Source organism: Sprattus sprattus, assembly GCF_963457725.1.
Source record: "Sprattus sprattus genome assembly, chromosome: 2".
In the NCBI taxonomy this organism is placed as follows: domain Eukaryota; kingdom Metazoa; phylum Chordata; class Actinopteri; order Clupeiformes; family Clupeidae; genus Sprattus; species Sprattus sprattus.
In genome coordinates, this window is record NC_137921.1 from 46,787,084 (window position 1) to 46,931,262 (window position 144,179).

Sequence of the window (144,179 nt, forward strand, 5' to 3'; positions counted from 1 at the left end):
CTCCTGAAAGTGAAGACTTGGGTCACTTGGTGATTTTTCATCTGTATCTCTGGGGCGGCTTCTTTTGTTATAGACATGCGGTCAATAACAATGTCCCACAAAGACCACAGCCACTAAGAGCTACTGTGGAGTGTGGGTGCTGGGAAGCTGAATAAAGATGATGTGTGATTGCATGCAAAGCATACCAACATAAGGATGGTATGTCCTCTGTCAGTTAAGATTTAGGAGATAGAGATCTTGATCTTACCAGAATGAATGAGTAAGAGGTGTAATTAAACAGGAAACAGGCCAACCCAATCATGACCACAAATTGAGGTTCTTTTTTAATGTATAAATGCATATATTTTATTTCAGAAAGCTGAAGTCAAGGTGCACCTAGCCACCATGGCCATGATATCCATTTTGGAGATAGATCAGTCTGGTAATATCTGATCCTGCCGTCTTATCTGCAATTTGCCAGAACACCAGACCTCAGATCATTGGGATATCTTTCATTCCATTAGCTCAGCAGGAGGGCCATTATTTGGAAAGAAGTGCCTCAGTCAAAGCCTTCAGAATGCAGTCTCCCTGGGGACAGAGAAAGTCAAAGAGACAGAAAAAGGAAAAGAGAACATATAGGATAGGTGAGAAAAAGAAAAAGAGAAAGAAGAGAGCCAGTGAAAGGAATTAAGAGGGAAAAGAACAGAGAAAATCACATAGCTAGGGTGGGTAGGTAGAGAATGAGCAACAGAGAATGAGAGTAGGAAAAAGATGTGAATGCAAAGAGCAAGAATAATAAAGATGGAGAGAGAGGGCAGGTGTGCTGTGGAGGGCTAATTGGTAGGATGCAGTGGTTTTACATGAGGCTTTGATAGGATTGTGCCACTGCAGTCACTGCTGCCATTCACCACTATGTGCCCGACCCCTCACACCATCAGCCTCCCTATATCTGACCCTGTCCTCCTGCTCTCAATATCACTCACAATGCTGGAACAGAGGGGCACTGCAAATCAAAACATGCCTCTCTATTTCCTTACTTTACAGAATGCCTGATGGCGGTAGCAATTACCAGTTGAACCACTTCCCTGGTTGTTTGTGTTCATGAAACCTAAGTTGTCATCCTGTTGCCCACTGGATGCTTTTGATTCTCACTCACAGTAACTACTGACAATCTTTTCTTAGTAGTTACATATCATTTCAGTGAGATATGCCATACATTAACATAGCAGCCCCCCCCCCCCCCCCCCCCCCCCCCCCCCCCTTCTATTTGTAATGCACGTTACCTTTGGTGACTCATATAATCCCACACATGTATCCATATGCTCTTTATTTGCTCCCCCTCTTCCATGCTTCCTATTCAAAAAGTATTCAGTTTCAAGAGTATTCAAGTTTTTAACTTATGGCTATTGTCATGTGGTTGTCCTCCGCTAGTCAAAGAAACTAAAGGGGCTTGCTTGGTTCTGCGTTGTTGTTAATTGTTGCGCAAAATGTACTCATAGCAGACAGTTCATGCTCCCAAAGGTTGCGCGTGTTGCCATGAGCCTGCCATTTGCTCGGAAGATAGAAAGCTGTTTCCCTAACAGAAAGTCTGAAGCTTGAAATTATTTTCAAACCTTTGCTTGGGTAGCACTGTTAAACTGAGCAGACATGCAGAATGCATTTTAGTAATCTCATCACGTAACATTCGTTTCTAAAAACAATCACATAGTATTGCATGTTTTACTGTGGTAGAAAATACTTTAGCTTAATGCTAACGTTTATGGGAAATCCTATAGACACCGCGCTAGGTATTAGCATCAATTAATTCACGTTAATGTTTTTGTGTGAGCCTGACATTTGCTCTGCAGATAGATAACAGGTTCCCTAACAGAAAGTCTGAAGCTTGAAGTTCTTTTCAAACCTTTACTTGGGAAGCACTGTAAAACTGTAGCCTGACGATGGCATACTCATAATTCTAGTCAGAATATGAGTCTGATCCTGACCCATTGGGCTGTGATTATGGGGTGTGTTTCAACGAACCAGGAAAGAAAATGCCTCTTTGCTGAATTGGATACCTAGAACCAATCAGAGCAACGTAGTATTACCATCTGATACATTAAACTTTTACCTGATCCCGTAGGAAGGACGGCAAAAACATCTTTTCAATCGACAAAGGCCTTAATCGCGTTTCTTTGTTCCTCTTTCAAAATTAATGCTACGTCAATATCTGTGAGATATGCTTGCTCACGTTATACACCGCGTTCCACATTATTACGCAAATTACACTTTGCTCAGATTTTCCTTAATAGTAATGCACATACAGTCAGTATAATTTTCAAGTCATCAACTTTTAGAGTATAATTCAAATTTTATTGAACAAACCTCCCAATGATAACAGTATTTTTTTAAAAAATAAAAAAACTCAAAATGCAGTGTTCCAAATTATTATGCAGAGTTTCAAAGTCTCAGAGTTTCAAGATATTTTATAGGTTGTAAAGAACTCAAAATTGTCATTTGTTAAATTTGCAGCATTAGGAGGCCATATTTACTGAAATCAAAAAAAGTTTTAATCAAAAACATCTTAACAGGTCAAGTTACATGTTAACATAGGACCCCATCTTTGATATCAACTTCACAATTCTGGCATCCATTGAACTCATGAGTTCTTTGATTGTTTTCTGCTTCAATGTCTTATCAGGATGCCAAATAGCCTCCCAGAGCACCAGAACTGCCTTCCAACCACATAGATCTTTTGCTTGATGATGCTCCAAAGGTTCTCAATAGGGTTAAGGTCAGGGTAAGATGGGGGCCGCACCATGAGTTTCTCTTCTTTTATGCAAAGAATACCTCTGGGGCATTGGCTGCTATAGCCAATGCCCCAGAGGTATTCTTTGCAGCATGAGGGGGTGCATTGTCATGCATAAATATGACTTTGCTATGGAAGGCGCGGCTCTTCTTTTTGTACCACGGAAGAAAGTGGTCAGTCAGAAACTCTACATACTTTGCCGAGGTCATTTTCACACCGTTGGGGACCCTGAAGGGGCCTACCAGCTCTCTCCCCATGATTCCGGCCCAAAACATGACTCTGCCACCTCCTTGTTGACGTGTTAGCCTTGTTGGGACATGGTGGCCATTCACCAACCATCCACTACTCCATCCATCAGGACCATCAAGGGTTGCACGGCACTCATCCGCAAACAAAACAGTTTGAAAGTTAGTCTTTATGCAGACCTGAGCCCACTGCAACCTTTTTTGCTTGTGAGCTGAGTTGAGGGTTGGCCGAATAAGGTTTAAGGACACTTGCAAACCTCTTGAGCATCCTACATCCTGAAGTTCGTGGGACTCCAGAGGCACCAGCGGCTTCAAACACCTGTTTGCTGCTATTCAATGGCATTTTAGTGGCTGCTCTCTTGACCCTACGCATTTGTTTGGCAGAAATATTCCTTATCTTGCCTTTGTCTGAACGAACCCACCTGTGCTGTGAATCAGTGACAAATATTTTCCCCGTCCAATGATCATGCGCAATTCTTTTGGAAATATCCAATGTTGTGATACCTTGACCAAGGTATTGCACTATTTGCCGCTTTTCAGCAGCAGAGAGATCCTTTTTCTTCCACATTTTGCCTGAAACATGTAGCTTGCTTAATAATGTGGAACATCCTTCTTAAGTAGTTTTCTTTTGATTTGGCTCACCTATCAAACTAATTATCTCAGGTGTCTGAGATTGATTTCAATCATTCAATTAGCCCTGAGACACAATATTACCCATGACTTTAATTGAAAAACTAAAAAATGAATGTTTATGACCCTTCAATCCAATTTGCATAATAATGTGGAACGCGGTGTAATTATTAGCAGTGAGGCTAGCTAGCTACTATGTGTTTCAATGGATTTTTGGTCTAAGCTTTAGCAATAACATTACAATAATGGTCTAGAGAGCTTTAGTTAAGACAAACAATACTCTGCAACATTCGTGTTGCACATACACAACTAACCGAGTCAATGTAAACATTAAAAAAGTCGTGTAGATAGCTTAATTCACATAAAATATTTCCCACTACTAACATGCCGAGACGGCGCCATCTTGGTACTATTTCAAATCTACCGGTTAATTCAACTCAAGTGTTGGTTGATCATCTGTCCATCATCGTATAAAGCCAGCTCTGACAATTTCATTGGTCAGATCGTTTGGCTGAAAACTGATATTGTCTCCCCAATATGCACAAAGCCAGACTGAATCTACCTGACCAAAAATGTTGTGGGCGGGGTTCAGGCTGGTATCCAGGCTAGTAAAACTGAGTAGACATGCAGAATATTTTAGTAACCTCATTTCGTAACATTCGTTGATAGAATGCAGGCTTGCGTAAAAGCTTATGTAAAAAATGGCGCAAGTCTAGAAAAATCGCCCGACACACGCAAGATGTGAAAAGTCGCCCAAGGGTCGCGCAAGGGGCTTGCGCGGCCTCTTGCGCTTACGCTTACGTCTCTGACCATAAATCAGCCTTAAGGCCACATGAACCATGCTACATGGCTAAACCATTCTCTTTTTTCTCAACTCTCTCTCCCTACGATAGTAGAGAAGGGAAAGGAGCATTGCGCTCTGGCTTTTTACTCAAAGGCTGCTGATTTAGTCTCGTGGTGTGTGAGTATGATTTTATCCAGCCCCTCCCTGCCTTATTTATGTGCTGTGTAAGGAAGGTGAGGAACAATCTTAAAGATGTGAGTGAGGGACTGAATGATTGTGATTTTTTGGCATTTCCTTTTTCAGTGACATGTAGTGTCAGATTGTGCCGTGTTCATTTTTTTTATATGTTTTTACGTTGTAGAATAGGCAACGCTTTCTTTCCCAGGTGTTACATTCAGAAAATATTGAAATACACAAAAAAAATTACATATTTTTTATTGTTGTTATTATTATTATTAGTAGTAGTAGTATTACACAAATGTTTGCGCTGCTTCTCCTCCACACCACATCGTCACCAGTGCAGCACTTACAGGTTCGTCCTAATACCATGCTTGTAGACAGCTTCGATAGGCACTCTTGTTAATTTTTTAATTGCTGTTATTAATCACTTATTTTCCAATTGAAAATGAATACAGGGATTCTCAAGTGATGCGGTTAAGATGTGTTTTTTTTGTCCAGCTTAGCTACACTTCAGTAAAGCCGTAAAGTCTTATCCTTTAAATATGCTGACACTTGACAAAATGGCTTAATTGCAACTGTAATTGTCATATGAAGATATCAGCATGCCTGTAGATTGATTAAAGCCTATATTTCAGCTAATGTTTTTCTTATGTCCAGACCGATAACATTGGCAAGCTAACGTAAGATATTTTAAGCTAACCTGGAAAGCCAACAGGAAAGACAATGGCGCTCTGACAAATGCTAGTTTTAATTTAAAGCTTTAATTACCTCTATGTATTTCAATGTATGCTACCATTGCTGTTACTCGATCAGATAGCACCACGTACGTCATTCCACCATTGAAGTACCACTAATGAAAAGATTATTGATTGCCATCTCTTGCTGTGGAGAGAAAGGATAGACAACACACATTCTTCAGAGGAACGACATGGTCGGGTTCTTCCTAGTTCTCGATAAGGTGCATTGCATGCAATGAAGGGAGAGCATCAACTCATTTTGAACATTGACTGTTTCATATTTTAATAGCAGAGTGTGTGGGTCAGTGGGTCATTGGTGTTAGACAATCACTGCCCTATAACTTGTTAGATGATATTTATGGCTCAACAAATAGGTGGTAGGACAGTCTTTCGATGGGTGTTGGCATCCATGGAATTGTAGCAGTAAGTGAAATGCCGAGTGCTGCTGCAGCACAATCATATTTGCATTTTCTTGCGGACATGCGCCTCTATATTTTCTCTTTAAATGTTATCTTAATGACCAAACTGCAGAGAGCCAGTTGTAAATGACACATTTGAACCAGGCAGGTCTTTGTGGCTTGACCTGGTCCTTGCCATCATTTATCATAATTGATTATTGAATGTCTTTTCTTTGGCTTTGAACAAACCAAGCAGGTCAGTGTGAATCAGTGCACCCAGAGCATGGCGCTAGTTAAGCCTGTTGTCCTTTTGGCTCCATCCTTTTTGAGGTCGCTCTGAAATTCCTGCTATAGATATCAGAGATTAACATTAAAATCCTGGTCTACCCCAATCACTGTGATTAAAAAGAGCGTTACCATAGCAATGTCTGTTAAAATGGCAAGGGGGAAAGAGGACAGGGGGTGGATTGTTAGATCATCTGTCATCCACTCGCGCTAACATGTTTTGATATTTGGTTGATATTTAATTTGCATTTTTAATTTCTCAGCAGATGAGGCAGATTCCTGATTAATGTGCAATTAATTAATGGCAGGAGCAGATTGATATTGGATTGGAGGATGCAGCCCTCCCTTCTCCCACCCACCCTCACCATGGTCTGTCAGGCAGCAGGTCCTTGCTCTTCAGGCCCAAAGCCACACATTTAATTGAGTGCAAAAACATGCCGCTCTATGTATTCATAGGAAGAAAAACTGAAACGAAAGAAATGGTTCCTAGACTAGTCATTCCAACAGTCATTGTAGACACACGGCTCAATTGTAACAGATGTTGGTTAAAAAGATTCTAAACTGTACCAACTAATACTTAAACACAGTGTTAAAGGGCTCAGAAACGATTTGTCTGTATGCATGTTCCAATTTGGCAAGCAGGGGTCTATTATATACGTCATATTTAGTTGGTTTCTTTGGTTCAGTAAGCAGTTTGGCAGCCATTACACTCTAAGGTCTTCTCTGGGCTGGCTCCCTCTACAGTAACTCAAATTTCAAAGTGCTTGTTGCCTTTTTACTGATGGAACACGTGTTGTCCTGTGATTCCAAATCTCAGCTGAAATAGCACTCTTTCAACGTTCAGTGTTCCGAGTCATTATTCTTTTAATTCCAGAAGTCTACTTTTCCCGATGCTCAATAATGGATAATGGGCATAAATATCTCTTATTTATCTCATAGGACTGGTGACTGAAAATGAGAGTGTGAGTGAGTGTTTTTTTTTTTATAATGGCTCATGTTGAGGGAGAGCTTTGGACTGCAGGAAATGGAGATCTTATCTGCTGCATTAGTCTAGCGGGGGCCAGCGCTACGTAATCAGGATTATTGCACAATGCTGCCTATATGTTCCCTTTCAGACAAAAACAGATAATTCTTCTGCATATGTGTTTCAGTTCTCTCGCTTGCTTTTCTATGACATTTCACTCTATTCACATAATGTTTTTTTTAATTTTTTTTTATCTAAGCATCCTGCTGAATATTAAAAAGCGATAATCCCCATTAATCTAATTATGTTCAAAATCTATCTTTCCTCCTCCTTCCTCTCTCTTCTCCCCATCTTTTGAAACTTCTAAATTGTTAGTGTGTGCAGTCATAAATGGCTCAATTAAATGGCAACTACGCCTGTAAAATAATAGGAACATACGTTTGCATTGAACTGCCTATCATACCATCAACAGGCCCCAACCCTCCTCTTAATATCCCTCAGGCCTTCCTCACCAGTCACCATGATCTCCTTTTCCAATTCAGAAAGCCCTCTATGCACCAATTTAATAGAGCAGTCTACAAGGACCTGCTATTAATATGACTGTGAGCATCATCCACATTAAATAAACTCGGTTTATTAGTTCTGCAACTACCCCTAACTGTTTTATTGTGGCTATATTATTCAAGAAACGTGTGTCTTATCCTCCATTTAGTCTGAGGGCTGTTGCTCTGTATGTATTTGCTCTTTCAATTAAAAACACATTTTATACCCCAGTGGAGCCATGGGGCAGGTTTACCCAGAGTGTGCCTCTGTCTCTCCTCCGGGTGATAGAAACCATCCCTGCTCCTATTGAACAGCATTGTTTAGAAAAGATGTTTTTTTTTTGGCTGTGTTTGTCTCTTTAATCTGCATGCCTTCACTTAACTAAAATAAAAGAACTTGCATTTTTTTCCTCTCTTCTATTCCCACTCTCTCTCTCTCACTCTATCCAGTAATATCCCACTGATAAATGACCAGTGAGAGCGAGTGACAAGAATGCTGCCTATTGCTTTCCTAAACCTCCTAAACCGCCCCAGCCTTGTACAACAAATGACATGGTTTAGCAGGCATCGTAGCCACGGCATACTCCCTGTCCTGCTTCAGGGCAAGTCTTTCGGCTCAGCTCAAGGTTTCCTCCTCCGTGTCCACACATGCACCCTGCCAAGTCGGCTCTATGCAACCAGGACAAGGCGGTCTTGTTTTCCTCTTGTCTAAACAATTTCATTGACAACTATCAATATGGGCAGACTGCGCAGCTGGGCACACATTTGTTTTATTTATTCGATTTGGTTGCTTTTCTATGAATGACTAAAGTCAGATTAATTGCTGCACACCCAGTAAGAAGAGCTATCCAAACGCCAAAAGTCCCAAATAACATTTTCACATGTTTCCAATCTCGGGGGGGTTGGGGCGGGGGGGATGAAATAACGGTGCTTTTATGCATCAACATGAAACCTGAGTAGCCAGACAATCTCATAAATATGTGTTACATTTAGTGCTCAGAGCAGAAGGAGGCAGAGGGAGAGGAAAAGAGTGTGAGAGAGAGGGGGAGAGAGTAGGACAGAGAGACAGAGAGAGAGAGAGAGAGAGAGAGAGAGAGAGCCTTTGTTTGAGAGCTTGGCTCACAGGAAGTGGATAGAGAAGGACAGTGAGTGACACTCATCCTGAAGCAGTCGGAATGCTGGGAGACATATTCGGTTTTGATCTCACGTTGCTGACGGATCTGCCAGAGAAAGGCAAATTGGGATCAGGTCAGGGCTTGATGACAACAGGGGCAATTTTGATGAACCCCCACCCCTACCCCCCTGCTCTCCTGCAGAGCATCCTATTCAGACTGTGCCCACCACTACACAGCCTGACATCCAATGGACAGGAAGGGTCTGTGTGTGTGTATGTTGTGGGGAGGGACTTTAAGGGAGGGATTTTAGAGGGCAATTGAGGGAAAAAGAGTTTGACAACAACAAAACAATGTAAATAAAAATAATGAGAACGAAAAAAAATGGCTTCTCATGGCAGTAGTGGGTTAGCTCTTACAGATTCCAAAAAACAAGCCTGGGAGAGAGATGAGAAAATCTGTCATGATTGACTCTAGAAGGGGGGTCCACCCCACTCTCTCTCTCTTGCTTGTTAAACAAGATAAAGCTTTCATTAAGATGGGGGCAGAGGGCACTGGTGGCTGTCTTGTTTCCGCAGCCCAAAGAGTGAGTTTCCTTGTTTGTCGCTGCCACTGGCTTTGATTAATGTGCTCTCCAGCCATGTTTGGGGCCGGCCCTTCGGGACAGTGCATCGGATGCAGCGAATCTGCTCCGAGAATACACAATTTATGTCCTTGTCAAGAGCCTCTTCCTTTTTTCCAAAAAAATGGATGTGCACAAGAAATGAATGCTCTCTCTCTCTCTCTCTCTCTCTATATATATATATATATGTCCAGCCCTCTCTCCTGCCTTCTCTGGAAATCAAATGATGTCCACCCGTGGAAAAAGGACACCGGTGTTTTCATCAGAGAATGATTAATTCCGCAGCGCTGAGCCATGTGCAAAGTGTTACATGGGAGCTGTTTCAAACTCCATATTGAGTGTAACCCAAACCTCAAAGGCCACAGGGCCTAGTGTTTAGAATGTATTAGGGGAACAAACTCTTCACTGTACTCTATTTACAAATCCTACCCGGGATGTATTAGTTGCAGATGTGGCTATGAAATTGCCTTGACCAAAATTCATACCAAAGTAATAAAGGTTTTGTTAGTGTAAGATTTTTTTCTCTTCTCTCCATCTCTCTCTCTCCCCCTCCCTGTTCTCTCTCTCTCTCTCTCATAGTTTGCACTAATTTTTTATTGTAGGAGTGGCGGTGAAAAGAGGATATTGCACATGGCTTGAACTATGATCTGTGGAATGTAGTTTTTGTAGCCCGTTCATCACATGTGGTTTTCTAAAAAGGCTTATACACCTACACGGTGTCATTAAAAGCTGGGATTCACACACGTACGCACTACAAACAGAGATGGCTTCTGCTCTGTAACAAAACAGCAAACGTCTCTGCACACGTTTCCTGCCAGTTTGTATGTCTTACTGCATGTTCTAAGTTTACAATAAAGACCTTAAAAAAAGATTTTAGAATGCTTAAAGGCACATTTTGAATATTTTTCATTCTGGTGTGTTTGATGTCTAGTAAATGTCCTCTAAAATATGTAATGGAAATCTATAGCCTTTCTGTATTGTGCGTCAGTGGAGAATTATTAAAACAATGGAGCCAGAGCTAATATTCTAAGCCATTAAGTAATAATTCAAAACCAAATGTTTGACCCCTGTTGTTCATGAATGGAACAAGCAAGCCTAGCTCCACTCTCCCGACGATGGAAACAAAGCCATCATGGAATTTCAAAGAAGTATTATGAGTCCCAGTATGTGAGATCGGATATCCCTCTAGCGACAGCAAACAAATAAAAATGCTAGGCAAAACGTAAAATAAACAAACAATGGAAGAAAAAAGGAAAATACATATTTCACCAATTTATTAAGAAACATGCTTTTCGCCATGCGTGTTTATGCTCTGCATGGTGCAAAACATGATGCATACAATGTGCTACACAACTATGACATGCCATTATTTATTTTGCTACACCTGTCACCATCTGTCAGCAGTGGTGCTCTCCATCAGACAGGCAGAGGGCTAATGGACAAGCAGGACTGCACCGCGCCGCAGAGTCCCAGCGCTCCACCGGCCACTCTAGTGCATTAGTATCATACATGCTCCCACTCTCTGTGGGGGGAGGAGGAAGGGGTTACCAGGCCATTTAAGTTAAAATAGAATAGGGGGAGGTGAGTGTGTGTGTGTGTGTGTGTGTGTGTGTGTGTGGTATGTATGTCATTCAAACCTGTCTCCGTCTCTAGTGTTCTTTTCTTCCCTCCTCTCTCCATCCCTTTTGCCTCCAAGGCCTTTTTGCCCCTGGATGGTAGTGGAGACCCCAGGTTTCAAAGCGGTTTCTGTCTGGCAGCGAGTGCCCAGCCCTCCCACATGACGATGCAATGCGACAGTTTCGCCCGGCCCTGAACAATGGCTTTGATATTCAAGCCCCTCGTAAAGACCTTGAAATGAGAAGACCCGGGGATGGAGGTACACAGGCCGACCATGGTGACCACCGGCTCGACCCCCTCTCCCTTATCTTCCTCAACAGCAGACACTCCTTCTCTCATCTCCCGTGTCTCATATACAAGCTTGGGAGTCAGCTTGTCTCTGTAAGTTAGTGCTGCTGTACATTGTACCCCTGTCATAAGCTTCTTCTAAAGGGGTTGAATACAACTCTTCCATCACTCCACCATCACCCACAAGAATAGTCTTTGCATGCTTCACATTCATGGCTTCCAGGGCCCTTGGCCTGGAGCGCCTTGGCACAGCCTGTGAATCCAATTGGCGCCAGAGTCAAAATATGGTTTGTTACTTTTGGAAGCATTGATATGTTTGGCCTTTATTTTGACTGACATCTATGCATGATGTTTGTTATACTCTGCTTTAAAGGTCATCTTTTGTTCCCCTTATTGGCTCTTATGCATTGGTGTCTTTGTGCAGAGTTTATATCAGGCTTTAGAGAGAGAATTCAGGCAGTGACTAGCACAGACGGTAATTTATCTTTGAGGATCTCAGAAATAAAGAGCATATGAGGGCTTTGCTGAGGCATGGTGGAGTTGGCTGGGACTTGTTGGTGACCCTAACCTACCCTGATCCAGCCTGCTCCTCGGGTCTGGTCTACCTCTTTTGGGAGTGGATTTGACCATGAGTGCGTGTGTGTGTGTGTGTGTGTACGTGTGCGTGTGTGTTAGTGTGTGTATGTCTGAGCATGTGAGAGAGGGAGAAGTGTGTTTATCAAAGGCCTGACAGTCTTGATCCCTACAATTTATCAATCCATAACAGATAGAGAAGGGGGTATGTGTACGCCCACACACAGTCATACAGTCACACATACACACACATACACACACACACACACACACACACACACACACACACAAAACAACTCACCAGAGACCAGCGAGTAAGCAGAGCTCTTTCTTTGCTCTTGATATGGTAAGCCAGCTCTGCAGTTTCAGGCTTTTTCCTTTCTCAAAACAGTCTACCCTTTCCTTTACCTATTCATTGCTTTTTCTTCTTTCCTTTTCTCTCCTCACGTCAAAGTTTGGTACGGGGCAGTCACATGTGCCTCTGGCCCTATCCACCATCCCACTGGCCTCAAAAAGAGCATGTCTCAGCTCCTTAGAATGCACGGTAAGTATGTCCACTACCCTCCCTGTTTTCACCACAGGGACCAGGAGGCAGAGAAGCCACTAACATTCTTCTAGTTTCCACACAGGACGGTCAGCTCATGACCTTCCTCCTCTCTCAGATTTTTTTCATATTATGAAAAAAAAAGTAATGTCAAGTGGTGCCGAAGAGACTGCCAGACAGCCGTTGGCCAGTGCTGCATAATGTTTGTGAGCAGCTTATATTTTTATGATTTATCTGTATGGATTTGGCCATGTGCCTCCTCCACGTCAAAATCTTCCTGTCAGACATAGAGAGAGGGAGAAGGACAGAAGGAGAGGGAGAGGGAGAAAGCACAAGGAACACTGTGAAAATAAAAGGAGGCAGCATAAATCAACATCTGAATTTATGCTAGGTTCTTCTCTGGGAAAAGATACTAGAATTTTGGACATCTCAGTGTTACTGAGCTAAAGTTCTGTGAATAAAACAGCTCCGTCTCTGCTCTCCTGGTTTGAAAGGAGTATAGTGATCTGACGAGGAGGGCCTCTGATTTCATCCAGCCTTTTTGAACAAATTACACCAGATCACCCACTCCCCACACCCCCTCCCCAACCAACCCCCCTCTGCCACTGACCTGATTTCAGACACCTGTCAGAGGACATTCTCTCCCGCTCTCTGGCTCCAAGCAGCTCTCATTTGATTTTCCCATCACTGAGATTCCAGGGCTCTCTGCGTCCCTCTTCCTCACCACCTCACTCCATTACCCACCCACCCCCATTGTCCTGAAGGCAAACGAGTGCTGATATTGGCTTACCTGGTGCTCTGAGGGACCTACGGTTAAAAAGGCGACGCAGCAGGCGTGGAGGGTGAACCTGACACCTGGCTCTTTTGTGGGTCACAGTAAGTCACACCTTGCTGCTTTTTACGGTCGGGTCTTGGAGGCCCCCGGGACCCTGGCTGGGCCGCTCTCGGCTTTCCGCAGCTGGGTGGAATGAAACGTCGCCTGGGGGGCCCGTTACGGCTTCAAACGGACGACCTGGACAGCGGAGGATAAAGAGCGTTAAGGAGGCCAGGAGTGGAGGGATGCAGCCAGCAGAGGTGAAAGTGAGAGCTGGGGTAGGATCTCTGCGCTGGCAGGTAGTAGGGTGTCTCCACACGGATCCTGAGTCCAGTTACGGCGGTCTGAGCAGCACACACTTCTGGTGTTTCCATTCCACTGTAAATTTGCCAGCTGAACATTTCACGTGATACCAAGTTTGAAAGATCTGGCATGTTTCCCGTGGAGAACATACAGTACACCGGAGATTTGAAAGAGGCCAATATGTACTACTGAGAGAGTATATTGTTTGCTTGTAAAAATATGAAGTAACATTTTCTTTAAAACACTTCATAACAAAAGAAAAAGATTTGTAAGAGGCCAGTATGAGGAGAGATGATATGATCTATTTCTTCAGTGGCTGTGAACACTGAGACTCCTAACTCCACACTGAGATGGAGGACGCACAGTTGGGTGAATACTTCCAGCTACAATGAGTCTTTAGTACAGATTTGACAGTAATATCATTAACACCAAATATGCCTGCTGCTCCTACAACTGCCTCAAGTGAGACTACTATTGCAATGATGCTAGGATTAGCTGTAATGTTAAGTGCTGACCTAGAGAAGTGATTTAATTTGACTCGGATAACAATAACATAATTGCAGGAAAAACTAAACACATTCATCTTCTAAGTACACTGTAACATGAACTTGTTGCAAAGGCAATGGCATGGCAATGACACAGGCACCGTGCCAGGAAACACACATGTCTGTTTATTATGTTGTCAGCCACTTACAATATGGGAGAGCACATAGGCCTAGAGCAAGTACCTGTTCTTATTAAACATTAAGGCTATGTAACTTATAGGATATATTCTCAGTCACAGGAACGGTCATCCTAGAACTACAGATCCAGATCATCTCTAGGGCACTAATTCGATATTGATATTTTGTGCCTGGTCTGCCACCTGAATCAGGGACATGGCTAGCCTACGTTTGAGGTGTATGTCAATGGCAAAGTTCATACTCCTACCATTCAGCTAAGGCAGGTTCAAACTGGATCCAGGAGGCACTCTGTTGCACAGTTTGGTTCATTGTGTTTTAAGGATGCATGTTTATACTTCCAGTGGTGGAGGCTACAGTTCACAGCTTTAAACTACTGATACGGCATTGGTGGGCATGGAGTTTGTGGTGGGTTGGGGGGGGGGGTAATTTTGTGTCCTCCATGCCACCCCAACATGTGCACACAATATTCCCTTTACAGTGCAGAATTCCTCCTCTATGAACACACCACAGTGTAAAGGCAAAACATGCTCCCTAACAAAGCAAAAGGGGTGCGATTTTGAAAGAGAGAGAGAGAGAGAGCGGGGGGAAAGAAGAACTGTGGGGTATTGTAATTAGTTGCACCTGTTTCCTTCAGCACAGCTCCAGTTACGGGCTACAAACGCATGCAGATTAGCCTTCAAAGGTCCCGCTCGCCGCCTCCCCTCAAAGCCGCCTTTGTTGCCAGTTGTCAGGGAAGCGATCGGCCCGCGGGAGAGCACGGCAACCCAAGCAGGGCCACGGAGCTCTGGAACTCAACACGCATGGCCTCTGACAAGACACACACACACACACATATACATACGTACGGTCACCCATGGCCACATGACAGGGTGAGAAGGAGACAGTGAGAGAGGGGGAGAGAGACACAGTCACAGAGAGGGAGGGATAAAGAGAGAGAAGCAAGTATATGCACCAGTGTAGATAATGTGGCCATTTTGGTCAGGAATAACAGCTGTGAGTGACACTGAACATGTTCCCAGCGTTTTGATGTTTTTTTCTTCTAAAAGACCATCCTTGATGTTTACCTTTCTTTGGAAAGCTTGTAATTTAAAACATCATTTTCTGACTCAAACCTCTGTTGGTCTTGCAACAATTACATCTCAATTCCTCTCAAGTTTATCTTCAAAGATCCTTGGTCACTGAACAACACACTATATGCCTATAACAAAATGGAGCAAAACCTCCCAGTATTGACTAGCAGAGGCTTGGCTTGTGAGTAAAATGGGCTGAATGAAGTTGAATGGATCATTCGCTCCCATTTGTATTACATTAGGATATAGCACAATCTAGTGGATAAGAGCAGGAGGAGCAGCTACTCCCACTCTTTCCTCACTATCGATCTACGCACCATAACAAAGTTGCATCTCCCTAGGGCCATATAGAGGTGCGTGGAACGAGAGGAGAAGAAACTGTAGTCAAATGCTGATTCGATTTGATCTTCGGCGAGCAAACAGAGAGTGAAACACAAGCCACTCATGTAACAATCTCCAACTCTTAACTGTCGATATGCATTTTGCCACAGGCCAGAGCATTTCCAATTGGACTCCTGCCTGTAGTACTAGCTGTATTAATTAGAACAGATAAATGTCTCTTTCATTAGTGCAGTGATCTGAAAGGTATTCCATTCTTGTGGGATGTTACCTCTACAGGATGAAGTTTTATAAGCAATTTCTCATCATTTCTGTCTGTGTCCCATATCTACAAATACTGTGCATATAAAGCCAAAATCAATGTAGGTTTGTGTAGTATTTTTCCACTGTTTGTAATGGATACTTATTCTGACATGCAAAATGTATGTTGGTTTTGTACAATAAATAACAACCTTTTTATACTGTGTGTAATTGGCAGTTAACCAAGCCACCAAGTAATTACAGCCATGCTACAGCTATGTTAATAGCAGCTTCAGAAGGTGTTCCTCACATCTCTTCCTCCATCTCAAACGCACGCACGCATGCACACACGCACACACGCACACACGCACACACAACTTTACAGTTAATTGTCTGTGCCCCCTTGAAGGTAAGCACTCATAACCAGGCACATAGAGAGCAGAATGGTATCAAACGGTCAGAATCTAAAATCAACAGACTGGGGTAAAAGAAAATTTAAAGGAGGAGGAAGAAAGCCAAACTTGAAGAATGAGTAGTGTAGCAGTCATTAACCTGCCTGCAGAAAAGACCAAGTTATAGCTAAGGGTATTTCAGTGGGGTTGTGGCTTAAAGGTATTTAGCTTTTATTTTTAAAGGTTCTCATTTGATATGCCTTGCTTCTCACTGGCCAACTCTAAACAGAGGCACCCTCAGCTGACACAGAGCACATGCAGATGTGATGACAATATTTCATAGGCCGTCCATAGTTAAACAGTTGCTCACAGACTTGGCTCTCTCTCTGTCCGCTGCCCTCACGCCTTCACATTCATTAAACTGTCAATAGCTTTAAAAATAGATTTACGCAGACACTTTTGTTCCGTCACTCAGGCAGTATTTATGGGAAAGCAGGGAGGTTGCTGAGGTCTGGTCTTCCTGGGGTTTGGCTCTCCATGTGAATGGCTGCTAAGCTTGGATGGACCAGGGTATGGTTGTTTGCCCGGTGGAGCATGGCCTCTGACAAAGAAAAACGGCCCAAAAAGTGCAGCGGACGTGAGCGAAAGGGGCGCTAAAACAGCACTAATAAAAAATAAAAAAAGAACTCCACAATGTGTGAAAAGCAGTGGGTGATGCGGGTCATCACCTCTCTAACTGCCACACAAAGGGAAGAGGAGGCAACAGTAATGAAAAAAGAGAGAAAGAGAGAGGGAGGGAGGTAGGTAGAGAGAGAGAGAGAGAGAGAGAGAGGTGCTAGATAAATAATTTACTCTATTATCTGCTCCACAAAGCTCATCAGTGAAGTCCCACAATGGCCACGATTGAATTGCTGATTGTGTCCCCCCCCCTTCTCTAAACTTCAGCCCGCTAAGCTGAAAAGCATGCAATGAAAAAAAGAGCGTGGTGCCAAGGTCGAACTGCCATATACAGATCTAATTAAGTGTGTCATAGGGCTGTCGGTTGTCTGAGGGTCAAACTGGTTGTGTTGCCAGGCCTGAGCTGTGGCCACTGATTGGACTCATGTCCAGCGAGGGATGATTAAAATTGATTTTCAGGGGTCTTCCTTTTGATGTGCTCATCCTCTTTAGAGAATCGTGTGTGAAAAGAAGAAACTTTTCGTTCAGATCCAGAGCTCATAACTGAGACATACATGGATATAACACAATGAGTTTAAATGCATTGCTTGTCTAAATGGTCTGTGTTGTGCTGCTTACCTTGAGCTTTAGCACAAAGGGGTGACAAATTACTGCAAAGCAGCAAAGACTGAAGTATGTGTTTAGCTTTTGTTAGTCATGACTTACACTTCCGCCAAGGCTATTTCTGTCTCTCTTGGTCAGGGTATCTGGATAGCCCCAAGTATGGAAATAACGTGCAAGTTTTCCTTGGCTTACCCTTGTGTTTGAACTTGGGAGTCGTTTTCTCTCTCTAGTTTCGTTCTCTTTAGTCTCTCAAAACAAAAACAAAAAAGCCCCTCCGTATTTAGATCACTAAATTTCTGCAGGCATTAAGGTTTTTGGTGGCGAAAGCAGCGGCCCTTTGGCCAACCGCTCTGAGGTCCTGCCTTCTGTCCCAGGGAGTGGGGGGTCACTGTGTCTCTGGTCTGCTCTGTTTATTTTATGGAGCACAGGTTTAATCGCTCTGAAGACTCTTTCTTAGTGTACGGCAACTGTGAGGGTCTATATGCGTGTGTGTGTGTTTTTGTGTGTAAATTGGTCTGCAGCCGAGGTCTCCCATGGGGAGGGGGGGGGGGGGGGGGGGGGGAAGTAGCAAGAAAGAAAGAGAAAAAAAGTGTGCCTGTCCTTACTCCACAGGGTTATGGTTGTTAAAGTCCGCCAGCATTCATTAGCTAAATGAGGTCATTATTTTCTCTGTGATTCAAGGGCTATTTCTGTGGGCCTGTGTACTCCCAGATGTAATTGGTGGCAGTGAGTGAGACCACGAGGCAGAAACAGTTGTGTAAGTCAGAGTGAAGTTCCTCCTAAGACAGCGGGCGACGGACGGCCTTCAAAGGACTCTGCCTATTTTAGTCTCTGAAGATGCCTGTTTGTCGGAGGGCATGTTCCCCTGCATGACAAATGGGGGGACAATTTAAGACCTCTTCCATTAGCATCTATTAGGCTACCTAGCTGCGACACCTTTGTCTGGGAGACCCAGGAGAGAGAACACGTTCCTTTGAGAGCTTTGCAAGGTGTGCTTAACATCACCCTTTTCTACCCCCCAAGCGTGTTGTTAACACTGCCCTGTTAGCATGAAAGCTAACATGCAGGATGTGCCTTTTACGCTCCCTGAATTAAACAGCCCGGGTCATTATGCAAGGGCAGGGAGAGTGTGGCACAAATTGTCCTGGGCCGGGCAAAAAGCCTTATTTATAGCCGACAGAAGGGCTCGGAGCCAGTGGCTCTAATAGTGCAATCTGTATTCCTAATGGTCCTGCCCCGCATCGCTGTTCCATTTGGCTTGGTACAGGTGCATTAATGGGGCCTTGTTTTAGTGTTACGCCCAATCTGCTGCACAGACCGTGCTTTGAGGCAAAGAGACAGTACAAGAATGCCCTCTGCTGGATATAAAGAGTAAGTTCATCATGGGGGAATTCTTTTCAAACCAAAACGACTAAAACTAGAATGACAAATAATACCCTTTGTGGGTTCTGAAGTACTGTCTTTGGTTAATTTTTTCAATTTTTCTTTCATTGTACTTCTTACATAAACCCGGCACAAGATGAAATTCCCTCGTTAAGTAAATGATACTTTCAAAGACATTTCAGACTGACAGTAGTGTAACCAATGTGGGAAACACATCCATGGGAAGGCCTACATTTGGAAGGGCCACGGGACAAATCTGTCTTTTCCACAGCAAACAAACAGTGGCATTGCTGGGGAAAGGAAATAAAAACTGCTGTTCATCAAAGCTGCTGTTCCAGAATGTTCTGCTCCCAATTAACCTTCAAGCTCATCAGTCACAATCAATATGGAGTGCAGGCTTGTTTTGTTTTTTTCCAAAATTGAGAAGTGGTAATTATCAGGCTGTATTCGTCTAGTTAATGAAACAGTGCTCCAGTATGCCTGCAGCTAGAAAGTTAATTGAGTTCTATTTTCTGAGACAGGCAGGACTCTCCTTGTGGCCAATGCCAGAACGTCAGATTGGGCCCAGCCCGGGCCCGTGCGGTGTCCCTGAGCTGTGCTAGCCATGGGTGGCATGAGCTAGTGCGGTTTGGAACCTCTCCATCTTCCTAAGCCTATTGTGGAAGGGCGAGCTTGTGATACAATTCATCCTTGCATTACAGACCTCGCTTTTGGCACATTTCTCTGGTGTCTTATCTGTCTCGTTAATTAATACAGCTATCGATTGTTTCACACTGATTTTGAACTACAGTGAGCACAAGTCTTTGCTTTACTATCTGCTTTAGTATTCTGCTTTACTTGTGTGAAGCAGTTTTTCTATGACACCACATGTTATATTTGTAATTGTTTAAGTATGTTACAATATAACACAACGTGGCAAATGACCTTTTTTAGTTGAGCTAACAGATTAATATCTATCCTGCTACTTCACTTAATCTGATCATGTAACCTGACGTAACCCAGAGACAACGTATTTTGAATAATGATACGTGAATAGCTTTAATCACTATATTCCATGTCATTTTTCTGCAAGACCATTATTGTAATTTAATTTGAAAATATCTGTTTTTAAAAACCTTCACTTTTTTGCTTCAGTCCATCATCATGGTTTCAGAGTATGAGCTACAGTGTACAACAGAAGTAATCATAGCCCTGTGCAGTATAACTTACTTGTCAAATGATTGTATCACCTCAAAATTGCATTATTTCTAAGTTGACAAGTAGAATATTTTTCTAATGAACAATCGAAAAAACAAATACTTCAGAAAGTCTAGGTTGAAAATGCAGGCCTTAAAATAAAATTAATACTTCTGTATCACTGTAATAATCACATTTTACAGTTCAAATTTCATTATTACAGCTCAACTTTTTGCCAACTGCATGCAAATTGTGAGAAACTATCACACGTGATGGAAAAATATGAGGCAATCTTACCAAATTGTTGTATTTATGTAGTTTCTGTTTGAAGTTATGTCTTTTTTTTGCAAGTCCCAACCAAGTTAATTGGTTGGAAATGCTATCAATAACTTTTTTCCCCTCAGTCAGACTCCATCTTCAGCCTCCTCTCTTGTGCATGATGGAAAATCTCCTGCCTGACAGAAGCCATCTGCGGGATGAGAACTCGCTCAGCAGCTCAGGTTTATTTATGGATACGCTTTCGCCAAAGACATTTGTCACTTCACTGGCTGCACATCTGAAACACTGCTTTTAAAAATGTTCCAACACCGCTGTAAGGAACCCCATCTCAGCTGTGCGGAAGAGGCCATGCACAGGTTCAGACAATTCAATTTCAAAGCTGTATCTGAGACAGACAGGCAGGCAGACAGACAGACAGACAGACAGACAGACAGATTTATTGCAGCTGCAATTCACAGAACACTTAACCTACACAAAATCACAAAACATCATTTATATATTTATATTATCATTTATAACAAAACACATAACTTGCACAAAAACAGACTTTAAGTTGGGTAAAAACACAATATTAACAAATATATCTACAAACTACTATACTACTACTAGAATTTTAAATCCAGATATTAGATAAACTGTGCAAATTAAATGTAGAATGTCCATTGTGCATTGCCACTCAGAGGATAAGCCTTCTCTCCCAGTACAGAGTTGAAGGAGCCTCTAACTAAAAACACTCTACTGTCTGAGCAGTGTGTCGTGCAGAGGATGTAAAGTGTTGTCCATTATGCTAAGCAGTTGGTGCAACATCCTTCTGTCAACAACCAACTCCAACTAGGGGCTCCAGAACAGTCCCCAGCACAGAGCCAGAACAGTCCCCAGCACAGAGCCAGCCTTCTTTATCAGCTGCTGCCCCAACAGATGGCTGCAAAGAAAATTGCACTTGCAAAACCAGACTGGTAGAAGTTATGCAACATTTTGCTGCACAAATGGACAGACCTAAGCTTCCTCAAGAGGTACCGGTTGTCTGCTCTGTCCCTTCCTGTAATCAGCTTCAGGGTTAAGTCAACGTGCAAAAAGGGTGATATCTTTAACCATCTTTGTTTGTTTTCTGGTATCTGATAGGAGTTAACTCAAAAATGTTTGTAGTTGCACTAACTTGTCAATCCAACAGGGGGGACTACCTTTTATTAGTGACTGAGCTGAGCTCACATTTAGCTTGTCTCAAAGACTAGCTGGGGTACAGAGGCCATGTGAGTTGGCTGTGTAAAACCAGTGTTTAGCCACTTCCCATGTCTCCTGGGATGGGCTATGATGGTGAAACCTCCTTGAGTGAAACAGGTGTATCATCAAACAAGCTGCTTTGTAGAAAATGCTGAGCATCATAATTAAATAAGTTTATGATATTGTGTTGGTACAGCTGTAAATATGTTGATATGGTTTCCGTGGTCACCACTAATATTTGCTAAACTTGTGCTTACATGATTCTGTCTGTGGCCGTCAAATGCCATAAAAACGTAAAGAGCCCTATCTCGAGCCAGTGTTTCGGTCTGTCCATTCTAGGTGACTGTAGAAACAAACATGTAGCACAACATGGTGGCAGACTCTGTAGAAGGACCTGCTCCCTATGAAGATACAAAGGGCTCATTCTAAGCTAACATTTTTGCTAATAGATCCCCTAAATACTCCATAATACATTAAAAAAATTAGATATTGAGGTTCTTTTTTTGTTTCCTGTTTATTTCAGTTTTATAGAGAGAAAAAGCAAAAGAGATCTATGTAAAGCGAACTCAAAGTAACACTAAGGTACAACCGTGAATTTAAGAACAAATCCAAGTAAAGAAGAATTTGAGTTTGAACAAATCCTGTTCACGTTCTGTCTAACTGAATAACAGTCAGTTCTATGTCTAGTGAGGACAGAACAGGACAGAACAGATATGTTTCGAGCGTGGGTTTTATTTAGTGTGGTCTTTGCAGGTCAGGCTCAGGTGCCAGATTTGATATTGAAATTGTTGATGCCAGAACTGAGGTTCCTGGGCTGAATTTCCTAGCATAGCAATAGCCAGTGAAATGAAAAATAGTTATTCACACAAATACAACTAAAGTTTCAGGTGTTGCGTAGCAACCTATGACTTGCTGACCTCAAGTTACAGCAAATTAATTTAGTTAAATGAACGGACTACTTGCGGAATGTTATGAAATATGACCCTCAGAGAGATGGTGCTTGGTCTAGTAGATTTTCCATTTGGTTAATCAATTGAGGTGCAAATTTGTTTGAATTTGATTGGCTACAAAAATTTAACTTGCAAAAATGCTGCATTCAAAATTACGATAGTCACTCCCACTCTCTATAAGTCAGAGGCGTTGGTCACAAACATTATTTGAGCCTCATCTGTAATGAGCCAAGGCAAATGTGGCCCTGTACCCCAGGTAGTACAAAACTATAGCCTTATCCCAATGTCCACAATCATGGACTTTGAGGCGCGTTCCTGTTTAATCCGTGAGGGTTAAGGGCTGTACCATCAAATTGTCAAGTGCATGAAGGCTCCCTCAACATTTAGAGCCCTGTATGCAAACTTTCTGTAAGTCCGCATTTCTGCAGACTTCGCCTGATGGAATTGCCCACAGTTCATATAGCGTTGTGATGTGAAACACAGAATTACCACCAACGTGATCTGTTGCAACGTGCTGTCGCATTCCTGTTTATACCATTTCGAGCCCTTGCAGTGTCTCACACTTAATTACTTAATAGGGGACAACAACTGATGGATTTACCTGGGCTTGACAATCTTCTAATGCTCACTTTGCCATTGTTTTGCTATAAATGACCCAACTAACAACTGACTATGGAGGACATAAAAGTCAGTCAACACAACTGATCAGAGGCAGGCCAGCACCCCGCCAATAGTATAGAGCCAAGCATTTATATTAGTCATGAATCATTTGAGCTAGGCCAAAATGTGAATAATTCAGACAAACTCAGAAATCCTAAGAGTTTAACATTTATTTGAAATAGACCATTTGGAACAAGAAAATGAATACAACAATTCCAACAAAACATAAAAGCTGGTGGCATAAAACATATAAAGAACAAAAAATAAAGTTAGAAGCAAGAGTTAAAAAATTTGGCTAAACATTTTGAGGTGGTTGAAACATAATGTCAAGATTACCATGACTGTTGAATACTATGAAGGCACTATCAAGTATTGAGCTAATGTATGCCGTCTCACGGTTTCACCAGTACTTTTAAAGTATCCGTCATAAAACAACCCTGTGACCTGGAAACACAGTCAGAGAACTGTTTTTACAGACCCCAGCCCAGTGATAGTGTGTCCTGGTATGACTTGGTAGACTTCATGGGGAGTGAGAATATCAGTCTTCGTTTCTGAAACCACTTGCAAGATTCTTCTTCAGTTGATGTGAAAAGTACTAAGATCTGAAGAATTAGAGGACCCACTCACAAATCACACACTTTGTCTCAAGGTTGGGATCAGTCTGGTCAGGTGAGCAAGAAGTCAAAAGTACCATGGATCCTCGATAGCTGTGGTGAGTTGTCCAAACCAGTTTATAGAGAGAGTTTCCTTATTCATGCCATCAATGTTTGTTACCCCTCAAGACAATTCATTTATCACAGTCATTACAGATTCACCAAATTAAGTTGTCCATGCACCGAGGGGTTATAAAGAAAATTATTTTAACAAAATGCAATTTTTGCAAAGGGGGACTTAATGTGAGTGATTTATGGAAATATCTTTAAAAACATTACCGATATATTTTTCCCTTAAATGTCATACAAATATTATATGACTATTCACTCCAGCTGGTTGGATAGTGTTCTATATGTCTTTAACAGTATGTTTTTTTTCTTACAACCATTTGGTCCAAATACATAAAATATGTACTGTAGGTGTAGATACAATATGTACAGATTTGGATTTGAGTTCACTGTTACTTTCATACATATTTGCCCCTTCCTAAGCCCCAGTCTACTGTAAACACTGTACAATGCATTTTACAAAAAAAGTGTGTGTGTGTGTATCTATCTATCTATATATATATATATATATATAAACACATACATACACCCAAAACACTCTCTGTCACACACACACTAAATGCAAAATCGATCAAATCATGAACGCAGAGAATCAGTCATTAGTAAAAAGAGGAGGCGCTACTCATGATGATTACAATAGCATATCTCCGGAACCCTGGTCATATTTTTCCCTTCAAACTGCTAGGCGTCTTAGTGTTGTGTAGCATGATGACTCATCATCTTTTCTTAAATCCTTTTAATTCAAGTCTGGAGAAGCAGTTACCTCTGATAAACATAATAGCTATCAAATGCATGATAATATTACCCTCTAGAGGGGCATGTTAATTACAAAAAAAAAATCAAATGAAAGAGAAAATGGTTATAAACATCTCAAAAGTCTCTAAATTGTTCTTCCCCTCCGATGTACCAATCACTTCAGATCTGACAAGCATCAGAAACCACAGTGCAAGTCAAGAAAGAGGGATGGAGTGGGTGGATGGGCTCTGGTCTTTATCTGGTGAGCGAGGCCACCACACAGGAAGTCCATGGCTCCGCAGCAGTGGGAGAGCTACAGCATGAGTGAATGGGAGGGCTGATGAAGCTGGCGTTGGACCCACCCCCCACCCCCAAACTGAGCTCCGGCCTGCTGACCGACTGACCTGGGGTCCTTTGCTTTTACGTGAGCAAAGAGACAAGACAGACAGACAGACAGACAGACAGACACCCCACCCCAATCCCGGGCCTTCCAAGTTGGCAGTTGGCTCATGACCGCGTCAAGCACATGTACCTTTTACAGAACGGTCCTCCCTCTGTCCCCTCAATCCCTGCACTCTCTCTCTCTCTCTCCCCCCCAGTGTATGTGACAACAACAACAACAAAACAAAAAAACAGTATGGAGGTCAGGAGAGGATTGGTGGATTAAGGGTCCATGCTGCCCTCAGTATCCACCTTTCCCTTCAACCCACCCCAACCACGTCTCTGGGTGCAGGGCCCAGCTCAGTTCACTTTGGGGTAAATCTTCTCATAGAAGTAGTTCTGTGCCAGCACATACAGCTCACCGTCCTTCTCCCGCACAGCATGGGCGCGCACAAACTGGAACTGCTCGAGGGCAAACTCGTAGAACTCATTTTCCATCTTCCAGATCTCCGACTGCTGCAGTTTGGTGATGGAGTCCTTGGTGGGAGGCTTCTTCTCGGTTGTCTTCCTCAGGTGAGACTTTTTCCCTACGAGTGAAAGAGACAAAACAAATAGGCAATGACATAATGACAGAAAAACCTGAAGGATTGAAAAGGTATCTACACTGTTGCACAACAAATAAGTATAAATGAAAGACAAATGATATGGACCAAAAAACATCAAATCACTTTAATGTTAACCGTTTCGGTCTCACTACAGCACCCAATCATCAAGTCTTCTATTAAAAGACTACTTGGGCGAGCAAAACAACACTAACCCTTCCTCACATTGAAGTCTAACAGTATCTGAAGCTGGAGCTGTATCCAAAAGAAGAGTTGCCCAGTGTAAGAGGTCAAAGTCCTAGATGTTACAGTGGCTGCTGAGAGTGAGTCCTACCTGTACGGTAGAGGTCCGTTGCTCCCTTGAAGAAACGTGGCAGCGCAGCCTCCAGCATCATGATGAAGTCCTCCAGCTCCTCCGTCACCCCCACCAGCAGGTACTCGTTCACCAGGTTGTATTTGGCCTGCTCCAGTGCCCAACGGCTGCCCACATTCCTGCAGAAAGACATGGCCTTCCTTCACCACTGAATCTGGTCATTTCAACCAAGTATTTATATTCCCAGAAACTTGCCGTATAAGTAACACAAGAGGGTACGAATCTCATAATGGCTAAGAATTTTAGTCCACAATTTACAGGTTATGAGGAAAACAAAGGGGCAGTTGCCCGGTCATGGCGGAGAAGGTTTAGTTGGTCACCCCATTTCCAAGTAGATTATGAGGGCTAGAAACAGAGCAGATGATTCACAAAGACACAAATAATGCATAGGGCAACGAGCGAGACAGAGGACAGAGGACAGAGGACAGAGCTAGTAATCCTCAGTAGATAGAGGTGGTTACATAGGGTCAATAAGAGAGACAAGAGAGGCTCCTGTGAAAGAGACATTACACAGGCTGTCTGAGAGGCAAATGGGGTTACATGCAAGTCAGCAGAACGCACCAGCACTCGGAGTAGTGGCCACAGAAGAAGGGGATCTGCAGCCATAGTTTCTCTGGAGCGCAGTCAGAGCCGGCCGACGATACACACTCATCAAAGGTCTGAAACACACACACAGAGAGACACAGGCACAGTTTTAATTATAATTAAAACATCTTTACAATACACTTTTTAAGATCGTTCAAAGGCCTGTGGTTTTCACTGACCAGCAACAGTATACTGGTATTGATGTTATGAGCCTGTGGTGCCAGCCAAAACAGGAGCCAATATACAGTATGTTTCAGACTGTACAGCATCCTCTAATACATAGGAAGCACGTGCCTCTCCAAATCTCTGCACAAAACCCAAAACTACTTCTAAAGGTTATCAGACTGGGTTTTTTCACTCGTTTTTCAGTCTACTCCCTTTTCACCCATATCTCCCAGAATACCTCTGCCACACTGAGCTCCCACTTAAGTTATAAAGGGGACAGTTTCTGCTGACAACTGTGGCCAGTTCGGTCATACTGATGAAACGCCTCAGTAACTTAACCTAATCCCACTATTTTGAGAGATGTAACTTAAGCACACTCTTGGTTTCAACTGATAAACCATGATGTCAGTATCACTCACTACTGAAATACTAAAATGACCAAATCAGAGGTGGTACTGCTGGCAAAAAGGACCCAAGCTGGAAGTCATCCTGACGTTACCTTTTTAGATTTAACACCCTCTACGTTAGGTTTAGGACAGGAGTACAAATACAGGCAGGCAAGAGAATGGTTACCTTGTAAAACCTTGTAAATGCACTGTGAACAAGGTCTTACAGAGATGTTCTAATGGCTTTGAATCCTTCCCTAATTACTCAAACCATACAAAATAAAACGACTACACTAATGTGGAGTTAATTACAAGCCCCTACAGCTGTGTAGATACTACACTAGCCACTGCATCCCGATCTGCAGGATCTGCAGGGATGTCAGGCCTATGATTACACAATACAAGGCTAACAGAAAAGACCAATGACTGTAAAAAGCTTTGACAGCATGGCTTCTTGCACTTAGAGAGATGAAGTCAAAATAGTTCCTCAATATTTGCAAACCTGCAGCCAGAGTCTGTGCAGTAAGGGCTTTTTGCAGCCGAAGCACAGAAAAGAGAAAAATCGGTCAGGTATGCCCAGAACTGCCAATCTGCCAAAATCCTTCCAGTGGCATGAGCGTACGCTGTCCATGTGCTTTAGGGTTAGTGAATAACACAGTCACTTGCGGAGGTGGGTGACTTGAGATACTTGCGATTTCCTAACCGCCCTCACATTACTTTCACCTCACACACACTAGGTGTCAGACCACTGATGCGAAGCAAACCTTTTTGTCCCCTTGCTTTCTCCGTCTGAGGCCGGGCCTGTAGTCGTCCCCGAAGCGCAGAAAGTAGTAGTAGGACACCAGCCTCTCGATGGGGTCCCGCACCACGTTAATGTAGATGGGCTTAGCCTTCACACCGAACCTGCAGGGGGAGGGGGGGAGACGTTCAGAGAAGGGTGCAAATTCTACTTGGTTGGGTCAGGCTGTAGCTTCTGGTCAAACTAAATTGTACATTATTCATAACCAATAACAAATGAATTAAACTTGTAGAAACACTTAGCCGATGGTAGATGCAATGCAACAACCAAGATTTTTTTTTATTAAAGTAAAGCAGTATTAGAATGATGTTTTACACCGTATATATATATAGTTGTGCATAGGATAGAAACAACTTGATTACAACGGTAGAAAACGGACTCATGTCAGGTTACCCATAAACCCACATTGATAACGGAGAAAACATTTATGAGGTTTTTTCAGATAGAAATGCACCCATGAGTTAGTTTTCATCTTGATGTCATTTTACTCAGTGTAGATTTGGCTTTAAATTAGTAAAATATATCTGCACAAATATTTTTTACTTTAGTGCATCATATTTCCATATTTACTAGCACTGAACTTAGGGCCTGTCACTGAAGACATCTCTATTTTGAATTTGAACAAATCTAAGACACAGATGTTGCACTTCTCCTCATAACCACAGGGTGTCAGCAGAAACCTAAAAAGTCACTCATTGCAAAATGAGGTCCCAGTCTCTTAATGTTTAAATTTCACTCACACTCACACAAACAGTCTCTCTTGCTCAATGGTTCATTTAACCACGTGAGCTATCTCATACATCTTGGGTGGTGGTGTGTCAGCGGGTGTGCTGTAAAGTGATCTTTGAGGAGCTTACTTGGAGAAGTCCAGGAAGGCCACATGGCCGTGGTAGATGCCAGGCTTCATCTCCTTCCAGGAGGTGACATTCCTCACAAACCGCACCTGTGAACACGAACACACACATAGATAGAGGGCAGACTGATGAGTCACAGAAACGCACCCTCTCGCACATCCACCACATCCACCCTTCACCTTCTGGCCTGTATGCACTATGCACCGCAATGTCTACACAAATCTACCGGAATTCTTCTCACTAAATGAAATGTATACATTACTGTTAAACCATGTGTTTGAAGAACACACACACCCACCCACACCCACACCCACACCCACACCCACACCCACACCCACTCATTCCACCCTCTAAGCCAAAGCGGTTGCTTGTGAATAAGGCAGACAGCTGAAGTGCTGCAGTATCTCTCATCATTGGTTGTCCTGTGCGACCACAGACATGGTCATCGCAAGCCAACCTTTCACACACACCTGGGAGCAGAGGGCCCCACTGTCTGGGCTGAGTGTGTGGGGCAGGTCATTCACCAATGGGGTGTGAGGGAGAGAGAGAGAAAGAGAGAGAGAGAGAGAAAGAGGGAGCAGAGAGAGAGAGAGAGAGAGAGAGAGAGAGAGAGAGAGAGAGAGAGAGAGAGAGAGAGAGAGAGAGAGAGAGAGAGAGAGAGAGAGAGAGAGAGAGAGACTGTCTGGACTGAGTGTGTGGGGCAGGTCATTTCCCAGTGGGGTGTGAGGGAGAGAGAGAGAGAGAGAGAGAAAGAAAGAAAGAAAGAGAGGCAGCAGAGAGAGAGGGAGCGAAGAGAGAGAGAGAGGGAGCAGAGAGAGAGAGAGAGAGAGAGGAGAGAGAGGGGGCAGACAGAGAGAGAGAGAGAGAGACAGAGGGAGCAGAGAGAGAGAGCGCATCTAGTCTGTGCAAGACAAAAATAATGAGTGGAAAAGCGGAGAGACAGACAGACACAAAATAATTAACAATTTGAGACAGCAAAAGTACAAGAGAGAGAGATAAAGATGGCAGAAGAGCGAGCCAGCGCCAGAGAAGGAAAGACAGAGTGAGGGATGGAGCGACTGATCCTGGATAGGCTAGTGGGTTGCAGAGTGAGGGATGGAGCGACTGATCCTGGATAGGCTAGTGGGTTGCAGAGTGAGGGATGGAGCGACTGATCCTGGATGGGCTAGTGGGTTGCAGAGTGAGGGATGGAGCGACTGATCCTGGATAGGCTAGTGGGTTGCAGAGTGAGGGATGGAGCGACTGATCCTGGATCGGCTAGTGGGTTGCAGAGTGAGTGCGCAGGCTCAGTGAACAGGGAGCAGACAGGAGGAGAGAGGTGCAGGCGTGCGGCGCGGGCAGGCAGGCAGACAGAAACACCAGTCAGCCCTGCACTAGCGCTCACTCAGACACTCACCTCCTCATGCTGCCAGCCTGCTGTGACAGGAATACCAAACAGGAGAGGACGGGCACAGACAGACAGAAACACATCCGATGTGGTGCTGGTTGTGTGCCATTTGTAGGCTGACACACACACACAGCCATTCAAAGTGACATTGAAAACATAGCTTTACACCGGGGGACTTTGGCACACAGTTGATGGGGAACAAATCACCTCTCCAGCCATCTCCTACATCTCACCGCCTCTTCCACTTGTTCTCTTTCAGTCCAGCTTTATCTTTCATCTTCTGAATGTCACTGAATCATAAGGGAATACCCATTTTCTACACACGCATTCGAATTTCCTCTTGGTCTCTCCTCTTTTACTCTTTTCTCTGAAGCTTTCTGTGGCTCTCGTCCTTGGGATCGACTTTCTCTCCAGTCCTCTGCTGTATTGTGTTATTTCACCCTAAGAGAACACATTTTGTCGTGTCCGGGTAGCCATACAGCCGGGCCAAGGAATAAGCCATTAACCCATTGGGAGTGAATCCAGGAATTCAGTTTCACTCTTCCGAGATGCAGCCATGGAGGAGGTCTGCGCTTTCTTTTTTTTTGTGATCAATTTTTTATTGTATTTTATATTTCATACAAGAAACAGTTACACATATACACAAGTAAGACAACATAACACATATAATACTCAACCATACCCCCCCCCCAAACCCACCCACCCCCAGGTCTTGCCTCCCACAATGACAGAACCAATAATTTGAGAAGCTCAGCAAATTTCTTAAATAGGCCTAATACTAATATGTGAAATAAAGAAAGAAACAAAAAGAAAAGGAAAAGGATGAAAAAGCAGTGAGTAAGGCGTAGATACAGTAAGCCATGACTACTCTCCCAACATACTGTTAATAAAGGTGGACCATAAGTTAATATTTTTGGCTTGGGCGCCATGCATGCTGGCCACAGATCTCTCTAATTTAGCCAGATCTATGACTGTGTTCACCCAATGTTGGTAGGACAGGTCATGAGGAGCTTTCCATCTCTGTGCTACAAGCTTTTTAGCAGCAGTAAGGCCTACCAGAAACCAGCGTTGGTGCATCAGAGAAAGATCTAGACCCGTAAAATCACTCAGCAATAAGATAATTGGTGAGCAGGGGATGGTACGCCCAAGTACTATAGACATCCTGTTGGATACCATACTCCAAAAGTCGCTCACCCCAGGGCACTCCCAGACCATGTGAACAAAGGTTCCTGTAGTACCTAAAGAGCATAGCTGGCAGTTAGGAGATGGATTTAATTTCATCAAGAATAATTTATGAGGAGTGCAGTAGAGTCTGTGTATGAAATTGTAGTGAATCATCTGATGGTTGGGATTACGCGAAGATAGGTCAAGCTTAGACCAGACTATGGACCAATTGATTGTAGTAGGTGCAATTGAGAGATCATGGCTCCAGCGACTATCCACTTGCAAAGGTTTTTCTGCATGTTTAGACATAAATGTGTATAGAGCAGAGACCAAGCCTTTGGTAGATGATCTACCACATATTTTGTGAATTGGATGAGGCACCATGTTTTCACCCCAGGGGACTCCGTATGCTCGTAAGGCGCTGCGGAGTTGTAGGTAGAAGAAAAAAGAGGTGCCGGGTAAGTTGTAATGTGATTTCAAGTCCTGAAAAGATCTGAGCGCATTATCTGACATAATGTCGGAAAGGGTATTAATCCCTCTATCCCTCCACTGAGGGAAGGACATCGGGTGACCACCCAAACAAAGGGCAAAATTATTAAATAAAGGGAGGTGAGGATGGAATTTAAAGTGAGTGCTGGAGTGTGATTCCACAGTTCTCCATATGGCAACAAGATGTGAGATTAAAGAACCGAATTTGGATTTACACATTTTGAGAGGGATGTTTGAGTAAATAACATCCTGAAGCCTATGTGGTTTTACTAGATGTTCCTCTAATGAACGCCAGGCTACTTGAGCCTCTGGATCTAACCAGGTATGAAGAGGACGAAGGGTTGAGGACCAAAAATAGAACTGGAAATTTGGAAGTCCAAGGCCACCAGAGAGTTTGTGCCTCTGCAAAATGGACATTTTAATCCGTGGGCGTTTACCTTTCCAGACATACCTGGAAACAAGTGAATGCAGTTTATCCCAGTGACCAGCTGGGGGGGATAATGGAAGCATAGAACTACAGAAGTTGACTCGCGGTAGGATGTTCATCTTTACGATAGAAGCTCTTGCTCGAAATGAGTTAGGAATGGACGACCAACGCTCCAAATCGGATTCCACCTGCCTGAGAGTCGAGTTATAATTAACCGATACTGTAGTTTGTATCGAAGGAAAAATCGATAGACCTAGGTATTTAAAATGGTCAACTACTGGAATAATGTTTGGTAAGGAAGCATGCCTCATAGTGTCGTTTAGAGGAAGGAGAGCCGACTTAGACCAGTTTATTTTGTAGCCAGAGATACTCCCGAATTTATCAAATATAGACAAAATATGTGGGGTAGATTGAATTGCATCACCAAGATAAAGCAAGATATCATCACAATAAAGGGAGATGAAATGATCTGTTCCATGGACAGTAACAGGAGTATGGGTTGACTGACGCACCGTCTGGGCCAGAGGTTCTAAAGATAAAATGAATAAAAGTGGAGAAAGAACGCAGCCTTGTCTAGAGCTGCGGCCCACTGGAAACAACGAAGAACAGATATTGCCAGTCATTACCATGGCTGAAGGGGAGGCGTAGAGCGTTTTAATCATATTGATGAAATTAGTGCCAAATCCCATATGCTGAAGGACAGCCCATAGATAGTGCCATTCAAGGCGATCAAAAGCTTTTTCTGCGTCCAGAGATAATACAGCACAGGGAGTTTGGACCTCAGCTGAAGCTTCGACAATGTGCAAAAGTCTGCGAACATTATCAGAGGATAAGCGAGATTTTACGAAGCCAGTTTGGTCAGGGTGAATGAGCTTATTCATAAGGGGCTCAAGCCTTAGTGCAAGCACTTTAGCAAAAAGTTTAACGTCAGTATTCAAGAGTGATAAAGGACGATAATTTGCACATTCATTTGGGTCTTTCCCTTTTTTATGGAGTAAGGTGATTGTAGCGGTATTAACATCCCTTGAAAAGGAACCACTTGAAATGGCATGATTGATCATGTTCAGCAATAGAGGACCAAGTTGAGACCAACACTGTAAATATAGTTCTGGAGGAATTCCGTCAAAACCTGCCGATTTGCCTTTATTAAGACTGCGTAAAGCTCTCTCCAATTCGAGCAGGGTAAATGGTTTGTCCAGAGACGTAGCCTCATGGGGCAACAATTTAGTAAGATTTAAATTCTTGAAAAATAAATCAAATTTAGAAGAGTCATGAGGAACTTCAGAACTATACAAGTTGGAATAAAATGAGCGGAATGTCTCATTAATTAATTTGGGGTCCGTTACTAGAGCGCCAGCTGGTGTTTTAATGGCGGGTATGTGCGCAAAGTTTTCACTGGCACGAAGGCTTAAGGCAAGCGACCGGCTGGGGCGGGCCCCCTCAAAGTAATGGTGCTGGCGCGTACGATGGATAAGGAATTCGGCGTGCTGTCGGGATAGGGAATTCAGCTCCTCTTTTAATTTATTACGTTGGATGATTGAGTCAGGAGTTACGTTGTTGTGCATAGCACCTTCAAGTTGCCCGAGATCACCCTCCAGCTCAAGAATCCTGCGTTGACGCGTTTTGTTTAAATTAGAGGAAAACGATATGCAGTTACTTCTAATATAGCCTTTTACAGAATCCCATAAGATACGAGTGTCCTCTACTGAATGCACGTTAAAAGATATGAATTCTGCTAGGCCAGATTCAAGTTGCACCAAAAAGCTCTCATTGCGCAGCAAAGAGGTATTGAAGCGCCAGCGTGGGGCGCGGTCACGAGATACGGAAAGGTTAGCCCTACAGATGACAGCCCTGTGATCTGAGAAGGCCAGGGGGAGCATGTCCGTGCTTACCTTTTCGAGGAGATCCTTGGATACAAAAATGAAGTCTATTCTGGAAAATGAATGATGTCTTGCGGAAAAAAACGAGAAGTCTTGTTTATTGTGATTGGTAACGCGCCATATATCTATTACTGAAAATTCCTGAGCCCATTTCCTCAATGCAACCGACGCTGATCTCTGATCACTGCCCTCTACTGCAGCCGTCCTGACCGCAGAGTGGTCCCAAACCGCATTAAAGTCTGCCCCAATAAATAATCGGTAATCAGACAGGTCATGCATGATATTGGACAGACGTTCATAGAAATCAGGATCAAAGCTGTTAGGAGCGTAAATAGATAAAAATGCAATTTTCTTGTTTTCTATGATGGTTTTCATAAAAGTGATTCTACCATCTGAGTCGCACCCAACACCTAAATTGGTGAACTGAAAGTTACGGCGGACCACAATTACTACACCCTTTGTTTTATTGAGGGCTGAAGCATTTGCCTTTACAACATAATGTTTATTTTGCAGCTTATGGGCATCTTTCTGAAGCAAGTGGGATTCGCTGACCAAGGCTATGTCCACTCCCTCTCTTCTTAGTACATCCAGAAAACTTGTGCGTTTATGGGGCAAATTAAGGCCACGTGCGTTAAAAGAAATCACGGTTAATTTAGTCATTCAGGTGGTGGTACATAAGATAAGGTATGAGCTGTAGATAACAGATAAAAGAGCAGGCAGAGCAAGACCTGTATCCCCCCCCCCCCCCCCCACACACAAACGCAGCCAAACACGCGCGCACACACATAATACACACACACGCGCACACACATACACGGAACAAAGCAGCAAGTGAATCCCCCCACCCCAATCGCCCCCCCCCCCCCCCCCCCCACACACACACCCTCCCACAAGACAAGACAAGACAAAACAGTACCAATACATGGATATTGCCAGATGCAACCATGTAAGCCTATCATAACCCACCCACCTAACACTAGAAGGCGGGTCCCTATAGGAAAACTCCAAGGGGGAGAAAGAATGAATGAAGATAAATAAATAAACAAATAATGACATTGGACTCTAACTTTCAGCAGTCAATATGGCCTGTTAGTCAATATACAGAGAACCGTATAACCGTATACAGGCCTATAGCCTCCACAAAACAAAGCCAGGACAAAACAATCAAGCAAACAAACCAACCAAAAAAGGAGGCAAAACAACAACAACAAAAAACGTCTGGCATGTAACTCACTTCCACAAGGCTGTGCAATCGACATTGTTTTATTGAGCAATCTTTTTATGTACAGACTTGTACAGCAATAAACAATTAGAATATTTTGAAGTCCCAAATGGCCAGTGCACGAAGTGAATAAGGGAAAAATAGAAATAGGCTGGACAGAAAAACCAAAAGATAATGGGGAGCAGTACTACTCGCAACTTACCCCCAAAGCGCATGTAATAGCGCTGGCTCTAGTCTATTTCAGGTCGGGGAATTTAACTTTCAGTGCGGTCGTGGCCGCCTCTAAGCACCCGAACTTCAACTGTTCATTGCCAATCCAGACAAGGAGGGTGCCTGGGTCCCGGACTCTGGTCTTTACATCTTTGCCATGGAGCTGCTCGCGCAGCGGCCAGTATTGGTCCCGAAGTTTCCTCCGACGCACCGACACATCCTCAGTAATCCGTAGCTTCACGCCGGGAAGGGCCTTGAGCTCAAACAGGGTGGATTTCACTGCCTCCATAATGGAGATCTTCTTTTGTAGATGGTGAAGCTTGAATATCACCGTGCGGGGCCTTGATTTCTCGACCAATGGACCAAGCCTATGGGCGAATTCGATGTCATGCTCTTTCAGTGGAATGGAAAGGAGAGCGGAGAGGGTCTTAGCCAGGTAGGCCTCCATGCTGTAGCCTGCCTCGCTCTTCTCCGGCAGGTGCAGCAATCGGAGATTCCGTCGCCTGGATTGATTTTCAAGGTTGTCAATTGCGTTCAACGCTTCTTCAAGTTTATGATCCAGGGTTTTAATGACCAACTCTTGAGCTGCCACCTTGTTGGTTTGCAAAAGCAAGTTGGCCTCGGTTGAATCCAGTAGAATTCACTGAGGTGTTTAGTTTGTCAATCTTCCTGGAAAGAGCGTCTAGTTTGTCCATTTTACTGGTAAGATTGGCGTTCGATGTCACCAGCGTGTCCAGGGTTGCTTGAATTTTCTCCATCACTGGTGTGGCTCGGGTCTTAGGAGACATACACAGGAGTCTGGAATTGTTTGTTTGTTTGTTTGTTTGTTTGTTTGGGTTAACTCGCGCAGACTTTGCCTAGAAGTCCCAAACGGCAGATAACGTAATAAATCGACATATAAAGAGAACGTTTTTGTAGTTAGCAACGAGTTGATTAGGGGTATAAAATCATTCTTTCTCCCCAAGAGAGTCGGACCCACACGTCTCACTCACTGCCGTCCGCCATCTTTCACGTCACTCAATCCGAGGTCTGCGCTTTCTGATTGCCCTTCTAATCCATTTGCTTTAGATCACTCACATACGTAGCTTCATGGCATATGGGATTTCTGTTCTGTCACTAGCTCGGTTTCCATCAAATCTTTTAAATCGAATAAGAAAGTGATTCACTGGAGGGGAGTGGATTAACACCAAATTCGCAAAGGGTATAATGCATTGAGATGTCAATGGAATTTGTTGAAATACACGTTTCTGTTGTAGTTGCCATGACAACCTCAAGATTTGAACCCACAGCTGTTCCCAACTCTCTCACGATTAGGACGGTGTCCAGTGTTCGAACACCACAGCAGATGCAAACCCTCCAGGAGGGGAGACAGTGGGGGACAAAAGAGGGAAAGCAAACCTCCCCTCATACATAAGCAGGACTGAAGACTGTTTCAGGGCTGGCCCAGAGAGTATTAGGTGTGTGTTGGGGGCCCCATCAGGGCTCTCCAAAACTTCAGAAGCATAAATGACAGTGATGGGCTCTGTGTGTGTGTGTGTGTGTGTGTGTGTGTGTGTGTGTGTGTGTGTGTGTGTGTGTGTGTGCAGTGGCTAACAAGGTGTTGACAGTGTCTTTCACTGTTGCACTTTAAACTCATTAGCTAAAAGTGCGTTCTGTGTTCTGTTTCTGTGAAACTGTAGGCTTCTGTGTCGTGTCTTGTGGTCACAGCCTGACTAACCTCATACTCTTAGAGCAAAGGTTCTCCAGTTGAAGGATTGTTGGTGTGCTTATGATTGCACATGATGATGTATGGATTAAATCATAGCCAAATGCAAACTTTATGAAGTATGTAGCTATGTAAAACGAAAATCATCACCAAGACATCGACACACACCTACCTACTTCTACAACCTCATCCAGAGTTTTTCTCCCTTTACCCTTTCCTCTCCTTCCCTCTCTCCATCTCACCTGGTCCTGCAGGGACATGACGGGGTTGTTCTTGGTGGTGTTGATGTGCAGCACGTGGAAGTGGTTCTTGGAGCACAGGTCGTAGGCGATGTTGGTGAAGGAGGTGCTGGCCGTCTTAGGCACGCGGTTGTAGATGATCACCACGTCCTCGCTCTCGCCGAGCGGCGTCCAGTCCCGGGCTGCTTCCTGCATGTGCCGCTGCTCCACTTCCCGTACCTCGTGCCTGGCGATGGTGAGCTCTGCAAGGCAAAAAGAAACAACTCATAAGTTCACCAGATCAAATGGTGCTTCTTCTGACGAGAAACACAAATATCAGATCTGCTCAAAAAAGAAACACAAATGTCTATGGTAAGAGAAGCAAAAACCTCACTCGGTATTGAGCTCGATGTTGACTGCACAAAAACTGACTCAGTTTGCATAAAGCGATTCCAGGTAATTAAAAGCCAACACTGTCTACATATGCCTCGGACATTGATTTGGGGTGTAATATCAGTTATGTAACCACAAACAGGGGCATACGCTGAAATGTGTTCTTCACTGAACAGAACGACCACGTGTTGAGATGCTTGTGTCTTCATAACACTGCGGCTCGTGAACCGCTCTCATCTACAAAAGGCATCAAAATGGGGCCTCTTCTCAAGCTCCATACATATGGTTGTTGAGCCACATGAGGGAACACATGTCTATGTTTGTATGTGTGTGTGGTTGTGTATATTTGATTGCATCCATGTGGCGTGCATGTCAATAACCCTTTTTGTTTTCGCTTGTTTCCCCAGAGCAGATCAATATTTGCTCATCCAGTTGTGCGACACCAACTTGGGTGAATCATCGGTTCAGCCACTTTGAAAGCCCTTCTCTCAGGTCCAGCACCATGAGCACCAGCATACTTAGCCTCCCACCACCTGAGGTGGCGAAACACAGTGGCAACAGTAACACTGCTTCAAGTTTCTCACACCTCTGACTCACAGGACTTATTACAGAAATACCCGTCTCTTACTGCAGGGATAACTGCTTTGTGATTCTGGCAAGAACATAGCCTACACACATATATTCAAGCTACATAAAAACACAACAATACACTGTGAGTTCAGACAAAGCCTGGTCTGACTGGCTGACTGAATTAGCCGTCTGCACAGATCAGAGGAGAAGCCCTTATAAGTGTAAGGGGCTAGTCAGACTCACACTGTCTGTCATTTAGCAAAGGTCCACTAGCAGCAATCTGCTCCAAACTTCTAAATTTTATAAATGTGTGTGGCCTATTAGATGGCATACTTGCCCCCCAAATCCTCCTTCATTTTGAGATAGCTAAACTTGTCTGTGCCACATGTCATATCTTAGAAGTTAGCCTCTTTGCAAGTGCCAAAGCTTACGGATCTACAGTTGTGTCATCAGACAATTGCTACAATGTGTTCCTTCAAAGCCGGTGTCTGTTTGAAGATTGGTGATGGATTTGTACAAAAGCCTTTGTTGAAACTACTTGGTTCTATTGCTGGAGGATCACTGGACTTAAATGGAACAAAACTGACAAATTCACAATGTGCAAAAGAATATAACTGTCAGCTAGCAGGTGTTTTACCGATAACTTTTTTTCGAAAAAGTTCTGAATCTGACAGATATACACTGCCTTTGTAGATTTCAGGCAGTTGACTGGCCTACCGTGTGTTGCTGGATTGGACACTGAAAGGCGATAAGCGACTACGGGTACTGAGAGGGGTGCTACGTCAGAGACTGGAAGGTTGAGACAGGTAAAACACAGACTGTAAACAGTCGTTTCCTACAGTTTCTTTACAGTTATTGGGATAAGCAGATGCAGGTGTTTCTCCGCAGGGATCCTTACCATCTTGTCAGACTCTTATAATAACATTAACAAGCCTGTCAGTGGCTTAAACAAGTGGGTTACTTTGACGTGCCTGCTTGCTCCATAGGACTCCATTATATAGCAGTTTTGCGTTTGCCGGTTTTAGTGTTCAAATTCAATACAGGACTGATTTTGATCATTTTTGTCCCTAGTAAAACAGATCTAACAGATCTAAAAAACAGATCTAAAAAAAGGGCTCAGGTGGGGAAATCCTTTTCCCTTTAACTGCCAACATCTCAAATTAGATTGTGATCTACTGACTGAATACAAAAGCAGAACTGACTTATCTGGCAAGGGAGAAACCGTTTTTGTACCGGCTAAAACCATTCCTTATGTGATGTTTTGAATACTAATTAAGCTACCATTCCACTTCCTAAGCATCAAAGCCTACTGTGTAATCTTTAACAGCAGTCTTTGGAGTTTGGTCTAAACTCAGGGTCAGATGAAATATATATATAGAGAGAGGGGATACAGAATGCCAACTGACTCTGCACTTTCATGGGTATAACAGAGCATGTGCCATGATGCAAGTCTGATGCATTATTCAACATACACAGCAGAGATGATACTTTCCCTGCTGTAGACACACACACAGCGAACACAATCTCCTGCACACCAGGCGAACTTAACACGTAATTACACAGAGGGCCCAAGGCGCAAACAGACCCGAATCTCTTCCTCCACCTCAGGCCACCGGCGCAGAAAAACACTGCCTTCAAATATTGATCAGGAGCTTTAACAAGGCCCCGCAGGTCCAACAGCTCAGTGTGTGGAGGTGTGCGCCAGTGTCATCTGATTCCCAGAGAATGTTGCATGAGCCTCAGTCTGCTCCCGGGAGGGGGAAGTGGAGAGGAAACTGAACTCCCACCCCTCGTGCTGGTGTTGGAAAGGTTATCCTCTGCCTCTAACCAGCTGACCTCCCCGTTCCCCATAGCGTAGCAGTGTTATGGCATGCTCTGGAACGTGGGAAGTCCCGGCTCAAGAGCAGTACTGGAACAGAGCGCACAAGGCCTACAGAGAAGCTAGACCGGATGGAACTTGACTGGATGAGGAAGAGAGAAGAGAAGAGATGCATGTAAGGTGCATCACACGCTGCTAAATTTACATGACGCCACAGTGTGTGTGTGTGCGTGTGTGTGTGTGTGTGTGTGTGTGTGGGTAACATCAGTGGGACTCCCTGTCAGTGTGTGTTTACACACACCTCAGCTCCATTCGGTCTTGGCTTAATTCCAGGTTAAAGAGAGAGAACAAAAGAGAGAAGTTGAATGGTATTGGGGGAGTCTGGGTTTTGGACAGTTTGCTTGCACCTTATCTGTGTCTAAAAATAAAACATGGTGGGTACAAGAAGGAAGGTATGGAGGGGAGGGGAGAAGAGAGGAGAGGAGAGGAAGAAAGGAGGAGTGGAATCTGCTACATCACGCTCTGCTGTGTGCGAGGCGGCTTAATTAGCTAAACAAGCTGCTCCTTTTCCCGACACACAAACACGTTTCCAGGTGATTAAGCCTTTGATGATGATATTGAGGAGCCATTGCATAATAAGCATCGCCGTAATTCTCTCCATCGCTCTCCCTTTCTCCCCATCCTTTCGGTGGCAGTCTGATGGGAGCTAATTATAGCCCATGAGGCGTCTCTCACAGTCCTGCTCCCTGGCACAGCGGAGGCTTGGCGTCCTGCTGTCAGCCGCGCCCCCAGATTGACAAGCTCCTGGGGGGGTTGAGAGAGGACCCCCACCCCACCCCACATGCCTTCTCACACACACAAGACTGAAAATCCTGGTGCGTCTCTCAACACACTTCAACTTCGGTGGCTGAAACATGCACGCACAAACACACACAAAACCGCACACAGGACAGCACCATCGCTAACTTGCTTATCAGTGATGTGAGGCTACGATAAATTGCGCATGAGGTGACGGCGGTGTAAATCTACGCAGTGGAGGAGCAGCCCATCACCAAGGCTATCGTAAATCAGGTGTTGATAAGGAGGGCGTGGAAAAGAAGAGAAAGCCTGGGAGAGTGGGCGAGAGAGAGAGAGAGGAAGAGAGAGAGAGAGAGAGAGAGAGAGAGAGAGCCTATGAAGAGAGAAGAGGGTGACAGGGCTTGTCTTGAATAAGACCGATGAGGACAAGGGGACAGTGCCATTGATTTGATTTGAGAATTTTTTCTTAAAAAAATCCTGTAAGGGGAAGCTTGTTGATGTGCTGTTGATAATGTTCCAAGACGAGAGACTCTGAGGTGTGCCCCACCTCTATGTCTGCAACACGGCACCAGCTGCTTGAGCTTTGGCACCTCTTTAGCAGAGTGGGTGTCAGACATGTAACACTCTACTGAGAGCATTTTGCCAGAGTTAATAAAAACGGCGTGTGTAGTAGGGGTTGCATTGGAACACCAACGTCTGAAAAAAAATTGAGTTCTCGGGTATTCAGGTGGAGGGGGGAACAAGACTGGGGTTGTTGCGTGCTGGAGATATGTATAATACAGTGCATAGTGCATCTCTGAACATGAGAAAAGCACTCAATTAGTGATATGAAGATGACACTTGGTCTAACCTTACACAATAGTGAAGTAGGGATACCTGTGGCATTTCAAGTTTATTATTAACAACAATCTTAAGTAGCCCAAGAAATGTCCATCACCAAAATGGGTTTCTCACCTGGAGTTCCTATTGTTTTCATATTTAGCCACTGATTTTATTTTGTTGTTAATTCAGTGAATCTTGGTCATCACTTGTCACAGACTAAAACATAAAATTAGTATATTTACATGCATCTATCAATCACAAATGAGTCTACTATTGGTACACAGATTCACAAAGAAATGTTCACATAGTAGGCCATCCTTGAGAAAACCATCCACAACTCGCAAGTCTTTTTCTTTCACCACAAAAATACATGGGAAACAATGAAGAATTATCTATTTTGAGAGAGAAAAGGTGAAATAGCCGTTGAAAACTATAACATACGCTAAGCGGTTGTTACATTACCGCTTTCAATTCCATCTTTGGCCATAAATTGTACAATTTGCATTTCAAAACATGAGGCCATAACTATGTGAGAGTTGGAGGCTGGATCTCTGAAGGGAACTTGTTTTACAGGCAGTGAAATAAGTGAATAACCTGTTCACCTTTCATACCTGTACTCTAACTGGAATCCAAAACTGATGGAATCCAAACTACGCGAGTACTCGAGAATTAATGTAACTGCGAGAGGTTGAATACTCTGTGCAACCCCTAGTGTGTAGTATCACGAATCACAAGAGCCTTGACCCTCAGTGTTCAGGGAGGAGGGAGAGAGAGATAGAGAGAGAGAGAGAGAAAGAGAGATAGAGAGAGAAAGAGAGATAGAGAGAGAGGATATCGGTTTCGGTTTATTTATGGTGAGCGTGATCTTTCCGTTCAAATCACCCTGCCAATCATCACGCCACCATCAAAGCACCCACAGAAGTGCCCTTGGGGTGACTGCATGTCTTTTCTGAGCTGTAAAAGCTTTCAAGAGAGCACTACACTGTAGCACATTGGACTCTGAAGCCGGGGGGTCTTCATCTCGCCAGTAGCCCAATGCTGAAGCACTGACCAAAGCAGAGAGAAAGTGTTTCATGTCAACAGCGGGTCAGGGGCCTGTGCCAAACACAGAAGACAGATCTGTATTGAGCAGTGGGCCTCTCCTGACTGTTTTGCACAGATCTCATGTTTCCGAGGTTCATTATACAGTTAATTTCCACTGTAAACATTTCCGATTTACATTTGTCCCACTCAATGCTACCACTTCACCCAGACATATGAACAAATCTCCTTCGAATGGACTCATTCTGCCTCTCTAGATGAAGACCACTTGTAATGTCAAGGTAATATCCCCAGCTGACCTTTAAAAGGCGTCTAGCCTACTTTTCTATGTGCAACCACAAGGATTACCGCACAGCCAGACACAGCATATATGACATTGTAATAATGACTAATTGGTGCTTTCAGGTTCAAAAACTGCCACCCCGTTGAAACTTTACACCTACTGAGAGCAGTTTCTGGCACCATTGACCTTTCCTTGTCTAATAATACAGTTAACAGGGAAAGCTATTCTCTGTGAAATGCTTACGGTGAGCAAAGGGAGGGAGGGGCATTTTCAGACTTTAAGAGCCTTCTGCTAACAAGTCCCAGAAGCAAAAGGCCTCGGGGGAGATATGCCAGGTCCTAGATCTTGGCTTCAGCGAGAATCGTTTCAATTTCCCAACTGCCAATCGCTGATATAACCTTGTTGCTAAATAGATCAGACAAACAAATCTGTGACACCTTGCTATATTGATTCAGTAAATCACGGTGGTCACAACTGGACTTCATAACTGATTAAGAGCTGAAGCAGTCTCTTTAGGACATGCCTCAGGTGCATTGTTCATGCCACACACGAGGGTCTCTGCAGAGCCTGACGAGAATTGTAAACATAACCAACTATCTACTGAAAGGGGGCTAGAAGCAACTCACTGCTGTGTTGTGTCATAAATACCAATGACTAAGCATTATGGGTGAGCCATCTTCTCACCAGTGCACCTTTCCCATCTGCTGGAGTTTGAGTGTTGGTGTGCCTGTGTGCAAGTCTGCATTATGGATCAGTGTGACTTGAGCTCTGCCAGAGGTTACCTCAGTTGTAGGCACACAGACATGCAGGCATACCCAAACACTTCACACAGTGTCAATGTTGCACTCATCCCCAGATTCAATTATTCATCAGAGCCTTCTTGTGGAGTTGAACAGGTGGTGCCATCCAGGGAGTGCTCATTCTGCCATGACAATGCCCCCCCATGCCCACCCCTCGCTGTCAGTGTTGTTGTTCGCCACTACCAGAGAGCACCACTCGCTCGCTTTAGTGGAAATCTGCCTGGGCACAAGAAACCAAAACACTCAGGTCTTGCTGGAGCGAGACCAGAATGAAGGCACTGATACTATCTGGGAAATAAAGCGGCCCTCGATAGGAGATATATGGAAGTGCCTCTGAAACTGAGTAAGTGAGTCGGAGGAGAAGGTAGAGAGAGGATTGAGAGAGAAAGAGACAGAAGGAAAGAAAGCGAGAGGGGCAAAAGCCTGAGGATGATTTATCAATCTGAATAATATCTGCTGATTAAATTACCTACCTGCATATTCATCACCTCTCTGTCATGAGAGAGACAGGGGCAGGGTTGGAGGATGCTTTAGCTGGTGACTCAGTGAGAGGTGTTGGCGGCAGGCATTGTCTCAGCATCTAAGAACCAGGGCATCGCGCAATCTAACCTGATAGGGGTTAGCTTCTGATGCAGCCAGCTCGCCCTTATCATTATCAAACAGCAAACTGACAATCCCACTGCACCAAAGAGCCCTCTTTTGTATCAGTTTATTATTTACCATTTCCCTTTTATTCCCTAACAGCTCCATGCCTCTTCTGTAAAATGATGAGGTCAGTCAATAAGCCACATGCCTCTACATGCTCTGAACCAGGCAGTGATTGATTATGTGATGGAGGTGTTGGACTATGGGCGGGGGCCCTGATTTAGAACCTGTTGATGGTTCAGTCAAAGAGCAGATTAGGAGTTTGCATAATCTCCATGTCAAATAATAACTAAATAAACCTAAGAACAGCTTAAAATGCAGTTTAACACATTTATTTCGTACAGCAAGATAAGTACACACATATCTTCATTCCACAGCAATTAGCCTGAAGGGGGAAGAAATCAACTAGGCTAGCCATATTAAACACAATACAAGCACTTCCAGCTATTGCCTTGGGCTCCACACACTGTAAGCCTGGCATATCCCCAAGTCATGCACCAATTTGAATCCTGAGACCTTCCTCAGCTGCTTCGCTGGTACTCGAGATGATACTGCCATGGCATTAAAGACAAGAGTTTGACTGAACATCTCAGAAACTGGATTGTGGCAGGGTAAATCTGCCTGACGCGATTGCCCGCTTCACTGCACCTGCACAACAAGCCCTGTGCCGACCATCAGCACGGCCTCCCCTAAACGATTTCCCTAAGTGCCGAAGATAAACAGTGGCAGTGACAACCTTAATGGCCATGTTCCTCCTCTCTAAGACACTTCACTTCCGCGGGACGTAATTTAAGGAGACAAACTGGACCGGGCCGTCCACCGGAGGAGAGAAACAAGGGGATGAGAGATGGCGGGGAGTGAAGAATGAAGGTCATGCCGTCAGCCACGACTCCCGAGTGATTGTCTAAATGGCGCTGCCATGGAGAGCCGTGAGGGTCGTTACTGCCACCGGCTCAGCAGCTCTGGGATATGTGATGAGTTGGCAGCGGCCCCCGCCCCCACCAGAAGAGACCTGAGCAGGGCTGTGCATAGACCCCGAGCTGACAATGGGTTAGAAACGACTATAGGAAATAGATCCTGCATGTGAGGAGCTGGAATATTTCACCAGCTAGCCTTCAACTGAAAAGAGAAGGGTGAGGATGAGGCTGTAAAAACTAGATAACTTCAGGAAGCGGTCACTTACAAAAACAAGAACAAAAAATAAATAAACACGTGCCTACAGTCTTCTATCACTTCTTTGGTTTATGCCAACAGAGCAGACTAACGAGCGCTCGATTCTGTGGAGGGAAATGTCAAAAAAGAGAGTTTCGTCTCAATTTCATCATGCACCTGCAGGTGAGTGGGGGTTGGTTAATGATCAACAGCCATTCATCTGCCCAGCAGCAGCTTGAGTAGGGAGACTTTCCTGCGCGTGACCTCCTGCTGAACCTCCCCGTGCCGCTCTCTCCTCTCCGGCTCAGGCTCGAGGGCAGGGACGCCTCTTAAATCCCATGTTTTATTCAGGCTCTGCCCTGCAGATGACCTAAAAAGTTTTTGCATCGTCCCAAGATATTTGACAACAAAAGGTTAACCATGAGGTTTTGAGAAGGGAAACAGTGATTCATGGTGATCCATTAGCGTGTGTGTGTGTGTGTGTGTGTGTGTGTGTGTGTGTGTGTGTGTGTGTGTGTGTGTGTGTGGCCTGTGTGCACCATGGGTTTGTAGACTAGTCCAAAGAGTCAGGCAATCCCCACTTCTCTGGGGACCAGAAAGCCCAGTAATCCAAACACAGAAAAAGAGACTGTACTATTAAGGCCAGGAAGGGACTATCAAATGCGGGAGCTTAAAACAACCTCGGTCCTCTGCTTCATTCCACTCCGTTAAATAAAAATAACATGGTTCTATACACCGCGCTGCTCTCCAACCCAGTGCTAATTTATGGTCTCAGGGTGAGCTTCATAAACTGTTAGCTGGTGCATCATGGGAACACACTACCATGCTGGGCAAGTTCCACAGGAAAGACATACAGAGACAAAAAAGAGCCAAAAAATAAATCTTGTTACTGTTGTACAGTACTGCCGTTGTGGAGCCGCTAACGCCCTGTATCTTGAGAGGGCTTGTGTTCATCTCCCTAAAAGCATTCCAGAGCAGCCAGGGCCTATGAGGAGGCCTGGCGACAGCTTACAGTGCTGAGAGAGGAAGGACACCCCAGTGGTACCCACACCTGTCATCAACCACATCCCTCAGCTAGCCCCTTCACCACTAATGTCAGGGGAAAACCACGAGGCTGAGCCGATGGGGGACGATGGACAGACCTGAAAAAACTGACTGTCAGAAAAGGTTAGGATGAATGAAAGCACAGTCTGAATGCTCGCAGTAACGATGTGACTTGAAACATGATGCAAAAGGGGTGGTTCTGCTCGAGTGAACATGGTTAGCAAGCGAAGCATGAGAACATCAGCAAAATTCACAGATTTATCTTCATCCAGATTGTGACCGAATGAGAGTTGACAAGAAAGAAGAAGAACAACAACAACAACAACAAAACATATTTGGCACTTAATGAGCGGTGATACTGAGCATCATTAGCTGCTGGAGATACAAATGGAGCTGGACAGAAATCAGGGTCTTCACAGAAAATTAGGCTCTCCTACCCTCTCCCCCCTTTCTTTACTTCCAGCAAATCTCCTCCTGTTACAATGAAACCCAACCCCAAAACTCTGACAGCTGTTGATCTCGCTCCCAATGGATGTTTAGTGAGGGTGGTTTTTGAGCTGAGGAGGAGGGGCGTACATCCCTGCTGGGCGGAGTGGGCGAAGCCCCTTCCAGTCTGAACAGCAGGCGACTAGAGACCTCACTAATGCCGGTTCCACTATATTCTCTGTGGTGAGTGGAGTGGGAGATAGAAGGCTTAATGAAATTACTGCAGTCAGGCGAAGGCCTTCAAATACATTAGAGAAAAAGAGAATAGGGCGGGAGATCCGCCCCTCATTGCGTCATGCCCTACTTTTCACCTCTTTCAATATAGTCATTGCAAAAATGGAGCAAAAGAAAATGCATCGCTGCCATACAAAGACGCCTGGTGCTCTTGCAAATTCCAGCTCTCTCTAATTTTCTTCAAATTTTAAGGAATGGATGCTTAGTAGGGTAGTGTAAACTGCATTGTGTATACAAGCACAGTCCCGACACGGGACTCGAACCTGCAACATCGGGCATGGAAAGCGGGGGGACTATCAAGGAGGCCAAAACCCATGGGTGCTATCGTCTGTCACTAACGCGTCTCTGAAGGTGTCTGGGAGGAAGGTTTACTCACTGAACAGCACTGTTCCTGCTGCTTTCCCCCCCTCTCCCCCAAAACCTCACTGAAAAAACAGGAGTCTCTGCTGTGGTCTGTAAATGTATTAAGTTCAATTTAAGAAATCTTGTGACTTAAATACAGTGTTTGGAGGCAAACTCCATTCAGTGTGCCTTGTGGTCTAAATTGGCTGATTATATATGCAAATAAGTAGTAAATCAGTGGTTGCTACTAAATGCTGCTTGCTGAGCTATTGGTTACGATCCGTAGGCTGGTACTAACATGACTGAGTCTCCTGCTGGTTATTATACGTGAGGTGCCCACGTTGGGGTACAGGGTGGAGAGTTCATGGATGTTTTCCAGATCCTGCATCATGGGCTCTCTAATTGAATACATGTGATCTTGGTAAGAACAATAGGTATCTGTATCGAGACTGAGTCAGGGTGCATGACACAACAAAGTTGAAATAATGTCTCCCTTCCTTGACACTTCTCAGCCCACACCCGCCTTAGGTTGCAGAGTCTCTTTGTCTGTGCTCTTATGATATAAACGAATGTTAACTGTTGTGCAAGTGCTCTTCTTAATGATTTTCCATGGGTGGTAGAGTCTGTCACCAACACGTATGTAAACCTCACTCCCCAACACCTTAAAGCAGCACAACGGAACAATAGCTATTCGCTAAAGGTATGCTAGCAGCTAAAACTAACGAAATCTCTTGAAATGTGCTGACTTTGACATTATGACAAACTAGTTACTCAACGACTGTCCTTACACTGTCAAACATCAAGCAAGCGCAACATAAGACAAAGCAAGACGGCAAATAAGCTACTTACTAGATCAGCAGAAAGTAAACAAGTCAGGTCGGCGGGCAGCGGCAGGCAAAACTACAGAATGCAGTTATATGCCTATGGACCCTGCTATCGCAATGGCACGGAAGCGATTCTCCATATTAAAAGTCATTGTAGCGCCCCAATTTTTTTTAAGCTGTTATTTTAAGGTTAAACTGCTTATCCTTACCCTAATCCTGAAGTATAATTGTTGCATATTGGGGCTTTAACTCACTGCACATAACTGTACCTGCTGGCTACCGTTACAATCGTGTTTGTATGTATGCGTATGTCAGAATGAGAGAAAATGAGACAGATCTTCCATAAAATGGCACACTACTCGCTATTCAAAAAAGAAAAAGAAAGCTATTTGCCCTTCACACAAAAAGATGTCTCACATATCGCTTATCGAAGCACCCTTCATATCACTGAGAAAAATAACACCTAAAGAAGGTGAGGAAACAAGGTGGTAAAGGATGTGTTTCAAAGGAATATGATGCCACCTTTCTTACCACCTTTCTTTACTTCCACTCTCTCGCTCATCCTCCCTCCCTCCCCTTGTTCCCTCTCTTCCCTTCATTCCCCAAACTTCAGCTCTCATCGGTGTGCAGATACCTGGGCCTTGTCCTTTCCGCTCAGCATCTGGGTCCTGCTGTCACTGTTCACCCTTAGGTCCAGTGAAGCGTTTCTCTGTGTGTGTGTGTGTGTGTGTGTCTGTGTGTGTGTGTGTGTGTGTCTGTGTGTCTGTGTGTGTGTGTCTGTGTGTGTGTGCCAGTGTGTGTGCGTGCCTGTGTGTGTGCGTGTCTGTGTGTGTGCGTGTCTGTGTGTGTGCGTGTCTGTGTGTGTGCGTGTCTGTGTGTGTGCGTGTCTGTGTGTGTGCGTGTCTGTGTGTGTGCGTGTCTGTGTGTGTGCGTGTCTGTGTGTGTGCGTGTCTGTGTGTGTGCGTGTCTGTGTGTGTGCGTGTCTGTGTGTGTGCGTGTGTGTGTGTGCGTGTCTGTGTGTGTGCGTGTCTGTGTGTGTGCGTGTCTGTGTGTGTGCGTGTCTGTGTGTGTGCGTGTCTGTGTGTGTGCGTGTCTGTGTGTGTGCGTGTCTGTGTGTGTGTGCGTGTCTGTGTGTGTGTGCGTGTCTGTGTGTGTGTGCGTGTCTGTGTGTGTGTGCGTGTCTGTGTGTGTGTGCGTGTCTGTGTGTGTGTGCGTGTCTGTGTGTGTGTGCGTGTCTGTGTGTGTGCGTGTCTGTGTGTGTGCGTGTGTGTGTGTGTCTGCGTGTGTGTGTGTGTCTGCGTGTGTGTGTGTGTCTGCGTGTGTGTGTGTGTCTGCGTCTGTGTGTGTGTGTCTGCGTCTGTGTGTGTGTCTGCGTCTGTGTGTGTCTGCGTCTGTGTGTGTCTGCGTCTGTGTGTGTCTGCGTCTGTGTGTGTCTGCGTCTGTGTGTGTGTCTGCGTCTGTGTGTGTGTCTGCGTCTGTGTGTGTGTCTGCGTCTGTGTGTGTGTCTGCGTCTGTGTGTGTGTCTGCGTCTGTGTGTGTGTCTGCGTCTGTGTGTGTGTCTGCGTCTGTGTGTGTGTCTGCGTCTGTGTGTGTGTCTGCGTCTGTGTGTGTGTCTGCGTCTGTGTGTGTGTCTGCGTCTGTGTGTGTGTCTGCGTCTGTGTGTGTGTCTGCGTCTGTGTGTGTGTCTGCGTCTGTGTGTGTGTCTGCGTCTGTGTGTGTGTCTGCGTCTGTGTGTGTGTCTGCGTCTGTGTGTGTCTGCGTCTGTGTGTGTCTGCGTCTGTGTGTGTCTGCGTCTGTGTGTGTCTGCGTCTGTGTGTGTCTGCGTCTGTGTGTGTCTGCGTCTGTGTGTGTCTGCGTCTGTGTGTGTCTGCGTCTGTGTGTGTCTGCGTCTGTGTGTGTCTGCGTCTGTGTGTGTGTCTGCGTCTGTGTGTGTGTCTGCGTCTGTGTGTGTGTCTGCGTCTGTGTGTGTGTCTGCGTCTGTGTGTGTGTCCGCGTCTGTGTGTGTGTCCGCGTCTGTGTGTGTGTCTGCGTCTGTGTGTGTGTCTGCGTCTGTGTGTGTGTCTGCGTCTGTGTGTGTGTCTGCGTCTGTGTGTGTGTCTGCGTCTGTGTGTGTGTCTGCGTCTGTGTGTGTGTCTGCGTCTGTGTGTGTGTCTGCGTCTGTGTGTGTGTCTGCGTCTGTGTGTGTGTCTGCGTCTGTGTGTGTGTCTGCGTCTGTGTGTGTGTGTCTGTGTGTGTGTGTGTGTGTGTGTGTGTGTGTGTCTGTGTGTGTGTGTGTCTGTGTGTGTGTCTGTGTGTGTGTGTGTGTGTGTGTGTGTGTGTGTGTCTGTGTGTCTGTGTCTGTGTGTCTGTGTGTGTGTGTCTGTGTGTGTGTGTCTGTGTGTGTGTGTCTGTGTGTGTGTGTCTGTGTGTGTGTGTCTGTGTGTGTGTGTCTGTGTGTGTGTGTGTCTGTGTGTGTGTGTGTCTGTGTGTGTGTGTATCTGTGTGTGTGTGTGCACACGACCCCTGGGAGAGCAGGTGGGTCTGGACAGACATGCTTGGGAGCCCTAGACGAGGATGACAGCAGACAACTCTGAGCAGAGACTGGACTCTGTGTGGAGACTGCAAAATAGCTCTCTTGGGAGTCTCTTCCTCCTCCCTACCAGTCTCTCTCTTCCGTCTCTCGGCATTGCCAAACTGCTGCCACTCAAGGCCTGGAACGCAGATGACTGGGAAAGACATCACTCCAGCAGCAGCAGCAGCATCAGGAGCACCCTGTCCTTCCTGGAGTTCAGCCGGGGTGACTGCCCTCCGACAGGCTTTCAATGATTCAGGAGCTGCTTCCCGGGCTCTTTAAGCACGTAGCTGCTGCATCGATATGACACTGCTCATCTCCCCTGCCACTTGGGGCCTACAACAAGCCACGAGAGTAAGTGGAGCCGACAATGGGACTACAAAAAGACCTCTTTGATTTTTGACTTTGTTGCTTTAAATCGGATGATAAGTACCCTGCAGTCCACTTAAGGGGCAGAGGGCCTTCATTATTTTACTTTTTTTTGAACCAAGGAAGATGAGAAATCTGTGTGTGAAAACGCCTACAGATTTGAAAGGTTACAACACAGTAGTGCATGTCCAACTGAGAGAGTGATTAGCTGAATTATGCAGGCGAAAGGTCATAGAGGGGTGAGTCACACATTCAAAAAAGGGATTCTGTGATAGTCCAAGGAAAGCAAAAGTAATCTTGGACAGAAAGCTGCAGTGTAGTTCTTGCACGCATGCACATGGCTATGTAGGCTACATAGCAGAGAGTCACCAGGAGTAAAACCCGTGGCCACTGTCGCACTTTACGAGATGGCCTCCTGTGGCTGAGACACAGTGCCTCAAAAATGACTTTCTGGCTTACTGAAAGGTTGATGTCGCCATGTTTAATATGTTCCTGATAATGACACCTCTTTCACATTGCAAACTTTCCATTACATTACATGCCATTGCAATTCGACAATCCGTCGACGATATTTTAAACATCACAATAATGATACAAATGTTGCCAAGCAACTACAGCTCGTTATGGGATGGGAAAGATAGGCAAAGGCATAGGCGAAGATGATAGTGATCCTGTTTCTATGATATAGCCACCAAGGGTCATTGTTGCACCTTCTGCACTTTAAGCTTTGAAAGCTGCCAAAAAGATGGATGACCTTAAGAAAATGCAAGACAGCAGAACCGCATGAGTGCGAATTTGTTGTATGAGCAGTGAGTGTGTGTGTGTGTGTGTGTGTGTGTGTGTGTGTGTGTGAACACATGTGAGCGAGAGAGAGAGAGCGAGAGAGAGAGAGAGAGAGAAAGAAAGAAAGAGAGAGAGAGTGAGTGAGTAAGAGAGAGATATGAAGTGCAACCCATGTCCCAGTAGTGGTTCCAAGCGCAGCATTAGGCCTGCGAACAGAATGTGTGTGCATGCATGCAAGTGCTGCATTGGAGGCCTGCTGCTGAGTCAGGAGACCAAGGGGCCTCTCACAGGAGTCTCAAAACGCTGACCACAGACTGGCCTAATTCTGGACAGGTGTGTGTGTGCGCATGAATGTGTGTGTGTGAAAGAGAGAGAGAGATAGAGCGAGAGAGAGAGAGTAAGCGAGAGAGAGAGAGAGAGAGAGAGAGCGAAGACCAAGACAAAATAGTGAGCGCAAAAACAAGCTGTTAATTTTAGACAATATGAATTACAATCTGGCAGTCAATAATAGTCTTAGCTACTACAAATGCATCCAAGAAGTGATCACTTATTTCCATCACAATAAATAAACCATCACATAAAGGATATGCAAAATATCGACTGTGTAGGAGCAGGAAAGACGGCGTAAAACCTATTAAGAAAGGACCAAGAGTAGGAGAGGAATATTACTCATCTTGAGAGCAGATACTCGACACTTTTTCCTGCTAAAGCAGAAGATGATCAAAGTTTCATGCGAGGTATGTGAGATATTCTGATTTGAGAGATCATTATAAAACAATTTGTACCAGTAACAGACTTCACCCCCTGACGGGAAAAGACTTAACCTTCTTACAAGACCGCAAGGCAAGCAAGGCCGCGTCTCATGTCTATCTCAGCCTGAATTTAGTTTGTTTTGGAAACCTCGGAAAAGCATCCATCTCATGAGTGCGTAAAACAGCACCGGTCCAAAAGCCTAGAGAAAAATGCTAGACAATTAGAGTGCACAATACTGTACTCTTCCGGTGTAAGTTTTGGCACTAAACTGCTGAATGAGCAAACCAGGCTGGCTTCCCTCCAAAAACCTGTCTACAACTTTGCAGCAATCTGTACTTCCCATTTCGTGTCCACCTTACAATGTGTTAGATTAGTTTAGATTATTCAAATCCAGCTCAGAATTAGACGTATTATCTCACTATACCCAAACATGTATTTTGACAAAGATCTGCCTCTGTAAGTATATGGACAAGTGTTAACTTATCATATGAAGCAAATTCAGGCTAATACCCAAATTGTGAGATGAGGGTTAACCCTGACCAAAAGACAAGAACCTCCCAATGTCACTTTGTCACTGTCGGAGTCCAGGGGCTTGTACAGAGCATTAATACCACCCCTTGTGGTCCAAAAAGTTCAGCAACATCTGAATCCTGGCTGTTCCCTGATGAGGTTCTTTTTAATTAAGAGACAAAGCCAAACGTTACCACATTAATCTTCTCTTCCCATATTACAAGAGCTTTTTGTGAGGACAGATTTCACTCATCCAGCCATTTTCTCCCTAACCCTCAAAGCCTTGCCTGTAGTCTGTCGCTAATAGAAGCCAGTGTGATTAGAAAAGCAGCTGCTCAGTGGTAGGCTGCCTTTTAACAGTCAAATTAAAACAACAATAGACAGAGAGGGGTGGCATATGCAGAGATAATAAAAGAACACGAAATATTAATTACAAGAAGTTATTTTTTTTTTTACCTCTTCACTTCACAGTCGAGAGGTTTAATTCAGTGCACCAAATATGGTAGATGAGGTGTTAAGAACACAGGCTAGTGCATGATTCTGGAGTCACAGTCTATTCCTTATTTAATATCGGACACACACTGGTCAGACAAACATTTAGTCTTTCACTTTTATACTCAGCAGAATCAGAAAGGTTACAAGACAAGCATATTTTCTAAATTGTTTTAGACTTGAATGCCAAAATACAACTTTGCCTACTAACCAATACCAATCCTTTGACTGGCATTGTGCATATTACAAGCCATAAAATCTTAACCAGACAAAGCATTTTCACAGACTCAATCCAACTAATGAAAGCCCAAAAGAATTATGGGGCTGCCATATGGCACCGATGACATCTTCATGCTGGGCTAAAATGATAAAATACCAATTGGGCATTATTAAAACTACGGGATTATTAAAACCGTGGATTTAACAGTACCCTAGCAACAGGGGACGAAAAGATGAGCTGAGGTTTAGCAAAATTTAGAGAAATAAAGAAGACCCGTCTTCACTAAAGGGGGAACATAACCCCAAACCGAACGTGTGAAATGAGCGAATGAGAGCCTGGCGAGCGGGGAGCGATAAACGAGGGCCAGAGACAGGCTGCATTTATGATCATCATGGATTACAGTGGGGGGTGAGGGGCTGCCAGCGAGCTGGCCCATGAGTCTCGCTTGAGTGACGCGGGATTGAGATATCACCGGAGGATGAAGGGGAGAAAAGAAAAAGAGAGAGAGAGAGAGAGAGAGAGAGAACTAATGTGAGTGCGTGAGCGAGCGTGATAGACAGAGAGAAAGAGAGAAGGAAAGATAACAAGAGGCAGAGGTGGTCAATGCTGGAAATCGAGACATGTGGCTTCAGTGGGCAGCCGCCTCCCCTGCAGACTCCTCGGGGGACCAATTAGAGGCCTGGCATTTAAGACTCCCCTGGAATTGCCCTGCAGGCCGCCTCCCTCATTTGTTTACCAAGGCACTTCCATCAGCCACTGCAGCAGCAGCAGACGGTTGGCTGCAGTGGACCGGGGGGATGAGAACACAAAAACAGGCCATAAAAATGTCATTTACGGAGAGTTTAAAGCCTCCCTGACTGATTCCTTCTTGATTGTGTTGGATGCAGCTTGATGGAATCACTTGCTTTAACAACCCCAAATCATTGGCTGCCACATCCCAGAGGGCTTCTGTCCCTTTGAGTGCCTTAACAGATCTAACGTGTCAAAGTAGGTCTTGGAAGTAAAAATTGCAACATCTAACGACGCACACCTAACACATCAACTAACCTATATTTTAAGATGACAAAAACATGCTTTGTATGTTTGTAAATATGCTACAAAAAAATGTATTAGGACCATGTTTTCTGAATTTATCTTCATTGAGTAACTGTGTAAAATGATGCCAGGTCAGTACACTGAAGCAGTGCGGTATGGGATGGGGCCGGGGGTTGCAGTAAAAGAGAACGGTGCACGCACCCTGCATCACGGCTGGGGCTGTTTGAAGCCAATGACAACGGTGCAGACAGTTCTGGTAAGTGACTTTTTGGATACGTCACAGAGGCAAAGGCAAGCAGGTAGAAGCACACACAAACTTTTCAGAGTCTCTTGTCTGAAATCTCTGAAGCCTTAAACACACACCTGTGAAAATATTCCCAAATGTGAGTTTAAAGACAGGGAGAAAAAAAACAAGTGTCGGATCAGGAAAAGGAGCCAAAGCTTCATACAGCTGATGGATAAAGAAAAAGAAAAAAGAAAAAAAAAAAACACATCAGAGAATCCAAAACTTGTGAAATAAGCAATACAGCCCTTTATACCGAGACGGTGCAGAATATAAAAGCTTCACAGAGCCCCTTGGTTCAGCTCACAGCACGTCAGGCTGGTGCATTATTGATGGATGGACCACACTCAATGGTTCTTGGGTTACTAGCCATTCTGGATTTTTCCCTTTCATACACTGCCAGCTTTTTCCTCAACACCTTCCCAAAAAACTGTACACACAGACACAGACACAGACACACACACACACACTTCTGCAGTGGACATGTGGGCCTCCATCAGGACATCATTTTCCGGCACGTTCCACCACAGGGGTTCTGGTACATGCCATCAGGCACCAGTTGTAGTAGGTTGCTGAGGACATCCAACTGACGATTCTATTAAGACTCTTATCAGCAAGGTTATTCAGAGTACTTCTTTGCTTGCAAAACAGACTTCATAAAACAGACATACCACATGCTGATCAGCAGGAAGATTTTTTTTAACTAAGCAGAAGATGTGTTATGTGTTATGGCACAACTACTTCAAACTAAGGTACTGCTTGCTATTCTGAACCCAAAATCTTTAGGCAAATTGTTTTACTCTATGATTTAGGCTACTTTAGACTCGTATTTAAGATGGAATTCAGCCTGATCCAATGCAAACTTGAAACCATAATGTCTTAAGCTTTGTACCTGAATGGACAGAGTTACAAGCAATTTACTTTTTGACGTAAAACACAATCCCCTGGTGAGAGCAACAAAAGGTGTGATATTGGGGTGAAAAAGATTCCTGTTCACTTCAAAAAAAGTAATGAACCCTGAAGCTCTTGGCTAGCTGGGTAGGAACAGGCAAGGACGTGCTCAAGGTTGGGGAGTTGGAACAAGGCCACGTTGTGCATTACTTTGAAACATCTGGGAGAAAAAAGGAGCATCTGAGGCTAGTCCACAGGAGGCACAGATAAGCTGCCAGACAGACTCTAAAAAAGTATCCCCATATAATGAATTACAGGGTGATACCATAGATTTAGGGATGCAAATCTCAAATTCTTTGAACTGATTGGATGTGCCTTACTGTCTGGGCAGGGCTCAACAATGATTCCACATCAGAATAGATAGAAACACTAAAAATCCACTTGCTGGTATTAACTTAACTCCTTGGATATGCAGAAAGAAAAAGAAAAGCTTCCATTTAACACGCAACAATGGCTAAAGAATGGAGGTCGTTTGTTTCACCAAATGAATCATATGCATTAGAACTAGTCAGTATGCCACAGTTGAAACAATAAAGATTCTCACAAAGTAAACTGTCATCTTGTGGATGGATGGATTGGATGGATTCATCTGCAATAATGATATATTACACCGTAGGCAGCTGTCCCTGGTCAACCTACTCTTTCCATCCAGCATTGCCCATCGTGCCGACATAGACCTTCTGTGTGTCTGACATTGTTTTGCTTGCCTTGCAGTTATGTACTGACAGCTCAGTGGACGGCTCTTCCATCAGCTGGAAGCCTGTGCTAACCTCTGCCCTCAGATATTGACGTCTGTGAGTCCAGTACCGAGGAACATTTACAAGCATGCTGGTGACTGACAGCTGGAAGTTTTGGAGATTGTAAGGGTGTTGGTTTTTTTGGGCAAAGTCTTGGAACTGAAGGCCCGTCATTCAAGTGATGGACAGAACAACTCACCCTTGCCTTGCTTATTGACTACAGGAGGCCAGCCTGTCGATATACAGGAATAGCAGATGGCTACATCATGCTCAATCAATTAAGTCTGTTGCTTCTCTGCAGCTGATTGTGCATTCCACCTGAGACGTGCTCCAGTATGGCGCCCTGTGCTAGAGTCGATCCCATTTGATGCAGTGCCCTGAAGTAATCGCAAGGAAGGAGAGGAGAGAAAGAAAGAAGGAAGGACGACGGCGGTGGTGGTGGAGGAGGAGAAGAAGGCGGCGGCAGCGTAAAAGGAGCCTGGCTAAATAACAACCACATGTGTATAGCACATAATCCATTAGCCAAGGCACCACACTGACACCATTTCACAGAAGAACAGTATTGCTCAGTGAAGTTGCATAAAAGAGAAAAACGGCACCCAATAAAGATGACAAACGAGAGGATGTAAGGCTCGCTGCAGTCAACCTCACAGGAGGGCTGCCTGGACCACCACAAAAATGGGTGAGATGAAGAGGGAGACCGATGGAGAGAGGAAAATAATCAGTAAAAGGAGGCTGGGAAACAAAATGTCTAAATCCCTGGTAGACCTTCAGGCAGGCATTCTTCAGATTTGGATTGCCCAAAATGAATTGGTGTAGCCCAAATAAAAAAAATTCAAAAATACATTTTTATATTTAGAAAGGTACATATTTTGAGAAAGTAATACAAATATTTATTTAACAAACACAGGCTGCAACAATCATCATATAGATAGGATTTAAAAGGACAGTATCAGCAAAAGTCTGAAAGACATCCACACTTGTACGTTACAGGCTAGTACTGTTGTTCCATTGAGTCCTCTTTGCAACATTGCTGTAGTAGCCTACAGGCACTGCGCATAAATCTAAAAATAAATTCAAAAAAGTCAGTTGTATATCTATCAATGCAAAACAGATTAAGAGATCTATTGACCAAGTATGTATGGGATCAGTCGATGTCATACTCTGACTCTAAGCTCTCAATTGAAAATCACAGAGGCTGACAGGAAGCAGATGTTGAAGCTGTGCCCTCAACATCGAGTGGCATTCTCCCTTGCCTCCGTGTGTCGGCCTCTACCATGCTCGTCATCTCCCTTCAAAAGCGGTCATATTTTGATTTTCATTCACACACCTCAGTGCTTCTGCAGGCTTTCACATTTTCCTTCCTTGCGCATACGTGAACTCACTCAGTGCACGCTCAAAGCACAGTCCCTGGGCTGTGGCGACATGTTTGTGCAAGAACAAATAGATAAAGGTGTGATTAAACTTTAATTAGACCCAAAATTATTTGTGGTGAGAATGCTATGTTATGAGGTTGTCCTTCATGTGCACAGAACAGCATTGGTCTCCTTCACTTCTGGTGCAGCATTCTGTGAAAGAGGACTCTGGCATCAAACACGACACGCCTTTCCAATTAATTTGTACACTTCCTAGAAGACACACAATCATGGCAAACAACTTGCTATTTGGAGGAAAAACGTTGTCCACCAAACGAAGAAGTCACAGGACCAGAAATGAAGAAAAGGAGGGAACTTTGTTTCACTTAAGGGATAATTTCTGATAGCCCGACTGGCAGGGTGTTGTTGAATTTTGGTAGCATGATATGAAAAATGCTTTGTGCAATTTAGAGAGCCCTGCCTTTTTTCGCCCAAATTACCCAGCTTCTACAAGTAATTCCCAACTTCTGATATCCAGACATTAAATATGAGGTCTGGTTCCTCAATTCCCCTACAATACAATTAGGGAAAAAAAACAGGGGAACGAGACTAATCAGCCAAGTGGCTTGCGCGCACTGTTCATTTGTGTTGCCCCGTTAAGTGCAGCGCTCAGTCAGTCAGCCCCCTGCCATAGATCAACATCCTAACCCTAGATAGGCTGTTAGCCGTTAAAGCACACCACGACACATCCACTCTGACATCCTCTGGCCAGACTTCCAGTGAAACATGGCACACGCCCAAGTCAACCCTCTCCATTCAGGGGCCTTCAGGCAGGGTTGGGTACAGTGCTTTAATTGGTCCATCGATTTCTTGCCAAGAGGTGAGCCTTCTGGCACTGGAATGAAGGCTGTGTATCATCAGAAGTGGACAACAGATGCCTGATAAGACTATTAAATCTTTCACCCAGATGAAGGACATGGCATTAACCACAGGTGCCAAGTGATATCTCATCATAGTCATCAACATGTCCTCTTAAGCCATTATCATTAAAGCTGAAAACAGGACATTAGAAGAGGCAAGGTGGAGGAAAGGTGAGGTCTCTCATTATTCTTGCATTCTCCTTTGGTTGAATTGTCAGCTGTATTAGATGCAAGGTGCAAGAAAATCTCACTTTTTAACCATAAAATACTGAACATGACAACAGCTGGATTAAGCTTCAGCCCAGAGGCTAACTGCTGAATGAGAACCAAGAGAGAGAGTGTCATGAGTCATTTAATAGGCTACTTTAAGTGACTGATTCTTTGAAACTTTCCAAGTGACAAAAACATAAGTCCCAGATCCAGTTCTTTTGTAGTTAGACTCATCCTCTCAAGACTTTCCCGTTTTGAAAAAGGACAGTGCTTCACATGCTACAAATAGTATACTTCAATTGTTCAAGCATATTGATTAAACAAGAGCCAAAAAAAAATGACACCATTTCTGTAATGGCCCTACACCTTGCCAAAATGCTCTAATCACAGGTAAGATATAGAGGTTAAGAGAACATAAGCAATCCTTTTGAAGAAATGTCTTCGGAAACCTACTAAGCATTTGAACATTCCTAACAAGATACAAGGATTTATGAATGGTGTGAGAAACAGATAGGGGTACTAAATATTTCTACAATATAGCTTTTCTTTTGAATACCAACACATAATTGGAAGTAAAATATGATATGAGATACTTGGCCTACACCTTGTTATAATGATAGTTTTTTATCTGACCGTGTTGAATCTAATAATTCACCAGAAACGAAACAAAACAAAGGAAAGTTAAGAATCCAAAACTACAAAATGAAGGGTCAAATCTTGCCATTACTTTACAAGTCAGTGGACTCTTTGCTAGCTTACGGCCACCGGTACATTTATACAGCTTCTGTCTCATGTCACCACACATCACACCCATATGCAACAAAGACAAATTGTATTGACTATATTCCTTTAACCACACAAAGCATTTCATTTCACCACTAACCACACACTGTCGCATATCTTGGTTTTGAAGTCTGAGCCACAATATTCCTTTAAATAACAAACACTACAGGCAAAGTCAGGAGCTTTCAAATAAAAACAAGGCGTCTGTTCTCCTGCAAGAATTACCATATGGGAATTGCAGCATTAACATGAATCTTTAAATTCCCAGCCTTGCCAGCTGTGATTATTATAATAACCTTACAGAGTCAAACTCAACCCCAGTAACACCCACTTTACAACGCTGAAGCAAGTGTTTCCTCCATGAATTATGGATGAGCAAAGAACTTCCAGCCAGCCATGACCTGGGTCTATTTTTCTGGAAATTGCAATTTCATGTGCCAGAGGTTAAACTGCTATCAAGTGTGGTACATTATAAATGAACTTTGTGATTTAAGACTGATTCTTGGTGGATGGGAGAAAGCCCACTTTTGTCTCCCTTGGCTTCTGAACCGAAGAAGAATCATTTCTTTTCTGCACTTTTCTATTAAGCCTCTGGCTACTTAGAATGCCCCCACAGTCTCACAGACAGAAATTTGTGGCACAACCGTTTTTTTCCTCGTTATTCCCTAAATTTAGGTCTTTGGATTGGGGATACCCCACCTGACACCATGGTCTTTTTAATGGTCTTTCTGTGCCAATCTGAAGTCTTCCAAGGTTCTTTTGAAAACAAAACGTCACTAGAGACATCATAATCAACAAATTGAGCCATTGAAAACCATATGAACAGGTTGATGCTGAGCCTAGCCAGCTTGGTAGGCAGTGAATGCACTGGCAGTTGAGGAGAGAGACAAAAAAAAACGGACTACTTTTGCATAGAGTGGCAAACCTTACTTTTAACAGTGTCTAGTCTACTTCACTTCTCCTGACCTCATCAATCCAGCATGTGTTCTTGTATCATGTTTCACAGTAAAATGCTGCATGATATACCCTCTAAAAACTTCCCTGAGGACATTGAAAGGGAAAAAAGGATTTCATCAAAGGGTTCACATCCTGACAGACCAATCTGTTCCGTTCCACAGGAGTAGGCTGGGCAGGTAGGCTGGGCAGGTATTTTCAAAGCCAAATGGAGGGGAGAGAAAAAAAAATATATGTCGTCTGAATGTGGAATAAATAAGCTATTTCATTATTAAAGAAGTAAACACTAACAGCATGACCAAAAATCACTAGTATTCCTAGTGCCTTGGTCAAGAACATTTTGGTGGCAGTTCCTTAAAATGAAGCAAACTGTTCCCGACTTACTCACCCTGTGTCTGTTGGTGGCCTGGTCATGACATCCTTAGCTGTCCAAAAATACATCAGTGGAATAAGGCCTCGCTAATGACCTTTAGCGGCCTTGTGTTTCTGAGGCAGGAGATAAAAATGTGCAGCGAGACATTGGGGAGAGGATAAACAGTCTTATATAAGTGAAGAGAATTTCACAATGGGAGCCCTATTACTTCGCCAACAGAGATAAATGCAACGGGAAGGGAGTCATTTTTGTTAAGTGCCATCTCAGGGTAGATCCGACTGCTGCTGAATTCTCTTTCTTTTCTTTCGGGGCATCATTCAATTTTCTTTCCCCTTCTCCCCATTTTGGTTATTTTTGAGATGTTCCATCACACTACAGTTTGTGTGACAAGTCAATGATGCTTGCTAACGATGTCATAAAATTCATCACCGTGGAAAATACCTCTGGGCATATATAGATCCTTGCGGAAAATCTTATAAAAAAGTTAAGAACGAAGTGATCAGTGTTCACCATATCATCTTCCCAACTTCCTCAATGGCTATGGTCAACATTACTGAGAATGTGGGTATTAGTGACCCTGGTCAGTAGTAACCCATATTTAATGGACTTGAAAAAAGAAAAAAAATCACCTTTAATTGACCTTTGTGAAAAATGTGCTATTTATGTTTCAATGTCCTGGATGAACAAAAAACTTTGGTGATTCATCTAAATGGAAGGGCAGAAGTTTCTGGACCAGAGAACCACAGGGGAATGTCATAAGAAGCCAGAATGCAGACTTCAAAGGCTGACAATGCATGAACAAAAGCCTCTGTTGTGATAAAAGTGTGTGTGAACGTGGTGGTGTGTTTGTGTGTAGCAAGAGGTATGGAGGATCAAAGCGGAAGCATTTTTAAAAGATGAAAGGAGTCCATCTGCTCGGTGGGACTAACATTTCCTCTGACCAAAATCATCATACTTCAGAGCATAATAATTAAGCCACTTCAGCTCTACCTGTCTGGACTGTTCCGGTGTACCTGGAAAATAAACAGTCATATATGTGCCCAAAATAGCTGAAATAAGTCAAGGCTTTGCTCTAAATGAAGGAGTAATGGCAAGTTTCTCAGCGAGGTTTGGTATAGCCGTCAGGGATAGGGGGTTTAAAAGGCAGAGGAAAAGGGAAAGTGCTTCAAAGATACCGCAGGCATAGATCCCCAGGTAGAGTCACCTTTGAGTGAATGCACACTACTCTGATTCTGTGGAGATTTAACAAATCCTGCCAGCAATGCAGATTTGCCACCAACTCTCGCTCACAGCCCCTATTCTATGCTCCTTCCCCTCCCCAACTCTGTCATCCTCCGTCTCGCTCCCAGTCAAGTTCTCTTCTGCCTTGTGTAATGCACAGAAAGAAAACAGTGGGTTCTGGCAAAGGATTTCTACCTACAGGCACCATACACATCCATTCCCTGCTAAATGAAAAGGGTAAAAAAAAAATCATCCCAAAGAAATCAGCAGCCTTGTAGAGCAGACCACCAAAAAAAATGGGCTTGTACCCAAGAGAGGACATGGCAGAGCACGGATATCTGAGGGCAGCATCTCTACACGAATCACAATACCAATTGGAGAAGGGACCTTAGGAAAGAAGAAATATTTGTGCTGGTTTCCTGGTCGACAACACTGGGCCTCCGAAAAGGCCTCACATCAACTCAAAAGCTGACTCTACGTGAGGAGATGGAATCACAAGCGCTCTCCTGCTGGTGCAGTCCTCCTCGTGCAGGCCTCCAAGCCCCTGGGGTCTCTTTCAGAAGGAAACCAAAGCAGGAAACAGCTTCCATTGTAAGGGATGAATCCTCTTTGATCAGCATTTCCCCCAAAGATTTACCAGTGAATTATTCATCCAGTGCATACTCAGAAAAAAAAAGAAAAAGAGAGAAAAAAGTATCTGCGCTAAATCCTGATTTTTTTTTCTTTCATTTAATCTCGGCAGCAATGCACTTCGCCATGAATCACTTACTCAGCTTGATGCTTAAAATGTTACTTCTGAAGGGAAGAAGAGGAAAAAGAGAAAAGGAGGCACTGTTTTTAAAAGCAAGCTGAGGATACACAATAAACACGATGAACAGCAGCAACCCACTTGGCTTGGGCTTGGGCTCGGGCTCATGCTCGCCTCCATGAATAATTCAAAATGAAAAGTGTACCGCATTACCAACCTACAAAGTTGACTTGCTATAAGGAAGCAGAAGTTGAAAAGGGACGGATCTCAGGGATTGCAACGCTATTACCCTCCGAATGTTTGAGGCCTTTTCAAAACAAAGTGCAACTCTGAAGGTGGGTGATGAATAAACCTCCATTCAAATAGCATCCATCAGATCGTATCACCTTTGCCTGTCAAGATCAATGCACAGACAAAAGGCTGACTCTAATTAACAGCGCTGTTTGATGCTGAAGTAACACTGGGATGCTCAGATATCACATCAAGCTTGTTTATGTGGGAGGAGTGAGTGCCCTGTCACATATATCCTGGCCTGTTATCTGAAAGGGTCGTTGGTGCGACACTTCAGCCCTGACACTGAATTCCAGATAAAAACGTGTGAGCACACGCATTCATTGTACAGACAGTAGAGGGCAGGGGGAGCGATGGAGGGGTCAGAACAGCACTTTCTGGGCCTCGTACATCACAGTCAAGCTGTCAACCAGGTTGATGTGATGCACTCTGGCTTCCTACCAGCCCCAGACGCCTAGAAGAGTCTCTGGGCAGGCCAGTCAAGAGAGAGAGAGGACCTGGGGCCAGCCAGAGGGAGAGACTTGGGAAAGAGAGAGAAAACAAGAGTTAGGAGAGTCAGAGTGAGGGCAAGAGTACGAGCCAGAGAAAGCAGTTAAGTTTATCTTTTTAATCGTGTTGACATATTTGATTTGCATTTTGAATACAACGTTTTTCTTCAGAAATGCTACCAAAATCCTACTTATGACAATCTCCAAAGTTGTTGAAATACCCTCTAAATCGGAATTTAAAGGCTGAGATTCCAATGACTTGTTTGAACATTCTTTCTAGGAAACAACCAACAATGAGCTCCATTTGGTAGGTTTTTCTTTAGGACACAACATGGTCAGACCCAGAATAGACACATGACTTTTCCCCACAGTCACATCTGCCCCAGTCAAGACACAGCTATCTCCTGCAGCAACGGCAAAAACTCAAGAGCCGCCTGTCAAACCCCACAAAGTGACAGGTGCCAGGAGTGATTCTACCGTGGCTAAAATAAGCCTGGAGTGCTGCAACTAAAATATACAGACACTAAAAACTCAAGAAGCCAGCAACACTGGCAGAGCAGAATTGACTTGAACGGACAGAAGGGAGAAAATAGAATTGGCAGTGATTGTGAAAAAGTGTGCAAAAGTGAAATATAGCATGAAAGTCACAGTAACAGACACAGCACTATATAAATAATTCATTAAGAATAGAGGGACTGGTACTAAAGCACCCCTGCAGTACGTAGCCTACTAAAATGACTGCTCCTCTATCCACTATCACAAGTCAACCTGTTGGTTGGGGCAAGGAAATGAGAACAAACATTTTTGAAAAAAAGATATCAGCACAAAGAGACCTCTCCATTATTGGAAAATGATGGGAAAAAACACAGGCATATCAGTGAATGTACTCAACCTGAAATATGCAGGTTCAAATCAATATCAAAACGCCTTTTATCGACCCATGTGATGTTCATGAGCACAGCTGAAATGATTTTTCTTTGGTGCATGGAAATTCATATTCACCGCATGTTCCACAGTCACTGCTGTTTCCGCCTCTCCGTCTTGCATAACAGCCAGCGATAGAGGGAGAAGAACAATTAGGCCTACCAGTATCCTATTGGCAGCCACAAGGCACTGTCACCTTAAGTTGCTTGGGGCGTCACCTTGCCGAAACATCTGGGTAAAAACCCTTCATGAGACGCCCACTGTCCACATGGCTGCTTACAAGACATGACTCCGTAAGCCACTGCTGTACATTTAAAAAGAATGGGAGGAGGCAGGAAGGCAGAACACTGTATGTTAACCCCTCTACCACCAACCACTGTCTGACCCCAAGTCCCAACTCGACTGGTGAGCCGTAGACAGAGCCCCGCAGAGGCCGGTCCCTCAGCTCCTCAGAGGCAACACCTGACTGACAGACATGGAGAGAAAAACAGCTAGTCATCAAAGAGGTAGAAAGACTGCCAGAGAGATCTCTGGGCTCACCTGAGCCATTCACAGCCCACTGAAAATGAATTAAAAGAGAAAGTCAAAGCAAATCCACAAGGGTGCCCAGAGGAAATAGAGACGGGTCAAAGGCTGTAATTGTATCCGAGGATTAGCCAGAGAACTCTCAATCTCGGCTGAACACTCAGACCTGCAACAATTTCAATCAAAGGCTCTGTCCGAACGATCACACAGATGACATGCACACACACACACACGTACACACGCACACCATCATACTACAAGATGACTGAATTTAAAAGGCACAGTACAGGTTGTCTTGCCATTGCTCTTCTCTCAGAGCTCCAGGCTGGAAGCTAACTGCTAATTATGGGCTTCATTCCAGTATAGGCCTCAGCATGTTCCCTTTTGAAACCGACCTCTAGCCTGCTGGGAACAAACCACAGATTTGAGAGACAAGAGTACCAGGGTTTTTAATTACAGTCAAGCACTGCATTTGTGTTAACAATTACATTAACCTACATTCGACTCCAATGTTAAGTCAATCAACTTGTGTGTGGTCAAGATGCACGTTTGATTCATTTTAAAACGTACTTACCTTTGGCTTTCTATGACATAGCATTGAGAACCAGTAATTCGTCTAAACAGTTTGATAGGGAGGTTAGGGAAGGTTTAGGAAATTATTTTCGTTCCAAAAAGTCCAAAGTCGAGTCCAAATGGTAGGGTGAAGGGAAGACAAATGGGACGGGGCCCAAGTCTAATGGCATAAAACCTAATACCAAGGGAATTTTAAAAGTGTTACATATCTTCCAAAAGGCAAGATGATAGTAGTTGTATGTAAAATGTAGACAAACCAAACCACAGCTATTTCTTCCATTTATAGTAGCGAACAAAATAGCTCCAGAACCATGAGTGCATTTAACTAATCACCTCTTCACGGTGAACTCTTAAGACGTAGAAGAACACATCCCTCGCTGCTGCTCTCCTGCACAATCTTCATTATGTCTTACAAGAAAATCTCTGCCATTAGGGAGAGAGGAAATGTTATATAATGAGATTTATTAGGACAAATGGCAGTCATGCTAACAGGAGAACAAAGAACTACCTGTTGCCCAAATACCATGAGCCATGGCCTATATTTACACGGGACACTCATAAATCAGCCCAACACACAGGCCTTTCTATCTCTGTCTGCTTAGACTAATTGTGTTTGCCAGCATGCTAGCGCTGCATCTCATTTAGACAAAGGGGGGGGGGGGGGGGGGGGGGGGGGGGATGCATTATGTGAGATGCATATTTGTGCCTGATACATCAGCGGACATTCTTATCTGGTCAATCTGCCATACTGCCCACTTATCAGGAGCATCAGTTTGTGAGATCGATAACACCACAGTGGGCAATGTTGCGGTGGGCACACTCACTGCTCACCACCAAAGAGCAGCTCATTTTCCCTCCCACTGCGTCATCAACACAGGGTCTGCCCTTGGCTCCAGGGGACCGAAATGCACATTCCTGTATTAGCCTGATTTAGAGATGACCGCTGAATAGCACACACCTTGACGCATGCGATGCATGTTCATCTTTGGCATAAAGGGGGCCTCTGTGGATAGATCCCATGCATGACTGTTTCTGCTGCAGGCAGTTGGAGGCCTGGCACCGATTTGTTTTCCTGTATCTGCTAAAGAAAACTCTCGTTTACTACCCAAATGTAAGGGGAGTGGATGGTGACCAAGCGCTAGTTCAAGCTGTGGGATTTTAGCAACAAGATTATCAAACAACAAGATTAACTGACATCCTATCATGTTACTGTCAAATTAGTTTTTCAATTTCTCGCAGTGATGCAAAGTAAAATGTTTTGAATGAGACTAGTAACATACGTCATACTACGGCAGTATGAGATTAGTGCAACAACACAGCCAGGAATTTCTGAGGTGTTACTCAAATCCTGTCTGACATGTTGTCGGGTTATCAATAAAAATACTAACATGGCAAAAAAATGACAGATCTATGCATGTTTATGAAGGGATATGCCACTAAACATTTTATACAAATCTATACTGCCCAAGTAAAAAAGGTCAGAGCTGTTATTTGACGCAATTACTTAATTTCTATTGCAAACGGGCAAATAATTAGGTGCCCTGACTATTGTGTTGTCCTGAAACAGCTTCAGACTATGCCATCAGGTTAATGCATGTTTCTGATATCAACATTTTCATTCCAGAATGCATATTTGTGTGTTCAGGATAAAATGACCTTCCATGAAGTTCACGGTGCCCACTACGGTCTGATGCCTTTTCTGGAATGTTGCACTAGTGATGGAGTGTGGTCGAGAGTGCATTGGAGTGTGGTCGAGACTTAAAACTGAAGCATTTGGATCAGCCCTGTGAGTGTGACCCATTGGTATTGAGTCCCCTCTATTTCAGTAGTGATCATTTTCAAAATAAACCTATTTTTTATGTTGTCACCCTTGTCATCTGCCTGAACATGGACACAAACTGTGTGATTAAAACTTGGCAGCTGAGGGTTTCTGGTCTGTAACTGAGCTGAGATAGTGAGGCAGAGCCCAGACAGTGAGGATACTGAAGCCCTGAAGCGGTGTTGACAAAACAAGGACAACTAGCTATACAACAGTTTTCAGGACATTGCAGAGAACTGCAGTGTACAGCAGATTCAGCACCACAAGGATAACTTGCCAGAGAGTGCAGTTATGTGTGTGTGTGTGTGTGTGTGTGTGTGTGTGCGTGTCTGTGCCATGTCTGAGAATTCAAGGCTACTAACATCAGCTCATCCTGCAGCACAGGACCTGAAGTATAAAACCAATCAAGAGTAATGAGGATCTTACTGAGCCCAACACGTTTCCTGGGCATGCATTCATGTTCTGCGAGTCCAATTTGCCTAAATTAAGGCTAATTCATTCCTGTCTTCAAATTAGGTTGTTTGATCATTTATTTATTTGTTTCGTGACCAGCATACAAGTAGTCTCCCAGGCCTGATTCCAATGTCCCCCTAAGGCCTAATTTGGCACTTTCTTCACGGCCAAGGCACTTCAGGGACCGACTGCCTGATTTGAACGTGTTGCCTTGCAGTGTGGACAAGAGCTTTTTTTTGCCCAAACAGCATCAAAATGATAAGGAATAAACTATGTATGTGCACTCCTCTGATTGCATGCTTTTTTTAAATGCTCGTCAATGTAGTTCCCATTTGATGGTGGTTGTTTACCGTTTAAGTTTCTGGGCTTTTCCTGGTAACCCCGTCACAACGCTAGAAACTGTGGGTTATTCCCTGCAGAAATGTGGACTTACAGAACGTGTGCATAAAGGCCTTATATGTCTGCGAGAGAGCACTCATGAACTTGAGTGTTTAACAGGGGGACAGCCCTAAGGCCTCATGGATTTAGCAGGATCGCACCTGGAAGTCTATTGGTGTGGACATTGGGATTGGGCCTCAGCCTCAAACAGAACTGACCATGTTACCTAACCTGACCTCTAAAAAGTAACTTCAAGTCAAACACGACACACACACACACACACACACACACACACACACACACACACACAAACACCACAATGCAGGTAAACACATCCTAACAAAGAAAACTCATCTGACATCTTTTTCCCCCCTTCCTTACACGAGCTGAATAACTCATCCTGCCATCTTGGCTTGGAGCAGCCAGCCGTGGCCGGAGGAGTCATCAGTTACCGTCCACACCTACAGGGCTTCGGACCGCTCGGCCCATGGTGAGCCGGCCTGCTGACTAAAGCTTCGGGAGGAAGGCCCTAACCCCACCAGAACGCTAACCCGGTGTGCGGTCTGGCTAACGCTGGTCCGGTGCCATTTGTGGCTCGAGCGGATCGTTCATCAAAGCCTAGCATGATTAATACAAAAAGGCGAAGCTCCCAGGAGGAGATTAATAGAGAAACACTGAGGGAGGTACAACGTGCTGCAGACGAATAAATCACCCTCCGCCTGGAATCTATTCATCACTCCACCGGCCGGCACTGACTAACACACATGCTGCCAATCTACCCCCAAGCTCAGCCAGCTCCCTAGGAGCAGAGGGAGTTCGGACAGGAAGAGAGCAAGGCTACACATTTATCCTACAGGGAGGCTGTGTCCACACGCAGAAGGGATGGGCGTTAATTAGCGCATTTAAGATGTAAGATTTTCTATTGTTGTAAATGACACTCTATAGTTGATTCATACACTTATTACACTTCATACACACACTTATACCAATTTTGATTCAGTGAAATCCATTGCATTATTCATTCATTAGTCATTTCAATGTACATTTCAAGGGGTGCAATGACCATTTAAACAAAGACTGCATTGGACTGCAACTAGACATCACATTGGATATAATTAAGACAGCCTCTCTTGTCTTTTATAGCACAAAACATTGAGTTCTATGGCAAAAGCAAGAGTGTTAAAATGATTAATGATTAATTTCTCTGCTTGGCAGGTTGGAGTATTTCAAAAGAATACAATATATATATATATTTTTTTAAAACAGACACCACATGTAGAAGAGAACAGAAGAGAGGAACCCATTTTCGCTGAACACCTCCCCCTGTCCCCACACCATGCAATTAGAGGGTGTATGGACGTGATTTGCACCCTCATAAGTGCGGACTCTGCCAGACTGCACAGAAAAAGGCTGGGCTCTTTGTGATAAGAGCCAGCAGAGAGCCGAGGTGCACAAAAGAACAAGGGCTTATCCGCGTTCAGAGAGGCGGCTGTCAATCTCTTCATCAAACATCCCCTTTCTCCCAGCGCCTTCACCAAGGAAACTCACTTGCTGTCAAAGAGAATCCAACCCCATATAAGAAAAGAGGGAAAAAAAGAGAAACATTTCCTAGTGTTATGCTAAGGAATGTAGCAATGGGAAGGAACCGAGGTGCATTGAGACGTTCTACTGTTCCCACACCAGTCTCAGTGGGTTTCCTACTCCCCTTTCTTTGCTACTCCCCTCTTCAAGACATGCAGCCTTCTCCAAAAAGTCCTCAGCACCAGGGGAAGAGAAAGGGGCCAGCAAACACAGCGCAGACGTTTGTTTCAAAATGGACCAGCAACCATGAAACGTTCAGCTGAATGAACACCACTGCTGTAGCTTGTTATCCAGAAAATGGCAGCATCTGGACCCTCTTGTCTTGAGAATGAATACATCTGATTAAAAAAATAGGATGATGTGGGGATTTAAGGAGTTGATTTGGCTTTGCCTCAGGAAAAATGGCCCTCGAAATATTGGGCTTATATCAGGGATGAGATTTCATGTCCCAGGATGAAAAAAAATCAAGCGACACGCAAACTACATCTCCACTGTGCTGTGGAAAGCTGTAGATAAGAAGCTTATACATACATGATGAACGTCTATGAACAATTCTAAAGTACAGGACACAAGAGGCAGATATAGCTTGGCTTCCCATTTTAAATCCGTCTCTCCATACGTGATGCAAACAATTGAGGTCACCATCCACAAAAAGCCTGGCCATCCATCATGGGTGTGACCATGAGCATAGTGTGGCAACACTACTGACGCATTAATGCCACTAATAACAGGGGATTTAGGCAGGATCAATTGAAGGGGCTCAGGCACACCATGTTGGGAGATGTGAAAAATGAAGGGCAACGCAAGAAGTATTCTGTTCTGGATTTTTTTTGGGTATGTTTCCATGGCATTTTCTGTGCGTAAGAGCCCACTTTCAGCGTGACTGAGGGAGAATGGCAGAGAGGGGTTTTGATGGCAACTCAATGGCATCAATGGCTCACTCTCAGCTCTTCCAGCTCCTCACTATTAGTCCTGCCTGACCAGCCTAAACTTTCACACAGGCTTTGTAACCACAGAAAAAAGGAAGTGCATTCGACTTTGAAATTCTCCTTCATTTGCTGCCATTTTTTTTTTTCCTTGATGGGGTGGGGGTGGGTGATCAGAAAGCCACAGATCCTTTGGAATCAATAACCCATCAACGTGAGATCATCTAGAACAACAGTTTGCCCAGTGGCTTACCCTCCTGTCCTCTTCAGATAAGAACCCACTGACATTGTTTCAGCGGCCGCACTGCCTCTGGATAGTCCAGACATTGTTCTGCAAGACACGATCACGGATGCGCCTGAGGGGTGGCTAGTGCGCAGCTCCATGTGGAGTGAGCTGGCAGCCTCCTGCTGTTTAAAGTGGCCTGAGCCTTTTCCGAGGCTCCACAACCACAGGCCAGACAATCCAAACACCTCTCCTGACGGCCCATCATTCACAATTAAGATGAACTAACTCTCTCTCTCTCTCTCTCTCTCTCTCTCTCTCTCTCTCTCTCTCTCTCTCTCTCTCTCTCTCTCTCTCTCTCTCTCTCTCTCTCTCTCTCTCTCTCTCTCTCTCTCTCTCTCTCTCTCTCTCTCTCTCTCTCTCTCTCTCTCTCTCTCTCTCTCTCTCTCTCTCCCTCTCCCTCTCCCTCTCCCTCTCCCTCTCTCTCTCTCTCTCTCTCTCTCTCTCTCCCTCTCCCTCTCCCTCTCCCTCTCCTTCACACTCCACCTCAAAGTCTTACTCCATCTTTCTCCTCTAGACAAGGTGTCCTACTCTTCTGATCAAAGTAATTAGTTGCTGAAAAAATAATAATCATGCAGCACTGCTTGACTGCATGGCAAACAACATAAGGCACGATCACTGCTATGAAAGCCTGTTAGCCTTAGGTCTACACAGTAACAAAGATCAATCTGCAACAGAAAAAGAGTCCAGTTTCAATTCCTCTCTCTTTCCCTTGAAGAAAGCAAGGGATTTAGTAATTTGCTAGTGGACGGAAAGCTAAATTAAACCTGCTCCAAGCACACTTAGACTTACAAATAGCATAATTTGTTACATCGCAGAGGACAGCAAAATGGATCCCACTGCTCTTCCTCACTCCCCCAACCCCCACCAGTGGGGCTGCAAACAAGCCAGCCAGAAAATAATGCTTCCCCTTCAGGCATTTTTAAGAGGATTGAAAGAACAAGGAGTTTACTTGAATCAGAAAAAAGGGGTAGGGGGGTGCAGGGGTATGAGGGTAGTACTCCTCACACACCTACGACTGCCAACAAGGCTTTCTGCCTCAGTGACCCATCCACTGGTCGTTTTGGATCACTGGCTGCGACTGAAAGAAGATTGGGAAGAAAATAGGCAACTGTGTCTGGGGAGAAATGGCAGAGGCAGTGCAAGGGCTTAGCCGGAGTGTAAACACAGCCATGACGCAAGACCAACTGAATAATGTCAAGGTTGAGTTTAGGGGTGTGCGTGGATAATCAAATATCTGGATTCCATTTGCAGCATAACTATTTGAATACTAGTATCCCTGCTCGTTTATTGTCATCGTCATGTAATCTATATTTTATAAAATTGTTCAAGATATGGGGAAAGAAGGCTAGTGACCCCCCCCCCTACTCAAAGCACGTCTCTGGAGGTCTGTGTTATAACAAACACAGACTAGCCTATCTAGCCAACATCTCAGTCAATCCATGTGCATTCAACAAAGGTGGCACACTTTTTCTCTGGAGGCCTTCACAAGTTGTGCAGCATGGCACATATATGTGATACCAAACAACGAACAAAGAAACGACAGGTGTATTTATTGCGAGGGCTTCGGTTCAGCCTGTGCCCACTGCAGAAAGCTGCACTGTGGTCCAAGCATTCAAATTCCTCAGAGTTATAACTGCAACCTAGGCACGGAGCAGCAAAGTGGCAGGCAACTGGCAGACGGAATAAATCACTCTATTTAGGAGTCATCAGAGCAAGGTCCCCAATTAAGCGTGCTGCGCAAAGGCAGCACTCTGGCAGCCTCCTCCTGAGGTCTCCTTACTGAAAGTTTGTTTCCCTTTCCTACTCTTCTCCCTGTATCTTAAGGGAACCGTCCGCTTAGTAACACCGATGCCCTTAGCCTTGGCTGGACAACAGTTGTGGCTCTCCCATAAACAGCCCCTCCAGTAATTCTACGGCATTTAACACCAGGTACTCACTGGGTTGTGAGTTACCTCATGATGACTTGCAGAACGGTCATGTTTGGACACCTTGGATGTCTACCATTCCGGTAAGCCTCCCGTAGCTGATTAGTAAAATTCAGTGGAGTCTCATCTTGGACCCAGTTGGGAGCATCTATCTAGCCCTCTGGTCTTCATTTTCAAATAAAAGTCGCAGATAATATACTTCACTGGGTGGAAATGTATTAAAAAATAACTTCATAGAGCCATATATTTTGTTGATGATGTGTGGACTGGAAGGTGCAACCTGGGAGGCGGGCATGCTAGCAAGGCTGCTAAAACCCATGGGTGCATGGCAGGCAACAGAATGTTCACGGAAAAGAGTGAGTTGTCGGTTTTGCCTTCTATTTACCAAACCTCCTCTCCATTCAGTATTCATCCTACGCTCCATGACCTGCAGTGCCCATCAATCACCTCAGACTCCTCCTACAAACTGTTCCATTTAATCCCTTGTAATTAATTATCTCAAGACTTATTGGACTTAAGATTCATATCTCACCCATAATGTTAATGCACCACTACAAGCTAAAACAGTTCTGCAAAAAGATAGCCTACGTAGCCGGGTAATTTGTGTAAGCTAAAACACATTCATAAAGTGAACTGGTTCTCCTGACCACTTAACGGTTATGTGAGCAAGCCAGCAAACCAAGCAACCCTTTTCATTCATGCTTCAGCTTCCATGTAGAAAAGGCTGCATTCTTATTGCATCATATTATCCTTTGAGGAAGACATAATATAAAAGGAAATGTTTCTTTCTATGAGCAGCAGGACACTCTTCTATTTCAGTATGATGTCAAAGCAGTGATCAGACGACAAAAGCATCACAAATCTAAAGCAGTCTTGAGCAACAGCACTACTATGTATCCTTCCAAATTAAGACTCACAGTGACTAACTGCATAGAACTCTTTTGTGAAAATGTAGGTTTGCAACAACAGAACTTTTTTTATTTAATTAAACATAGGTGTATTCATAACCTTGATGGTGATGCTCTCAATCAATGTCTACACCTCTTCTTTCCTCATCCCCAAAGTACTGTATAGTACTCTTTTGTGTGGAAATGTAGGTCAAGAACAATATACTTTTTTTCTAATTAATTTGAGGTACATAGTCTAATTCACAGCCAAGAATGCTCTCATCCAATGTCTACACCGGTTCTTTCCTCACTGTCAAACAAAAACTGAAGACATAGGCTAACCGTAACAGATGTAGCTGTAAGATAACATGTGCACACAGAAACAGTAGTCCACGTGCCTTAAAGCAGGATGAATATACCCTAAAGTGTCAAGTTGGGACAATGTGTCAACATGAGCCTGGGACATGCAAAATGAGCACTAGCCTACCACTTGTCATGACTTGTATTTCAACCAACCAAATCCATACATTAGTGAAACTATGAGATGGCAACAACTGACCATTTTTTCCCCCACAGAGCCGATGAGATGTCATCCTCTGACAACGATAATACTCCACATGCACACAAAGCACAAACTACAAGCATTTCTTCCTATACTTCAGGGTACTGCAAGTGAAATCAGACTTCCAAGAAATCTGGTGGGCCTAATGAGGTTTTCCACTGTGTTAGGTGCTCACTGAATTCCACATCCCCCTGACCGGACCAGTCTCTGTGGCAATTTATTCAGCGTTGGAGAGACTGGGCTTGTTTCAGCAGCTTTGCACGGATGTATGCGCAGCACCTGCGTCGCGAATACTTTTTTCCTCACACGGGTCATTAAAGGCAGTGGGAAGTGAGCCATTACGAAACAGTTCCATCTGAACGAAGGGGTAAACAAGACCGTAGCTCTTAGTTCATCAGCAAATCCTATGCTTTTTATCAAATACGCTGATCCATTTCATATTATAGCAGTCGCCTTTTCTTCAACCGAGGTTGGAGACAAATAATGTTCGTTTGAGATAATGTTAATAAACCGCAATGGGATTACAGGGAAGCACCCTCTGGAGATTCGGGCAGTCTGCCTACAGAGATATCTAAGCAGATGTGCGCCCAAGTCGACAGAAAACTCTCCAGAATGATGCGAGGTGATTACCAAAATTATACACATCCCCGTCTGATTAACATTGGTGATCATTTAGACATATTCATCTATTTCACGTTCTAAAATAAAGCTATGTGTGGTCAGGTGTGAATTGTTGACAAAGGGTATATTGCAAAAACAACATTACACTGCTGCTACCCTAGGGTATCAACCTAGTTGTGTCTGCTATGAAGCACCCTGAACGAAGACATGAAGACCACCACGCGGCAGTTATGTTACCGAAAGGCTACAGTACCACTTTAACGGATCCTCACTGTAGAAAATTAAGATTTATCTACGGTAACCTGCATACACTATCCTTTCGCCACCAGTTAGCTACATCAGAAAACCATGAGTTGAACTTGGCCCTCTACCTGGAACCATTGTGGAACCAGGTGAACCATTACGCATGCTAGGGACGTTATGCTATCGTGCTATTTGTGGATGAAAAGACTGATATGCTAGCCATTTCACAGCTGTTTGAGTCGCAACTGGGTACAGTGAAATCAGAAGCAGCTATGGAATGATGTTAGCTGATTAAGTTAGCTAAGGTAGCTAGCTCTTCTCAAATCTTTGTGATGTTGGCTAACACCCGTGGTTTACAGTGTACAGTTCTGAAAGAAGAAGTTCGCAGTTGTTGAAATGCCGTGTCTATTGTTAATCACTGTGTTCATGACGAAATAATCCAGTTGGCTCGAAAAACTGTTACACTGATGTCGGATGGAAACTAGAAAGCTAGTGTAGCCAGCCAGCTAACGTGGCTAGCTAGCGAAGGGTAGTTATGCTGGCGACCTGTACACAAAAGCTGTAACCGTGACCAACAACAACAAAAAAAATGTTGTCTTCAGTAGGGAGCATAACTTACCTAGCTTCGTCCGAGATTCCTCCAGTTTCTGGATTTGGTTCTCGATGAACATCATGGCAATTCCAAAAGCCATAACAGCCAAAAGCTGAAACTTGGGTGGCATCATAATCCGTAGAAGCCCCATCAAACTACTAGATGATTACATGTCATGCCGTGAATACAAAATTAAAAATAATAAACGACTGAGGACAAGCTGAAACAATTTGTATGTCCCAGTTATTGAGTATTTACGGACGGCGTATTGTACTGCAAAATGTGGCGATATAATTTGCAAGCGGTTATAGGTGAGACAAATGCTGTCATTTCAGTTTAGAGACATACATCAGTTCGGGGTGCTTGTGCTCTGTCCCCGTCGAACGAGCAGACTCTTGCTCACTCTCGTTCCCCACTCGCCAGTGTGAATGCCCCTCCTATCGGCCAGTGTTTATCTGCGCCAGGCAACAGCCAGCTCTCTTCTTTAATGGAATGATGATCTAATAGAAACGCAGAACTGCCCCCTGCAGTCTTGGAGTAGAAGCTAAGGAGAAACTGGTGCATAGCACTAAGTAGAACCAAACATCTTACAGTATAGTCTTTCAAACATCTTGGCAAGCGTAAATCGTCGTTTTGACAGACAGAGAACACGAGGATCAATCTACCGCGATAGCACGGTGCATCACAGATCAAAGATACATCATGCCAGGGGGCTATTGCTAGGCAAATGTGTGATCATATTATGCACATTTAATTAATCTTGACCGTTGGATACACATTTTCTCCTCATGACACTTACAGGAAACTGACAGCTGACATTTTCAAAACAACACAGAAACATAGTAGGACATGACAACTAGAACAAATGATCGTACAGTATTGTTATGTACACTGTACTGTGATGCCGGTGTAGAGTGACATTAAACATGGCTTTATTTGTTTTAGAGGCCGACTGTATAGCCCAAAGAAGAACTGCACTTTTAAACGTGTTAGAGTTCAAAACCTATTTGAATAGAGTATGGTACAACATGGTAAAAAAAAAAAAACACAACAATGACAAAAATAAGTAATAAGTATAATAAAAATAATACAAGAAACAATATTAAGTATCAATTTAAAGTCAAAACAAATACAAATAATAATAATAATTATTATTATTATTATTAACAATAATAAATAATACCTAATATCAAAACTATGATTATATCTATAATAATTAACTAAATAATAATTAACTAATCGTTAATAAAGATGCAACGAACAGCTCTAGGTAGGTCATTCAACCACCGAGGTACCACAAATGAAGAGTCTTGACTCCGATCTCTTGCTGCGGAGAGAAGGAAAAGAGAACAGACGCCTTCAAAGGAGCTTGACTAGTAAAGCAAATGGCACTGACAGGAGTACATCACTCAGCAGCCACTCAGACATCATACAAAAAGGAGAACAATTCAAACTCAGTTTCGGCAAAGGAAACTTTCAGCAAATCACCCATTGTTTAGCTATTTTCTCTCCTTTTCCAGCGCACAGATCGCTGGGTATATGTGTAATGAATAGCAAGGAGTCCCAACAGAGGTTTGTCCTCGGCATGTGAGTCCCCAATCCCCTTTAAGCGCTGCCACCACATAAAGCGCAAAGGGATGAGAGGGAGGCGAGCCCAACTGTGCATGAAATTACAGCAGATAAAATCAGACACATTTTTTTGCTGCCTAAAATAGCCTTTTTGCCTTCCAGCACAAACTAGGTGTGAAGCAGAGGGATACAGAGAGCTGTGATGCTCTTCTCCCACCCCACCTCCACACACATATCACCCACCATCCCAACTCCTATCACACAAATCCTTTTGGCATCAAATGACTATGTCAAACAAGGCCTTGAGTGTGCGAAGGCAGCCTATGTGTATGCAGTAAGTATTTATGTGGAATTGGATTCTAAGCGATAAACAATCTCAGTGTGACAATATGGTCCCCACGGGTACTAGTAACCAGTGCAGGCGGAAGATGTAAAAGCTGTGGGTTTGTGGTACAATTTCCTGTTTGAATCTCCGACTGAAATTATCCTCATTTCACATCTAATGGCAAAAGGCCTTACCCCTAAAACAACTTATGTGGGGGGTATCATTCACCTTTGTACAATCTGCTGCGCAACTTTGAGTAAGTTTCGAATGCACTAAACACATGAATCATTCTCATCGACGTGTAAAACAAATTCCCTCAGGCATGATCGCAGTCATACATTGACATGTGTCATGATATAACTGGCTCTACGAGACCACATCATGGACTTTGACAATCAAAAGGCACTGGATTAGTCATTGCAAGAACTTCTGCATATAAAATATACCTTACCTTTCATATAAAATATAATCACTTCAAGTATAAGAATATGAAACATATGTGGGGTATTTCATGTCATTGAAAATATATGAAATGAATTACTGAAATTAATTACCATTATATTTTACAGGAACAGAAACAAACATTCACATCTTTAGTTAATTTAAACCTGTGGGCTCTTTGAGGAATAGTATCACTACTGTCGAGACTCATGTAGTGCACACAATGAACTGATTTTATCTCAGGCTAGATCATTCTGCAATATATTATCACTTATTTGATGTCAATCCGAAATCCGGTCATGCATGTTCTTTTCCAAAGGCCAGTCTGTCTGAATGGGTCTGTTACGAATTACTCAAACATTAATCGAGATGAGAATAAACGATGAGAGGCAAATGTGTGCAACTATAAAGTGAACAGTGCGTTATTATATTAAAAAGACTGAACAGAGGACACAAGAGGGTGCTTTGTATACCACAACATGCACACTGCCACATGAGCATTGTGATTGAATTAACCCGCAATGACTCATGAACTCCATCTCTTTGCCTTAGTGGAGAGTCAGAGAGGGGTCTTTGTTTTTAAATAATAATTTTTCAAATAATAATTCCTTTCTCTTGTTTGTGACAATCCCACCATTGCTTCTTCTCTCACAAGGGGGGGAAGAAGTTCATCTGTGAGAGGGAGAAGTTCAAATCAAACAAATATGCAAACAGACACACTAAAGTTCTGCACTAGATGTTTGCATTCTTTTATACAGGCCGTATTTCCTGAAGGTGACTTTACGGCTTTCAATCAGACCACCTACTAGTTCTATGATTGATTTCATGCACTATTTGTTCTCTCAATAATGCACTATGTAGTTCTATGTGGCTATGTGTTCCTATACCCAAAATTCTGCTGTGTTTCCCGGAATCTTAATGGGAGGTGGACACAGAGCGAAAGCAAGTGCTTCATTGACTTCTTTCGCAACAAAATGGTCACAGGAAAGATTGTACCTCCTCCTCTGACAAAATGTGAAATGGTCCTTCCAGTGACAGGAGCATTCTTACTCGTTCTCTTCCCTTTTCTTACCTCATTTCTTTCTGCACTTCACTCAGTCCTTGCAATCTTCTTGCTACCGCCTCTTGATTTGTTCTCCTCTCATCCGCTGTTCTTTACCCCTCTCTCCTCCTTCGCCATGGGTGAGCGGATGGGGGGTGGGGGGGTGGGGGGGGGTTCCAGGAAGGATCGATCTGGCGGTAGCCAGAGACTGCTTGTTTACTTTGACAGCTTTATAGCTTTCAGAATTTTTTTTCTCTATTGGAAAAGCTTTCTCTTCAAGGCCTTTGATGTCTCATCGTTTGTCTTTTCCTTTTTCTATCCCTCTTAGGACCTCTTAATGAAAGCTCCTTTTTTGCCTGCCTCTCCCTGCACAAGTCACCACGGGCCTGCAGGAGTGCCGTCAAGTCCCCACTTAAACACAAGGGGCCATATTTAAGGGGTGTTTGTCTCCTACACTCAGTGCTGTAGTCCAGGGTATACGCAGGTATACGGAGTATACCCACTTTTTCAGTCAGCATAGGGTATACCCACTTCTCAAAACAGGGCGTTTATCCTGTGCTCTTTGGGCTGTTTAAAAAAATTAAGAGTATACCCACTTCTCCAGGGACCTCTACACCACTGCCTACACTTGTCTAACTCGGCTATTCGCATGATGATCAGGTGCGACTAATAAAGCCCCAATTTACGAAGGGGGATTATCCAAGAGACATTTAAATGTTAGACTTAATAATGACTATGTGGCAAGGAAATATTTTGACACCCATGGGGGCTTTTATGGGTGTCTGATGCAGTTGTCTGGACAGTTGTCAAAATGGAAGCACAGAAAAATCCTCAAGTTTGCTCAAGAGGGGATACAAGAACATTGTCACCAGATACTGCGCAAAGTTTAATGTGTTAAGACTTTAATGACAAAAATTCTAGAACATGATATAGAATCGTCAAAGAATCTTTTAAAATTCATAACATTTATAAATAATGAAATAATACAATTTGTGAAATTTTCAAGCAACAGAATGGGGACCCATGCAGCAGGTTCATTTTGAACACTGATCGTTGTGGGATTAGCCAAGTTAAGGGGGGTATACACTGTGCAATTTTGGGCTGTCCCAGACGAGCGATGACCAACGTGAAAGAAATGTAGCGATATCTTTAGTGATGGCTCCAAAACGGTGGTCCTACATCACAGTGTAAGAGAGGTTCAAAGATGGCCATTGTCACAGTCTTGTGACCAAAGTCTGGGACAGTGTCAGAAATTTAGGATGACCATCTTGCAATGTGATTGCTGCTATGACCTATGTCTACTAACCTTCTTTTACTATCTAATAACCAACCAAATAGAATGCAGCATGAAATGATGCAATTATCAACGCAACACTGGCACCAAACCCCCCATTCAGCAGGTGTTATGATTATACAGTCTACATGAGTGGCGTCATTAGGTCAGGTTACTATTATTATTATATTATAAGCCTAGCCCTGAGAATTTTCACTTTGAAAACTGAGGTGTTTATTGCAAAACAACAGACAGAGCTTGTAACAGAGTGAAACTTTGTAATTTCAAAGGTGAAATCATTGAGTGTGGGTATGACACAGTGGATATACATCCCTGACCTACCAATGCCAATCTCTCCATAAAAAAAAAAGACAAGCCCCAGACAAACTTGACTTTCTAGTCTAGTTTCTAGACGTTGTTCCCAAGTTTGTATGTTGCACTGTGTGGCTTTCAATAAACATACGTATAGGTTTGCTGAAATCTCATTGTGTAGACAGCATTATGGCAGTTATACACTGCATTTTTGGGTTGTTGTTTTTAGGCTAACTGAAGGGTCACACGACACCCCTATCTTGTGGTCACTAGGTTGCCAAACTAAACACATAGGCTAGACACAATTGCTCATATGTTTCAGTTAAGTGTATCACTCTGCCTTCACTGGCATTGGTAGTCGCCATGTGGAGTGCTCAGTGTTTGCATAAAATAGACCTGTAGCCTATTTTCAACACGCCTAGTTGGCAATGGTGCTTGCCACTGTAAATCACCAACTCTTATTGAAAATGAACGGCAGCTGGTCGCTTTGACTCTCTCCTGTGTCGCTCGTGTAACCAAGGGGTAACACTATCATCACTGATGAGGTTGTGTCGTATTTTGTTTCTACTTATGACTGTATTATTGAATAATGTGTATTGCTTGTACTGGAAAATAAAACATGTGATCAATTCAGGGGTAGACAAAGAATAGGGAAGTACGAAGGGGCTTTAGAAATATATAAAAGGGCACAGGGACTTGGTCATCTTTAACCCTTTTCTTCTTTATCGCTCTTTCGAGTCGAGTCAAGTCTTTTGAGATGCTCTATGGACCAGCTCATCAGTAGTTGATTTTCTCTTAATTAAACCGTTCAGTATATTCATACCTGTTTGTCTTGAGAAGTTTCTTAAGAACTCTCTAATTTTCCACGACGGAAAGATTACTGAAAATGTGGCCAGACAAACAGGTGCTGATCATCATACATAAATTGTTATGCTATGTTTAACAAATGTATAAGGCTGAGACATTGACCAAATAAACGCAGGCTAAACACCCTTTGTAAATATGACCCAAGGTTTATAAAGGCCCTCAGCAAAACAATGCTATGCCTGAATCATCCTGTGATGGCTGGGTCTAGATGAAGGTTTTCCACATTTCCTTTCATAATCTACATGTACAATAAAATGGCCTCATCCAGAAACACAATAATGTGGCGAAAAGGCAGACACTCAGGTTTAATGGTAAATCCTGTGCCCAATAACCCTAACCCCAGGATTATGGGCAAATCTCAGAGAGAAAAAGTTCAGAGCAAACATTCACAGCCCTCAAGGCAATTTAAGGCGTTTGTGAAAAGCCTATCAACAGCCAAGCATCCGTTCAGTCGTCATACATGCTCTCATGTATGCACAGCTAATAAGCTGTTAATTCATTAATCATGCTCTTGAATCGATTATGCCCTGGTGCGCTAACGAGAAAACAGACATTAATAATAGATGCTCTGTCCTAAATGCCATTCTGTCGACAGCTGTAGGAGCCGCACTGAGTTTGAACAGTTTGTTGGTTAATGACAGCACAAAGCTTCAAAGCATTTAACATAATTGATTGCTCGCTCATGGAAAGCCTCAAGTGGCTCTTTTGGATTTCTTCAGGTTCATCTGATCTGTCCAAGAAATTGAGACATCTGGGCTGATTTCTGCTCACAGTTTCTAGTGGCAAAAGTAAAAAGTATCTAGCAAACCAGCTCTTAGTCTTTCTTTTTGCACATGTTCTTATACTGGTTGTGGAATATTCTGATAGGCTATTGTACAGGCAAATCCCATAATCTATATGGAACAAACTGGATGATCCTGTATTAGGATGAAGAAATACCATCTGTGATATGATCCAATATTGACAGGACACTGTGAGTGTGATCCCAGCAGTAAGCGCCCTGAGGGATTTGACAGTGATATGCTAGACGTTCTCAATATCTGGCACAAAGGCCACCTTACTCTATAACGATGCCTGTCTATCAGCCCAAGCTCATCACACGGAGACAACATGGTGTCCCATGGTTTGGGATGACGTGGGTGAGATTGAGAGCACAGAGTAATGACATGTAACTCAGTACGCATAATTACATGTTGCCATTTATTTCAGGACAACAAATTGAGTGGAATGAAAAGTGAATAAAACATCTATCCCTATACACATATCAAGGGACAAATGTGGGATCGGATATGTGAATATGAGTAATTTCATATGAGCCAAGCCATACTGTGACAGAGACTAAGAGTAAGCCTGGCACAAGGGAGTCTTCAGCACTCATGAGAGAGAGAGAGAGGGAGAGAGAGAGAGAGACAACTGACAGTACCCATACTCACCATCACTCCTCAGGCGGACCAGCCAGCTCATTAAACAGACAGTGAGAAATGGGGCTGGTTCCCCAGAATGGGATGAGGCAGACAGGCAGAGAGATCACTCACTGACAGATTTATTTAAACATCTACAGAAGGACAGAGTACGCTTGCTGTGTTAGAATTGCTGTACTTCTCATAGGCCAAATTTATTTTGAGAAATAAGAAAAATCACATAGCAGTCTGTCTATTGTGTTAGTGTGCCTGTTGTCCAGTTATCTTCTCACATTGGCTATAGTTCCCCTTTCTAAAGGATGTGGGCAGTGAGAGACAACGGGGACGCGTTCATTTAAACCGGACGGAACAACGTGTATTCTGTAAGAAATGTCCCAGTTCTTTCAGGCCAAATACATGGTGAGAAAAAAAAACAGAAAACCCCAAAGATCACTACGGTGTAATTATGCAGCCGCTCTTTATCAGAAGCATCTCACTCCGACAGTGTCATATTTGTTGCTTATCATCACCTCATTGTAAGGGGTGCAGCATAAAAAGCCTTTCCATGGTGGTTAGTGTGCTCTATAGACCAATTATCCTCTGCCACTGGCTGTCTCCATTCCTTGAAGATGCTGATTAACTTTCTTGTAAAACTGGCAGGAAACACGGGGCTGCTTTTAGAGTTTGGCATGGTTGCTGTCTGTCTACTCAATGCTTGCCTGAATGAATTAGGAACATTTCTGTGAAAGGCGCTGAGCTCCAAGGCCTGTTATCCAGGTTTTGTCATTCTGTGAGGGAGCAGCTCACATGCAGCTGAAGAGGCAGCCAATGCTTGGCGCTGGACATAAAATTAAACATCATGATTTTTCAAATCACTATTTGCAAATAGCAAGCTGCCCTCTATGAAAAGTGCCTGTCTGAGCCAAAGCTTATTAGCACTCTCTGGTGGTCAGTCAAGGAAAGGAGAAATACATTGGAAGGAATTTGGACAGATGGAAGTCTGTTATTCTAGCCTGACGATGTCATACTCATAATTCTAGTCAGAATATGAGTCTGAGACCGAACCCTTGGGCTGTGATTATGGGGCGTGTTTCAACGAACCAGGAAAGAAAATTCCTCTTCGCTGAATTGGATACCTAGAACCAATCAGAGCAACGTAGTATTACCATCTGATAGATTAAACTTTTACCTGATCCCGTAGGAAGGACGGCAAAAACATCTTTTCAATCGACAAATGCCTTGATCGCGTTTCTCTGTTCCTCTTTCAAAATGAATGCGCTGTCAATATCTGTTGAGATATGCCTGCTCACGTTACTTAATTAGCACTCAAGGCTAGAAGCTACCATTTGTTTCAATGTTTTTTTTGTCTACGCGTTAGCATAACCTATCAATAATGGTCTAGAGTGCTTCAGTTAAGACCTACAATCCTCGGCAACACTCGTTTTGCGTATACACAACTAACCGAGTCAATGTAGACATAAAAAAAAGTCGTGTAGATAGCTTAAATCATATAAAATATGTCCCACTAAGCTTCTGAGACGGCGCCATCTTTGTTCGATGTATATTCTATCTATCTAATCAACTCAAGCGTTGGTTGTCTTGTCTGTCCATCAATGTATAAAGCCCGCCCTTACAATTTGATTAGTCAGATCACTTTTCTGGGCCGTTTAACCTCTCCCAACTAGTTCAAGTCCAGACTGAATCTCCCAGACCAAAAATTTTGTGGGCGGAGTTCAGGCTGGTATCCAGGCTACTGTTATTCCTATGCAAGAACAGATATTTGTGTTTCCTTCTCTTGATTTCTGTAAACTTAGTGGGCTGATAATTTCTTTCATCACCTGCATATTTTCATATCGAACTTACCCGCAAACACACCCCATTGCACCACTGTGGTCCCCCAACCACCAGCACAAAGAATTTAACCTCTCGTTCTAATGAAAGTAAAGAAGTGAATAAACTGAGCATGTTTTCAGGTACTCCTTAACAAGAAGCATTGACAGTAGAAGTCATGACAAGCCGCTATGGTGTAATTATTTACAATAGACCATTTCTCTAATGAGCTCCCTCTACTGGAGACTCCTGTCATTACAAGCACTTGGACGTTCACACCTTGGACAGCTCCATGTAGTGGAAAGCTCCAAGATGACATTTTTTGTGTAACAGTAGAAAATAATCAGATGAAATACAATTGAGACACGTTTTCCCTTGTCTTATATTGTCGCAAGTGTTATCTCAGTGGGGTGTTAATCTCAGTGAATAGGGGGGAATTATATTTAGGCTTAATTGTGACCCTGTTTGGAGTTTATAATCTGTTCCCATTTATTCTCCTCAAATGTGTTTTATCCATCCAGCAATGAAGGGATTTATAGTAATCTGTACAGTACTTTATGTTTTTCCTCCCACAATACAATAAAGAACGACATAGAACAGGACCTTTTTTTAACTTTTAAAATGTAATTTATATTAAATTGAATTATTTCATTAAAATATATATGTCATTATTGGTCTATCTATTAGATCTATAACTCTATACACATGGACGATCCCAGGCTGCCTCATCAACTGCCTTTGCGGTTCCTAAACATACTCCCACTTTACAGAGGAAACCGAAGAAGGTCCACAGTGAGCAACATCTGCAGACACAGTAGTCATTCCTCACTCACCGCTCAGCCGCCGAGTGGGCTCCAGTAAAAGCAGGGTGCTCCCAGATTGAAGAAACATGCCCTAACAAAGACACCGGTCTGTTCTGTAGACCTGCAAGGAGAAGCCAGAAACCTGTGGGAGTCTCTAGCTATTTGGCCTCTGGAACATTGTTTACAAACCAGATCCCCAATTAAAACCAAGTCTGAGCCATAGGAAGTTCATAACATCCCGATGTAGTCTGATCTTAGACCAGGCAAACCATTGCCCATTTAGGGCCTAATGCTTAAAGGCACCAGCCAAGCTGGGGCCCATCAAGTTCAGTCAGATCTGCCCTGATGACAAGCTCTTTGCAATCCATCTGAGAGGCAACATCCCATCAGAATTTGCGCCCCCCCTATTCAACACGTGCCAAGGTAAATTAAGGGGTGGGGTCCCCAGAATAACCCACTGCTGATACCTCTCAGCTGACAGAAATAGTGTGCTGCTCAGATCAAGTGTTCGGCAAATGAGAATGTAGTTTGAAGGCTCTGAGATGGAGATGGAGGGAGATGGATCGAACTTTCCAAACATATTTGAATGGGATGGTGAGAATCCCTCATACGGGAGTCACAGTTAACGTCAGGAGACAGAACAAAACATTCTGCTGTTTAGACTTATAGGACAAGACAGGGGAGGAGACTGCTGGAGTCAAAAACAACTCACTCTAGATGAAATTAAAATGAAAGAGGATGAGAAGAGAGTGTGTGTGTGTGGGGGGGGGGGGATGAGGCAGAGGAAGAAGGAGGAGAGGGACTGAAAGGAGAGAAATAAAGTGGAAATGTGACAAACTTGGTGGCTTGAAGCAATTGGGATAAAAATTGGAGACACTGAAACACGTACCTAAACAGCACATTTATAGCAAGCAAGAAGTTGGATGTTTGAGATGCAGAGTTGGACGTAAGGAACCTAGCAACACTATTAGGCCTCATATTTGCCCATATAGGCTGATTCAATGTCTAACATACTGGAAATGCCTGTTGTCCTACTTATGATGTAATAAATAAATAATTTTGTGATATTGTTTTCTTTGTATTGTGTGGGTGATTTTAAATGTGAAGGTTCTATGAAGGCTGGTTAGGTCATTTCAGAAATATTTTCGAATATGTGATTTGTCATATGGATCGGCACAAAGATCTTACTCTTTCAAGTAATTCATGGGAGGATAAGTTACTTCTATTTTGTGCTTTCAGATGAAGAAAATCAGCTCAATGCTAAACCACCCAAGCCACAGTGTCAGACTGTCACCTTCTCCGCTGTACTGTTTAGACCTACATCCCTAAGTGCACAAGTAACAAGAACAAAACCAATGCAAGGTGCATCTTGAAGGTCCAGCATCTAAAAACACTGACAATCATACAGCTATATATCGTTTACGTATATAGTTTGTGTGTGTGTGTGTGTGTGTACACATACATAAACCCTGTATACAATGCAAACACACTACATTTAGTACATTTAATATAATTTAATAATGGAATTGGAGAAGGAAGGGCCTGATACTGTGGGTCTTGTAAAACTGCTTTGGGTACCATAGTAGCCTATAACTGTGTGAAACTGGGATTGACCTTTTATATTGTACCTCAGTGGCTAGTTTGCTTGTGTGCAGTTTGTGGCTCTAATTTAATTGATGGGCAACTAGCAAAGATCAAAGCCATGAGAAACTAGCAATGAGCCACTACACACGAAGTAGAGCAAAATCATTGGCAAAATAATTTAAGTGCAACCATAGGGGGGTCAGTGCAGTGCTCCCACATGCCACACAATAGCTTTAGTTCATGGAAGCCAGACTTTACTCATTGTTTTGCCCGTTGCCTGTTATTGACAGCAGGACCCTTAGAGTATGCCCAACATCTGGTAACGGGTATGATGAAGTTGATGTACAGTATTAACACCTGCTTCACCAAATATGAACCCTGAAGAACTTGTCACTTGTGGAGAAAAAAAACACAACATGTATGTCAAGTTAAAATTTAAAATTGTTTTACTATTCATTTTCAGATCTTACAAAAATATGACAAAATAAATTAAAAGAAATAAACTGTCCCATTTCCTAACATCTTTTTCTTTGAAAAAGAAATGAAATGAAAACTTAAGCTTTACAGTGGTGTTGTTGGAAGAGCACGTCAAAGAGGCTGAGGCGATTCGTCAGAGCGCTGGCTAGGAAGGATTTCCGAGATGTGTTGGTCTTGCTCTCCCCTCCCACTCACCCATCCTATCCCAGGCAACCTCTAGGGTACAGCTCATGCTGAAGCCCTAGACCAATTTCAACTTACAGCACGAAAAGAGGGAAAAAAAGGAACCTAAGCTTCGAGTGATCATGGTTGAGTCACACAGTGTATTCGTACGGCTCTAGAGGCAAACTCGTTCCACCAGATCACACCTGGTATCATCGGAAAACAAGAACCAAACATAACTTTCCAAAGGTTCTCGCTAAAGGTAAATACTGCTCCAACTGCTCACGGGAATCATTTCTGAAAAAGATAAGTAGGTTCTCCCACTGATTCTAAATGTAATTTCTGAATAAAGTGTTGTGACATTTTTTTTTCATTTGTGAAGGCCTTTTTTGTTTACTAAACTGTGCCCGATCAGTCTAAAATATAATTAAAAAAAGAAAGTCCTGCAGCTTGTGTGCTTACACAGGCATTTAATCACCTGTTAGTTTGTCAGTGTCTTACAGAACGCTGTAACAAGCTGACAACTGAACTCATCTCATCCATGACTGTTTGTAATAATTTGAAATATGTAAATAAGAAACAAGTACAAAAGAAGCTATTATGCGATTCATTGAAAGTGGCTACCCACCTTGAATTTCAAACAAAATTCGAGCAACTTCCCTTATTGCATTACACAACACTGCCTTGCTAACCCACTTACTTCTACATATTGTATTTCACTGGAGAAACAGTAACCACTCTGTACCTCATGGCTCGCCTGGACGTCTTCTATCTCGAGAAGCCTGTTTCAAGTACTCCCTCGCTGGGGAGAATGACATTCATGAAATGAATTCAATAACATGACTACATAACATAGAGTTAATATGCTCTTTGTTAAATTAGCTCTTGTTTGGCATGCCTTTGAAAACCTTGTGCGTTTTCTCCGTCCTGCATATAGGATGGAGAAAACGGATATATATTTTTCAAACAACAGAGATGCCTTTTATGTTCTGATGTCCTATCCTGTACAATGACATTTATGTTACACTTCTCTCTGCAAAGTAGGGGGGTTTCACAGGGAAGTGAAAGGACAGATGGTTTAACCATTCAGGGCAGAATGACAGAAAATCACAACCTAATAATGCCTCACAGTGAGATATGAATCTGCAGAGTGCAAACTAAATAAGGAAATACAAAAAATTAAAAATATCAGTCTCCAGTTCACCATATTATTGCAAAATTCATTGATGAATGGAATATGTGGAGTATGAAAAAGAAGTGCATAGATGTTTAACGCTTCAATCTCTCTCTCTCTCTCTCTCTCTCTCTGTCTGTCTCACTGTGAGGGACACATTCTAACTACTCAGCATGGTGCACATGAACAGAAATTGTTGAACTGACTAATAATTCATTGCTATTATTGGGTGTGCTGCCTGGGCCCAATGCTGAAATCCACACTAAGCATTTTGTTCCCTCAGACCTCCAAGCAGAGGGTTAAACAAGGACAGCTGATTCTAAGTTTGGGCGCCACCCTCTGGCATATGGCTGGAACTGAAAGTTATTTATTTACAAGGAAAAAAAACGACACATTTATTAAAATGTCTTTTGACAAACAAGTATGGCTCTGTGCAGGGTATATCTGAAACCCTTCCACCATTCTCAAACTGATACAGCTTTGGCAAATCAGATGTAGTGGTGCAGAAAATTCTCCCAAGATCATCTTAACCCAAATAAATAAGGACATAAATCTATATTATAACAAATCATTATCACGGCTAGAAACAGCACCAAAAGGAATGAATGGTTAAATTGATCGCAATGTTCGGTACAACTTCATGTAGCAATAAAAAAATCCAGCTTTTGCATATGCTATGAGGCAGGCTGGTGTTCTCTTTCCTCCTGCTAGTAGCTCTTTCAGCTTTGCAGGGCAGCAGAATATAGTGCAAATGTCTTCTCCAGTGTCTGTCTACCATGAGCTGGAAATGCAGATGAATATCCTCTAGTCCAGGGCTTTTATTTCTGCAGACCAAAATGAGGGATTACAAAATGGGAAAGCCCTCTCCTCTCCACGCATTCTATCTAACCCTTTCCAAAACACAACGCTATGCCATGTATGACTTTCCAACTTTGTCACTAAAGCTTTTCCCCCTACATCTTTGTCAAACCCGCCACTTTCTTTTGGTTTCCAAAAACACTCTACAACTTCCTATGACATTTCACACCCTCAGGGAGTCTCTTCTAGTTCAGGATTCAGAGCCACAAATAAAATAGCAGATAGATTGAGCATTGTAGAATAAACCTCCATACAGTTAGGATATTGCAAAAGTTATGGTGATACCCACACAAAACAGTGACGGTTACCTTTTAGAACATTGTCTGAAGGAGATCTGAGATGGATGTCTCTCTGCAGTACTTGTTTTATTTATATTGCTCAGTTAAACCCAAGGGATAAATAAGGAGAAAAAATGGACTGGCCTCAAGTGACTCATAGTTTGAGATTTCTTCTTCTGATATCTGATTTTAAGGGTTTTACTGAATATGTGAAATCTAAGAGTTTAAGAAAAAAATAGTATTTCCATTGTGGTGGGTTTCTGAGATGTAACCAAACTAAAGTTGAGAAAACCCCTGTTACTAAAATCCAACTGCACTTTGGGAAAAGGATTCCCAAAAGTATAAGAAACACAGCTCATGCATTCCTACATGTATTGCAGAAAAGGGTTGGCAGAGCAGTGTGTGTGTATGTGTGCGTGTGTGTGTGTGCTTGTGTGTGTGTTTGTATGGGTGTGTGTGAAAAAGTATATTTGAGAAGGGGTGTCACATGTTTAAAAGCCTCTATCTCTCACCCAGAAATTTCCCTGGTGTCTTTCTCTCCCCTTAACCTCCTTTAACAGCTTTCAGGCCTAAGGTTACATGAACAGCTTTGCACCACTGCCCAGGAAGACAGGTTGCCTCAATTCGTTCTCCTCCTGCCCTTCCTCCTCCTCATCTTGTCTCTCATAGTTTTTCTCCCTTTTTTCTTTTTCATAAAAAGAGGATGCGATCTTAGGGCCTGGGTGGCTCAGGGTTCGTGGAGTGTCCGTTCTCCCCGTTCTCCCTTGCCGGTGACGGGATCTCATCTGGAACACCGTTCAGGTCCGCCTTGCTGGCCTGCTTCTCCGAGCTTTGTGAGGACTCCCCGGGTCTGGGCAGTGGTGCCCCGTTCACGCAGGTTCCCCCCTCCGACTTGCCAAAGTTAAAGAGTTTGCTGGGGTTGAAGGACTTGCTGGGGGACTGGGAGCGCTCCTGGCCTGCGGAGGCTGCAATGGTGCCGCTGGTGGTGTTGGCGATGGAGCCGGTGGAGGAGGCAGCAGCAGCAGCCGCGGCAGCAGCAGCAGCGGCAGCAGCTGCGGCTTCCTTCTTGTTCTCAGGCGACTTGAGGAACTTGAAGCTGAGGAAGCCAGGCAGCTTGGGCTCGCTACCCGTGGGCGACTGGGGCGAGCGCGCCGTGCCCGAGAACTTGCTCTGCAGTGGAATGATCTGCTTCAGCTTCATCACGTTGTTGTTGGCCAGCAGTGAGCTGGGTCGTTTGGGCTTGTCCCCGCTGCTGCCTGAGCTGTTCCGGCCTTTGCCACCGTGGCTTTTGTCATGGTGGTGGTCGCCGCTCGAGGATTCGGAGCGGCCCTCTTCCCGCTCGCGTTCGCGTCGCGCCTGGTGCTCAGCCTGTCGCTGCCGCTCCTCCTCCTCACGCTTCCGCCGCTGCTGCTGCTGAAAGTGCTGCTGCGCCTGACGCTCATGCTTCTGTGGGGAGCACACATACACAGACACATATTCACACACACACACACACGCATACATACACACACACGCACACATGTAAAACATGCAAAGACACATATAAACACACCCAGATACGGTCTTAATGATTCTTACACTAATATACTTCCTGTTTGCATAACTCTGTATCATACCCATGAGGAATCCAAACTTATAATGCAAAGTGTGATGACATAACTCAGTGTCTGTGTTTAAGTTCAAAAGACAAATATTCAATGCTAACGCCAAAACAAAGATATAATCATCTAAAGACGTCTAAAAACTCTAAAGACATATTACAAACACGACAATACTGACAACTGACCATTTCACATTAACTTGCAAAATAAACGTTCCCTCAACTCGCATATAAAGCATAGCTGCGCGTGCAGAACTAGCACAAATGTCTTTGTGCAGTATGCCAACAGCATGTCAACCAGTTCTTGAGCAACCCCAAAACTATGATGTATTAACCTATCATACATATTTTCTGCAGTATAAAATCTGAAGTGTCAGTAATCTGTGATATATTTTGCGTGCGATCTCCCGATGCCCCTGTGAAAATGGAAAGATGAAGAGGCCTGTTGAAAGATGCATTGGGAGGATGGTGGTACCTTAAAGGCTTCCCTCCGCTGGAACTCCAGTTTGGCCATCTCTTCCCCCACCCAGCTGGGGATGTCTGGGATGGCAACATGAATGATGTATTTGAGGAGAATGGCAAAGTGCTGTCAACATGAAGTTGGAGAAAGAGAGAGGAGGGAGATAAAAAGAGAGACAAAGAGAGATAGAGAGAGAGAGGGAAGCAGAGTTAGAAAATTATGGCATGAGGGAAAAAGAGGAATAGAAGGTGGCAAAGAGAAAGAAGGAAAGGAGAAAGTGAGCATGAGAAAATTATGAATTTAGAAAGGAAGAGAAAAAAGTCAGTCCAGCACAACACACCAATAATATATAGTGTCTTAATATAGAACACTATGCCCGCTCTGCAGGTTTACAAAGTCAGTATCACAGCCAGTGAACAGCTTGGTGATTGTGGATTCAGGGCTTTTCAGTTGCTCATGTTACTGATGCCATTTGCGGCAGGTAGGCTATCGTGGCAGGAGCAGAAAGCAGCTTGAGTGACAATAAATCAGCTCGAGGCTTTCAACACTGACAGAAATAAACAACCCCGAAAGGCTGGGATCATTGTCACTGTCCCAGTTATGCAAACTCAGGGGTGACGATAACAAATGAGAGCAGGACTAGTGACAGAGGAAAAACACAATCTACACACAGTGGTACACGCAAAGGTCATGGGGTCGTTCTGGTTTGCTCAACTTTAATACAGAAAAGAAAAACACCCTTTCAGCTTTGTCCTTTGGACATTCTCTGAGTTATCCCATTCTCTTTCATTTTCAGGGATTATTTTGGCATCATTAGAGCACCACAAATACTTGTGTTTGTGTGGTGTCTCGTTTGCAAGCAGATCTGGTATGCAGCAAGTGCCTTTATACCAGATTATTTAATTTTTGATTGTGAAAAACAAGAATTTACATCTGATTTAATTTAATCAGATCTTCCTCCCAATCTACAAATACAGACTAGATAAAGCTATAAATATATCTGATGACATACAAAGTTTCACATGGAAGTGTTACAGACTAATTTATATAATATCTACTGTATAAGCACAGCTAGTTTTGGACCAGTTTCAGTTTTGTTTTGAGGACTGTAGACTTTTCAAAGTCAGAGTAATCAAATTCTGGCACCACTTAACCAATGTTTGATGAAAGCAATTTCATTATGGAGATTGAGGAGCTGTCACTGACTTGAATAGCGCATTGGAAACTTTCCCTCTGTATTGAGCATGAAATAAGAGTGGATCAGGGTTGGGTCAGCTGGATTTCAGTTGAATTGATTGAAGTAAATGGAAGAATGTACAAACCTGCCATTCAATTATACTATGAATGATTAAACTATGGAATGGAAGCTTGTGGAGAATATTAAGTATGCAGAGCAGAATGCATGGATATATTCCAGAGAGGGTGTCAAAACGGGAAGTTGAGTAAGATTCTGTCAACCTGGAGGATGTCACCTATTTTGCAACTAGATGGAGAGTGCTTTGAATAAGGGGTCGAAAAATGATCAGACTGATTAGGGTTGATATTTAGTTTTCTGATTATTATTCTGGTGTTAATTTAGTCTCTTCCCGGACAACCTAGCACAGCTGGCCTGTAAATACAAATGCAAATGGGATGGAAGTATCACTGTTCATTTTTTCTCATTTTTATGATTGAGAATTTCCATTTGAAATGTTTGCTCTTCATTTGAACTTTTCCTGACCCTTAAAACATACAACTGAAAGTAAAGACTACTTTGTCTTCTTTGCGTCAGAGCCTGGTTTCTTTTTTTAAACCAAGCCTATAAATATGGGCCTAAAATATTGTTAGTCTGATTCTTTTGTCACAGATAATTACTACCATATCAGCCCTGAAAAAAATATATACATATTGGTTAACCGCTCCTCTTCCTCCACTTCGCCTTAAGAAACTTCACAACGGTATTCATTGGAACCCGGTATTTATAGCCTATAAATATCTCTAAAAACCCAAACGCTTTGCGTGTTTTCGTGTGTGTATGCACGTATCACTTTGACAGCTCGTTAGCCTGAGCGCGGGCTGTACACCAGCGAATGACAAGAGCATAGAATGCAGGCACAGAGGAGTGGATATGAATAAATGAGTGTGTCTGCGTCAGTACCTCAAGGATGACGATGGAGATGATGGCCATCTCAGGGCTGAGCCAAGGGAAGAGACGCTGCAGCTGACCACACTGGCCAATCAGGTAACAGTTCACTATGATGGCAATCAGCCCCATAACTTCCATCACCGTCTAAACACAAACACATATACATCCACATTTAGTATACTATATTCAGTGGGCATCTTTAAGGGTGAGAGAGCTTAATCAACCCAAAGAATCTGCCGGGTCTTTTAGCTGAATGCACATCCTTTTTGGTTGTCAGTTTCATGGTGAACAAATTCCCTGTGTGCTTTACAATAACTTTATTTAATAATTAATAATAATAATAATAATAATAATAATAATAATAATAATAATAAATCACATATATAGGGCTTTTCACAGTTTTCAAAGACGCGTAGATAATTCTCAACCGTGATAGATCTCTTGACTGTGTTGTACAGGTGACCTCTGACCTGCCACTGGCCGATGCTCTCCACACGCAGGCCAAAGGGCCTCTGCAGGCCGGTGCACAGCTTGAAGGCATCGCTGCGGATCTCGATGACGTTGTTGATGAGGGCACACATGGCGGCCAAGGGGAAGGCGGATGAGAAGAGGACCACGTAGCCAAACTGGATGAACATCTCTTGGTAGTCCTGGAAGGTGTCCTGCACAAGCACCATATAAAGTGTCCATATCACAGACACGCGATGAGTGAAAACATGAAATCCCCTTTCAAGCAAGGAGTACAGGAAAGTGATCACTTTCAACAAAAACATCTAGAGACACTTTAACCATGTTCAAACATAAGACGTCGACTAGCTGTTCAAATGCCATTACGTGTGTTGTTTGAAGTGTCCACAAGAAGATGTTTGTCTTTATGCAGAACAAATATTGACTCTAGATACAGTTACATGGCCTCTCACAACCGAGCAGTCAAGGGTTACACGACCAAAGCATACTGGATCAAACTAGATTAGATTAGATTCAACTTTGTCATTGTGCAGAGTATGAGTACAACGCCATTGAGATGCAGTTAAAATCTAACCAGAAGTGTAAAATACAGAATTATTTACAGATAAGGTGCAAGAAATGTAAATACTACAGCGTTGCAAGTGATGCTTTATCAGTGGAGAGTTAACATATACAAATATTAGATATGTTAATATTTTAAATACAAACTGTATATACAGATAAGTGATCAGAGTTAAAAAAAAAAAAAGTGCAAATGTAAGGTTGTATGTACAGTATAACCAACATATGTACCATTGGTCGTATGTACAGTAACGCTATTGAATAATGTAGGTGGTTCATACTGTACAAAATATGCATAGTGCAAATGACATGGTCGTTAAAGTACTGTAAACACACTGTAACACACACTCTACTAGGCTACAGTGCAGACAAAAATATTGCACGTATGATGGAACACTCAAAGCAGCTTGGTGACAGGTGCTTGGCCATGAGTGGACACACAGAGTGAGGGCCAAGAGAAACTCATTGGGCAGTGAACTGTAGAGTTGTCCTCAATGACACAAACAGCCTGAGGGGGCAGTTGCACGTGGAAACAGTATGCAAGGCTGTCTAATGAAATACACTCCTGACAAAAGAATCTCTCAGTGTTAGCTCGTATACACGTATACACGTTATTGAAAGGAGCATATTATTTCTGCAGTAGGGTGCCTCTAAAAGAATCCACCTGGCAGAAAAAAATAAGTAATTTTTTAGGAGATTAAGTGTTCAACAAAGGATTTTACCTCAGTTTGGCAATGCAGACTAACAAGCCATAGTGTATCAATGACTTTGTCTTTCATTAAATTAAATTACATTTTATGGCCTATTTGTGGAGCCAAGAGTTTGTTTTTCTTGAATTTCCAGGATACTAAATACGGCAGGTTACAAAGAGCCCTGTTATATCCACTTCCCTGGTACGTTGGCACCGTAGCACAGTGGTGAAGTCTAAAGCCTAGCAGGTTGCAGTGAAGTGTGTCTGTGCTGCTTTGCACAGGCAGCTGCTCCCAAGCAGAGCCAATGAAGCAAGCATAAAGTGTCTCATGACAGGGCCTGTACTCGCTGTGCATATTTCATTGTGCAGAATGCTGAAACACTCCTGGATTGCTGCAGTGCTTGAGTGAACAAACCAAAACCCAAAATAGACGTTCAACTCCCCCAACCCCCAAAAATATTTATTTTTAACTTGAAGATTTTCAGTACACTTCTACTGAGAATGGCAACTCACAAATCAGGTAACAAAAAGAAATTAACAAACAGACCTAATATTCTGTATTTAATTATATAAGTTATTGTATTCATCTAACCAAGTTCAATATCCCAGATGATAGTGTGTCCCAGAAGATAAAAGTGTACCTGTACCCACCTCATACTTCTGCATGCAGCTCTCCACCTCGGCCTGTGTGAGGGTATTGGACTCCCGTTCTTCTGGAGGCTCGATCCAGGAACCCCGTTTGGTCTTGCTTTTGTCCGGATCCAGCCTGCGACCCCTTCTGCGGTGGTGCGAAGACGTTGTGGTGCCATCGTGACTGGATGTGGGCATGGTGGCTTGGATGATGGGCTCTGAACCCAATTCCTTTCCGTCCGAACTGCTGTTTTCTTCGTCGTCGTCATCATCGCACATCTCGAAGACAGAGGCTGGGTCCATACCCTTCTCCATCATAGTAGGGCTGCCCTCATCCAGGAAGTTATCCTCCTGTGATGAGTTTGGGGAGGCAGACTTCGCCTTCCGCCTGTCCACCTTCTCCATGAAACTCACCTTCCTCAGCTTCAGGCCACAGTCGATCAGGCTCTCGCTCTCCATCTCGTTCTCCTCCCCTCCTCCGCCGCCCGCCCTCCGGCTCTCCTCCTCCTCTGTGACCTCATCTTCGCTGTCTGCCACCCCGCAGGCGCCGTTCAGACACTTCTTCTCCCGGCGCTCACCTCGCGATCGCCTGGTACCGGGCCGGGTTCCCCTCAGCCCCGGGCCTGGCATGGCGGGGTCGGAGGGCGAGAGATGGGCCTTGCCCGCGGCCAGACGCACGTAGCGCATCAGCGCTGTCATGAGCAGGTCCCAGACGGCCCGCAGCGTCAGGTCGCCCAGCTTGTGACGCTCATACAGGTAAGGCTGCAGCACCTCCTTCACGTTTTGCAGGAACTGCCGGATGATGAGCAGAGTGGCCAGCATCTATGAACAAGGAAGAAGAGATGGAGGAGAGAAGGAGAAGGAGAAAAAAAGCTGCAGGTCTTTAGAACTTTTCAACAAGAAAGATGTGTTTGTTTTTCTTGTTCCACATACCTCCCAGAGGGCATGTTCAGAGTCTCCTGTCTTTGTTTAAGACAGCTATATATTCTTGATCTATATTATACCAAACCCTACTTTCTTCAGAAGGCAAACACATCCAGAATCGAATTTTGGATGAGAGGCAATACAATTTGCTTAAAAATGTGGCCCTTGGCAGTTCCCCCACAGAGAGTTTATTCCTGTGGCCTGTGAAGCGTTTCCCATTCACACCCAGGAGATAAAGGCTGTTTCCAGCACTGTATCAGATCATCAAAGCACACAACACGAATGTCTAAACCTATGAAGTATATCCTGGCAAAATGTGCAAACCCTCACACTGACTGCAGAGCAGAACACAAAAAACACTTCACTAAATTGAACAACACATAAGTGAACAAAACAGAGTGCTGCATTAAATTGAACAAAACAAAGTGGTATGTCCACTCAAAGGTGTGTGAAAGTAGTTACAATTGCAAAAAAGAAATTCAGTGTGACACAATTAATAAGAGGCTTTATAAATAAAAGACGTCCAGCCTCTCTACTTCCTCAAAATGATGAGGTCACATTGTGTGTGACTGAAGGACAAAGTGAAACTGTGGGGAAATCTTTGTAGGGCAGGTAAGGATGAGGACTTATCAAGACTGGGCCATTAGTTTGGGTTATTGTTTTACTGGGGTGGCATGATGAAGAGATACATCATCATGATGGACGGAAGGATTTGAGTCTTTATTGTTTTTTTTGCGGGGGGGAGCATAATCATCAGTATCTGTTTCACCAACTTTACTCAATTGACTGCATTCACACAGAAAGACAGAGAAATGAATGGAGTGTAGAAGTGAGCAGTTCAGCAGTTGGTGTGTCTAAGCAGGGAACTGAAAGTAATTCAATGACATACATCGGCTGCTCAGTGCAATCTGTGGAATTGAAATAGACCAGTTCTTGCACAAATAAAGTTACAACAACCAGGCTCTGAACAGGTTTTGGCTGCCATTGATGCCTAATGTCTGTTTGAATTTAGAGCAATTTTGAATTTATGGCAAGAGAAAAACATGGCCATATGGTAGTACTTGACTAATGATTAGCTATAATTTGCCCTCCAGTCTCTAAATTAGAAATCTAACTGCCCTTCACCCAGATGAATGTGTGACTTACCTCCTTCAGACGCTCCATGTCTTTGAGGTAGAATCCAATATAAAAAAGGCTGAGATAAGAATTTACAAACTGAAACTGCAGGAGAGAGAGAGAGAGAGACAGAGCACAAAACAAAAACTTTTATGACCAAAACACTTCTACTTGTCATCTGAATCGCATGCTTTACTGGTCTAATAGGGCTTCTCTCCTAAGCACAAAGAAGCAGCCATTCAGAAAAAAGAAACAAGCTGCTCACTTACAAGAACCATTTTGATGATGAGATTTTTCTCATAGGCACTCTGGAGTCTGTAGTTTTCTGCAAAGGAAATGCAAGAGAACAATATTACCACATTCAGCTAATTCCCAAGAAGTCAGCGTTTTTCTTTTGCAGTCACAATGGACACTACCAACATTTGGCTGCACATCAGTATTATGTTGGGAAAAACACATCAGACAATTCATCCAATCAGAAAGTCAGTCTCATGTGCATGCAACAGCATTCATGGCAAATATGAGGCTTCACATCCTGGGGGTATCCTGTTTCCACAGCCTGAATTGATTAATAGATCGCCTTGCTTAATGTACATGAACTCCATGCGGATCCATGACTGTTGGGTAGTGATAATACCCAATAATTAGGCCTCATACAAGACATTTTTGAACAGTGCAATATACATACGTATATATATATATATATATATATATATATATATACAGTGGGGAAAATAAGTATTTGAACCCCTGCCGACTTCGCAAGTTTGGCCACTTGCAAAGAAATGTGTGATCTAGAATTGTAATGGTAGGTGTATTTTAACAGTGAGAAACAGAATATCAACAAAAAAATCCAGAAAACTGCATTTTATAAGATTTATGACTTTATTTGCATTTGATGCAAAAAATAAGTATTTGAACCCCCAAGCAAACAGCAAGAATTCTGGCTCCCAATGGCCAGTTATGTGCCCAAAAAGCACACAGATTAGTCCTCATTAGGTCTAACAAGGTATACCTGATCTCAACTGGTGACCTGTTTAAAAGAAGCCTGTCCAAAGAATCATACTTCATACCTTCAACCTCACCACCATGGGCAAGACCAAAGAGCTGTCCAAGGACGTCAGAGATAAGATTGTAGACCTGCACAAGGCTGGAATGGGCTACAAAACCACCGGCAAGCAGCTTGGTGAGAAGCAGATAACTATTGGTGCGATTATTCATAAATGGAAGCAACACCAAACAACTGTCACCCGCTCTAAGTCTGGGGCTCCATGCAAGATATCCCCTCGTGCGGAATCAGTGATCATTCGAAAGGTGCAGAATAACCCCAGAACTACACAGGGGGAGCTTGTGAATGATCTCAAGGCAGCTGGGACCAGAGTCACCAAGAAAACCATTGGCAACACACCATGCCGTCATTTTTTGAAGTACTGCAGCACTCGCAAGGTCCCCCTGCTCAAGGAAGCGCATGTACAAGGCCATCTGAAGTTTACCATTGCACACTTGAATGATTCTACAGAGGATTGGGAGACAGAATGTGGTCAGATGATACCAAAATCAAGCTCTTTGGCATCAACTCGACTTGCCGTGTTTGACAGGGGGGGGAATGCTGAATATGAGCCCAAGAGTACATCATACCCACCATCAAGCATGGAGGTGGAAACATTATGCTTTGGGGCTGTTTCTCTGCCAAGGGTACAGGACGACTCCACCGCATCAAGGGGACTATGGATGGGGCCATGTAACGTGGAATATTGGGCTTGAACCTCATTCCCTCATTCCCTTCCATTGAAAACACAACCTTAAAGATTTGGAGAGGATCTGGAAAGAGGAGTGGACCAAAATCCCTCCTGAGATGTTTGTAAACCTGGTGACCAAGTACAAGAAACGTCTGACGTCTGTGCTTGCCAATAAGGGTTATTCCAGCAAGTACTAAGTCATTTTTGTCAGTCAGTTTTGGGGGTTCAAATACTTATTTTTTGCATCAAATGCAAATAAAGTCATAAATGTTATAAAATGCATTTTTCTGGATTTTTTTGTTGATATTCTGTTTCTCACTGTTAATATACACCTACCATTACAATTATAGATCACACATTTCTTTGCAAGTGGCCAAACTTGTGAAATCGCAAGGGGTTGAAATCGCAGGGGGGGCTTATTTTCCCCACTGTATATAGGAAGATATATTCTGCTTAAATACATGTATATAGCACTATAGTACATAGAGAACAGGGGTTTCCTTTGCTGTGCATCAAATGAACTCACCCATGTCATTGAGCCAATAGGCAATCTTCTTGTACATCTCATCACACACAGTCACAGTGATGGCCAACATAATTTTAGGAATAAACCTGGCCATACGCGGTAGCTCTTTGATGCTCATCACAAATTCCTGTAAATGGAAAATGAAATAAAACATTTATACTTTTCACAACTAGAAGAACATGGGGGGACTGTAGTCCATTGTACAAATGCATTACTAACACACCGAAAACTATTGAGAAGGATGCCAATGGATGTCAAAAGGTCATGAGGTTATATCAATGTGATAAAAACATATTTCTTTTCCATTATCACAGAGGGTAGTTGGAACAAAAGCACGCCCAGCACCCAAACAAATCCTCCCTCTCCCCTCTTTGGCCATCGATCAGTGGGTGGTGTGAATCTCACCTGCAGCTCAAAGCATATCAGCATGGCCAGGAAGACGAAGCAAAGGCATAAGATACAGATTGGAACGCTGACCAGCCACCTGAACAGTCGCCTCCTCCACGGTGGGTAGTAGAACTCCTCACAGCCTGTCACTGGGCTACAGCGCTTCACTCCCTGAGAGAGAGAGAGAGAGAGGGAGAGAGAGGGAGAGAGACAGAGTTAGAGGAGGCAGTAGAGGGGATCAGGTGCAGGAATATAGAAAATGGGAATAGACAGGGCACATAAAAAAGGATAGGGATATAACGGGAGAGAAAGGAGCGATAAGAGTAATGTTTCCTCACTTGTCGTGACTCGTGTTCATGATGACTAAAGACTGCAATATTAGTACTACTACAAATTACAAGATAACTTTAAAGAAACTAACAACTAGTATTCAGAGAGCAAATTCTTCCACTTCCAAACACCCTAGCCCTGATACGTCTTGTTCAACGATCTGTGGCCCAGTCTCTGGTCCTTACCCTGAACTGTGGCCGGGGCTCCTCTAGCGACTCACAGGGGGTGTCCAGCGTGCCCCATTTGTAGGCAAGCTCGGCCCCCCTGCGCTTCCAGCGCTCCAGGAACAGTGTGGCCCACACCACGTTAAAGAGGGCGAACACCACGCAGCAGATGTCCCGGCTCGTCTGGTGCACCCGTCAGGAGGGAGGGCAGCGGGCACAAAGATCACAGCAGGACACCAAATCAACCAAAATCCTCATGTCACTAGATATTGAATACATTTTTGCATGAAATAATACCCTGGATAAATAATCTTAACTCAAAATGTGCTTATACTCATACCTAAATAGACTAATACATATTGTGTAATAATAGTGGATAATAATAATAATGAGGTTTTGATGGCGACGGTTATTGCACAGCAAGAGCAGCACATAAGAAAAACCCCTCTTTAGATTTGAAGTCGTTACATCCCTCTTCAGGCACATTAGAGCGCACAATCCCTCGCTAAATACGGGGAGCTGATCCGCTAGCAATAGCCTTTGTTTACCTGATCTGATTCAGTAAGCATCCACAGGACGAAGCCGATCACTGCCGGGTACAGCATTGAGGTGGTGTAGAAGCCGAGCCAGGCGAAGTACATGGCTATCTTCACACCAAAGTAATCGCAGATATCATCTACATTGTAATTAGATGGATGGAATAAATGAGATTAGGTGGTAAGGCAGAGGGATAAATGGAATAAAAGGGACATTTTTAATAAAGCTGTGAAAAGCTGTTTTTGGTAGTCAGAGCAAGGGGGCATTAGGTTTCTTTAATCTCTTCGTGGACCTAAATAATTCAAACAGCCCATCGGTAACTCATTCCGTTTCAGTGACTGTCAGCCATATTAAAAATGTGCTGTGCCTGCCATGTCTACTGCACAATATCAAAAGTCAAGACTTTGCTAAAGATAAAGTGATGAGATTATGACACACACCACCAAAACACACACTAGTGCAACAAGTAATGTACAAGGTCAAAAACACTTGAGCAAGTTCACTGACCTAAAGGCTGTTTCTCACACACAGCCTGGACCCACGACTTCATCAGCTGTCCCAGGATCCTCTGCTCGTGAAGGGGAAATTCCTGCTGGATCACCCCTCTTGCTTTCAGCTCAGGGACTAAAAGATAGGGACACATAATCATTGTACTTATATCTTATAGCCTCTTACCTCATTCATAACTTCTATTGCCACCTTCACCTGTACTTCATCTGCACTTTGCATATACCTACAGTATATCATATCTGCACTATTGACCACTATTGCTGCTAATGTTACTACTGCTCATACCCCATATATCTTATATTGTACTGTATATATCCCATCTATTTATTTCTATATTACCAGTATACATATGCACAATACTCTTCACTCTTCCCCTATTTGCACTTCTGGTTAGATGCTAACTGCATTTCGTTGTCTCAGTACTTGTACTCTGTGCAATGACAATAAAGTTGAATCTAATCGAATCATCTAATCTAATAAGACATGCACATTAACACATGGATGTTAACACACACCTAAACACAGTCAAACACAAACACCCCAGATCATGTTCTTCATGCATCAAACAGAAATAGCACCATGCACAAGCAGTGATCCTTACACTCTGTACTGATCCTGTGATCCAGTACTCCACATTAATAAGGTTTAATAATGTTTAAGACAACAAAGGTAGCTTACTGATGGGCTGTCCTTCCAGGAAGTGAATATTGTGGAGGACCTCGCCTTGTTTGGATCTAAGATTGTCCAGCCAGTATTTGATGATACTCTGCCGCTCCTATGGGAAACAAAGGTTGCATTGAGAAATTAATTATTTGTTTATTTGAAACTACTAAAAAAGGATAAGTTGAATTGATATCAGTTTGATCAATTTATTGTTTGGTTCACCTGTTTGTTCAATAGTCATCACATTAATGCCAGAAACACAAGGGCTCTTGTTAGTCAGCCATGTCTCGTGTCTATGCTCTCGAGTGTATGCTCCTTAGCTCACTCACTTGTGATGTGAAGAAGCACAGTTCACTCTCGATGTTCTCATAGATGTAGTCTTCCTCGCAGGAGAAGCTTCGAGTCCCTCCCCCAAACTCCGGCTTCACTGCTTTCCTTAAACCCATCTCCTCTGCACCTCGTAGCAGACTGCAGAAACATCAATAACAGCATGACGGCTCCAAAACACAGAGGGTTGAAAAGAAAGGTGTATCACCGCCGAAGGCACTATATCATGTCAGTGGTTAATGACCAGGTAATGTAGGGGGCAACAGCTAAAAACAGGCCACAGCCTCAGTAACGGTTTCATAATTCAACTTTAACACTAAACTTTAATTCACAATGAGACAAGAGGAAATACTGTAAAGAGTTAAATGATAAATACTCTACACTAACACTGCAGAGCAAAGGCAATGGACTGTGATGTTTTTTAAGCGAACACTTCATAATCTGTACAAGACATCGACCCATACATTGTGAGCACTTTGCATTGGGAAGACCTAGGGTTTCCCCCCAGCTCTGTAGCAGCTTCCGGAGGATGCAAATGCCTGTGATGAAGCACTGGAACCTGAAGGCTGTGGAGTGCCTGTCTGCCTGCCTGAGCAGGGCCTGTGGAGGCTGCAGGGGAGGACATCCAGATGTGTGAGAGAAAAACGCAGTCTGTGCTGTGGGCTGCCAGTCGCCCAGCCATCTGCTCAAAACAGCAGAGGCGTGGCGGAGACCACAACTTCTGTGTGTGAATCTATGTGAGTGTGTGTGTGTGTGTGTGTGTGTGTGTGTGTGTGTGTGTATGTATGTTTATGTGTGCATGTGTGTGTGTGAGTATGTTTATGTATGCATGTGTGTGTGTGTCATTCAGTATGTGATTGTGTAGATTTGTGTGTCTGTGTGACTCCATCTATGAGTATGTTTGATTGTGTGTCTGTACGTGTGTGTGAAAGGGTGTGTATGTGTGAGTGTCTACGGTATGTGTGTGTTTCTCCTGAGTCCTCAGACATGCTTTACCCTGCCTTTCCCCTCCCTCCATCATCTCATCAGTATAATAGTGACTGGCAGAGGCAGCATTAGTCAGATCAATACAGGACATTAAGCTAAGCTTCCTGACACTACACTATACAATCCACTGGGGCCTACACCATGAGTGCTTTCTCTTGGACTGCTTGTCCTTTCTGAAGTGGCAAATGCATACTGTAACCAGCACTTTAACCAGTACCACAAATCTCTCTCCATGCATATCTGAGCCTTGCAATACAGGCTGATAACATACATATAACACATAACTAGGGTTCCAAGTCCTGCTGTGACAGAACCCTCCTTGCTGTGATGGTTTAAAGGCACACCTGACAGTAACCTAACCGTGTTGGTGTGACGTTACACTGCCGCTCAGAGATCAACAAATCAAGTTTTGATTAATTCATGAGGATTACTGAGGTGCGTCCCCCCTCAGAGGAGATTCCTGACTGATTCCTGAAGCTCTGAAGCGGAGTGCTTACTTTTCGTAGGTTGCCGTGACGAAGAAGGCGTAGACGTGGGTGTGCTTGTGGTGTCGGATCTGGATGATGAGCTCTGGGATACCCAGGCGAATGTGGTTGAGAAGCCAGAGTAACGTGTGGTCATCTGTGGCATCTATAAGACACATAGAGAGAGAGAGAGAGAGAGATGGATAGAGAGTGAGAATGAAACAGGGAGAAGGCAAATGGAGGCAGACCTCTTTCAGACCCCATTAATATTGATGCTGGTCTGCAATCACAGAGTAAACACTGGAGCAGCAGTGGTGTGTCATACCACACAAAACAAATATCACTGTATGTTAAGAAATACCCACATGACACTATTACTCAATCCATTTTTGAACATGAACTAACAAAAACAGTGTATGAGGCAGTAAGTTCATGTGAGGATATCTTGTTTCAGTGTGCACTCATGTGAATGTATGTGTATATACACTATCCAGGTGTGTATGTGGGTCTGTATGTCATAGGGTACAAATCAGAGTATGTGTGGTGTGGTTTGTGTGTGTGTCTCGGTGCATGATGAGGCCCTTGGCAGTATCAGCTGGTCCAGCACCTGCAAAAGTCATGAGGACGTCACAGTTCTCTGTGGGCACTGTCTTCATCCAGGATTTATGGGACATGATGTGCCGCCCTGCCTGCAGGAGTCTCTTCCCAAACAGTTTGTCTGAGAGAGGAACAGACAGAGAGAGAGGAAGAGAGGGCGAGACAGGAAGAGAATAGCAAGACATGAATAGAAAATAGGGGTTGGGGGTGGGGGTGAGTTAAGTGGAGAGCCAAGCGAGAGAGTCAGTCACCTTGCAAAGACATTGACAAGGAACACATACCACAGTCACTATCTCTCTCTCTCTCTCTCTCTCTCTCTCTGACACACACAGACACAGACACAGACACAGACACAGACACAGACACAGACAGACACAGACACAGACACAGACACACAGACACACAGACACACAGACACACACACACAACACACACACACACACACACACACACACACACACACACACACACACACACACACTCCTTCACATGCCATGCCTCTGCTTCACCCTGCCAGATTTAACAGTCATTCACCGTGCAACTGGAGAGGCCAAGCCTGCAGTCAGCCCGTGGGTGCCTCCCTCTGGCACTACACCATGTCAATATTATTGTAGGGATCCACTGTGACCACTCGCATTTCTCCTTGGTAGCAGGGAGACAATTTGCATCGGGCAGGCTGTTCATAGGCTTAATAATAGTAACCTTTACATACAATAGACAATACCAGAAGATGTCTGTTTGTATTTACAAAACAAAAACAGGGAGTACACTGGGAGAAAATTGAGCATGTGAGATAGTGATGGTTCAGTTCTGAGACACTCATGTCAAAGCAGCTGTCAAATACAGAGAAAAAATGTGCCTTCAGGCGGGAGCGTTAACAGAGTTGGTTGCCAAGTTCAACTTAGGGAAAGGGAAAAGCAAATGCATCTACAGTGAAAGTCATTCTCAAAGACCAGGCCTCTGTCTGAAAAGCTACAATCCTGTGATCTCAATACATCCACATCCACATCCACCAAAGATAATGGATCTGGGCTGATGCTAATCTGCAATGGGGGTAATAGGGTTCCTGCAGTATAACATTAATGATTTAGTCCAAAACAAGACCTGATTGCCTGTTGCAAAGCTAACTTATCTTAAAATGAATCAGGCGGCTCAACCACCTAAACCTAGGCTTAATGGACCTATGAAAACAATCCCTAATCACATTTCCTACCAAAAATCCAATCACTACTTACCAGTAATGCCTTTTTTGGGTGTGTACTTCCACAGACCAAGTGCCCTTCATCCAAAGAACAAACACACACACAAACACACACACACACACACACAAACACACACACACACACACACAAACAAACAGACACACCAACACACACATGTAAGACGGTAATTTCCTAGACCAATGAGGGAATGGATTCGTCTCTCTCTTCGCTTAGTAACATTTATATACACCTTTCTTAGTATGACCATACTTAATTGGACTCTGTTTTCCATGTCTGACTCCACTCTATTAGAAACTCAGCCTTAACTCCTCGCTTTTAATGTAGATTGCTACCGGGTTTGGTAGGCTGATCTTCAACTCAATGCACCTATCGTCTGTAGTATGAATTTCCTCCCTTACTTTTTAGTAACCGTTTTTTTCCCCCCACCGGAATAGTGTCATTTTAAGGATCTTGCCAAGGCCGGCCAATTTCCATCTTAACAATTCCACAGACATAACCTGTACCTAGTTCTGGACTAACCCAGAGGTCCTACAGTGCTGTTAAAGGGGCGTTGCAGCTTGTTCGATCAAATTGGCTCAGAAACAGAGGCGCCAGACTGCTTGTATGATCTCTATATGTCCTTTCGATCCAGTGCAGAGGCTGATCAGCAATCCTATCGCTGTATTATACCATTAACAGTTCGGCTGCAGCATGTCTAGCCCAGTACAAATCCAACAAGTCTAAAATAAATAAAACAACTCTAAAGAACCACATAAAACATACAAACACTTAGAGAACATACCTGGCTGCTTAGAAGTGACTCCTCACATGGTTGTGAGTGAGATCTGAAAACAGAATGCTCCTGGTTCTATGAATATCTTACCCTTAAGTATCTATGTATTGCTTCATCAGGCCAAATAATTACCCCCATAGATAGTGGGTTTCTCGAGATGAGAATCACACATTAACAACCAAATGGAGGGAGTTCTCACCCAAAGTTGGGGTAGACCCCCTCCAAAGAGAGATTCCTTGGCACTCTCAGAATGATCAGGTTTCTGATATGCATGTTCTTACTAACATATACAGCTGTAGATCTGAGACCATTTTCCCCCTCAGATTAAGACCATTAAAATAAGTTCAAACATTATACAGAAATCCTCTTCCAATGAAATATTTCAGTTCAACACTCTTACATTCAATTTTCTGTCCCTAGTTTTACCTCAGCACAGAAAAGTACGGAGAGAGAACCAGAGACAGAGGTCTGAGATAAGAGTCTCTGCAGGGGGGTGGGAACATCAACAATTTCGACAGCCTCTGGCCAATGTTTGTTGGGGGCACAATAAACTAGCACCTAACCCCAGACAAATGAGTAGTTAACAGAGGGAGATAGCCCTCTGTGTTTTTTCAATTCCAAAGGTCCATTCCTGACATCTGTGTTTTTCCATTAAAGATCCATTCCTGCCTTACACACACAACATCCAGGATGTGGTGACGTCGGCTCAAAAACAGCTGGGCTGTTCAGTGAGGCGTGGGTCCTTGCAGATGCTCATCCATGGCCCAGAAAGTGGGACACTTTCCAGAAACGTTTGCTGTGGAAATTTTGCCTCTCAGCGCAGGCAGCTAATCTGCTGTCTTGCTTACTTATAAATGTGGGCAAACCCTTGGGGTCATGTGGGCAAACCCTTGGGGTCCCCCAGTCTGTGTGTGTGTGTCTGTGCGTGTGCGTGTGCGTGTGCGTGTGCGTGTGTGTGTGCGTGTGTGTGTGCGTGTGCGTGTGCTACATCTCTCACTGAACTGAGACCACCATATCCTTTCAGTTCAGAATTAGTTTGCTTACTATTTCCTGGAACCAATAATTTGTGTTTCAGGAACTGCCATGTATTTTTTCCAACAGTGGGCCTGGGTTTCCTGTCTGTTTGCTCCACACAGCTCGGATCTTTTCCTACAACTGTTAAGGTATCGGGTTTGAAAACACACATGTTAATCACACACACATTTAAGTTATGTTTGCACACTTCAATCTATTGCAAAAGTTTATTTCTCCATAACATCCAGTTAAAGACGTATGCCCGTAATGTCTTTCATAAATACATTGAACACGTAACCTCCAATTCAATTATGTATTCACCTAAAAACAAATATGGTAATGCTCCAACAACGATACACCTAACCAATTTATTTAAGAGGCTGTAATACTGTATATCCCTCAATCTTAAATAAATTGGTTATATATACGATATATCTATGTGTATGTGTACGTATATATGCTGTACTACATATGCAAACACACACCATATAACTGATACTGTATCAGTTAAAGGCAGGAGGAGTTCTAACACAGGCACATCAGACCCTGGGGACTCCTACCAGACATCACCCGTTTATCCAAACAAAGAGACACAGACAGGTGCACCCGGTCTCCATGCCAACACAGCTCCTGGTTCAACAGGATGCCGTTTCCAGTGGATTACACCAGTCAGTGGAGTGAATGCACCTGACCACCTGACCGAAGCTCAGCTGTGGTGACGGAGGGACCAGAAAGGCCCTCTCTGCTCCAATGGCCGCAGCAGTGGAGCAGAGAGAGGAAGCACACCCACAGACCACACACAACACAGATAATATCTAACTCCAGCTGACTGTGCATGCACATATCATCATTCATTTATCATGATTACAATTTAAAACCTTATCATGGTTAACGGTGCCATATGCAAGAATTTTTTTTCAAAACATTCAAAGTTTTACTGAAAATATCATGTGAATGTGAAGAGATATCTGGCAAACGAACAGGACGAGTAGGTTGACCATCTCAGGTACAACAGCCAACTAGGGCGTAATAAATTACCATTTAAGAAGAATCTATCAATTCACAAGAATTTAAATAATTTCCTTTGTAAGAATCTTTGGTATGCATATGCCAGTTTTGGCATACCAGGTAGTTATAGGATGTAGTCAGTAGTTGAAACACATGAGCTAAATCCCGAAGCCACTGTTGGGCACATGGCAAGAGAGGTACAAGTTACAATGAATGCACAGTTGTTAAGTAGAGGGAGGTGCTTCCAAACGGACAGTTGACCTCAGAACATCTGAAGGTAAGACATTTGGCTGTAGAGCTTGTTTGTTGTACTACTTGTTTTTTGTGGATGTGTTCCACTGCCTCGAACCACAAACACCTGACACAACAAGGCTCCGGGGCAAGTAAATCACTTACTGTCTGCATGAACTTACAATGCCCTAACTGTCCAGAAAGACAGTAAGCACTGTTTGAAAAGAATTCTTTACAGGGAAAGCTGAGAGAAAGGCTTTTATGTACTGTGTGTGTGTATATATACTGTATATGTGCACTACAGGCTGAAAAAAGGGGGTCTTGAAAACATATTTATGGTTATCCACATGCATTCATGTTGTCCACAATCCAGACGCAAAGCTACTCTATGACTGAAGACTGTCAGACAGAAGATCATTTTTCAGAGCTTTCTCACTGGAACACGCTTGCTTTTGTGATGCTGATTCCCACACAGTATGACTGAGAGTGATTTTGTTTTAAACCCGCAGCAATTGCTTTCACTCCAAGTCGCTTCAGTGTTTTTTTTCCTTTTCTTTTGTGCCCTGTTTTATCCTTTCAAAGTCACCATTCTCTCTTCAATTCTCATCACGATGGCTACGGCTGAAAACTCTCCCTTCCAAGGATGGTGCTGGCCCCCTAACCTGCCATGCATGGCTCCCCTTGGGCGAGTGGGTGCACAGACCTGTTAGAGGAGCTGAAAAACCCCTCTCACTGGCGTTGGCAGGCAGTGCTCTTTCTCCCCCTGCTTCAACCCCCACCCCTCTTCCTCTCTAGTCAGTCCTGCTTTCATTTTTTGTTCCCTCTTGCTCACTCTGTCTCTCTCTCTCTCTCACACACACAGAGAATTTCTCTCTTTCACACACACACAGCATTCTTCTCTCTCTCTCACACACACACGCACTCTCTCTCTCTACCTCTCTCTCTCTCTGTTTCTTTCGCTGTTCCAGTGCCCACAAACAGTCTTTGTTAGCCTCAGCAAACAGAGGAAGACATTTAGGGCACCCTCTCACTTGCTCTCTCCCCTGTTCCTCAGTATTTCACTGTCTTCCTAGATAGCTCCATTGGCCAATTTCAATGCCCCGGCGTGTGTGCATTGGCCACTGCAGTCTACACACAACCTGGGGAACGGAGCAAAAAGGGCCATATAGATTTGGGGTTTTATGTCAATGGGCCTCCTCCTCTACTGCCTCTCCCTCCTGGCTGCGCGCCGTGGGACTGCCTGCACAGCACTTTCAGAAAACAGAGGGCAGAGGGAGACTGCTGAAAATCCTGCTTCCAAAGCTACTCTGCACACGCACCAATCCCTTCTCCAGTGGCCCTCTCTCCTCTTCCGTGATGCCCCAGTTGGTTTATTTCCATCAGCATAAGCTGGGTCACTGCAACGTCATGTAAACATCTGAACTGGCATGTCAAAAAGCTACAGGACTTGGGGTTAGATTTCATCTCGTCGTTTGATTTTCTACAGTACCAAAGATGAGCAATGTATATGACACATTATGTGAGTTGTAGGATGCATGTGGAACTTAACTTCCATGAGATAGACCACCCAGTTCAATTACACAATGTCAGTAATGGAAGCCCATCGTTAGGAATAGGCAACACTCTGATATGTCGTGGCTTGTTATCAAAGTCCCTGAACTGGGCCTTGTGAGGGTGAGTGGAAATTTATGAATTAGTGAATGAATTTCAAAGGACTTCAGTCAGCACTGCTCCAGCTCTGTATACACACGCACACACAGAGAGACATTGAATGGATAATCCTCTGACACCTAAACTGATGTAGAGACAATTAGATGTTTGCATAGATGATGGATGGTATGGGAATGTTTCTCAGCAAGCAGAGAGTGACAGATGACCCATCTATATTTAGCTGATTACTGAGGTTAGGATTTAATCTGTCCGTTTACTGCCAAATCCTTTAATTTACAATTTGGTGGCAGTCATCTGTTCAACATCTGACCTTAAGCAAAAATGGGCCTGAGATAACAAACTCTCTTAAACAAGGGTTCACTAGAGCTAATCAATGATTAAGTATCCATACAGAAGGGAATGCTGAGAGACAACTTCCTGCCCAAAATACTAGCAATGATCATAGCATTTCAAATTGACCCATCTGCCCCTAGTTGAAGAGGAAGTTGAAGTGAATATGGGAGTTACAAAGTGAGAGGTGATGGCTGCCAAGATCGTTATAATTAGTCTGAATTAAATATTAATTGAAATTGAACCTCCCAATAGCCACAATCTGAAGAGGTTGTCCACAGCAAGTTAATAACTGTGTGTGTGGGGCAGAGGTTTTCTCAACAGGAAATAAGCAAATGTGCCATTATAATACTGTACATATAATCAATTAAGCATCTTTTCTACCCGCCACTCTCCTCACAAACTTCAATTAGGTTTAAGCTGAAAGATGCTTTCCTTTGAGAGAGTGTTCTTACTTAGCAAAATACAAGCATTCTCAAGAGGACAGTCACTCTAATGACTATTGATGACTGACCACTGTCTGGCCACCACTGTCTAAATGGTAGGTTACTTTCTACATACCAGGGCAACGCTACAGTTCTGCCTTGTGTGATCACACACATGAAAGCAAAAAGAGTCCTTATCTAGTGCAACTAGGATTATACAATTCTATGTCTGATTTGAGGAGTCAAGTGGTTGGTATAAGCTCTTATTGCCCTTCCAGTGGTCCCTCTAGACAATGACAGATATAGAGCAACAAAAGATATTAACACAATTTAAAGACCCCCCCCCCCCCCCCCCCAAAAAAAATAATAAATCTCCACAGGGAAATGTCATTACCTGCTTAAACTTCCCTCAACTGCTATGCACTGCATGCCAAGGCTCCTCCAGGTCTCTCTCTCTCTCTCTCTCTCTCTCTCTCTCTCTCTCTCTCTCTCTCTCTCTCTCTCTTTTCTCTCTCTCTCTCTCTCTCTCTCTCTCTCTCTCTTTTCTCTCTCTCTCTTTCTCTCTCTCTCTCTTTCTCACACATCCAGTCCCATATCCCCAGATCAATGATATGAGTAATGAGATATGATGTCAGTGCTGCTTGGGCATAATGGAACCGTGACACCAGTCAGTTCCAAACCCCCTGTTGATTTCAGCTCCTATTATTGCTCTTAATATAGCCACAGCCACAGCCATGAAGCCGAGAGGCACCGAATCAATACGGCTTGAAACATTAAGGAACATTACTACGGAGTGGAGGAAGCCCATCTGCGATTCAGAGAAGTTAGAACTGGATATGTGTTGTGGGTGAGGTAGCTAGAGAGCTGAAGCTGGGAACAGCTCTGTGTGCAGTGGAAATGCATGTCAGGAATATGCGACCTACAGCCAGAGCATGGAGGTCACACTTCTGCTTTCCGAGCATTGGCTTGCAGATTCTGCCCTCTGTGGCAAAATCATGAGATTGTTAAGCATGACAAAGCATGAACAGCAAAAATAGCTGTTAAGTAAGATCGCCTCTGCCACAGCAGAAGGTAAAATAATCTGTTCAGAAAATGCATAATTCGGATACAAACAGAGGTTATACGAAGCCGAGTGGTAGACGGAGAGCAGCTCTAAGCGATAAAACTAAATGTTTCCTAATCTAAACTATGACACAACCTTCATCTCAGATTAAGAGATTAAGCCATGATCCTAGCTGGCAGCGCCTTCACAGTGCTGTGCGTTGTGCCCCCACACCACTTGATGACAGAAACTCAAAGGGGGAAAGTACGAGCCCCAGTGCTTGAGTGCATGAGTGCACGAGTTTGAAGATATGATGGTGCTGCAGTCACTTGAGAGGCTACTTGCCAGACTCTCATGCCACACTGCACAATTATTACACTGTTGTGGAACTGGCCTTGGAGCAAAAGCATGAAGGGAAGATACAGAATACAATATTATAAATGAATATTATATTTTGTTGTTGCCATAAACATGAAAACTGAAATACGTTGCATTCACAATCTAAAGTTTTTGAAGTTAAATGAATGAGAGGATTAATTTTGGGCAGACCAGCCACACTCAGGTGCTGAGTAGGGCATTTCACTCAAACCATTAGAACGCCTAAAACCCTGTGTGTGTCACCACTGGGATGTATGAGGCTATATCCCTAGTTCATATTATATAATTTTTATAATAATATAATGTCACATCGAAAGCTTTTCTTAAACTATTCCCAGCTAAATCTTCCCAGTTTATAGCCACCTCCATTGACACAGTGTACCCTTAGATTATCCCTCTGGATCAATCAAGAATTTTGATTTGGAAGAAACTGGATTATGATGTAATTTTGTTACAGTAAGGCCCAATGCATTTATGTTATTAGGGGTCTAGTGATGGATGGAGTCAATAAGAAAAAATCACCATGGGCTGAAAGACACACGTCCGCAGCAGCCATACAGATTGTAATAAAGTGAATGAAATGCACTGCACCGGAATAGGCCTCCAGTGAACAGTGCTGGCTGTATATGACATCTATCTAACTGTTAGAACCAAGGTCACCTCCAACCCCCTCTTAGCCATGTCTCAGATCAGTAACAGGCAGCTCAGCACAACACAGGATGTGAATACAGTGACAGGACTAAGAGGAGAACATATCTTCCACCCATGTTCAGAAACACGTTGATGAGAATGACAAGATGCTTTTTCAGCACCACACCTAGTATTTCAAGTATTATACAGAAGGTTGGCACAAAGGCTTTCCAGCCAACAAATAGGTGCCCAAACAAATCTGAGCTCACTGTCATCTGATCCTACTGTATGAGGATAGTTCAAATGGGAATACATTTATTGTGTGCCAACCGGTCCATAGTTATCTATGGAGCAGGAAAGGAATATGTGGACTACTGTCCTCCAGACGTTTAGAAATCACCATTGCCTGAAACTTACTTAAGAACCAACACTTCAACAACCGTCTTCAAACATCATCATTACATAGTTCTAACACCCTATAGGCCTACAAAAAATATGTGTACACACTGCACTTATCGTTTATCTCACCTTAAATGCCTAATCAAAGATGGTCGAAAGATTACAAATCTACATTGTTAGCTGATTTGATGGGCCATTGTTATACACATACATATGTTAGAAATACTGTGCAAAATATTAGGCCCGCCACAGGGAAGAAGATGTGATGTATTTGAGACGCACCAAAAAGCGCACTGACAGCTTGACGACAAGCTGACATCACGTTGCATCAACACATCAACTTCCTCTGTCATTACAAACACTGTGAGACGGTATGACATCACACTATAATCGAGCCTAATGCACCTGCACATTATAGCCGAACTATTTACCTATCGGTGCGTTCTTTCTATTAGATTTGCCATGGCTAGGCAACACTGCATCATTCTGCAGTAAAAGCAAATCTTGAGGGGTGCTCAATGCGGGCCCAAACACAAGAAAACAATCCGCCGCAACGCATCCCTTCCAAAACACAGCCTAACCAGGCCCAGTGTATAGAGTATGCTACATGGACTATATGGCAATTAAATACGATAGAGGGGTATGCACATGGCGAGTGCCCCCGTTTTAAGCCTTATTTTGCTTAGCCGATCGACACGGTTAGCCACGACACCACTGGTTCCATAAATAGCCCCCACTGACGGAACATAGGCTGGATAGCTTCGGTCTTAGGTCGGTGCCACTTGAACATTATGTTTGAAGTTTGAAATAAAGCTGTCTAGTTATAATCTGACCACAGCAATTGCCAGACTGATGCAATTGATGCAAGGTGAGTCCCTAAAGTTAATCTCCCAGAAAAACTCTAAAACGGACATGTAATGGGGCAAAACACATGACGAGGGGCTGCTTCGAGATGGGATACTTCATAACCAATATTTAGCGCAGTCATTAGATTGTTTAAAGGCGACATTATTTGGTTTGACCTTAGTGCCAGAAAGACGGTAAACCGCGCAAGACAAAATTTATTTTAGGTGGCATTTCCATCTCCAAATAGCCGAAAGAGACAAAAGACGGCGCGATGCTCATTGTGTTCCTCCGTCACATCCACCTGTTCTGGTCACTCGCGCTTATAATCTATTTTTCGATTACAGCTCGCGCTGGCTCAGAAGACGGACTCACCCAGAACGCCAGAGGATGATGTTGGCTGTGAGGCGGCACTTTGGTCTGTCTTTTCCCCTTCTCCCTGCGACCGGTGTCTGTGCCGTGAGGTCTCGGTGTCGGTGGTGCTGCTACTTGCGGCTGTAACGGCAGCTGCTGCTGCCGCTCCCGTTTCAGGCATGCTGCCTCAATGTGGAGTGGCTGCTGTAGTGTTCCAGGAAAAGGGAGTGAAATTAGACTTGTCTGGGTAGCATGTATTGCGGCTGGGGGATCCGGGACTGGGGTTAAATGGACGTGAAAGTGAAGTGAAGGTTGTTGTGGCTCATCCTGGTTGCAGCAGGATGCGAGCAGATCGATTGCGTTCCGGGAGAGTCTTACTATAGATGGAGGAGGGACAAAGGGAAGGGGGTAGATACACGTAGGCTACATGCTCAGATACACACATACCCATTCGTTGATAAGAATTAACCCATGTTTCTCTCCTCTATCCACGAGGAAATTGTAAGTAACACGCCAACCACATGGTTACCCTTTGCCAAGCCCCCTACGACTGGATATCTGGTAAAACATAACAGCCTATTGATATTGCCTATGTTGCCATCACCAATGACGCGGAGCTCGTGCACTAGACTGAACGACTGCTAACACAATGCTGACATCATTCACATCATTGGTACGTGTGTTTGGGGTCCATGTGCAATCCCTTTGGCAAAGCAATCTATACGTTTACACAGCGTTTTCCACTTGTCTCATCAAAATAAAGCATGCTACTTACTGTACAAAGCCAAGATATTCTTTCCAGTGCAGCTTCAGCAAAGGGTGGTCTGTTCAGCAGGTGCATACCCTGATATGGCATAATGAGAGCCAGTCAGCCTGTCCAGGAGGATTAAGTACATTATGATTTATTTATCACTGCAAAAATATCCACACGGTTAAATATTTCACCATTGCACAGGACATGCTATACTCAAAGAAATCAGTTTTCCTACTTACAGTAGTCAGAGACAGAAAGGAATAGAACCCATTAGACTGGGTAAAGGCAGCAGTAACATTTGGGATTCATATTTCTTACCAAGAGCTTAGTTTACAGCATTCATCATATAAGAAAGAGTTAATGATGACTTAGAGCCCTGGTTGTATTATAAGATGACTTTGCCGCAGTTCCATTACAGAATGTGGTAAGTTACCACCAAGTTTTCTTAGAAGAGAAATCAAAGAATGGACTCCAATCATAACAGACCCACCCTAGATGCACTACTATTGTCCTGTTTTGTATATTGCTGTCACAGTCTATCAAACAATTGCCACTTCAAACACTGGGATGAACAACTTGAGTGCTGACTGAGACAGCTGGCTCTTTTGTTGCACACTGCTAGTATGAATTATTAAGCACACAGGCTACAATGTGTTCCCTTCAGGTTCAGCAGAATAGCCTACCTACACCTTCTGTTTATACCTCCACCCTCTCTCTCTCTCTGTTCCCATGGCCCTCCTCTGCTGAACTGCCCTCCCCTCCAGAGCATGTGTCAGTGGAGGTCCCTCAGCCCGATTTCTGCTTACTCACCGACTCCCTGTCTGTAAATCCTTGAATAAAGTATCTGCAGAAGCCTGAGGTCACCAGTCCTCTCTAGCTCTGGTGCATCAAAGAGACAGAGGTCCGGATTTTTTGTGCCACATAAACTAGTCTTTTCCAAGTGTTTGTGGATTAACATTTTAGAATTGATGGTGCCTTTAACACATTAAAGGCACCCAGTGCAACATTAGAGGCTTGAGACTCGAAAAAAGAACATTCAATTTCTAGTCTTTTTTACACGTACTAAGTTTCAATAACTTCATATCGACATTCAAGGAGCAAAGATGAGACGTCGTTGTGTGGTTAGAACTGATAGAAAATCGCGCTGCCAGCGCCGCCGGTGGGGAGAGGCCATTTTTTGTTTCAAATCTTTATTTAGCCTATTGGTGGCACCAATAAATAAAGGGCTACGCTCTTGCGGCTAGTTTTAGCGCTCTTTTTAACGCCCAAAGTATCAAATAATGATGCAAATGTGCTAATATGCTGAAGTAAATGTCAATATCATAAAGATGGTCTTATCCAGAATATTTCCATTTTGATGCCCTAATGTTGTACTGGGTGCCTTTAAAGGAACCATCAATTCTAAAATGTTAATCCACAAACACTTATGCACCAATATTTCATTACTGTTAAATAATTAGCCTATTTAGATAATTAGAGAGAGAGAGAGAGAGAGAGAGAGAGAGAGAGACAGTATTTCTTTAGTTTAGTAGTGGGTTTAGATGTCATGACTTATTTTTCACAAGATTGGTGGTGTAGAATTTGATCAATAAATTGTTTGTTGCCGGGTGTTGTTAGGGTTTAGAATTAAATAACAGTAGGTTTCTTAATCGTTAGATTGTTGCTATAAAGGAAAGGTCACGCGTAGTAAAATTAGGTAAGCATTGTAGGCTGAACCATAGACATAGAATACGTATACGTATATACGTATTCTATGTCTATGGGCTGAACTTCTAGCCAACAATGAAAGCGTTTGTGTAGGAACTTTGAGAAGCGATTGCGTCTACACGGAAACAATTTAGCGGTACTCAATAGGAGGGCCTTGTATTGATTGACAGCACCTTTGAGCAGTAAGCATAATGACTTCGAGGACTCTGACCAATCACATGGCCAAGCTCTCGCGGGTATCGTGCTGGTCCATGTTCACTCATGTTCTATGAAACACACAAACCGTGGATACAGTTGCATTCTCTCTTACATGTATGTGGTGGCGTTACAATATCCTGGCACAATTCTTGGCGGAATGTTTTTCTTCCAGTGTGTGGAAATGTAACTGTAGTGTCTGGAGCGGTAGAAAGTCATCAACTTGTTTGTCAATTTAGGAGGTTGGTTGTGTTACCCCCACTAAGCTAAGTCCTTCTGGGTGAAGTTTTGCAAATGATACGCAATAGACAAGTATAGTTCTGTGACATGAACATTACACCACACTGAACAACGTGGCACTATCCAACGTTTACGTCCGAAAAGCACTGCTCTTGTGGCCAAACAATTTGGTTCATCATTTGAAAATGAACTACGTAATTGGAGAAATGAGGAGGGCATCTACCTTCCTTGCCAGCACTTTACGGTTTGTTAAGTATTTTATTTGTAAACTAGCGTAGGACGGCAGTTAGGCATTTTCAATAAACATTGAGGTTATTTATCATCCTACCAGCTCTAAAACATTCTCCATTTGTCACCTAAAAACCAGATATCGCACCATCAAAAGATTGACCAACGGCGGTCCAGATAGTGCCGGCGAGACCATCTTTGCCTTGTCTTCTGGGCAGGGAAAATGTGGAGTGGCAGTGATCCGGGTGAGTGGACCAGCCTCCGCCCTCGCACTCCGGGCTCTGACAGGTTCAAGACAGAGTTTTCCGACTCCACGTAAAGCTTTTCTGCGTAACATCATACATCCCCACTCTGAGGAAATGCTCGACCGTGGGCTAGTCCTGTGGTTTCCTGGTGAGTTGGTCCACTTGGGTGTCTGTTGAACATGTAGGCTCACTTATTTAACTTACATCAAATTGATGCATATGGTGTAGCTTACTGGGTGTGGAATGTGAAACTGAGGGATTTCTTGGGTTATGTTAGTCTTACCAAATCTGGAACAAAATCTCTGTAAGAAAGAAATATGTTGTAAGCTAAAAACAGCTGATGCATGTTTTTATTCTGTCACCTATATTAGGAAATGTATGGTATGTAAGGTGTGTAATCTTTCCAGTGTTATTTATATTTCTTCTCTAAACTGCAGGTCCTCGTAGCTTTACAGGGGAAGACAGTGCAGAGTTGCACATTCATGGAGGTCCAGCTGTGATCAATGGAGTCCTGGAGGCATTAGGTAAAGTAACACATGTCAGAAGGGTGGTGTTATTTACCACAGGAAATCCCAACTGAAAGGATTCATCCAGCATCTCTGATAAAGTGATGTGATGGAGGATGCTGAAACCTGTGATGCCATACCAGTGTGTAACCACTAGAGGGCAGCATTCGATAAGTCTGAGCATGCATCCCCATGGTCTTTATTCACCACTTGTTTGTGGAGCAGAAGGGAGTGGGGAGAAAAGGGTCTTGCTCAGCAAGTAAGAGTTCAATTGGGGCTCGTCTCTCCAGATTGCCCCAGTTTGTTAGACTTTTCTCTGCCTCTCTTACACCTATCATATTATAGTTCAAGTATGTTTGAGGGCTCCAAGGAATTTTTCAAACACTGATATTGGTTTTGTAGATTGTTATGTTAGCAGGGTTTCAACCCATTTAGATTCAGCGCAACCCAGTGTAGCCACTGCCAGATACTGGTTCAAGGCTGGGGGCCACAATGGACTCCCTAATGGCTACCAAGTGAACTGGAATTTCTGAGGCTACCGTCTGGCTGTCAAGTGAAGAGCAAAAAGCTCATCAAATATATAAGTGCTGTATGACAGTGGTAATTTGGTAAATGGATCCAGCGGCCGTTGTTCCCACTCACAAAGGCCCTCATCGTAGCATTGGAAAAAAATATACACAGACCTGTTTTGAAATTACTATTGAGTTCTTCAAAACTCTTTCTTCAAGAATCATTTCACATTCATGTATTATTCCCATGGTTCTTCTTTAATGTCGGGTGGGGAAAGATACATTTGAACGGGCTGTTTTTGGCTTTGGCGCATGGAAAATAATGGGAATTACTTCAAAGTGTTCACACTGCTTCTCAGTTTAATAATAGCGCAGTGTTGCATTAGGTCTTCCGTAAGCAAGACAGGAAAGGGACTTGCCAGGAGAAAATGTGGTGGTCAGATCGTTAAGCTATGACACTAGGATGTATTGATAGTAAATGTGTAGACATCTCCCCCCCCGTTGTTCATTTATCTCCTATGTATGATGTGTGCATTCTTCCCTATTTTCATTTGTGGTTTCTTTTGCCTTCTTCTTTATTTTCACTCATGTTTTCTTCTGCGAATAATTGATGGATCATGGATCATGGATGTCCAGTCAGCCCTCATGCATCCCCCGGGTTTATTTTTTATTTCCAAGGAATCTGCAACAATCTATACCAGCTGTAACACTCAGTATGGGTAATTTATTATCGCTAAAGCTATTGTGCTAGATGTCCCACCCTGTCTGTAATTCTGGCCTTTTTCCTCAGGAACTACTGTCTGCCCCTGTTAGGATGTATACATTTAAGCAAATGGGCCGAGTTATTTACAGAACAGAGAAACTAGCTTATTGTGTTAATTAGATACGCCTCGTGTAATGAAGAAAAAACCTTCCTATCAGCCTTTGGTAAAGTTGAATGCATTCCTCCTAGCATAAGTATGGCTACATGCTTTTTTTTCAAACCAATTCTCTAATATTTCTTAGTTTTTGTCAGTTTTATGTTTCTGTGCCTTTATCATCACATACAGTCCTCAACATTGGTCTTACTGAGGTGTAAGGAGAATGTCAAGTCGTACACATCTCTGTTATGTCAGGGCAAAACCCAAACCTGCATACTTGTAATCCAGTAGTTTGTTTTTCAACTGTAATTTATCATACAATTCTTAGAGAGACTCCTCCCTTAGTAACTGAATGGGGTATGTCTTTCCTACAGAAGCACATAGTAGATATTTTCTTGAATGTTTATCTGAGGGGTTCCAGTGGTTGTCGGATGACCGTGACTTTGTCTTTCCTGCACGTAGGGGCATTCCTGGGTGTTCCCATGGTGAGGTACCTCTTTCTGGAAATATCTAGCTTTTTTGCTGTGTAACTCTCTTTGGTGTCCCACAATTTAGCACATATTCACACACAGGTCCTGGGGCCTGTGCTACGAAGCAGGATTTAGGGGTGGTTGGCAAGGTAACACCAGGTGCAACCCTGGGTTTTCAGTGTCACGACAGTAGTTCTCTTTTTCCTGGGGTACACCACCATGGTAACTTATGCTGCACACCTAACCTGCTCTGGAGCAAGTTTATTTGAGATAACAGCTCAAGACGTAGAGAAGCAGCCCCTACTGGCCAACCAATTATCTTGGAAAATGGCATCACCATTCCTGGAAGATCCCATGGACCTTTGGGGCATGGATAGTAAGAGGCTCCCAAGACTTTTTAACATCACCAGAGTTTCAGTTGCAGCTGATGGAATGACTAATAATGACTTCCATGCCACAAGAATACATCTAAGCAACCCACTAATTTAATGAAATACACGATTGTGATAAAAGTCAGATCTACTCATGCCATTAATGAGGGGGCAGTGATATTGATAAGCTTATTAACTTACACATTCACACAGTTTTGGTCAGCTTTCCTTCTTGGCTTTGGCTACAGCAACTGTTGCCTGTATTATAGATTTAAATTCCTCAAATTTGGAAAGGATTACGATTTCTTCTTATTCAGTGAAATATGAATCTGTAGACCTCTCCATGTTTTGCGATTGGTGATCTTGTGCCAGCACCACCTTTTATGTGAACCAGTCATAGCTAAAATGGTCAAAACTTGGGTTGACTTAAAAGAGTTGATATCCTCCGTTGTGATATTGCTCATGAGTGACTGCGATTGTAAGGGTTTGTCTAACCAGCTAATGAAAAGACACCTTGGGTATGTTGAACTGGCTTCGTAGGCCTCTAATGTTTCCATGCGCACGTACACATAAACAACAACAGCACTGGCTAGAACCTGTTCCTTGTCACCAAAAAGGAAACTGGCCCTCTCTGGTGTCTAATTAAGCAAGTTCACATGGTCTTTGCATTTGCCTTTTTCCAAGAACAGAGAAATAGGGGGAGGGTAGAGCCAGGTAGGATCAATCAGTCCTCATAAAAATAACAACAAAATGACTTCAAGCCAATGCAGTTTTCCAAGAAATGGCCAAACAAAGAGGAGGTTATTTTTGTTGATGTGTGTGAACACTTTACCCACATAATCTTTGTCGTCTTTGTTTCTGTGTGCAGTTTTCCAAGAAACGGCACAGGGCAGGTTATTTGTGTTGATGTTTATGAACACTTTCAATCATAATCACTAAAGAGGCTTCACTTTGTTTTTACCAACTCTTATATTCTGAATCATTTCCATACATCAAAAAAGTAAATGACTGAGAAATAACTGGACAACACATCTAGCATACATCTCCAGACATGTTACACCTGAAATATTTTATATGCACAAGAATACTTTTCTCAAACATTTAGCCTGCAAATAGTCTTTTTTGCTTCAATTCCTTGCGGCAGTTCTAACAACGATCAACATAATCCACGTCAATAGCATCCACCTTCACATAATGTTGTATCCTAGTGTAAGTGCAGTCAGATTCTCATAGCACTGCTGTTGTCTTTATCCTTAGTCCATATGAACTCTTCCCCACATCTTACCTTGGCCTCATGACATTTTCCATTAAAGTCAAGTTTAAAGGGGTTAGGAAAAGATGATGGGACGTAGTATTGGATGCCTGCACAGGTCACATGGCATGGAAACAAAACAAACAAACCCAATAGAAAGAAAAGGGAGCTTCAGATCAGGCCAAATGCTAGGGTGTATTTATTGCTTTCCTATGAAAACAAGCCAAGGGAGTTAACTCTCCCTTGAGTAATCATATCAAATCTATTTTTAATCTTATTTACCTGTCCCACTTGTTTTTCACAGATTACTAACCTGTAGTAACCTGTGATACTATGACTCAAGTGTTTATGTTTTTTAAACTTGATAATTATTGGAAATTAGTTTAGCTGCTTAATTTATGTGATAAGGTTTGTAGTAACCACAGTTCGATAAATATTATATTTGTATCCTGCATCTCATCACTATATCAAATATCGAAGACATACAGGAGCTATGCAAACCTGCTTTTGATTCATTTTTGCCTGTGACTTTGTAACTACAATATAATTGCCTCCATGGTTCTGTTCCTCTCTCAGGGAGTCTACCAAGCCTGCGCCCTGCAGAGGCAGGAGAGTTCACGCGCAGGGCCTTCCACGCCGGCAAGCTGGACCTGACCGAGGTGGAGGGGCTGGGGGACCTGATCCACGCTGAGACCGAGGCCCAGAGGAGGCAGGCCCTGAGGCAGATGGCCGGAGACCTGGGGCGCTTGTACCACGACTGGAGCCAGCGCCTGACCCGGGTATAAACCCAAGCTTTATCCAAAGCTATGCACTGTATTTAAATAGTCCTCTAGAGGTGACACCCCAGGGTAAGGGCCAAGTTTTGTTTCAGGGCTGCCAGACAGCAAAATCATTCAACGTCAGATAAACCTAAAAAAAATGAAGAACAGTGTTTTTTAGCACTATGTCACCAATTGTTACCCCAAAATACATCAGTTAACAAGAATGGGAGCATTCAGAGAATGCAAACCTCCGCCTTGTGACCTTGACCTTTGACCTTGACATCTGAAAATCTAATCAGTTCTTGCCATTATATGATCCAATCTCCCCACAAAGTTTGATGGAAATCGGTCCATGCGTTTCTAGGTAATCCTGCTGACAAACAGACAAACAAACAAACAAACATACAGGGGCGAAAACATAACCTCCTTGGCGGAGGTAACAAGACAGCTAAGTTGGCTTCTAGCTAAGAAGCTTGCTAGTTTTACACAGAAATGCCTTTTTAAATAGTGTGTTTTATTTCTATTTAAATTAAAGTGTTATAGTCTTACAGTCACAACTCTTTGTTTATCCACACATGTGCTGTAAGTGTTTTTCCATTGGTCCCTGTTGGTTAACAGGAATACAGGAAGCTTGTTGGCTACAGCGTTGAAGTCACAAGTTGTGCCAGAATATTTTTCTGTTTTACCAGACTGGAAGTAGGAAAATAACACCTGTTGCACAACATAGCTTGCCAACTAAGAAACAGCATTTCTTTGTTTTGTAGGCTTATGTGTGAGTGAAGCAAATGTGACCTGACTGATTGAGATTTTTTTCCTATATTTCTCTATATTCCATAAAATACTGATTTCTACCAGACCTGCTCGATCTACCCAGTCTCATTCATGGCTGAGTGATAACCTCCGAACACAGGGCTCCAATCTCAGAGCAGCTGAGAGAAAGTGGCACAAATCTGCAGCACCACACAATCTTTCAAGCTACCAGACACTGCTGGCCTCCTTCTCATCCAGCATCAATGCTGAAAAAAATACTTTTTTCAATGACAAGATCAACAGCGCAACTGACGCTCGGAAACTATTCTCCACCTTCAAAACTCTGCTCTACCCTCCTCCTTCTCCCCCTGCTACTAACCTCAGAGCTGATAACTTTGCTTCCGTTTTCACAGAAATAGTGGCAGCCATTGGGAAACAATTCGACCAACTGTCTGCCCCCCCTAAGGGCGCAACCATCAATGGCTCATCGTTTCCCTCTTTCACCCCTCTCACAGTGAGGTCTCCAGAATCCTAACAGGTAGCCATCCAACTACATGCCAGCTGGACCCCATCCCATCCAACATCATTCAAGCCATATCCCCTGCCGGGTTACGGGCAATAACACAGGTGATTAATGCCTCATTTAATTCTGCAACATTTCCTTCTTCATTCAAAGTGGCTCGGGTAACGCAGCTGCTCAAGAAGCCGTCTCTCGATCCCACTCAGGTGGAAAACTATCGACCTGTCTCACTTCTCACCCTTCTATCTAAAACAATTGAGAGGGCACCTTCCAAACAGGTCACAGAGTTCCTGTCAACGAACAATCTCCTCGATCCAAACCAGTGTGGATTCAAAAGCGATCACTCCACCGAAACAGCCCTGCTATCTGTGACGAAGGCCTTAAAAACAGCTAGAGCAGCAGCTCAATCCTCAGCTCTCATCCTGCTTGACTTATCAGCTCCGTTTGATACAGTCAACCAGCACATCCTTCTGTCCATACTGTCAAGTATGGGCATCTCTGGCAAGGCGCACTCCTGGTTTGAATCGTACCTCACTGGGTGCTCATTCAAGGTGGCATGGCAAGGTCATCTGTCTGTGCCTCACCAACTCACCACTGGGGTGCCCCAAGGGTCGGTGATGGGACCACTTCTCTTTGCCATTTAAACCACCTCGCTGGGCCCTATCATCCGCTCGCATGGTTTTCCTACCACTGTTATGCCGACGATACTCAACTGGTGCTGTCTTTCCCTCCTGAGGACAACACTGTTTCGGCGCGGATCTCGGACTGTCTTTCTGATTTATCCACATGGATGAAAAACCACCACCTTCAGCTGAACCTGGCCAAAACAGAACTGATGGTCTTCCCAGCCAAACAGTTCATCCACCATAACATCAATATCAATACTGACTCTTTATCTCTTACTCCATCCAAAACAACAAGAAACCTCTGGGTCATTATTGATGACCAACTAACCTTCACAGCCCACCTCTGTCTCCAGGTTATGCCGCTTTGCTCTATACAACATCCGCAAAATCAGGCCGTACCTAAACCAGTATGCCACCCAGCTGCTGATGCAAACCTTGGTGAGTTCCCACCTTGACTACTGCAACGCCCTCCCTACGGGCCTGCCGGCTTGCGTAGTGAAACCACTACAGATGATCCAGAACGCGGCGGCGCGTCTGGTGTAGCCTGGATACCAGCCCGAACCCCGCCCACAAAATTTTTGGTCAGGGAGATCCGGTCTGGCTTTGAGCATATTGGGGAGAGAGTATCAGAAGTCAGGATACTGTCGTACCAATCAAATTGTCAGGGCGGGCTTTATACGATGATGGACATATGACCAACCAACGCTTGAGTTGATTAGATAGATCGAACCAAGATGGCGGCGTCTCAGGAGCTTAGTGGGACATATTTTATGTGATTTAAGCTATCTACACAACTTTTTTATGTCTACATTGACTCGGTTAGTTGTTTATGTGCAATACGAATGTTGCAGAGGATTGTAGGTCTTAACTGAAGCGCTCTAGACCATTATTTATAGGTTATTGCTAACGCTTAGACAAAAAATCCATTGAAACACATAGTAGCTAGCTAGCCTTTCTGCTAATAAGTACGTGAGCAGGCATATCTCACAGATATTGACAGCGCATTAATTTTGAAAGAGGAACAGAGAAACGCGATCAAGGCATTTGTCGATTGAAAATATGTTTTTGCCGTCCTTCCTACGGGATCCGGTAAAAGTTTTAATGTATCAGATGGTCATACTATGTTGCTCTGATTAGTTGTAGGTATCCAATTGAGCGAAGAGGCATTTTTTTTTCCTGGTTCGTTGAAACACGCCCCATAATCACAGCCCAATGGGTCAGTATCAGACTCATATTCTGACTAGAATTATGAGTATGACATCGTCAGGCTACGTCTGGTGTTCAACCAACCAAAGAGGGCACATGTCACCCCGCTACTCATTGAGCTCCACTGGCTGCCGGTAGCTACTCGCATTAAGTTCAAGTCACTTATGCTTGCCTACAGAGTGCTAACTGGTTCTGCTCCCACCTACCTAAATGCTCTTGTAAGGGCAAATGTTACACCCAGGACGCTGCGCTCATCCAGTGAGCGTCGTCTGGCACTGCCGCCTGTGCAAGCACGGCAATCCAGACTATTCTCAGTTGTAATTCCCAGAGCAGGGGCGTCCCTCTCTACCTTCAAGAAGCTCTTGAAGACCCATCTCTTCAGAGAGCACCTCCCTTCCTAACTGGCACCTTTGCTTAACTTGCACTTAAGTAGTGACAGTCCCACAATTCTTTTTCTTTCTATGTCGTTTTCTATTTCTTGAAAAAAAGCAGTATTTATTGTTACACCAGGTCTTATTGCTCTTAGCTTGACTGTTCTCTCCCTTGTACGTTGCTTTGGACAAAAGCGTCTACTAAAATACTAAATGTAAATGTAAATGTGAGTTGTCATGATTTGTTTTTTTGAAATGATCTTGTTTTAAGATCATTCCATAGAAATACTGATGTGACCTGTAATGCATTTTTATGATTCATTGTATTTCTTAAGAAGTTGTTTGTGCAGCAGATCTAGCTCTATGTTCATTATTACATTCATCAGCCTGTGCGCTATCAGGGAACTGAACCCTTAACCTTGGCGAAGCTAGCGGCGCGCTCTGTTCATTGATTCACCGGATTCAGTGGGCAAGGTGTGTCATCACATGTCTCCCAGCTATTGTTGTGGCTGGAGTGTGATGGACAGTCTCGGGAGCCGCTCAGCAGCAGAGAGAGCAGAGATCAGGAGAGGGGATATCCTGCCCTGGGTGCATGCCAGCTCAGGCCTGGCATGTCCAAAGCCCAGAGGGGTCCTGGGATTCTAGATGATCTTGTTAATTCTCAGCCGCCTGTGTTTACACTTTGGTGAGAGAGAGCGAGAGAGAGAGAAAAGAGAGAGAATCTTGAGACAGTGAGACTAATTTAGGCCTTTCCTCAGGAAAGCTCTCTTTTACAAAAGCAAACGCTATTTTGGACCAGCGGGTCCCTATACGAAAGTGATTTCTGGGTCAAAAGCTCACACAAATCTAGCTACCTTGGCTTGCTGTAGTTACAGTGAACAATAAAACCTAAACCTTGGGGAAGCTAGCGGCGCACTCTGTTCATTGAAAAGATGTTTCAAGTTGGCAACCTGGCTCAGTTATAAACAAAGGACTTTATTATGTGTGTTGAACTGTTGAACTAATATGAACTTCCCCAAGCAGACCATAATACGTGTTGAACTTCTCTTTGTGTTCTTTGTATTCAGTGTTTGGCCCATGTGGAAGCCTTCATTGACTTCAGTGAGGATGAGCTCATTGAGGATGGTGTCTTAAATCAAGGTAAGTGTCTCCAAAAACAACAGCACAGCTGACTGGAGGAGTCTCTCTTTCCCAGGGGATCAGGAGCCCAGCCATTTCCTGTTTGCATGGGACATGAGCAAACCAGTGTGACTATGAAGTGTATATGTGTGTGTGTGCGTGTGTGTGTCTGTGTGGGGGGGGGCGGTATATGTGAGGTTAGAGGGGAGATCGTGGAGGAGGGAGATAGAGATCAAACTGCTGAAAGGACAGTTTCCTCGAGGAAGCACGGCGAGCAAAGGGCCATGGGGGAGACGTCAGGCATTCGTCTTCGCTTCAAAGCAGAGGGCCCGCCAGCCAGAGCCTGTCTGTGTGTCTGTCTGTCTGTGTGTGTGTGTTAGTGTGTGTGTGTGTGTGTGTGTGTGTGTGTGTGTGTGTGTGTGTGTGTGTGTGTGTGTGTGTGTGTGTGTGTTAGTGTGTGTGTGTGTGTGTGTGTGTGTGTGTGTGTGTGTGTGTGTGTGTGTGTGTGTGTGTGTGTGTGTGTGTGTGTGTGTGTTTGTGTGCAGGAATCCGCTGTCAGCAGCAGCATCTTCAGAGGGCCCCGCCACCATGTTTTACAGCCGGCGGTATCGTCAGCTTACTCTTTCTCTCCTCCCTCTTGTCTCTTCTTTGTCCCTTTCCTGTGTCTTTTTATTTTTTTGTTGTGGCCGTTCTACGTTGTTCGGACGGTGGAATGAGTACTCCCAGTACCGTCTGGACTGGGTTTCTCTGGAGAATGAGATGCTTGTGTTCCTGGGGGTGTTTGTCATCTTCCTGCCTTTGTTGGAAGGCCAAGCAGAGGACACGTATTCATCCCACTGAGAATTATTCGTCAACATTTAGGCAATTAGGGTGTGGTGGTGTAAGAGTGACACTCTATCCCTGAGAGTCGCAGGTTTTTTTTTTGAGGTTCCTGGAATTTCACAACATGTGAATGTAACATGAGGTTCCCAAGGCGATGGGTGGGGGTGGGGGGTGAAGTGGGTGAATAAAGCTATGGGAGATGCCAACTCCAACTCTCAGCCAACAAAGTGAAGGGTCACTAGTATCTGGTGCGCATGTTGTTCACTATGAGTAGGGTAAAGGCCCTGTGGCTGGATGGAGAATCAGTATCTAGAATCAAAGAAATCAACATTTAATTTGAATTTCATATGAATTCTGTGTTCTGATAAGGGGGAGAGTCACCCAAAAAGTTAATCCCAAAGTCAGTGTGAGAGTTAGGGCACTGAGTGGGACTAGAGTGCAGATTCAGTGAGCGATGGCGTTTTGCATTGGAAAGAATACATGGGCAATTCCATGTCAAATCAACCTGTTTTTTTTTTTTTTTTTTTTTTTACTTCTCTGTGACTCAATTTGATTTATCAAATTATAGCCACTTTTACAGGAGAATGAAATTTACAATTTCCGCCTAAAGGAAAGCGCTTGTTAAGGGGTTCGAAATGGCCACATAGAAGTGTTGTATACCTATTATTCTGCTTATAATGACATGTACTTGGTCTACAAGGTTGTGGTCATTTTATAGGGAGTGAAATACAGGCACCCAACATGGAAAAATACACAGTAAAAGGTCACAAATTATCTATTGCTCAAAAAGTATTAAATATATCCCAGTAATATTTGTTTGCCAGCTGTAAAACAAACTTGTATAGGGATCTGTGCAGTGCCATAGGTGGTTTAATACAGCAGAAACTGGCCTGCAGACATGGTCCAGAATTTAAAACAAAATCATATTTCATTTTATGTTTTCAAAAACATAGATCAAATGTGGGACACATGGTACAAAAATATTGAAGACAAAGACCACAGTTTTTGAGCAGTCTTGCAGAAGCTTGTACACAAAGTACATATCTTTCACCTTAAGACAAATAATAAAGATACAGCATTTCTAAGTAGCTTTATGAATCCCCTAAACATGTTCTATAAGTTAGGTGAACATTTTGATCGTAATTTGATTAAAAAAAGTCTCCCAATGGCTCTTATATTTGGGATTTCTCCTTATATGTAAGCCTTTAAACTGGGAAAAAAATGATTTTTAAAAATTGTGGTGGGAACCCTTTGCTGACTTGATTTGGAGTTCCCCATACATGTATTTGTTGGAAATATGTATGTTCACCTCTTGTTTTGCCAGCTGATTCTCCCTCTTCTTTTCTGTCTCCCTCGTCTCCAGTGGATGAGTCCCTGTCTCAGCTGGTTGGGGAGATTGAGGGGCACCTGAGTGACGAGCGCAAAGGGGAGCGTCTGCGCAGTGGAGTGCAGGTGGTGATTGCCGGGGCCACCAACGCTGGCAAGAGCAGCCTGCTCAACCTGCTGTGTAAGGGCCAACATGATCCTCTCTAACGACTCTCCTACTCTAGACATTAGGTTTAGTGACTCATATTGCTTCTGTCTGCATGATGTCGTCACTGGGTCGAGGCCTACTGTATATGCAGAGGCTTCATCATTTAAGAATGCTTTTCCAAGCAACACGTTCAAAACTAGAAGAAACTGCTCCAGGCACACATGATTGAAATAAGTGTAATTAAAATGCTCTTGATTAGCTAAATCAGGTGTCTTCTGCTGATCAACAGTGCTACTGACCAGCTCAGTCAGGCCTCCGGAGCAATGAAAGATGATAGACATGCAAAGTTAGAAGGGTGGAGATGGGGGGGCCTGGGAACAACAACCCCCTGCTGCCAAAAAGCCAAAAGGGACCGATAAGTAAGGATAGGTAAACATTCTGTACATATCATTTTTATTTTAGTTGTACACTGGAAAGTATGTTCAATTCCTGGTGCCTTGGGTCGGGGACTTCCCACAGCAGCCAATCCTCTCACTGTCACATGCAAGTACCAAACAACCTATACTTACCAAATATTACAACAGCCCAACCATAGATCCTGAGCAGCAGGAAACAACAACAACAACAACAACACACAACTGGCTGGTGAAAGCCGTAACATGCATCGCATGTTGTACCTAGGCTTGGTATAGGCTCTCCTTTACAGTCCAACATGTGCTGTCTGTAGCTCACAACTACTAAACACAACTACTGACTGCCCAGCCATAGTATCTGAGCAGCAGGATACAACAACAACAACAAAGCTGCCTTCAAGCATTTCACTGGGGTTTTCAAGCAGGCACTTTCCATCATTAGTGTTTTGTAGAATTCGGACCACGTCACTCAGAGAAGGCTCAACAGTGGTGTCTGGCAACCTGTCACTCAGTGTGGAATTTGACCACCTGCCTAAAGTCTTCACAGGTTCTCCTACAATTGAAGGAATCACCTCACCGTCAATATAAAACCCCTCTTCCACCTTACTGATTTCCCTTACTGATAGAAACACTTTTGCTAGGTTTCAGTTGCCAATTTAAGACATTCAAGTTGGCTAACAGCCAGCGGGTACATGGAGCAGTTGTTATCAGCACCATCCATATAAGCTCGGATGGGTGGTAACCAGGTTCCATCCTGCAGCCTTTCACCACCAACAACCCATTTAGATGCCAATAGAATTTCCTCTGTTGCCATGATGAAAGCCAACGGTAAAATGGTACATCCAGCCATGATGCTAATCTCAAAATATGCCCTGACTAATGCCGAAATTTTCTCAGGGACCTAAAAGTAACTGAATGCCTTCCACAACAGACTGCGCGGTGCCGATCCAAAGGCATTTGCCAGATCCAAAAATACCACACCGAGGTGTCAGCCTTCTGTCCATGCTGCCTGAATTTGACGCCAAACCATGCTACTATTTTACAAACATCCAGAAAAACTTTGAATTCCCACTTTCTGCACGGAAATATCGAATTGCCATCGGATAGGAGACCAACTTCCTTTCTACCACACTAAAAAAAGATGTTTTCCGCCCATTAGGAAGACTGACAGGTCAGAAATTGTGTTATAGGATTCCTTTGGAATGAAAATACCACCTGCCTGACGCCACATCCTCTGACTTGTTCCACACAATCGTTATAAGCTTCCATAGGTATTTCATAACATCAGGCGCTCCTTTACAGACACAATAAGGTGCCCCGTTAGGGTTGGGAGACTATGCAGCCCCTGCCCAACAACAGGTAACTCTCCTGGTCCTAAAAGTCAACAAAACTTGACTATTTTCTAAATGACAAACGTAAAAAGACATCCCTAATTGCCACTCATTGTGCTTGTGCAGTGCACATTGAGATGGAATGCAGTGGCTCAGTCAGGAGGAAGCAGCTTTACACTGGATAACCTGGCCAGATATGCCACGCCAGGCAAAACACAATTAATGTGGGGATGAGGGATGGACTGTTGGCCTCATGCAATCAATCCTCTTTTATTTATGCTATGGTGCAGTCGTCAGATATTTTTTTACTGACTGTATAAACGTTTGCATCCTGTGGGATTTTGGTTGTACGCAGATCAGCTATTTAGAGCAGTTCCTTGTTTCAAGTGTCTCCTATCTTTATAATGGATATAGTTATCAGTGTTAAGATAAAATCTAGTAATGTTTCCTTTGACAATCCATCTTATGTTTGAAGACTTATACAGATGTTCAGTGTGAGTAGACGGTGGTGCTGTGTTTTCACTGATTATTATTTCCTTTTAAACATTATTAAATAGTTGAAGGCAAGGTTAGCCACACCACTACCAATGTTTTAATGTTTGGCCATGGAACAATGCATATAAAGACATTGATGGGATTATTTGTGTCTGAATGTGACTGACAGATTCCAGGGACTTCCACTGAGTGCATAGTTGAAGCCTCAAAAGACATATTTACTCAATTTTGAGCCAGTTTGATCCCATTTTATTTATATGAAGCTGAATATTTTCTATATACAGAGAGAATGAATCAACCCTACATGCCATTGTTTTAAAATATAAAACAACTGATACTGGATTGTGATAGCCAAGGATTTAATGTCTGGTCATTGTCGTCACAGTAAGTTTGGTTCATCTCTCCTAGCCATCCGATCTATTCCGATGTTATAGGACTTTTATTACCAGTGTAACTATGGTTCTGTGACTGTAGAAAGACACAAGAGAAAGTGAAAATTGACATTTTTAAAGTTTTATTTAAATTCTTTACTTCAAAATATGCTGCTAAAAGCACAAAACTTTTAAACAGGACCAGTCCTAAATATGACTTAATTTTATTCAAAGGACGTGAACCCATATCTCTCTGTGTGTAGGCCAGCGTCCAGCAGCCATTGTGTCTCCAGTGGCTGGGACCACTCGAGACGTGGTGGAGACGTGTGTGGACATTGGCGGTTTTCCCATCCTGCTCAGTGACACCGCGGGCCTGAGAGACACTCAGGACACCGTGGAGATAGAGGGGGTACGGCGAGCGCGGGAGAGGTAGGCCAACTACATTTGGTCATAGTTTATCATACCCCTCTGTCATAACATTAACACAACATAAACATGCCATGGTAGATGCCATGTCCTGTATTAACTCTGTCATATAACAGTGTCATGTTAACATTGCCAGTATTTGCCATTACTGCTCTAAAAAAAATGTATTCAGTGTTGTTGTGACAACTTATTAGCATGTGACATTAACTGTAATTACATCTAAAATAACAGCAATCATAACAATAGCCTATACTGGAAACATAAGACTGTGATATTGCAGAATCTGCATGGTATCTTCCATACTATGTTTTTATGACATTTTTACCAGTTGACAGAGGGTTCAAGTTCAGTGATTGTCCACGCTTGTTGCTGTACACATTTTTGTTTACAATAATGCACAATGACACGTAGCACAGTGTGAGGTTCTTATCAGTACTCCCAGGGAAGTGATCGCATGGCTCTGGCATCTCTAGTGTTGTGCCCCAATGTCGCCCCAGCCACCTAAGGACTTTCAAGAGACACAAACAAGCTCGTTAGAACATGGAACATTTAAAGTAAACAGTCTGAAGGGTTTCGTTTTTGTCATGTCAGTTACAGTATATGAGAAAGCTCTTAAGAGAATGCTCTGCATGTTCTACATGTACGGAAGGAAGTGATCTGTAACACTCACTCAATACCTTTGGCTGCCATTCTGCTCACCAGATATAGTCCCTATACATTTGGGTGGTGTCAAAATGGCTACAGTGCCACTTGAAAGTACGTGAACCCCTTGAGCAGTTTTCTGTTGTGTTACCATGATTTTTCAATTTTTTCATCACCAATTTTCCATGTATGAAATGTCAGGTTTATGTTTATCAATTGCATGTACTTGCTTAGAGGGCATTGTGTGACAAAACATAAAAACTACATGAAACATGTAATTATTGTATGTGCAAAAGTAAGTGAACCCCCAGCTGCATTGGTAAAGTCAAGTATGTAACAGATTCAGTAAAACACATTTGGGTGCTTAATTAGTCAATTAAGCAAACAAATCAAATGAGACATTGTTAGGAAAAGGTTGGGGCAACACAGATTAAAAGAGAGAGGAAACCAACCAAACTACTGTAGTTTGTAGTACTACTGCACATACATTAATTACATGTTTCATGTCGTTTTTTGGCTTCTCACACAATTCCCTCTCAACAAGTACATGCAATTGATAAACATAAACCTGATATTTCATATATGGAAAATTGGTGATTCATTTTCAAGTGGCACTGTATAAGATATAAATACCCAACACAGATATTTGCCCTTTGGCTTGCATAAGCTAACACTTACGCCCGTGATGTTGCATAACAGAGGCATAAAAGGGGGCCACTTTTATCACCTCTTGACTTTGAGAGGCATGGCCTCCTACCTGTTTGTCCCTGGCCGATGCCTACCGTTGTTTATCTTTGGGTTGTACATCAACAGGAGAAGCTGTGTCTTGTCATGCCTTCTGGACAAGGCGGGAAGGGGACAGCCCCAGTTGGACATTTAGGAAGTGCGCATAGTTCTTCAGAGCAGGGGGGGGGGGGGGGGGGGGGGTGGGGGGTGAGGAGGGAAGGCTGCATGGTTTGAGTGGGTCTGGGAGCGTGACCCCACACAGGAAGGAGGTGTGAAGCGCCGGCATCCGTTGCTGTCCCCCCCCTCTGCAGGGTGCAGCAGGCCGACCTGGCGCTGGTGGTGGTGGACTCCTCGCAGCTTCCACGGGACCCCCGGCACGTTGCAGCCAGCCTCGGGGGCCAGCTCGCCGAGGTGTTGTCTGGCCAGGCCTCCCAGCGCTGCCTCCTGGTGCTCAACAAGAGCGACCTCCTCTCGGAGGAGCAGAGCAGGGGCATCCAGAGTGCCCTGAGGGAGAGTGGGGATCTGCCCCAGGCATGCCTCCTGTCCTGCCACACTGACAGTGGAGTGAACGGGTTTCTGTCTGTCCTGAAGAACGCAGTGCAGATTTTGTGAGTATTTCAGATCCAACAGATCATAATAATAATAATCATAAGAATTATACAAACAACACAAATCCAAGGCCCTATTTCAAATGAATTCTGGATGAAATTTAGTATATACATTTTAGTTTTGTTGATACCATTCTGATTTTGTTACAACACTACCACTGTTCTTTTCAATTTATGCATTTTTTAGAGCCTGAATTGCTTCACACCTTTGGAGTTGTGTGTATTCCTAGTGATGACTTATTCGAGCCATACAATTATATGCATCTACAACAAAACAACTTTTTCATAACATAAAGCAGCAGTAGGCAGCTTTTCCACTACCACTACTGAAGTAATGGCGCATTCTTCTACAAGAAGTGACTTACATAAACCACATCTTTCGATTTATTGACACCTTTGGAGATTGTTAGGACTGGATGCCTTTAAACTATTTATAATATTTTATAACTAATTGATATAATCGGTTCGTTTGTATAAATACTTGCAAACATGTTCAGCTTGCTGTTTCTTAGAATGTACTTTTCAGAGTGTCATGATAACACAGAACTTCCTCACATTCCTCTTCCTTTCCTGTGTGCTGCTTCGGTGTCAGGTGTGGCGACCCTCTGGTAGGCGGCCCTAGCCTGACCCAGGCCCGCCACCGCGCCCACCTGCTGGAATGTGTGCGTTCCCTGGCCCAGTACCGCCAGTACAGGGACCTGGACCTGGCCCTGGCAGCAGAGGGCGTCCGCTTGGCCCTCATCGGCCTGGGTCGCATCACAGGCAGGGTGGGGGCCGAGGAAATTCTGGACATAATTTTCAGGGACTTCTGCATTGGGAAGTGAACCAAATACTGCTGCAGAGTTTATACGGTGCCTGCGCGTGTGTGCGCGTGTGTGTGTGTGTGTGTGTGTGTGTGTGTGTGTGTGTGTGTGTGTGTGTGTGTGTGTGTGTGTGTGTGTGTGTGTGTGTGTGTGTGTGTGTGTGTGTGTGTGTGTGGTGTGTGTGTGTGTGTGTGTGTGTGTGTGTGTGTGTGTGTGTGGTATGTGTGTGTGTGTGTGTGTGTGTGGTATGTGCATATGCCTTTCATTTTGTAAAGTTTTCAGTTTTCATTAGAAATGTTTTCAGTCCAAGATAAACTGGAAATAAAAGAGAAACTCCTACGTGTTTTTGCTCAGGTAGTGCTGTGGGAACAAGGTGGATTCAGCCCCACCCCTCGCTTTGTTCCCCTGTCAATCAGTTTGTAATGTCAGTATTTATGTCTCTCTCTCGAACTCCTCACCCCTCCTTCCTAGCACGGCAGCTTGTGACACAGATGCACTTCCATGTATTAAACTTTAAGGCTCAGTCCTCTCAGCATGTTTCACCCTCCAGTTTGCCTTTAGCTTGACCTCTGTGATGCCACCCAGACAGGGTTGAAGTGACTGAAGGCGTTATGGGATGTTCCCATTTAAGGCTGTACAGTTTGTACATATTCAGATCTCGAGTCATATTCATATCCAACCTGATTTCATTTGCTTGGAATCACTTTATCAAACCAAAGAGGAACTGGTAGCATGGAGGAACATGACTGATTATGAATCTGGGGGAATTGGGTCAAAACAAAAGAAAAATATATTTGTTTTTCAGTCAGGTGACTTTCTGTTAGACAAGTATCAGTCGCATAGGACTGTTATAAGCCTTAATAATGTCAAATCTGTAGGTTGCATGTTAATGCTCCTATACAGTTCACACAGACTGTTGTATTGTATGAGTTCACACTGCATGTCTAAAGACTTTTTTTTTTTTTTACCATGGAACAATACATATACAGACATTCATGGGAGTATTTGTATATGAATGTGACAGGCAGATTCCAGGGACTTCCACTGAGTGGACACTTTAGTGTCCTTTCTGCATAGTTTAGCACAATTAGATTTTCCAGAAAATTGTTGAGTTCAAGCCTCAAGACATATTTACTCAATTTTGGGCCAGTTTGAGCCCATTTTTTATATGAAGCTGAATCTTTTTATATAGAGAGAATGAATCAACCCTACATGCCATTGTTTTAAAATATGAAACCACTGATACTGCATAGTGATTTGCACTGTGTGGGTTATAGAGTTCACACTCGGGGACCCCCCCCCCCCACCACCACCACCACCACCACCCCCCTGTCTGCTCAGCAAGAGCCCACCAGGGTGACAGCCAACGGGTGAAAAAGCTTGATGTTCAAACAAAGGATATCCTGAGAACAGGAGAGGAGCCTCCCGCACCTGACATGGCCGTTAATCAACCGGCGACCAGAGTCCCCAGCAGCCTCTGCTCTGCCTTAAGTCTTCTCATGAGGGTGAGCGGAAACTGATCTGATGACCACTAGCGCAAAGTTAAAGTGCTAATTTGTGTTTTTTTTTTAGCAAATACTAGTTTGATGTGAAGTGGAAACTTGAATGAATCATTTCACTTTCTTCGGATCAGTTTATAAGTCCATTTATGCTTTCATAGGATTATGAAATGAAGAATAGAACTTTGATATATATATTTGTTTTTTGCATACCCCAGGCAGCATCCAATTCGAGAAGAACTTTGTTACTATCTGGTTTGCAATGGAAAGAAAATCACTTTTCACAGTTTCACAGTGCATAATCAAAAACAAACCTGGTAAACCAAGTTGTTGATTTCGTTTTACAAATCAGTGTGGCATCACAGAGAGATATTTTGTAGGGTTTAGAATATGTTATAACTGACCAGTCAATTCTTTTTTTCTTCTTCTTTTTTTTACTCTTAAAGCCTGCGTCTTTTTTTGCAACGCATGCTTGATGACAATGCATTCTTTCTGTGCAGTTGGGGAATGATTGATGGAAAAAAGTGTCGGATTTTCAGGATATTGAACCTTTGGGCCACACAGTTTGGGTGTATATATATATGACTTAAAAAAGCAAAGTCTGTCTAACAGCTTCGTCCTCCAGACCTCGGTTCCTCAAGATGAACACAACATGTTACTAAGGAAAATACAGATTTCAGTACTTAATTAATATCAGTTTAAACATAACACTAATACATGCATGCCCTGATCTTCATATGTGCTTGAATGTTGTCGTGTGGTGTGGTGCACCTTACCACATGGATTGTAAAAACAAAATATTAGAGATATTTTAGTCCATTATAATCACTTTCAGAGTACAATAGTTCAATGCAAACACTTACATTAGTTTTACTAGACGTACTAGTAGACCTAGACCTTAGGAGTTGTGTGGTGTTTTTCCACTATAATCATTTGTTGTGATCATTATGGATTTCATGCTGTCTTTTTTAATTAATTAATGTATTTTTAGTTTTATTTTATTCACAGATGATACATTCCTTATTGGTAATGGGATAGGTTTTCATCATGCCATTCACACATATGTATGATCCATGTTCGGCAGGTAGTAGTAATTTGTGTATTTTTTCAGTGAAGATTCAGGCGTGTCTGAATGAAATCAGATCACTGTGAATTTCAGGTACGACTAATTTTACTGGAAGTTCCTTTTACACAATTTAATACAAGCCTGATGATAAAGCCCTATGAATATCTTTATGTTAGACTTTCCATTGTTAAGAGACAAAAATAATGGTGCACAAAATGTATCAAGTTGTTTCATTTATTTAAATCAGCATTTTAAAAACAAGAGCATAATATATAACAACATGTAAAATTGCAAAAAAAAATTAAGCAATGGTAAAAATATATGTACACCTTCAATTTAGATTTTATTTCACGTCATAAAAATATATAAGCCTATAGTGATTTGGCAGAAACCAAAATCAGTCAACGTTTCTGTACATGCATAACTAAAGTCCACAGCTGTATCTGCTATTTATATAGGATTTTACATTAATGTACATAAATGGCATCATATCAATATGAAACTCAGAATAGAACTTTAATACATAATTTGGTTAGTTGCATACTCTAGGCAACATTTCATTCCATAACAACTTGGTAGCTATCTAGATTGCAATGAAAACCAAATAAATTATTTTAAAATTAAGTGCATGATGAAAAGTAAACCCAGAAAACAAGAGAACTGCACATGGCAAAGGGTTCATTTGAAGGCCATTGATTTGAGAGGCTTCTTGGCATTTGCTGTTGAATGAAATGGTCAAGATGATAGATGCTGCCATTGTGTCTTACAGGCTTTCATTCTTGAAGCGTTCTTCTCACCTGTCGTAAAATGTGAAAAACGCATAAATGAATCAGGTTTTACTGGGAGATACAGTATAAATGTCAAATTAAACATAATGAGATTTGTGTGTGGAGGCTTACCCTGCCTGGCCAATTTGGATGGTATTTGATGGTTTTGGAGCGGGGGGCTTGGGAAGGAGGGGAGACAGCTGCAAAACAACCAAAATGAGCTTTAAACAAAGAAGTTAGCAGACATACACACTCATGCACACAGGCAAAATTAATTTTCCTCTCTATTGTTTTAGTTTTGACACCATCCACCTCCTGTTTCTTGCCCCCCTTAACACCCTCCAAGCTTCACACGACCCCCCCCCCCCCCCCCCCCCCCCCCCGCCCTCACCTTGACGTGGCATGAGTCCAGTCTTAGTGTCGCCAAATCCAGTTGCAAGCTCATCCGCTCCCTTTCCGTCAGGGCTTGCCGGATAGCCTTAGAATACCTCTGCTCGGTGTCTTTCTCTTTCAGGCTGTGCTGCTCCTTCAGGCTGGCCGCCTCCTCCTTGCAGGTCTTGAGATCACTGACAAGCCGCTGGCTCTGAACCTCCAGCTCGCTCCGGACGCCCTGCAGTTTGGCCACCTGGTTGCCCACCCTGTCCAGGTACCCCTGGAACTTGCTCTCCACCTGGCGTGACAGGCTGGTGCAGTTGGTACGGATGTTGTCCAGCTGCTCCTGCTGTTTCTCGCAGGTCAGGTGGAAGGTAAGCGAGTGGGGGAAGACATTGCTGATCTTGGCCAGGAATGAGGTTGTCACCTCCTGGATACCCTCAAGGGGCTTGGAGAACTCCTCCTTGCACGTCTGGGTGTAGCGCTTCAGGCGTTCCTTCAGGTCTTCGTTCTCCCTTCCCACCTCGATGTTGGACATTTGGTACTCATCCCGAGCTTTGATGGCAATTTCCAAGTCCTTTTTCAGGTCCTCAACTTTAAGTGTGAAATTTTTCTTCACCAGTTCCTTCCATCGGTCTTGATGAATCTCAGCTGAAAAACAATTTGTCAAACAGTAAGTGGTAGTTTGAGGAAGTCATTGATAGTAAGTACAAAAGTCTTTAACATGCACTCTCAAAAATTGATTTTAAATAGTGATATTGTAGTATTAAGTATTGTGGTAATACACTATTAATCACACAATTCAGTAAATGCCCACATTTCTCTAAGAGAAGAGCCCACAATGCACACCGTATTGTAGAGTGTGCTAAAGAACTCACCATCATTCTTCAGAAACGGGTTCCTTACGGGTAGTATTGGACACTGAATTGAAGTGGATCTTGTCATCTCAATTCTCCTTTTGTCCATCACACACCGACCCTGTTATATAATGATAACACCCAAAGTCTGTATATCAGCATAGTGATGGTGATGCCAGACAAGCCAGTACATATTCATTCTTATACATGAATATACAAGGTGTGGTGATACTGTAATACAGTTGTAACGAAGAACAGTCTCATTATTTAATAGCCCCATGTAATCCAATTATTTTACAGGATATTGTTAACAACAAGAGGTCAAAACAGTAAATTGGTCTTTATGAGTGAATCCGTTAGATCAAACTAACAGCACAATGAATGACTCCACTGAACTGGTAGAATATGAATTACTTACCAGCTTCAGTTTCTCCACCTCTGTGTTGTTGTTGGAGGTCTCCAGGTCAGTCTTCAGCTTGGCTACGTCTTTCACCAGTGCCGTTTTCTCTCCCGTGGTCTTGCCCAGAGATGCACCTAGGACAACTTTGTCCTTCCTCAGCTGCAGGTTGTCCAAGGAGACTCTTTTGAAGTTTTCACTCAGCTCGTCCACGTGCTTCTCCTCGGCCGACTTCTCTGGCTGGCCATAGACGAGGAAGAGCACCAGGCTGACGATGATGAGTGTCTGAATGAGCGAGGAGAAGAAGAAGACTAGCCGCATGTAGTAGCCACAGCTTTTGCCCTTTGACTTGTGGATCTTCTTGGTCTGCAGGGCAAAGGTGTCACGAGGGTAGCCGTTGCTGTACATGATACCAAGCTGTTGCTCTTAAAGAAAAAACTACAAAACCCCAATTCTTGCTGTCCAGTTGCAGCCAGGCACTGTTGAACAACAGCAACCAAGAAACCAACTGACAAAATCAGGTCCACATAAAAGTCGCACGGATGCAGCCGCTGGTAGTTACCCTCAATGTTACCTACGATCTGCAGAGAGGCTGAGGCGAGACGTAAACACTGTTGAGCAAACGGTCCAGAGCTGCTGTGTTTATAAGCGCAGCGGCACATTTCCTCCCGCGCCTCCTTCCTGACCTGCTCCTGAACAGTGCTCTTATTAGATAAGAGGTTATCACAACATCACACAGCCATGGGGGCAGCGTCCACAGCATCACTCCCACTTCTCCTCTTTGTCCAATATGTTGCATTCCTCTCGTGGCATAACGATTGAAATGCCTTAATTACCCAGGACACAGGAACCTCAGTGTAATGGACATATCTTCATGGAGCAGAAATGCATTTGCATTGGAATTGTGCTCCAACAGACATAGGAAATGATCTTGACTGTCTGGC

At 43.5% G+C, this 144,179-nt stretch overlaps 4 protein-coding genes across 5 annotated transcripts; 1 reads left to right on the top strand and 3 right to left on the bottom strand.

The window, feature by feature from the left end:
• Positions 1–23,314: 23,314 nt before the first annotated feature.
• On the bottom strand, positions 23,315–77,357 carry LOC308361225 (heparan sulfate 2-O-sulfotransferase 1). The gene is made up of 7 exons (XM_080833510.1): positions 76,983–77,357; positions 37,405–37,643; positions 28,682–28,767; positions 27,790–27,928; positions 26,451–26,548; positions 25,851–26,008; positions 23,315–25,501 (listed from the first exon to the last, which is right to left on the bottom strand). The coding sequence occupies exons 1-7, from the start codon at positions 77,104–77,106 to the stop codon at positions 25,275–25,277; spliced, it is 1,071 nt and encodes a 356-aa protein (XP_080689636.1). The 5' UTR covers positions 77,107–77,357; the 3' UTR covers positions 23,315–25,274.
• An 11,624-nt stretch (positions 77,358–88,981) lies between these two features.
• On the bottom strand, positions 88,982–118,249 carry ano8b (anoctamin 8b). The gene is made up of 17 exons (XM_080833282.1): positions 117,498–118,249; positions 107,167–107,277; positions 106,593–106,725; positions 105,111–105,249; positions 104,797–104,893; positions 104,116–104,232; positions 103,620–103,747; positions 103,093–103,254; positions 102,596–102,748; positions 102,191–102,317; positions 100,195–100,250; positions 99,956–100,030; positions 97,907–98,707; positions 96,006–96,197; positions 95,548–95,679; positions 93,426–93,536; positions 88,982–92,796 (listed from the first exon to the last, which is right to left on the bottom strand). The coding sequence occupies exons 1-17, from the start codon at positions 117,655–117,657 to the stop codon at positions 92,062–92,064; spliced, it is 3,429 nt and encodes a 1,142-aa protein (XP_080689408.1). The 5' UTR covers positions 117,658–118,249; the 3' UTR covers positions 88,982–92,061.
• Positions 118,250–120,464: 2,215 nt separating this feature from the next.
• Positions 120,465–138,304, top strand: gtpbp3 (GTP binding protein 3, mitochondrial). The gene is made up of 9 exons (XM_080860501.1): positions 120,465–120,616; positions 120,740–120,993; positions 121,283–121,369; positions 125,390–125,592; positions 130,115–130,187; positions 132,352–132,495; positions 135,336–135,501; positions 137,178–137,474; positions 138,067–138,304. Exons 1-9 carry the CDS (start codon positions 120,558–120,560, stop codon positions 138,296–138,298), a joined length of 1,515 nt encoding a protein of 504 aa, XP_080716627.1. The 5' UTR covers positions 120,465–120,557; the 3' UTR covers positions 138,299–138,304.
• Positions 138,305–141,062: 2,758 nt separating this feature from the next.
• On the bottom strand, positions 141,063–143,914 carry plvapb (plasmalemma vesicle associated protein b; the record flags this gene model as incomplete). 2 transcript variants are annotated; one of them, XM_080860504.1, is made up of 5 exons in its annotated part: positions 143,257–143,914; positions 142,860–142,959; positions 142,001–142,632; positions 141,742–141,809; positions 141,063–141,639 (listed from the first exon to the last, which is right to left on the bottom strand). In XM_080860504.1, the coding sequence occupies exons 1-5, from the start codon at positions 143,641–143,643 to the stop codon at positions 141,636–141,638; spliced, it is 1,191 nt and encodes a 396-aa protein (XP_080716630.1). In that variant the 5' UTR covers positions 143,644–143,914. The 2 variants fall into 2 exon arrangements, with proteins under 2 accessions (XP_080716630.1, XP_080716631.1); XM_080860505.1 differs by lacking the exon at positions 141,063–141,639 and having other exon boundaries at positions 141,738–141,809.
• Positions 143,915–144,179: the final 265 nt, after the last annotated feature.

Excerpts from the sequence above, each read along its gene's own strand:
- ano8b (XM_080833282.1), bottom strand. The coding sequence starts at position 117,657 with ATGCCTGAAACGGGAGCGGCAGCAGCAGCTGCCGTTACAGCCGCAAGT. Across the intron at positions 106,726-107,166 it reads CGTCCTCATGACTTTTGCAG|ATGCCACAGATGACCACACG; the intron begins GTGCTGGACCAG and ends TGTGTCTTATAG. Across the intron at positions 95,680-96,005 it reads AGAGCATCGGCCAGTGGCAG|ACGGTGATGGAAGTTATGGG; the intron begins GTCAGAGGTCAC and ends GTTTGTGTTTAG.
- LOC308361225 (XM_080833510.1), bottom strand. The coding sequence starts at position 77,106 with ATGGGGCTTCTACGGATTATGATGCCACCCAAGTTTCAGCTTTTGGCT. Across the intron at positions 37,644-76,982 it reads GGAATCTCGGACGAAGCTAG|AGCTCACCATCGCCAGGCAC; the intron begins GTAAGTTATGCT and ends TTTGCCTTGCAG. Across the intron at positions 26,549-27,789 it reads GAAAGCAAGGGGACAAAAAG|ACCTTTGATGAGTGTGTATC; the intron begins GTTTGCTTCGCA and ends TGTGTGTTTCAG.
- gtpbp3 (XM_080860501.1), top strand. The coding sequence starts at position 120,558 with ATGAACTACGTAATTGGAGAAATGAGGAGGGCATCTACCTTCCTTGCC. Across the intron at positions 120,994-121,282 it reads GCTAGTCCTGTGGTTTCCTG|GTCCTCGTAGCTTTACAGGG; the intron begins GTGAGTTGGTCC and ends TCTAAACTGCAG. Across the intron at positions 135,502-137,177 it reads GTACGGCGAGCGCGGGAGAG|GGTGCAGCAGGCCGACCTGG; the intron begins GTAGGCCAACTA and ends CCCCCTCTGCAG.